This window comes from Leuresthes tenuis, unplaced genomic scaffold (genome assembly GCF_036924035.1).
Source record: "Leuresthes tenuis unplaced genomic scaffold, fLeuTen1.0.hap1 SCAF_35, whole genome shotgun sequence".
Classification (NCBI taxonomy): domain Eukaryota; kingdom Metazoa; phylum Chordata; class Actinopteri; order Atheriniformes; family Atherinopsidae; genus Leuresthes; species Leuresthes tenuis.
Window position 1 is genome coordinate 591,635 of NW_027325389.1, and position 123,146 is coordinate 714,780.

General features: G+C 46.5%; 2 protein-coding genes across 2 annotated transcripts; one reads left to right on the forward strand and one right to left on the reverse strand.

Moving 5' to 3' along the window:
* Positions 1-12,614: 12,614 nt before the first annotated feature.
* On the reverse strand, positions 12,615-120,869 carry syn3 (synapsin III). The gene is made up of 14 exons (XM_072379125.1): positions 120,753-120,869; positions 100,117-100,551; positions 89,180-89,237; positions 78,290-78,381; positions 71,467-71,623; positions 70,377-70,466; positions 30,034-30,096; positions 26,880-27,022; positions 24,760-24,834; positions 24,525-24,627; positions 19,273-19,404; positions 18,548-18,566; positions 18,276-18,432; positions 12,615-18,199 (listed from the first exon to the last, which is right to left on the reverse strand). Exons 2-14 carry the CDS (start codon positions 100,494-100,496, stop codon positions 18,076-18,078), a joined length of 1,593 nt encoding a protein of 530 aa, XP_072235226.1. The 5' UTR covers positions 100,497-100,551; positions 120,753-120,869; the 3' UTR covers positions 12,615-18,075.
* Positions 52,557-69,467, forward strand: LOC140285352 (metalloproteinase inhibitor 3). The gene is made up of 5 exons (XM_072379122.1): positions 52,557-52,843; positions 61,735-61,817; positions 64,271-64,382; positions 66,480-66,601; positions 68,273-69,467. Exons 1-5 carry the CDS (start codon positions 52,714-52,716, stop codon positions 68,468-68,470), a joined length of 645 nt encoding a protein of 214 aa, XP_072235223.1. The 5' UTR covers positions 52,557-52,713; the 3' UTR covers positions 68,471-69,467.
* Positions 120,870-123,146: the final 2,277 nt, after the last annotated feature.

Consider the following 123,146-nt stretch of genomic DNA (forward strand, 5'->3'; position numbering starts at 1 on the left):
GCTGACTCACAGCTAACTGCTAACTTACAGCTAACTGCTAACTTACAGCTAACTGCTGACTTACAGCTAGCTGCTAACTTACAGCTAACGGAGTGCCCCTCGGTCTCAGCAGAGGTGTTTAACGGGTTGAAGTGATGTTAAAGCCCGTCTCACACAGTTCAATAAGACCTCAGGAAACTGTGCCAACTTGTCTAAAAGAAGAAAAACTATGATATGTATCTTTTAATAACTAATGTCCTCGGGAGGGTTTTTAACTCAAGATGTGGTGAGATGAGGTCAGAAGTATGCGCTGGCACACCTGTAATTACACATCAGGGTTCCAGTGAGATCGCTTCACATATGAGGAGCCATAAAAAGTTCAGAGGCTGAGCCTGACAGACCTACTTCTCACCTCATCAATCCTTTCCTTTGTTCTAAAAAGGCTGCATGTGAGAGTTCCAGCAGTTAGTCCTACAGCCCTGTGCAGCATGGACAGAAAATGCTTAACTTTAAAATGTTAATTGCTGTTCTCTTGGAGCCTGGAATAAAATCTTTTTCCTCCTTTTGCACACATCGTGGAAGCCAAGGAAAGCTAAGCTAAGCGTTAGCCATGAAGCAAAGCTGCTTCAGACTGCAGATTACCGGCTGAGGAACCTTTAGTTTGGGTGAAGCAGAGAGGAGTGGCCCTGCTATCTGGCAGATAATTACTGGAGTAGAAAAGCCTCATCCTGACCAGCTGAAGAACAGAGCATCAGCTTTTCCCATCGCTGCTGTTTAAAGCCCAGCTGCAACACGTGCAAAAGCTGCTGTGTAACCTGAGCTGTGCATGAGACTGCAGCGCTTCAGCTCTGAGGTCACCAGGTCACATTAATGACTCTCACACAGCAACTCAGAGGACATACACCGATTCTAGCATTTATCTCTGAGCAAATTCATGGTTAACGTTGCACTCTTTCATTGTTTGAGCCCCCAAAGCTGTGCTCAGCAGCTCCACAGATGCTGCATCTACTACAGATGCAACAAAAACTACGAGCCGAGGGAACCCAGAAGGTTCATTAAAGCTGTTCCCTGTCAGGTTTAATTCACTGCCAGCAGGCTGCAGGAACAGGTGGGTGGCAGTGGATCAGCACCGGTCCTGAGAGGCTGCAGCAGCTTAAACCTGCAGCTGCAGCATGCTGTGGGGGGGCTCCGGACAACTGTCTGCAGAACTCTGCACCCTCCTGTCAGATGGTCCAAAGCGCCGTGTTCCTCACCTGAACTGTTCAAACAGGACAAAGCAGGACAAAAGTGGAGAGAAGGGTGCCAAAATAAAGAAAAGAAAGCTTGGGTTTGACCTCCGACCTGCTTCCACACCGTGTCACAGCACTAAAGAACACTTTCCTGCCGTCCCTTCCTGCCACAGAGGGACGGCAGCAGAGGTAAAGAAGCGTGTTTCACGTGTTTAAAGCCGACACAAAACGCTCCTGAGCAGGAGTCAAAGGATCCTTCCCAGGATGCTGCAGCATAAAATCTGTTCTGATGTCAAACATTTCAAAGAGGCTGTCTGTGTTACCCACAATCCTTTGTGTCTGCTGAAAACAAAGCGGAACATAATTAAACTTTCATCGTGAAGCTTTCCTCTGAAGGACAGAGGGTATGAATGCTGCCAGCTGCAGGGGGTAGAGATAGTTTGGTCAGATGCTGCAACATTTGTGTAAGAAATGTTCCAGTTTTCAGAGTCTTTCTTAGCCGAAGAAGGCCAGAGAAACACCAATAATGAGAACGAGCTCAGCATTTATTACCGGGGTCCCAGACTTTAGTCACATCCTGCTCAGCTGGAGGGAAATGTTCCACAATGTCTACATCTTATGTCTTATCGAATGTAATATCTGAAAAATGCTTCCCATGCCCTCCCAGACGCTGATGTCACCTTTCATCCTGTTTGGATATGAAATCATGGGGAAACTGAGCCGTGCAGTGAAGAAAGCAGCGAGTATCTGGCTGACAGACAAGCACACGCTAACAGCCGTGATTTCACACGTTTACATGCTCCATGTGCTTGTTTCAGGAACTTATTTGGTAGCAGACGTGTTCTCAGGACCCACTTCATTCAATTTCCTTTGCGAGGCAGAAGAGCAGAAAAAGCCAAGAAGGCAGCTTCGTGGCAGAGGAAATGAAAGGCGTGTAAACTTCTCCCCTGAGTGGGTCAGAAAGCCGCTGACATGCTGTTCAGATCCAGAGGATGTGCAGCACAGACTCGTCCCTGAAAGGTTTAAAGCTCCAGCTTCATTACCTCAGTCTCTGAAGTCTTTTCCATTCCTTTCACAAAGGGAAACCCTCACAGATTAATGCAAAAGAACTTATTTACTGCGGAATAACGTCACAAACTTTGGGAATAAATAGTCTTTTGTGGACAGACCTGCAGGTTTTCTGCCTGTTCAGTTGCTTTAACCGGTTTGAACTGGCTGGAAGCACAAACTGCACACACTTCTCTCAGACTAACAGGAAATGACAGTTCTTTACAGAAAACTCACTGAGCTCCACAGTGAGAGGGAATGTTCCTCCATCCTCTGCCTCCCGACACCAGACCAACTCCTGAAACCTTCTCACATCTAAAGTCTCAGACCCAACACCTTTCAGGGACGATTTGTACGACCAACTGGATTTCTCTGAGGTCATTTCCCATCATGCACCTGGTGTAAGTCTTTAACAACAATGAAGTCGACCGACCAGCAGCTTTCAGCCACAGCTGAAACATCTGAGATCCATTGGTGCTGTTTCCATAAAGCAGTCAGCTGCAGCTGGACCGAACCGAACCTTTTCTGTGTGCAGAACCACGGAAATACAGTCAAACAGCGAAGGACTTCCAACGCTCTCTGCTCATCTGCCAAGCATTACAGTCCCCATGACAACCAAGGTCTTTCCTCCTTTCTTTCCTTTCTTGATGGTGGCGGCTCACACAGATCCTCCCACACAGATCCTCTCCCACACAGATCCTCCCACACAGATCCTCTCACACAGATCCTCTCACACAGATCCTCCCACACAGATCCTCCCACACAGATCCTCCCACACAGATCCTCTCCCACACAGATCCTCCCACACAGATCCTCTCACACAGATCCTCTCACACAGATCCTCTCACACAGATCCTCCCACACAGATCCTCCCACACAGATCCTCTCACACAGATCCGCTCACACAGATCCGCTCACACAGATCCTCTCACACAGATCCTCCCACACAGATCCTCCCACACAGATCCTCTCACACAGATCCTCTCACACAGATCCTCTCACACAGATCCTCTCACACAGATCCTCTCACACAGATCCTCCCACACAGATCCTCTCACACAGATCCTCCCACACAGATCCTCTCACACAGATCCGCTCTCACACAGATCCTCCCACACAGATCCTCTCACACAGATCCGCTCTCACACAGATCCTCCCACACAGATCCGCTCTCACACTGATCCTCTCACACAGATCCTCTCACACAGATCCGCTCTCACACAGATCCTCCCACACAGATCCTCCCACACAGATCCTCCCACACAGATCCTCTCACACAGATCCTCTCACACAGATCCGCTCACACAGATCCTCCCACACAGATCCTCTCACACAGATCCACAGATCCTCCCACACAGATCCTCTCACACAGATCCGCTCACACAGATCCGCTCACACAGATCCTCCCACACAGATCCTCTCACACAGATCCTCCCACACAGATCCTCTCACACAGATCCTCCCACACAGATCCTCTCACACAGATCCTCTCCCACACAGATCCTCCCACACAGATCCTCTCACACAGATCCGCTCTCACACAGATCCTCCCACACAGATCCGCTCTCACACTGATCCTCTCACACAGATCCTCTCACACAGATCCTCTCACACAGATCCTCTCACACAGATCCGCTCACACAGATCCTCTCACACAGATCCACAGATCCTCCCACACAGATCCTCTCACACAGATCCGCTCACACAGATCCGCTCACACAGATCCTCCCACACAGATCCTCTCACACAGATCCTCCCACACAGATCCTCTCACACAGATCCTCTCCCACACAGATCCTCTCACACAGATCCTCTCACACAGATCCTCCCACACAGATCCTCCCACACAGATCCTCCCACACTGATCCTCTCACACAGATCCTCTCACACAGATCCTCTCACACAGATCCTCTCACACAGATCCACAGATCCTCCCACACAGATCCTCTCACACAGATCCGCTCACACAGATCCGCTCACACAGATCCTCCCACACAGATCCTCTCACACAGATCCTCCCACACAGATCCTCTCACACAGATCCTCTCACACAGATCCTCTCACACAGATCCGCTCCCACAGATCCTCCCACACAGATCCTCCCACACAGATCCTCTCACACAGATCCTCTCCCACACAGATCCTCTCACACAGAACCTCTCACACAGATCCTCTCACACAGATCCTCCCACACAGATCCTCTCACACAGATCCTCTCACACAGATCCTCTCACACAGATCCGCTCCCACAGATCCTCCCACACAGATCCTCCCACACAGATCCTCTCACACAGATCCTCTCCCACACAGATCCTCTCCCACACAGATCCTCTCACACAGATCCTCTCACACAGATCCTCCCACACAGATCCTCCCACACAGATCCTCCCACACAGATCCTCCCACACAGATCCTCCCACACAGATCCTCTCACACCTGCAGCACATGCCGTGAACCCAGAGGTTAAACGCTGCCTGCTGACACCTTCAGGCTCTGACATATAAAGTGAGCTGAATAAAACAGGGTTAAATATAGACGTGCCTTTCCTGCAGGCTGTTAGAAAGCACAGCTTTTGGTTCAGTGTTGGAGGGTGTGCACGTACAGAACCGCTCTGACTGCATTTTGTCAGCACCGATAAAGAAGATTTTCCTTTTACATGGATTGTATTATTTGTTGGCGTTTCAGTTGTTGCTAGGCGACCTCTTCTTCCATCCCTGGTAAACATTTCTAATGGAGTCTGCAGACACAGAGCTGGACTTCAGTTAGAGCAACAACTCACTGCCTGGATCATCTGCTTTGGGTCAGGACCCAGCTCCATCGGTCCATCAGAACCACAACAGAGCAGTGGGAAGGAAGAGCAGCCGGCACCTCTGAAAGATGCTCAGCTGTATGAAACACAGAGGGAAGGAAGAGCAGCCGGCACCTCTGAAAGATGCTCAAATGTATGAAACACAGAGGGAAGGAAGAGCAGCCGGCACCTGTGAAAGATGCTCAAATGTATGTTTCATATTCCCCCTCATCACACAGATGAGGGGGAAGCAGGCGGCTGGTCTGTCAGTGGGAAGAAAAACCAAAGGATTGTGTCAACAGATATGAGTTGTTTGGGAGGACGACGCCCCCTGCTGGTCTGATTCATTTACTGTGGGACAGCTTCGACCGCCACGGCCTGCGATGATGGACAAGCGCTGCTCCTGCAGGCGGGCAGGCAGGGACCTGCGGCAGATGGGAGATTTGACATTCCACCTGAAGAATGCAAGAAATCACCCTGGTAGCAGATTACCATCAGGCTGCCAGTGGCCTGGTATGCAACACGTGTCTGGTTGGGAAACAAATGTGACCTGCGGAACAAACTGTGAGGAGGTTTAAAGTGCTGGGATGGGTTTCAGGTCGGCTGCTGTCAGCTGAGCGCCTAAAAGAAGAGTCCAATGCCTTTTTAAGGATGATATACACGGATGAGAGGAAAGGTGGGGAGTAAACCGGCTTTAAACTCCATCAAAGTGACAGATGGAGAAGATAAGAGCTCCTCCAGGAGGGGCTCAGTGCGAGTCCACCTTATGTAATTCTGGCTCCTATCTCCTCTCAACCGCTGCGGACCCGCGGTTTGAAGCCCAAAGCCTCACATCCCGTACCGAAGAGGCCGGCGTGGTTTCAGACAACAGCGTTTTATCATGTCACAACTGTTAGATTAACTGCAAGAAGAGAAACACGAGCTGTAAGCCAACAGGATTACTGCAACAACATGGCAGAAACATGGGGTTCCTGGGCTGACTTTTCTTAGATAGGAACAATTACAGCACGAATGGAAAGTCATCAACACCCTTCAGCGATGAAATATAAACTGGTTTTTACTTTATTAATACAAAAAAATACTGAAAGTTTGGGTTTTTGGTGCTTTTTCAGCTGAATCTGTGATTGAAAACAGATTCTTGGCTCTCAGGAGCATTTCCCTACTGTCTGCACTCTTAAATCAGACATGTTTTTATCCCAGATATGTGGATTCATCTGGATTACGTTTAGTTTGTCACCACAAACAGTTTTCACCCAGTGTTCGGACCGAGTTCTGGTCCAACTTCTATCAGCATTCCCTGAAAAGCTTCTGCAACTTTGCTGGAGTCACCGAAATAGACTTACTTGATATAATTAGGAAAGAACAGACCTTCCTATAAAGGTCTGATAGCTGATGTGTGGGTCTCTAAAACAGGGTTGTGTCAAGGCTCAGATCTGAGAGGAAACTCTGCAGCGTTCAAAGTGACCAAACTCACAGCAGAAAACCCACGAGACTCTTCAGATTTAACTGGGGGGGGCAGCTGCAGGTGGCACCACATCCGCCCGCACAGACAGGCCTAAACTGTGTTTAATACAGCTAAAGTCCTGTCGGCCACATGGTTTCACTGCAGCTATCAGACATTAGCATTAGCATGCTGGCTCCAAGCTGCAAAGCATGATGGTCTACTTCAGCTTTGGTGGAAAATTCAAACATCTCTGCAACATGTCTGACTCACTTAAAGTTGGACTACACAGCAAAAAGTGGACAATTCAAAGGCAGATACTCCAGATAAGAGATGGCGTTAAAATCAGGAAATACACCAGCTGTAGGCACTCCTCTGAGTCAGAGGAAGCCTCAAAGCCGAACATTTAACAGATTTACAGAAATCATTCTGATAACACAAGGCAAAAACAGGATATTTCTGGGATCCAAGGTGAGAACAAGTACAGGTTCTGGATGTTTCTGGTTAAAATACAGTGGTCTAAACCAGGGGCCTCTGACGTTTTTCCCCAGTGGAATAGTTCATGCAGCACATATTAACATAAAAACATTGGAACTTACCAACTTCACTGTGGAACCATGAGGCTGTTTCCAGTAGCAGGAAAACACCAGTCCTGTGTTCCAGTGGCAGGAAAACACCGGTCCTGTGTTCCAGTGGCAGGAAAACACTGGTCCTGTGTTCCAGTGGCAGGAAAACACCGGTCCTCTGTTCCAGTAGCAGGAAAACACCGGTCCTGTGTTCCAGTAGCAGGAAAACACCGGTCCTGTGTTCCAGTGGCAGGAAAACACCGGTCCTGTGTTCCAGTGGCAGGAAAACACCGGCCCTGTGTTCCAGTGGCAGGAAAACACCGGCCCTGTGTTCCAGTAGCAGGAAAACACCGGTCCTGTGTTCCAGTGGCAGGAAAACACCGGCCCTGTGTTCCAGTTGCAGGAAAACACCGGCCCTGTGTTCCAGTTGCAGGAAAACACCGGTCCTGTGTTCCAGTTGCAGGAAAACACCGGCCCTGTGTTCCAGTGGCAGGAAAACACCGGTCCTGTGTTCCAGTTGCAGGAAAACACCGGCCCTGTGTTCCAGTGGCAGGAAAACACCGGCCCTGTGTTCCAGTAGCAGGAAAACACCGGTCCTGTGTTCCAGTGGCAGGAAAACACCGGCCCTGTGTTCCAGTTGCAGGAAAACACCGGCCCTGTGTTCCAGTTGCAGGAAAACACCGGCCCTGTGTTCCAGTGGCAGGAAAACACCGGTCCTGTGTTCCAGTGGCAGGAAAACACCGGCCCTGTGTTCCAGTTGCAGGAAAACACCGGCCCTGTGTTCCAGTGGCAGGAAAACACCGGCCCTGTGTTCCAGTGGCAGGAAAACACCGGTCCTGTGTTCCAGTGGCAAGAAAACACCGGCCCTGTGTTCCAGTGGCAGGAAAACACCGGTCCTGTGTTCCAGTGGCAGGAAAACACCGGCCCTGTGTTCCAGTGGCAGGAAAACACCGGTCCTGTGTTCCAGTGGCAAGAAAACACCGGTCCTGTGTTCCAGTGGCAAGAAAACACCGGTCCTGTGTTCCAGTGGCAAGAAAACACCGGCCCTGTGTTCCAGTGGCAGGAAAACACCGGCCCTGTGTTCCAGTGGCAGGAAAACACCGGCTCTGTGTTCCAGTGGCAGGAAAACACCGGCCCTGTGTTCCAGTGGCAGGAAAACACCGGTCCTGTGTTCCAGTGGCAGGAAAACACCGGCCCTGTGTTCCAGTGGCAGGAAAACACCGGCTCTGTGTTCCAGTGAGTGGATGATTGCAGAAAAACCTGCTTCTTGATGGAAATGTCAGCACCATTTTCTGTCCTTTGGATATATTGAGTTTGACTTTTGATGTTTTTAAAAGGAGTCCTTAGAGTCTGCTGGGACATGAAACAATCTGATCTGGAGACATTCCCAACAGCACAGAGACACTCTTTGGACTTCAGCTGTGAAGCCATTTGGCTGCTTATTAGCCCTGAAGGTGCAGCTGGGCAGACAATGCTGCATTCAGGTACATTAAGGAAACATTAACTTCTCTTGTGATTTCTTATCAGTCAAGTTTTTGTTTTCTTTTTTAAAACCATCAACTCACAACAACCATTGTCCAGAGAAACGTTGGTTTCCAAGCAGCCAGACTTGGTTCTAGCCTTTAAAGTGGTCCTGATCAATAGTTCTCCAGCTTTCTGAAGGTCTTTCACAGTTTTTCTTTGTTCAGCCACTTAACTCTGACCTTTGACCCATTCAGGCAGGAAAAAGGCTCCTAACTCAAGGGATGAACCAGTGTTGTGTCGACACAGAACAGACAACTTAGCAAAGAAGCCATTTTGAATTGGATCTTTAGGCTCTTTGTTACCAGCAGCCTGTCACAAAGACACATCATTTGTTCCCATTTCTTTAGCTGCATCTATGAAAAACAGCAAAGAAAACACAGTTTGACAGACAGAAAATAGGATTTCTGCAGCAACAAGGTGATTCCCAAAGAGCTATTAGCTGAAAACTTGGCATATCTCAGCATGGTGTGCAGTGTGTCCTTAAAACATTTGAGGAAACTGGACAAGTGGAGGACAAAAGAAGAAGTGTCAGGCCTAAAAAACTATCTCCAGCAGATGAACAGGATCTGAAAGTGATGTCCTTAAGAAAGAGGAAAAAATCCAGCTGTGACCTGACAGGACCTGAGAGATGCATCTGGACCTTCAGCTGATCCATCTACTGTTGGCCCAAGCCTCATCAGAAATGGGCTCCATGGAAGGGTGGCTGTCAAGAAGCCGTTCTTAAGGAAGGGAAACAGGGAGAAAAGGCTGAGCTGTGCCAAATGACACAAGAAGTGGACTGAAAATCAGTGGCAACAGGTCTTATGGAGGGATGAATCCTCCCCAGAGCCCGGACCTCAACATTATTGAAGCAGTGTGGGATCATCTGACAGAGAACGGAACAAAAGGCAGCCCACATCCAAAGAAGAGCTTTGGGATGTCCTTCAAGAAGCCTGGAGAACTATTCCTGAAGACTCCTTAAAGAAATGACAGAAAGCTCGTCTCAGAGGGTTCAGGCTGTGTTGGAGAATAAAGGAGCTCAGACCAGAGATTCACTTTAAAGCTGCTGAGAACTGAGAAAAAACTCTGTTTCTGCCTCAGATTCTGGGTTTATGTTCATGTTTGAACCTGTTTCAGTGAATCTCTGCAGCTGTTTCCTGATTTAATGGAAATAAATAAAGAACTGAGGCCCTTACAGACGTGTAATCAACTCAGAAATATCTGAGTGCTGATGGCCTCATTTGAAAAGTCATAATGTGTTATTGTGTACAGTGACATATTCACGGCTGAATGTGTTTCACATTAAGTCCTAATGCGGTTAATTTCTAGAGTTGATGTGAAGTGGGCAGCAGATGAAAGGAGGCGCTGCAGCTCAGTGCTGCCAGTCAGCTTTTAACACCCTGAGCCTCATGCCAGGAGGAATAAAACAGTTCTAATCCAAGATGAAGGGATTTTAGGATTATCGCTGCGTATTCTGAAAGTTGTGTTTAAAAGGGACTCTTTATAGGTGCCAGGTCTCCTCTGACTGTGCCCATAAATGGAGAAATGATGTTGTGGTGAGTGCTGTGGATGACTAACACACGCTGGAATGCACGACCACAGGTTTAATAAAAGTCTTTAATAACAGAAGTCTTGTTTTTCAGACAAAAGATCAGAAATTATAGTCATATTAATAAATTACAGAAACACATGAGATGCATCACGAATAAGCAGCCAGACATTAAGGTTACATGACCACCAAATTTACACACCTGAGGCACACAAGAAGAGTTGGTTTTCATGCCACGTTTACACCAAATACAGAACGTTAGAACACTTAAAGAACCACAAACTTCACCCACCATTCAGTAAGGAGGAAGGGAACACTGGACTCAGCCAAAGGAACCCGAGCAATAACTCAAGAACACCACATTAAATGGACTCAGTTTAGCTGTATTATAAGTCTCTGTGGCTGCATATTAGTTCAGTGTGAGGCTGTGGGTCGCCTCAACAGAACCGGAGCGGATCGATGGAACAGAACTGGAACGGATCGATGGGACAGAACCGGAGCGGATCGATGGAACAGAACCCGAGAGGATCGATGGAACAGAACCCGAGAGGATCGATGGAACAGAACCCGAGCGGATCGATGGAACAGAACCCGAGTGGATCGATGGAACAGAACCGGAGCGGATCGATGGAACAGAACTGGAACGGATCGATGGGACAGAACCCGAGCGGATCGATGGGACAGAACCGGAACGGATTGATGGAACAGAACCCGAGTGGATCGATGGAACAGAATCAGAATGGATCGATGGAACAGAACCGGAGCGGATCGATGGAACAGAACCGGAGCGGATCGATGGAACAGAACTGGAACGGATCGATGGGACAGAACCCGAGCGGATCGATGGGACAGAACCGGAACGGATTGATGGAACAGAACCCGAGTGGATCGATGGAACAGAATCAGAATGGATCGATGGAACAGAACCGGAGCGGATCGATGGAACAGAACTGGAACGGATCGATGGGACAGAACCCGAGCGGATCGATGGAACAGAACCCGAGCGGATCGATGGAACAGAACCCGAGTGGATCGATGGAACAGAACCGGAGCGGATCGATGGAACAGAACTGGAACGGATCGATGGGACAGAACCCGAGCGGATCGATGGAACAGAACCGGAGCGGATCGATGGAACAGAACTGGAACGGATTGATGGAACAGAACCCGAAAGGATCGATGGAACCGAACCCGAGTGGATCGATGGAACAGAACCCGAGAGGATCGATGGAACAGAACTGGAACGGATCGATGGAACAGAACCCGAGTGGATCGATGGAACAGAACCCGAGCGGATCGATGGAACAGAACCGGAGCGGATCGATGGAACAGAACCGGAGCGGATCGATGGAACAGAACTGGAACGGATTGATGGAACAGAACCCGAAAGGATCGATGGAACAGAACCCGAAAGGATCGATGGAACAGAACCCAAAAGGATCGATGGAACAGAACCGGAACGGATCGATGGAACAGAACCGGAGCAGATCGATGGAACAGAACCCAAAAGGATCAATGGAACAGAACCCGAGCGGATCGATGGAACAGAACCGGAGCGGATCGATGGGACAGAACCCGAGCGGATCGATGGGACAGAACCCGAGCGAATCAGGATCGATGGAACAGAACCGTAGCGGATCGGGATCAATGGAACAGAACCCGAGAGGGAAGAGAATAAGCTGAGGCCCCCCAGGGCCCGTCAGTAAACTACAGCAGCTTTAAAGAGTGTAAACGTTGGACTCTATCTGCCCTCCAACAGGTCTGTGGTTTATGGCAGATGATGAATCTCCAGGACAAACACGGATCCACCCGGCTGGAAATATCTGGAGCTGCTGGACTCTTCCAGACTGATGAAGAACCAGTGACTGTAAGAAAAGACCTGAAGCTTATTTCATTTAAAGTCATGGAGCTCTCAGTGAGGAGAATCAGAGGTTTTCCTGATGAACGAGCCGGGCTAAAAGCAGAATTTCACCATCTAAAACCGGACTGTTACAGGACTTTGTTTAAAAAACTGTATAAAAATAAACTGATACAGCAGGAATGTGGTTTAAAGATTAACTCATAAACTATTAAGAGTCAAAATACCTCTGAGGTGCTCTCTTCTTTAAAGAAATATGTTTTATTTTTATGAGAATCCGTAGGAATTCTCCACCAGTAGAATTATTCTTATACTCCAGTCAGTGTGTCTGACTCCCTGTGGAAGGTTTAGGGGTTCCATGTTCCATCCTTGGACAGGGTTCTACCCTCAGACAGGGTTCTACTCTCAGATAGGGTTCTACGCTCAGATAAGGTTCTACTCTCAGATAGGGTTCTACCCTCAGATAGGGTTCTACGCTCAGATAAGGTTCTACCCTCAGATAGGGTTCTACGCTCAGATAAGGTTCTACTCTCAGATAGGGTTCTACCCTCAGATAGGGTTCTACCCTCAGATAAGGTTCTACTCTCAGATAGGGTTCTACCCTCAGATAGGGTTCTACTCTCAGATATGGCTCTACCTTCAGGTAGGGTTCCAGCCTCAGACAGGGTTCTACCCTCAGGTAGGGTTCTACCCTCAGATACGGTTCTACCCTCAGATAGGGTTCTACCCTCAGATATGGCTCTACCCTCAGGTAGGGTTCCAGCCTCAGACAGGGTTCTACTCTCAGATAGGGTTCTACTCTCAAATAGGGTTCTACCCTCAGACAGGGTTCTACTCTCAGATAGGGTTCTATCCTCAGGTAGGGTTCTACTCTCAGATAGGGTTCTATCCTCAGGTAGGGTTCTACGCTCAGATAAGGTTCTACTCTCAGATAGGGTTCTACCCTCAGATAGGGTTCTACCCTCAGATAGGGTTCTACCCTCAGATACGGTTCTACCCTCAGATAGGGTTCTACGCTCAGATAAGGTTCTACTCTCAGATAGGGTTCTACTCTCAAATAGGGTTCTACCCTCAGACAGGGTTCTACTCTCAGATAGGGTTCTATCCTCAGGTAGGGTTCTACTCTCAGATAGGGTTCTATCCTCAGGTAGGGTTCTACGCTCAGATAAGGTTCTACTCTCAGATAGGGTTCTACCCTCAGATAGGGTTCTACCCTCAGATAGGGTTCTACCCTCAGATAGGGTTCTACGCTCAGATAAGGTTCTACTCTCAGATAGGGTTCTACTCTCAAATAGGGTTCTACACTCAGATAAGGTTCTACTCTCAGATAGGGTTCTACCCTCAGACAGGGTTCTACTCTCAGGTAGGGTTCTACACTCAGATAAGGTTCTACTCTCAGATAGGGTTCTACTCTCAAATAGGGTTAGGGGTTCCATGTTCCATCCTTGGACAGGGTTCTACCCTCAGATAGGGTTCTACTCTCAGATACGGTTCTACCCTCAGATAGGGTTCTACCCTCAGATATGGCTCTACCCTCAGGTAGGGTTCCAGCCTCAGACAGGGTTCTACCCTCAGGTAGGGTTCTACCCTCAGATACGGTTCTACCCTCAGATAGGGTTCTACCCTCAGATACGGCTCTACCCTCAGGTAGGGTTCCAGCCTCAGACAGGGTTCTACCCTCAGGTAGGGTTCTACCCTCAGATACGGTTCTACCCTCAGATACGGTTCTACCCTCAGATAGGGTTCTATCCTCAGGTAAGGTTCTACCCTCAGATAGGGTTCTATCCTCAGATAGGGTTCTATCCTCAGATAGGGTTCTAGCCTCACATAGGGTTCTATCCTCAGATATGGTTCTACCCTCAGATACGGTTCTACCCTCAGATAGGGTTCTATCCTCAGATAGGGTTCTATCCTCAGGTAAGGTTCTACCCTCAGATAGGGTTCTATCCTCAGATAGGGTTCTACCCTCAGATAGGGTTCTACCCTCAGATAGGGTTCTATCCTCAGATAGGGTTCTACCCTCAGATAAGGTTCTACCCTCAGATAGGGTTCTATCCTCAGATAGGGTTCTACCCTCAGATACAGTTAAGGGTTACAGCCTCAAATAAATATCGGGATGAAACCAGGAACAACTGCCACAAAACAAAGATTTGACTCTTTTTTTCATGTCTCTGATTCTCCAAACTGAGGTAAGAATAAAGTTCAGGTCAGATTTGAGCATCAGGAGAAAGCTGTGACTGCAGGGAATACATTCAGGCACAGACTCTGCTACATTTACCCAGATTGTGATCTTCCTCTGGCTGATTTTGTTTTTTAGTGATGGTATGGAACCGGCTTCTTCTTCCACAGACCCGTCAGTTCTGAGATGAAACACAGTCTGTACGCAGAGCTCTGCAAAACCTGAGGGAGGGACTGCTTTTCAGTTCACCTCCAACTGAGAAATATCAAGCGATTCAGGTGATAAATGTGCTGAGGACTGAAATCATCTGACATCTGGTCATTTATTTATAATCTGACCTCAAACACGAGCATATTCATGACATCAGTCAGATCTCAAACTGCATTTTAAACCCAAAGCAAAATAAAACTGAGAAAGTTTGTCCTTCATCCTGGCAGAAGTTCCCCATAATCTTCTGGTTTTAAGTGAAACGTCTACAGGACAGGCCACGGACACAGTGATCAGTTATGATGTCATCTTATCGGTGATGTCATAGCATTATTGCGCGGGGCCATGTGGGAGGAGACATCCTCTCTCTTTTCATATGGCTTATCAGACTGTTACGTATTAAATACTAATAATCTTTACAGTGAGGACGGAACAGAACGGGTTTCACCGTGAAATATTAATTTGGTCCTTTTTAAAGAAATGTAATATTGCTCAAAGACGAGACACGAAGCTGGAAATAAAGCTGAACGAATGATCCTCTGAGGCAGAAAACCCAAATACTGGAGCACAGCACGGACTCGTGGAGGTTCGGATCTGTTTTCCTGGGATATGAATGCCTTCTGATTGTTTATTTATTGGTTCATGTGTAAAATAACTAAAACCACAACACAGTGAAACTGAAACTGAAACTGATTATCATCTTGGACAGTCGGGGGGACGTTGGTGGAGTTAAATCAACCAGGAAAGCCGAGATCATCGTTACATTAACAGTTATTTCTCTTGTTTCAGCCCGAAACTCTAGGTTTGGATGTGAAAAACTATGATGTTAAGGTTGGGAAAAGACAGCTGTAAACGACCCCTTTGGACTCTGGTGGACAGGACTATGATTAAAGGTCACGCTTGAATTTATTTCATATATAATTAAAGCTAATGTTAGCCCGTCTGTCACCGTGTTACTTCTCATACAGTCCTGTAGTTTCAGGTTATGTTCCAGAAACAGTAAAGGAAGTATTTTATGGCTCCAAAGCAGATCAGTCTATGTTTGTTCAATGTTACGGTTCAGAATAATCTGCAAGTCTTTCCTTTTCCTTGCAGCAGCTAATTCATGTTGAATATCTCTTCAAAGGGTTATTCCTGTTTCTCAGTGAGGCAGTGTGAAGTATTTATTAAGGACAGCGGTCGGAGCGTTTTCCATCTGTGGAATCAGAGGCTGAACCAAGCTAAAGACCTCAGAAGGAGGCCCGAGGAAAGCTAACTACTCACCAGCTAAAAGTTGCAGCTAGCTTCATGTCTGCATCAGACAGTTATTTCCTTTGTCGCCACATTTTCTCAGTGACTGGGTGTAAAATAAGGAGTGCTAGCTTGAACTGCTATGACATTTTTTTGAGTCTGAGTTGTTTTACAAATCTGACTGTTAGCTGTTAGCTTGGTTAGCTCTCAGATTCTCCAAAGTGAGAGCGCTCTGACCAATATCTACAGTGGTAAAACCCTCCTGCCCTCTTTAAAAGACCCACTCATTGAGCCTGTTGGCATTTCACGTGCGTAGTCACGTGCACATTTCTAATCTGTGCCGTCGTATGGTAACTAAATAAGACTGGAGCTGAGCTAGCTTCAGTTAGCATCCATTCACATCATTTCTGTTTATAAAAGCAGTTTTTCTGTGTCGTCAGAGAGACCAACAGAGAGGATTAAAAAATAAAAGCTTCTTTAAGGTTGTTGAGTTTTAAAGTTTAAATGAAAAAGGCAAAAAAAATATTTTTAACATAATTATTGCAAAAATGGCTTTTGTGGTAGAATCTGTGATAATAACATATCCACACATACATACTCATCCACAAACACATTGTACTCCATGCATTTAAACGAGTCTGACCTTATAGGTGTTATGCTTCACCATCATAGGTCCCTGAATGCTGCCGTCAGATATTCAGACATCTTATTTGAATAAACTGATTCAGTATTAAATTAAAGTGGAAAAACATTCACTTTGCAGCTAAATAAAAGGATCATTTGTAAATCAGGCGTGAGCCACCATTGATTTTATAATGTTAATTATCAGGAGATGCCATGTTTTCCATTTCAGATCAAGTAGAGGAAAAATGATGGAATCATGGACCAAAAACACAAGAAATCTTTACTTTGTTTCAGCTTCGGTTTGAGTTTCCACCTTAAATCTGAGCTCAGTTTGCAGCTCGTGTCTCTGAGCTGATACCAAACCTTCTGACTGATGGAAGGAGAACAGAGTCCACCTGAAAGCTCCAGCATCGTCTCCTTGGTGATTCATCTCTGAGTCTCACCTCCATCCACAGTCTGGCTGCTTCTCTTCAGCTGCTCTGAGCTGCTTTTCTCCTCTTCAGGTGTTACTGATGCTTTACTTTGGCTTCTCTGGATGGAAATCCCTTTTCCTTCAGCTGCTTTCTTTCAGTTCAGACAAACATCGACTCCTGCTTCTTTAGTTGAACATTTTCTACTTTCAGACATGTTGCTCTGAGTTTTCCGTCCTGACTCTTTGACCTGAATGTTTCCCTTTTACAACATTGTTGCTCTAAATTTCAGACCCAGCTGACTGGGAACATCCAACATCTTCTGCCTCTGAGCCCAGTTCCCTTCAGTTCATAATCCTCTCTGGTGTCAGGCAGCAGCTCATTAAACTCTCTGATTCAGACATTTAAATCTGTGCAGGTATTTTATTTAAGATGATTCCATCACTTTTTCCTCTCCTGGATCTGAAAAACAGGTTTTATGGTTACCGTTTCAGCCGTTAAATGAACTAAGTTTTGTGTCATATGGTGATTTAAAGCTGAATTAACGTGGTTCTGGAACGAGTGATTCTATATTTTCTGACAGGACTCGTATATCCTGTCGGCAGGTTTCACCTTCAGAGCCTTTTTAGGAAAATCTTCCAGAGTTATAAGAACGTTCTAAATTATTTCACTTCTCGGGGGAGTCATAAATACCTGACAGCCCCCATAAAAGTGGCACAGATGTGGGATTATTTTCCAATTTGACTCCACGTACAGCATTATTTTGGAGTTTTGTTGAAGGGGAACATCTGCTCCCACTGATGCCTGAACATGAGGAGAAAAGCCTGGAAGTCGAATGTGGGGAAGAGAGAAAAGATGGATGTCTTAATGGCTGTTTGAGTCTCATAGTTTCACATCCTCACCTTCCGACACCCAGCAGGAGGAGCAGCTGAGGGGAAGATCTGAGCTGTGATGGAAGACCATGACTGTGAGCCAGTTCAGCACCTTGGAAAAACCACAAGCTCAAAGGTTCACCATGTGACTGTTGTCTTGACCCGGTGCGGAGGGGGTTTGTTTTACCTTCTATTAAAAAGCACTTTGGTCATTTTAGGCGTGGTAAACTAATAAGTGTCTCCAGCACACGGATGTCTGAGAAATGCAGCTGCTGGCTGAGGATGCTTGAGAGCTCGCTGGTGAACCGTGAGGAATCTGCTGAGAATAAGACAATTTGGAAGCTGGGTGTCGATTAAAAGGATGAAGATATATGTTTCAGCTGGTGGGCAAAGAGATGCAGAAAGATGATATACCAAGCAGTACGAGCTAGAAGTATTTACTGTCAGCATTCAGCACTAGAAAGGCCAAACCGCTGATCTATGGAAAATCAAACGCCACCTTTTAAACTGAGATCCAAAGTCGGCCTGTTTAGTGATAAAAGTATTGCTGATCTGAGGACACACACAACTGAAAGTGACAGGATGAGGAGCTTTTAGTCGGAAAAGAGGCTGGCGAAGGACTGCCGAAGGCTGCGGATGGTCTCAGCTTTGGCCTCGTCGTCAGTCGGGTTTCCTCGTAGCGTCTCTGTGAAGGTGTTGGTCAGAGACTGGGATTTACTGTGCAGGAGAAAAGCCGTAAAGTTAAAGCACACAATGACAGACCGACAGGAGGCAGGCGCCGGATCGTACGTACTTCAGCTGAGGCGACTGTTTCTGAGCTCCAGGCCCCGAGGAGGCGGGGAGGGGGCCGGGCTGGAAGGCCTGGCTGGGAGAGGTGGAGGCTGACCGGGCTCTCTGAGGTGAGCCCTGCGCCGACTGGGATGGAGAGGCGGAGGCAGAGCGGTGTCCCCCTGAGGTACGTGCACACACACATGCACATAAACACACACACACATGCACTGATGCTTTCACTGAACTGAACACACTGTGGAAAGGTGAAGCAGCTGTGATAAAGAGTCGTCTCACCTCTTCTGGGCTGCGTGGTCTGAGAAAAAGGAAGAGAAACAGGAAGAGAAGCAGGAAGAGAAGCAGGAAGAGAAGCAGGAAGAGAAACAGGAAGAGAAGCAGGAAGAGAAGCAGGAAGAGAAACAGGAAGAGAAACAGGAAGAGAAACAGGAAGAGAAACAGAAAGAGAAGCAGGAAGAGAAACGGGAAGAGAAACAGGAAGAGAAACAGGAAGAAACAGGAAGAGAAACAGGAAGAGAAACAGGAAGAGAAGCAGGAAGAAACAGGAAGAGAAACAGGAAGAGAAACAGGAAGAAACAGGAAGAGAAACAGGAAGAGAAACAGGAAGAGAAGCAGGAAGAAACAGGAAGAGAAACAGGAAGAGAAACAGGAAGCAGGAAGAGAAGCAGGAAGAGAAACAGGAAGAGAAACAGGAAGAGAAACAGGAAGAGAAGCAGGAAGAGAAACAGAAAGAGAAACAGGAAGAGAAACAGGAAGAGAAACAGGAAGAGAAACAGGAAGAGAAACAGGAAGAGAAGCAGGAAGAAACAGGAAGAGAAACAGGAAGCAGGAAGAGAAGCAGGAAGAGAAACAGGAAGAGAAGCAGGAAGAAAAGCAGGAAGAGAAGCAGGAAGAGAAACAGAAGTTTTAACAGAGTAACAGAGTTTTAAATCAGCTGAAAATCAGCTGCACACAGCGGTCCAATATTTAAAGTTTTAGTGCAATGAGAGCAGAGCGGAGGTCACCTTCACAGAGGACGGCGGAGGCGTGGACACCCCCAGCAGCACCTCAGCCATCTTGCTGTAGACCAGATCTGTGATCAGCTGCTTGTCCTCCTCCACATGCTCACCAATCAGAGGCATGGAGCTGTCCATCACCTGCACACAGAACCAAAGAGGCAGCAGGTCACCTGAAGTGTGGCCGAACCACCACCAGGTGGCAGAGCTGCACCTCTTATGGGGGATCTGCTGGGCTGCAGCTGATCTCAGGGATAACCGCTCTGGTGTGAGGCCAAAAACCATGAGTCATTTTCTGCGGATCACATGTAAAACATGTAGTTTGTTGAGGTCAGAGCTTTACAACCCTCTGCTGGCCTTAAATCCAACTGAGAGCCGGACGAAACTGACAGTGTTCCCATCAGAGAGCTTCCTTTAGGACGGAACGGAGCTTCTTCTTCCTAATGACTGATTGCTTCTTACTGGGACGCCTCTCCGCTGATAATGAATCCCGTGAACTCAGCCCCTGTTTCAGCTCCAGATCCGCTGAACTCAAACAGCTTTTCCTTGGTGCCACACCCTCAGTTTGGAAGGCAGAAACAAATCGAATCAAACAATTCATCTAAAAGAGGAAAAAACCAAAGAAGAAACGTTCCCACCGTTTGAGCTCACATGCTCACCCACGTGCACAGCAGAAGCACAGAGCATGGGGCCCAGGGGCCGGCGTGCTCCTCCCTGAGGACCAAAACAAACAGCGGCGTGGCGGCGGGCCTCCGTGCAGATTCACATCCTGGAGGCCTGCTGCAGTTTGGCTTCATGACCGCTCTGCTTATGAGACGCTGATGGAAGATTTCATCCCTGCAACTAGAGGTGATCACCTGTTTCAGAACGTGGAGACCTCCCCTCAGACCTCCTCAGACCCCCTCAGACCTCCTGAGACCCTCTCAGACCCTCTCAGACCCTCTCAGACCCTCTCAGACCCTCTCAGACCCTCTCAGACCCCCACAGACCTCCTCAGACCTCCTCAGACCTCCTCAGACCCCCTCAGACCCTCTCAGACCTTCTCAGACCCCCTCAGACCCTCTCAGACCTCCTCAGTTCTTCTCAGACCCGCCATGACATGCTTTAGTCTTCCCTGTTGTTCTTCTCTTCCATCCCTCCTGTCCTTACCTGTGACTTCGTTAATAATCTAAATTAAAGGCTGTAATGAACTGCTTCTTTGTGAGTTTATTAAAAACTGAAGATAAATATCATTTTCATGAGGTGGGGATGAAAAAACCTCCTTTTTGAGTTTTCCTTTGATCTTTTTGGTGAATCTGAGGTCATTTCCTGCAGGAATTAAACTGCTCATATTTGACTCGTTAAATATTAAACAGAAGTAAGCAGAGTGAGGCTCGGCGTACGTTCACTGCTAAGATCTGCCACAGCAGGACGGGAGGAGAGTCAGGAGTGTTTCATCGGAAGTTAGACCTCAGCTTTAATACTTCACCCCCAGAGGAACACGATGACTTTAAGGCTTTACATGCACGAATTAATCTAATAACTGACACACTGAAGGCTGAAATGTGCCCACAACTGTTAAAAACTTTAAGAGTCTGGGCAACAGAACAACCAGGCTGGGACTTTGTGTCCCAGTCTCTTGAGCTCACTTTGCTTGTTTTTCACAGCCCTCCGACTGTCTGAGTTCACCCTGTTCTAATCTGATGTGCTACCCACACCAGGGAGCCTTTTCGCCTTCCTTTTCCGTGCGTACCCAGATTCTTGGCCAGGATTTGGCCGGGTGTGGCACGGTGTTTTGGCCAGCTGAGTCATTACCACATGGGACTGAGCAGAGGCCTGGCAAACGATCGCCAGGCCCACTTCAAACAGCGTGTGGTGGCGAGCGGAGCCGGGATCCACCCTGCTGATTTATTAGGACAGAGTCAACCAGCAGAGGACTGGAGCTGCCGTTTGCCTTCTGGAGCACAGAGGTGTTGATCTGCACTTAATGTACCCTGCTGCAGGGGAAGCTCACAGAGAACAGCGTGTGAAATGTTCAGCTAAAGGATACACAGCTATATGCAACAGAAGGGAAACAAAAAGGGAACAAGGGTAATGTAATGAGCTTCAGTCATCAGCTAAAGTAAATGCAACAATGAATTCCAGCTTTTATGGGAAGGCAGTGAGTCTTTTTCCATCCAAGCAGAAGAGTGTGGACTGGGAGGATGCACTGAATATAGCTTTGTTTCATGCTCTGTCAAAGTATCAGTGTTTTAAATCTGTGCAGGTACATCACATCTGTACCTGGATAAATGTTAAAGGCAGATTTCATTACATCAGCGAAGCCTTTGGACGTCGATGTGTCAGTAATATCGCATCTAAATCATTTCCCAGCTGCTGTTTCACGCTGTGTGAATCAAATAGAACGTCTGAAGGGATGGAATTAAATGTCTTTGACAAAGTTCCCAACTAAAAAGTGTTAATTACAAAAAGATGTTTAACAGTATGATATACGCTGCCACACTCTGAGATAGCAGCATTTATTCTCCTCCCTGCTGGGAGTTTGACCATTTTAGGACTAACTTTGTCACCTTTATCTTCATATTTCAAATATATTCCTTGTTTTGGTCTCATCGAATCACAAATCCACTATTTTCCTTCTTTCCTTCATGTCTTGTCATATGACTGCTGCAGTATTTAAGTTCTCATGAAGAAACAATGCATTACATTAATGGACTATGTTAATGAGGCCCTATGGATGAGAGAGGGACATCCGGTTTGATCCAGCTCTGATGAAGTCTCACAAGTGTTTGTAATTGCAGAGAAAAACTCATTCATTTAGTCATGTTTGAGCAGAAACCCCAGAAAGACTCCTGGGCTGAACCGGTTAATCACTAATGATCCATCAAATTTCATTGGCCACATGTATATTTATAATAAAACCTTGAATTTCCTTCAAAAACAAAAAAAAGATTAAACACATGTTGTGTAGTTACACCTGTTTAAATGTTTTAATTTAGACCAATCACAAAGTCCAAGATGCAGCGAAATTATGAAATGATGACCAGTGGAAATATGTTTAAGGAGAGCGGTCAACCAAATATGTCGTAAACATCATCTGTTTAGATCTTTGCCATCACTTAGCCAAGGAACCACACATGCCAGCTGAAAGATCTAAGTTTTGTTCTCATTAAAAACTTTTCACTTTTAGCTTGTGGGTCAGAAAACAGTGAGGGGAGATTTTAAAAAAGAGTTTTTAAAGCTGGCCTTTTAAGCTAAATGCTAACGTTAGCGTGATAACATTAGCATGCTAACATTAGCATGCTAACGAGCTGCACATCTTTCTTGATGCTTAAGAACTATGCAATCTTAAACTGATGAATAATGTCTCAGTCTGTTTAATACACTGTATGTTGTCTCATTAAAGTGTAACTTCGCTGTGTGGAGGACCCTGCATTCACCATAAAGCTTAACTTCAGTTGCAAACTAACAGATGCCATCAGTCACTACTTCTGTAAAACCTCTGATCTGAACCAGGAAGGTATATTATCAATCCTAGGCTGCCATGGCAACTGTGATGTGATCTCATGTCATTCTTTGTAATGCTGTTGTACTTCTGTGTGGTATCAGATCACTTTATGTCATGTAATGTTGCACTGATAAGCCACTGTTTAACCACCTCATGTCAGTATTATATAATACACAAAGTCATTTGTCATGACACGGCTGTGGTCTGTCATGTTGTGGGACATGACGTTATCAGCCCCTGTCACTCCGAGTCTGTTCACTGTTCCATTAAAGTGCCACAAAGTTAGCTGTGTTTTACCAGCTGGAGTAAAGAGATAATGAAGAGCCTGTGAGCAGCTCATTACTTTTCATCAGGGAGGAGTGTCATGGCTGTTGTGTTTGTGTTGAACTGAAAACAGACTCCCACCATCATGGTCCGACAGCCCTTCTGCAGTTAATTAAATTGCATCGAGGGTTAGAGCGAGACCGCTTGAAGAAGTGGACAATTAAAGAGGAAATGTCGATCATCAGGGAACACTTCTACTCAACTCTATCGCTGGTTACTCTGTCCAAACAGTCCTGCTTTTAGACTGCGTCCCTGGGGAGCTATGAGCTATTTCCTGAGATAGTTTGAGACTTATTTACTTTCTTCACAGCTGACCTCACCCAGCACATAGATAGAGAGAAGAGTGATGTCATGCCCTCGGCCTAAATATGGCCATGTTGGATGTCACAGACTTGGCTGTTTCCTTAGATGTCAAGGCACAGGAAGCTGTTCTAAAAACTAAGTTAACTGCCCAGCTTTTTGACTCCGGCTCATCTCCTGGGAATAATCTTAAAAGGAAAAATGGTTTGTCTTTCATTATTAATGTGATGATTTGTCTCACAACATACCACTTATTTTATTTCACATTCATCTATCAGCATCCTACTATGTCAACATTAACCTTGAAATATCAGCGTTATTTGGTTGCTAACATTCAGTAAAACCATGATATTAGCATGAACTTGGAGTTGTGAATCCTCTGGTTGGTTCCTGAAGGAATTCGCTGTCTGTTTAGCTCATAAATAATCAACCATCAGTCAGTTAGTGACTGACTTTGTTTTCTGTTTGAGCTGTGGTCTAAATTAAACCCAACAGAATGCTTTAGCAGCTCATGCTAAACGCTAACTTTATTTATTTGCTGGGAAGCTACATTAATTTAAAGTAGATTTATTACATTTTTCTCCTAAAATTCGCCTGTTAAGTTTAGACACAACACTAATAAGAGCAGGGAGCCTCAACAAAACTAAAATATGAGACATAAACCAAAGACATTAGCAAGGACCAGTGAGAAACTGGTTTTATGTGGCATTTAAGGTGGGTGAGAGTTAGCCTTTAGCATCTTGTACGTTACATGGTGTGAGTCTGGTGTGAGTCTGGTGGGAGTCTGGACCCAGACACACTCATCCTGTTGTGGGATGAAACAGAACGAAAGTTGCCAGAGGAGTGAAATAAACAGGCTGCGTTAGCAGACAGAGTGACAACCACTGAGCCCTGGTGTTATTTTCATGTGAGCCTGTGTTTGGGCTACAGAAAAATCCCTCTTTCAAGGCTCGGTTGATCATTCCCATCGAGTCTGGCTACACCCGTCCCTGTGGACTTTGACCATGGCTTTTACCTCCCGGCAGTCTCCACCGACGCTATTATCGGCAATGAAAGAGGTCAAATCCAAGGATATGCTCCAACTAGACTGATAAACTGACATTCTGTTTTGCTTGAACCTCTTTCAGCTGTTATCTAAAAACACACTGACCTCAATGATATAGTCATTGCCATCTTTTCCATGGACAGCCTTCACAGCACAGATGTCTAACCCACCAAACATCTCAGCACAAGAGTCCACCCACATTCGATATCTGGAACAGAGGCACGCAAAGCATTCACAGAGCACAGTAACATATCAGAAAATACAGACACACACACTCATATGTCCTTAAAACTGCGTCAGTATGTGGACTTAAAGGTTCAAACAGGATGCTTCGGCTCACCTGTCAGTCATTGCAATCTGTTCCAACATGGCAGAGCCTGTGTTGGCCTTCCAGTTGCCTGAAATGGATGTTCTCCTGAAAATTACAATAAAAAAAACTCATTTCAGAAGAAACATTAAGCAGACAGAAAGCTGCAACGCTCCCCTGAGAGTTCGGGTAGCTGAGAGGCAAACCTCAGGTGAGATGGTGGTCCACACCTACAGCCTGTTGGAGTCAGAACCAGCTGCAAACACACGGTGCAAGACAAGATGAGACAGGGCTGAGCTGTCTTTTTGTTGAGCAATCGTTCAGATACACAGACAGGAAAGCTAAGAGGGTGTTAACGCATGGTTTTTTGTTGCTATATGCTTGAGTGGATTTACAGGATCTCCTGCTTCCACATGGGTGTGAATGAGGAGCAGAACCATGAAAACAAACAATCTGACACTGAAACCTGCCAGAAAGGACTAACATCTGCATTCACAGTCTGATGTTACACCAAATGTTTGTTCTTTTTTATCTACATGTGTGAGATGGGCTCAAAACACCTGTTGATGAGCTTTTCAGCCCTTATTTTAAACCAATCAGAACGGCTGAGTTTGAACTTGAGTGGAGGAGCTCCCAGAGAGGTTCATCGAGGCTTCAACAGGCCGTTGGTGACGGGGAAGTTTCTGTATGTTCGTATGTTGGCTGCGATACCACGAGATGGAGCCGTGTGAGGGTCAATGTCTCATGATGTCACATGATGTCTCATGATGTCACATGATGTCACATGATGTCTCATGATGTCACATGATGTCACATGATCTCATGATGTCACATGATGTCACATGGTGTCACATGATGTCACATGATGTCACATGATCTCATGATGTCTCATGATGTCACATGATGTCACATGATGTCATGATGTCACATGATGTCACATGATGTCACATGATGTCTCATGATGTCACATGATGTCACATGATCTCATGATGTCACATGATGTCACATGGTGTCACATGATGTCACATGATGTCACATGATCTCATGATGTCTCATGATGTCACATGATGTCACATGATGTCATGATGTCACATGATGTCACATGATGTCACATGATCTCATGATGTCACATGGTCTCATGATGTCACATGATGTCTCATGATGTCACATGATGTCACATGATCTCATGATGTCTCATGATGTCACATGATGTCACATGATGTCACATGATCTCATGTCTCATGATGTCACATGATGTCACATGATGTCACATGATCTCATGATGTCACATGATCTCATGATGTCACATGATGTCACATGGTGTCACATGATGTCACATGATGTCACATGATCTCATGATGTCTCATGATGTCACATGATGTCACATGATCTCATGATGTCACATGATGTCACATGATCTCATGATGTCACATGATCTCATGATGTCACATGATGTCACATGATGTCTCATGATGTCACATGATGTCACATGATGTCACATGATCTCATGATGTCACATGATGTCTCATGATGTCACATGATGTCACATGATGTCACATGATGTCACATGATGTCACATGATGTCACATGATGTCACATGATCTCATGATGTCACATGATGTCTCATGATGTCACATGATGTCACATGATGTCACATGATGTCACATGATCTCATGATGTCACATGATCTCATGATGTCACATGATCTCATGATGTCACATGATGTCACATGATGTCACATGATGTCACATGATGTCACATGATCTCATGTCACATGATCTCATGATGTCACATGATGTCACATGATGTCTCATGATGTCACATGATGTCACATGATGTCACATGATCTCATGATGTCACATGATGTCTCATGATGTCACATGATGTCACATGATGTCACATGATGTCACATGATCTCATGATGTCACATTAAAAAACCTCCAATGGTTATATCCATTTTCATTAAAAGGTGCTAACATTGGAAACATCTTCTCTATGAATCAGATCTGAAAACCTGTAGAAAGGGTGAGACGAGTAAATCTGACATCTTTAAACATGGCCTTTTAGGGCGGCTTCTCTGCTTTCTAACAGCCGTACGTGCACTCTTTGTGGAGGGAACAAACGTAAAATGCTGCAGGTGTGAAACCTCTCACATGTAAGCCTTGTAGTTGCTGCCGATCTTCTGGATGCGGATGTCATATTTGGACTGGACGTAGGGCTCGGTGGTGGCATAGGTCCCGGCCAGAGCCACCACACTTGTGATGTCCTGGAAGTCCTGTTGGTTTTCAACTTTAATCTGTGGGAGAGACGCCACGGTTAGTGTGAGGCGTGCTGAGAGGCGTGCTGAGAGGCGTGCTGAGAGGCGTGCTGAGAGGCGTGCCGCAAAGCGTGTTACAAAGCGTGCTACAAAGCGTGTTGCAAAGCGTGCTACAAAGCGTGCTACAAAGCGTGTTGCAAAGCGTGCTGCAAAGCGGTCGCTCAGACTCCCACAGGAATGTCACACTTGTACACAAGCTGGATAATGAAGGGTCGCAGGATGGAAACGCTGCCAGGGGCGGCTGTGAGCGCCACCATCGAGTTATTAGACTGTAAACACGGGCTGAGGGAAAATGACGCAACTAATCAACACAAAACCCGTCTGTTGTGCAACCATTCAGGCAGATGTTTATCTGCTGCATCAGACATGTAAAAAGGACAGAAGCAGCTCAATCTGAGAGTTTCTACAGTCAGCTGCGGGGATTTTTCCCAAATGGGAGGTTAAAACATCTTTTCTGATGAAGAGAAGATTCCCCAATAGTTAATGAAGGTTTTCCTCCCTGTTTAACCTGAGAGATTATTTCAGCTGCGTTTCCACTGACCTCTCAGGGTAGATTAGGAAAAGGTCTAATAAGGTGTGTGGCTCCACCTCATCTTGGCCCACTGAGCCTGCAGTGAAACCAGCAAGTCTGCTTCAGCTCTTCAAATCTAACTCTATAAGATTAGGATATCACTGCGTTCTGTTTTTATTCACAGTCCAAACCCAGCGCCATAAGTCCTGATCACAGCTGGGTTGGACCGCTCCAGTAACACCTCCTCTGTCTTTGAAGAAGAGGTTCTCACATCACATAAAGATGGAAATGAAAGGCACGACGAATGTCTCCATCTGTGAGGTTTAGGGAAAAAGTTTCACACCCATTCGTATACAAGCGAATCGTAAAAAAACACTGAGAAAGAACAAGTTAATTGTCCGGGTGGAACAAAGAAACTCAGAGGAGCTTTTAAGGATGATGCAGAAGATGAACAACAGAGGAAAATAAACTGAGTATATTCCCAAAACTATAAAAGTTTAAATGTTCAAAAGCAGGATGGGCAACTGTGACGGTTCATTTGGACCATTAAAGAGTCCAAAACATGTGGTTTTATCACGTCAGAACGCAGAGGAGAAAATATGTTCAGGCCAACAAAAAGTGCCTTAAATCAACTGATTTAGATGTAAAAAGATGTTAACTAATGAAAACTGGTGGCTCCACCTCTCAGCTGAAAGACATAAACCGTCAAAGAACAAAAGAGTCCTTTAAAGCTCTGAATGGTCATTAAGAAGTTGAGCTTTAAAAAGAATCCCTGAGCTCCTTTATATACATGATGTTTCCTTTAAGTTACAGAGAGTCTAAAAGGATCTCACACAGAGGACGCTGCTCCTGAAATGCTTTAAGCTAGCTGCTGGCTCTTCTTCTGTCTCTTTTTATGAGACGTATCTGAACAACGAATGCCCAGAAAACAGTTTATTAAACCTCTAAATGCAGATAAGTCGATGTGGAGGCTGACAGGAGACGGTGATAGTGTAAAGAGGATGTAAAGTTATTTTCATCCAATTATTGTGTCTCCCTGAAGTTTAAAGCTGAAGAAAACAACCTCTGATACTTTATTTTCCTTAATTCTAATTCATTTCAGTTCAGTTTGATCTCTAAGCACCGACACAGCCTGGTTCAATCTAATTATAACCCAATTAAATGATTTAAAATCCAGATTTAAAGTCCAATTCACTAAAAGCTGGCTAGCAAAGGAAACCAAAGGATCACACTGAGTAAAAACTCTTGAACAGATACCTGAGAAAGGTTTACAGAATGAACCCTGGAAAGCCTTCTGTGAAGGAGGCCTTTCAGGGAAGGAAAAGGTAGAGTAGGGGCTCTTTAAGAAGTGTCCCTCTGCAAGCTTCTTCCATACTGGAGAACTTCAGCTACCAAGCATGATGCTAACACACCTTTAAAGCTCCGTAACTGAAATGAAACCCAGTGGAAAACAGATCTCTCTCTCTCTCTGATTAGCTGAGAGCCTTTCAGAGTCAGATTCAAACTAAAAGCTCATCTTTGCTCATTTAAATGCAACCAAAATGAGTTTCATGACCAGGTGTGATATGAGACTGAGTTAAGCTTTAACTCTGAAACCCACAGAGAGAAGAAAGAAAAGCCTCATCAGTTCTCATCAGAGAAGTAACCTCTGGCCCTTCGCTGGAGCTGTGAGGAGACATCATAGTTAAACCATTTTCTTTACTTTTCTGTGCACAAGTACTGGAAAAGACCAAAAATGTATGTAGTTTTAGGTCATTTGGTACATGAACCCTTAAGTTTTATTGTAAAACTAATTAAGTTTCTCAGCTTTTCTCCTAAAACTGTTCAAGGTTTCTGTCAAAAGCAGCGACCTGAATATCATCGTGAGGGTCTGTGAGGTCTGATCCTTGAATATTATGGGATATCCTATAGCATGTCTGGCTCCTGAACAGGAAACCAAGCCCATCCAGACAGATGAGGGCAAAAGGCTTTAAGAAGGAGCCTCCGTTTGGAAATTCAAATAACATGAATGCTAACATTAATAATGCTGAATAAGTCTTCAATTAAATAAATTACATTCATACTAAATAAGTTTTGAAGAGAATACCCTGCAGATTGTTTCTCTTTGAGTAAACAGATGATGAACTGTACCAAGAGTAAACCCAAGGACACACTTTACAGCCTGATTAAAACGTATTTAAAGCTCAGTCTAGTCAAAACTCTGCTGATAATATCATGTTTGATTTGCAGGAGTGGAACCCAGACATGTGTGTCGGCCTGTAGTGTTAAAGGCTCCCAGGGTCCTGATAAGCTTACAGTGATCTATTGCACATGCACTGTGTGTATAAGTAAGGAACAGGATGGGCAACATGCTTAAAAACTGTGAGAAGATTAAAGGAGAAACAGAAGTATAGAAACATAGAGACATTTATCTGTCGTATCATCCCAATAAATGAGACTAAAGTGGACAAACTATAAGCCTGTTTTCCAAGGAACTCACCTTTCCCATTCCAGCATAAGCGTGTCCCATCTTGACTACCACAGGGAAGGAAGGACTTGTGACCTGCACAGAAGAACAACATCACGAGTTTTACCTTAAACTAAGAGGAGTATAAAAGGCTCACAGTGATGTCACCAACATGGACACCAGAGGTTAAACGTACAGTAAAATGTCCATATTTTCTGTTTAAATCAGCATTCCCTCTTAGTTTTCTTGTTACGGCTTCTTGGAGACATCAGAGACGAGCTGCTACCACAACAATGATATTTCCATCCCATAAAGTGATGATTTCTGGCTAATAAAGAGTTTGCTTATGTAAAAATCTACAGAGTGTATCGGCTACCACTAAACTCCAATGTTCTCTCCAATCGAGCTCTTTGATTAGCAGTTAATGCTAAAAGCTCATTTTGACCAGGATGTTAGATTTATTTGTGCATTTCTGATGAAAACTGTGGATTTGGCTAAATGAAAACCTGCTTTACGTGTCCAAGGCTAACGCTATACAGCTCTAAGCTAATGCTAAAAACCAGCTGTGTCAGTTTGATGACTTTATGTTTATTGGAGCATTCTTGGTGGAAAACTGGGGCTTTGAGAACATGAACAACACCTAACAAACATTAATCTATGTGTTGAAATAAAATATTAATGGCAATATTTAAAAAAAAACAGAAAAAAATAGACTAAAAAGTTCTTGGCTAATGCTAACAGCTAGCTATGCCTGTTTAGGTGCTTCAACTGTGTCATTATGAACATATTTCCACATGTTGGCGTAAAAAAGCAATAAGAAAAGTGATAAAAGATGATTAAAAAAGAGAAAAATAGTCTTAGCTAGTGCTTAAAGCTAATTTTTGTTACATTCAGGAGGTTTATGACTGCTGAGAACATCTTTCCACAGATTCACAGACTACATGTATGTGTTTAAATAAAATACAGTGAAAAATAAGCCCTAAAAAGATTCACAAGTGGAATCTACAGTGCAAAGCAGGCAGAATTAAGCAAGGAAAAGGATGTCCCAGTCAGAGAGGACATTCAAAACTAAACATGGCTAAACATACGTTAAAATAGACATGTGGCAAACATCATAACTAAAAGTAGACTTGTGTTTCCTTTGCTTATGACTGGAAGTGTCCAGGAAGGCAGCGACTCTCATGCCATCTCGCTTAAATGAAAGCTGCCCAGCATGAGGAGGAGTTGGAAGAATGTCGGTGTATTACACCAGAGAGGAAGGTTCTGGGAAGCTGGGTGGAACACCACATCTCACTGGAATGGGTTTGAACCAACGAGACAGACCACAAACGTGTTATTTCTCATAACCTTTAGGGCTGAAGCGGACGGAGCATCAACAGATCACTTCAAACTGATCACTTTTACACGATATGATTGTAAATGGGAAGTCATCTAAAGAGGGACTTTTCCACTTTTCCTCATTCTTGAGTCAAATAACTCTGCAAAAGCAGGTTAAACTGGAGGCTTTAATTACAATTTACTGAAAAAAACCACCTGATTTGTGCTAATGTGACCTAAGACTGTATTTTTACAGATTTAACCTTCAGAGAAAGATCCTCGCTAAATAAACACAGAAACAGAGCCTCTCAGGCCAAAGGACTCATGGAATATAAGATCAGAAACAAGGAAGGAAACACCTGGGCAGCTGTTATCGTTCCAAACACACCCACCCTGACAGGGCAGCACATCCTGATGCTGCTGGCACTGAGCTGAAGAGGCTGAGCTCTGCTTCTGTTGACAGGTTCTGACAGTACAGGCCTGGCAGCCAACAGAAAGTCACACTAATCGTCTCCATTAACACTTTACAAGTGCCAGAAGACTGAAATGGTTCAAGTGGTTCTCCTGTAAATGTGTTGCAGAATGATCTAAAGCAGATGAATTATGACCCGAACCCTGTAATGTTAACCAGGTTTAAATGACCCTGACATTCAGATCCAGATCGAACCAGAGGTGCATTCTGGGAGCAACTGAGCCTCAAGGTGAGTTTAACCCACAGGTGCATCTGAAGCATGTGACACTTTTATCCCTTACTGTTAGTTTAGGTGATGAACGGCCTCTGATCTATGGCTCTCTCTTTAAAGCCTCCTGGTCACATGTTCTCTGAACAGGTTTAGTTACTGCCTGCAACAACAAACCAGCCCTGGAATCAATGTCTGAGCCCAACAGAAATGTGAAACAGCTTGGGTTAGGTATGGGGTTTAGGCCGTAGGAACCTGCACGGAGCAGAGGAAGCAGGCAGAGATGGAGGAATGGATGCCTGTCAGTTATGGAAACTGAACAGCGAGTCCTCTAACCGAGTACCGAGAGCCTAAATCTGAGACTCTGAGGAGCAGAACCACATCAGAGGGGATGTTTCAGACCTTTGTCTGGGGCTCAGAGCCATTTCTGCAGGTTTAACTCTGATAATTATCAGGAAGTTAGTTGATTTGAGACGTTCCATCTACCTGAGACGAGTTTTCTCTGTTTAAACAGCCAGCAGGAAGCATGAGGCTGACAGCCGTCACATGCTGACGTGCCTCAGGGTTTAACACGTATCTGAGGAGAGTCCAGCAGGGTGGATGTCTGCTGGATCCGGGTGGAGCCGCCCACTCTGTCTGGACGCTCCTGTCGTCGCCATGGTAACGACGGCAGACGCACCGAGATGAGACGACCACATCCTCCGGAGACGCACCCTCCATATTATTCTGATCGAACGTTTGATCCCTCCAGGCTTCAGGCCCGGTGGAACATATAAATATAAGCAGTTTGACTTGGGCTGACTGAGAGAAACCAGAGGAGCAGACAGAGGGTTTAGCTTCTTTAAGTACTGTTTGTATCACAGAGGCCTTCCAGAGCTATGAGGAAACCTTCTGTGCACGGCTCGTGCACCCTGCTGTGCACGCTGGCACTGACCTCTGATTTTACCGTAACTGATACTCTTAACGGGACTAAACTCGTGCTATTTAGGATGTTGGCGAACATAAAGCTCAGATGTGGCACATTGTGTTTAAAGTTCAGCTTCCAGTTTAATCTGGGATGGATGTGCACCCCTCAGCCTTTAATCTGGGAGGGATGTGCACCCCTCAGCCTTTAATCTGGGATGGATGTGCACCCCTCAGCCTTTAATCTGGGAGGGATGTGCACCCCTCAGCCTTTAATCTGGGAGGGATGTGCACCCCTCAGCCTTTAATCTGGGATGGATGTGCACCCCTCAGCCTTTAATCTGGGATGGATGTGCACCCCTCAGCCTTTAATCTGGGAGGGATGTGCACCCCTCAGCCTTTAATCTGGGAGGGATGTGCACCCCTCAGCCTTTAATCTGGGATGGATGTGCACCCCTCAGCCTTTAATCTGGGAGGGATGTGCACCCCTCAGCCTTTAATCTGGGGGGGATGTGCACCCCTCAGCCTTTAATCTGGGGGGGATGTGCACCCCTCAGCCTTTAATCTGGGATGGATGTGCACCCCTCAGCCTTTAATCTGGGGGGGATGTGCACCCCTCAGCCTTTAATCTGGGATGGATGTGCACCCCTCAGCCTTTAATCTGGGATGGATGTGCACCCCTCAGCCTTTAATCTGGGAGGGATGTGCACCCCTCAGCCTTTAATCTGGGGGGGATGTGCACCCCTCAGCCTTTAATCTGGGAGGGATGTGCACCCCTCAGCCTTTAATCTGGGAGGGATGTGCACCCCTCAGCCTTTAATCTGGGGGGGATGTGCACCCCTCAGCCTTTTGTTCCGAGCAGAAGTCTGTAAAAGGCATCGAGTGGTGAAGAAGTTAAGGAGTCACATGCTGAAAAAGCTAATTATATGGTGGCTGATTTCCCCAGTCTGGCTGCTCTGGAACACTCAGGCTTCCCTCATTTTCAGTAAATGTGGCAGACGATGGAAACCCCCCCCCGGATGTATTAGCTGGAGTGGGTGAAGTTTGTCACTCAGGTCAGAGTCTGACGTGAGTCGTGCCTCCATGAGACATTCCAGTCCTGACTTTCATCTGTGAGCAAAGCTGGGAACAGTATCAGGGGAAAGACTCATTAAGAGGGTAAGCAGCAGCCAGGAGCTGCTGATCAATGCTCTGATTAAAGGTGAGCACCTCTTTAAAAGCAGGAGCTGTTGCTGTCCATCAGTCTGGGGAGAGTTAAAAGGCCGTTTCCAAACTATTTGGAGTCCATCGTTCTACAGAGAGAAAGATCAGGCTGAAACTTTCCTTTCTGATAAAGCTTATAGTTAGGGATGGCTCAGGTGAGCCTGAAACATCCCATAGTTCTGCTGCTATAGGCCCAGCCTGCTGGGGGAGCTCCCATGATGCACCTCTCCTCCCTCCATGTTCTGCTGCTATAGGCCCAGCCTGCTGGGGGAGCTCCCATGATGCACCTCTCCTCCCTCCATGTACAGATGACATCATTGCTGTCATTAACTTGTGTTTCTCTCTCTCAGCAGGTGTCTCTGGCCTGGTGTTACGCTGCTTGTTGTCCCCTCTTTCCTGTCCTCTCAGCCCCAGCTGGTCCAGGCAGATGGACCCTTCCTGGTTCTGGTTCTGATGGAGGTTTCTTCCTGGTTCTGGTTCTGATGGAGGTTTATTCCTGTGAAAAGGGAGTTTTTTCCTCCACAGTCGCCTCCTGCAGCTCAGGATCAGAGAGAAGTTTCAGTGCAATCTGTTGGTTTGTTTAGCTAGGCTACTTTTATAATCAGCTCTGTATGAACTGGACTCTAACTGGCCTGAACTGGACTCTAACTGGTCTGAACTGGATTCTAACTGGTCTGAACTGGACTCTAATTGGTCTAAACTGGACTCTAACTGGTCTGAACTGGACTCTAATTGGCCTGAACTGGACTCTAAATGACCTGAACTGGACTCTAAATGACCTGAACTGGACTCTAAATGACCTGAACTGGACTCTAATTGGACTGAACTGGACTCTAACTGGCCTGAACTGGACTCTAAATGGCCTGAACTGGACTCTAACTGGTCTGAACTGGACTCTAAATGACCTGAACTGGACTCTAACTGGTCTGAACTGGACTCTAACTGGTCTGAACTGGACTCTAAATGACCTGAACTGGACTCTAATTGGACTGTATCTTTGATGTTTGGTGATATTTGTTGTAATATTGTAAATAAAACTGAACTGAAGTGGAAAAGATGGCTGAGGATGTCCCACAGTTATTATAAATGATGTTCTGCCTCATCATGGACAGGATCCAGTGTTCCCGTTCTGGAAAAGTTCTAATGAAGTAACACCAAGAACACACACAGACACAAACTGTGCACAACTGCAAGCTTGTAGGGGGTGTGGCTTCAGTTGCTGAGCAACGGGAGTTAAACTGGGAGCACATGCACTATGGGGCAAAACACATGTTGCATCCATCAGTATTTATGACCTCTTAATTTTTATTATGGCCACTCAAACTTGCCACATCAAGGGGAAGACATGAGGCAGACAGCGAGTGTTGGGGGGGGGGGGGCAGCTCAAAAGAGTCTGACCACAGTGGGAGCAAAGACAGCCTGCCCACATCAAGCCCTGCCTGTGGATCAGAGCCTCCGGGTGCAGGGATGTTTATCCTGTCCCTTCAAAGTCCCTCACCTGACGGGGCCGGCCCTTTAAGCAGGGCCAGGAATGACTTTATAATCATGCTATCCCTTTAATCTGGGATGAAAAAGCGTCCTGCTGCTGGGATACGAGCCCCTTCCTTTGTTTAAAGGGACGCTGACCCTGAGCAGCAGGCTGAAAACCTTCCACACCTGAGCACTGTGTCAGGAGTTACTGTACAGGCCATGAGCAACTTCCTGGATACGCCCCTGAAACAGACATTTACGAGTTGTCATAGCAACCCCCCGGGCTAACATCCGCCCCAAAACTGCAGCAGATGCCGCTGTGTTAAAGTGTGTACAGTAAAAGCTGTCTAATGGTAATTACTGTGGAATCTGAGCTCATCTGGCTGCCATTAGGGTCCCCTCCGGAGAATTTCCATGAGGCAGGCAGCTGTCTGGAAAACAAGTGAGTCCCGGGATGGAAGATTCCAGGGTGGATGCTTCCTGACAGCACCGAGGTGTTGAGGGATATGGTCAGTGACATCCTCCGATGGTCACTGCTTAGTCATCACATCTTGTTTGGTGTTTGGGAGAAATTTAAAGCGCTTCAGCTTTGATAATTTGATGATTAAAGCCTCAGACACATCCAACACTTTCTTATCCTTTACAGCAAACTGAGACGTCTCCATCCTCAGGCTGTAAATCTGTTGCCATGACGCGTATCGGTCCGTAGGTTTGTGTTCTGTGTGGCTCCACTGATCAGAAAACGAATAAATATGAACATGAAGACCTGCCAAACTCAGACTGCAGCCCATATCACATCATCGCTGATTCCAGCTGATTTGACTTCATTTGCATCTTTGTAAGGCAACACGAGTTCATCTGAAAAGCACAAAACGTCGTGCTTTACAGAGAAAAAGCACGATTTAAAATTTAAAAAGACCAATAGAACACATCAGAACAATAAAGATTGAATAAATGAATAAAATGACATGAAACACAAGATAAAATAAACTGTAATAAAAATGTAAATGGTGATAAAATCAGAAGTTAAAATATTGATCCAGACTGGTGAACCCTGAGATTAGATGTTTTGGGACATGCATGCAGGACCTCCCGGGGTGTTGAGTGATGTCTGGTGGCAGGGCGTTGGGTTCTTTGGGTTCTGTCACTCAGAGTTTCAGCTTGTTCTGATGCTTCTTGTGGTTCCTTCATTCCACCAGGATGTGGGGAGTTTGGAAGGTCAGCTCATTGGGCTTTGTTCTCTGAGCCGTTCTTGATCAGGTTTTGCATTAAAGCTGAGCACCTCGTTGTCATCCGGGTCATGGTGATGTTCAGAGCTGAATAAGGTCACCTGGACTTCTTCTTCTTGGTTCCTGAAGACGTTTCACCTCTTCGGTGGGGAGTATCCACTGGTAAGCAGCAGAGGAACCACCTGACTAATGCGAATGCTAATCGGACTGAAATCAGAGTAAAACAACACCCAGATGGTTCCCTTTGGAGTCCAACTAGCCTTGGTGCTCCTGTTCTGGGCTTTGAGCCGGACTTCTTCTTGTAAACCAGGACTGGGATAGCAGTCAGGCGACAGCTGAATGAACTGTACATCTAATCATAATAACTCAGACATAAACAGACCGTGAGCTGGTTAGAGGAGGACAGACATGGACAGAAACTCCACATCTGGCAAACAACAGCCATTAAATGTGACTGTTTTCCAACACAAAGCGTCCTTTCATTGTAACAGGGTGGAACACCATGTATCCATCGAGTTATGATGAAGCCAGTTTCCACTGAGATGTGGGCAAAAACAGTTTCCAACCATCCTCCTGTGATTCAACATCTGGTTGGAGGAACAGCTACAGGTCTAACGTACCTTAGCTTCACTTGTCCTGGTTTCCTTTCCCCTCTTTCTGGGTCACTGATCGCCTTGGTCCCGCCTCTTGGCTGAATGTTTGGAGGCCTCCAGGACAGGGATGGTCCAGATACACCTGAATTTAATCTGATCCGTAAGTGTTCTGTTGTTGGTAATGATTCAGCCCAGAACAGATAAAGTGTGCCCCCTTTCAGCTGAACAGGGCTTTTCCTGCTCACCTGTTCAACACATTAGCTGGTAGCTGTAACATGCTGAGTGTTTAACTGGACAGCTTTATAGCTCAGAGCATCTTTAATAAGTCTGTTGCTCACAGGTCAGCTGAGTCTCAGGCTGGTTCTGGGTGTGGCAGTCCGTTAGATCTAGTTTGATTAGTTCAGTTCAGCTTTAGTTGGACTAATGACTGAACTAATGATTACTTCGTTTTCTTCGTTATTCTACTTTCTGAACCACCTGTGGTCGCCGTAGCTGCCGTAGCCTCGACTTCGACGAACTGGAAGAGGTTAAAGTTTTATTTAGGTGTTGGCTTCCGTTCATTCATCTTTGAAAATATTTAAAGCTCTGCTCAAGGGAGTCACTTGTAAAGTCTTAGAGATCTCACAAGTGGTTTTTACCCAAGGTTAACCAATATGTTTTAATAAGAACACAGATGGGTCTGGTCAGTGCAGGCCCAGACTGTACTGAAGTTAGCCACTGATTTCCAGCCTCTCTGCGGTCATGCTGTCATAGAGACCTGGACACGACTTATTAGGGATCATCAGTTCACTTGCCTGCATTCCTTCTTCAGGAGAGAAAGGACAGACGGGCTCGGCTGAGCCAATCCTGCAAAACTCATCAAAGCTGTGCCACATTCCTCTCAGTCTAAGAGGAAAGGGGACGTTTCTTTCCCAGTTTCCATGATTTTCGGCAGTATTAGGTCTCGGAAAAGGCAGAAATGAGGTAGCCGTGCCTGCTTCATGATGCATGTAGTGAATGGAGTGTCTGTTCTCAGCTTAGAGCGGCTGGAGAACACAATCCAAACCTGCACCTGTGACACGCAAAACAACAAAACAGTGACTCGAGAGGTCAAGCGTTGTTTTTGTGATACCTTCCCGTGAGTGTCCACACTCAGAGGTCAGAGGTCAACGGGACACACTGCTGGCAGCTGCTGCTGTCCATGAGAGCCACTCAGCTGCTTCAACCCGTCTCTGTTCACATGATTTCCAAGAAGACGTCCATAGAGCCTGGGTTCATACCAGGGTTCATACCGGGGTTTATACCGGGGTTCTATTTGGGGTTCATACCGGGGTTCATACTGGGGTTTATACCGGGGTTCTATTTGGGGTTCATACCGGGGTTCATACCGGGGTTCATATCGGGGTCCATATCGGGGTCCATAACGGGATTCATACCAGGGTCCATACTGGGGTTCTATTTGGGGTTCATACCGGGGTTCATACCAGGGTTCATACCGGGGTTCTATTCGGGGTTCATACCAGGGTTCTATTTGGGGTTCATACCGGGGTTCATACCAGGGTTCTATTTGGGGTTCATACCGGGGTTCATACCGGGGTTCTATTTGGGGTTCATACCAGGGTTCTATTTGGGGTTCATACCGGGGTTCATACCAGGGTTCATACCGGGGTTCTATTCGGGGTTCATACCGGGGTTCATACCAGGGTTCATACCAGGATTCATACCGGGGTTCATACCGGGGTTCTATTCGGGGTCCATACCGGGGTTCATACCAGGGTCCATACTGGGGTTCATACCAGGGTCCATACCGGGGTCCATACCGGGGTTCTATTCGGGATTCATACCGGGGTCCATACTGGGGTTTATACCGGGGTTCTATTCGGGATTCATCCCGGGGTCCATACTGGGGTTTATACCGGGGTTCTATTTGGGGTTCATACCAGGGTCCATACCGGGGTTCATACCGGGGTTCTATTTGGGGTTCATACCAGGGTCCATACCGGGGTTCTATTTGGGGTTCATACCAGGGTCCATACCGGGGTTCATACCGGGATTCTATTTGGGGTTCATATCGGGGTTCATATTGGGATTCAAACCAGGGTTCATATCGGGGTTCATACCGGGGTTCTATTTGGGGTTCATACCAGGGTCCATACCGGGGTTCATACCGGGATTCTATTTGGGGTTCATATCGGGGTTCATATTGGGATTCAAACCAGGGTTCATATCGGGGTTCATACCGGGGTTCAGCTGAAATGTCAACACAGTCACTGCTTTCAGTTAAAACATGGCACCCCAAGAGGAGACAGCGAGACATCAATGAAGAAGATGCTTTGGAACAGCTGGATGTGGATCAGCTACTGGGTGGCATCTGTCACACTGTACACTGCAGCAAAATGAGCAAATGAACTGGAGAACCCAAATGTACCGTCCTCTGAACACTTATTCATTAAATAAAATACAGATGCCCTACAGATGCAACAACATTCTTGGCTCAGTAATCATCTCCTTGAGTTTATCTTTTGCTTTGGAGACACGTAGACACTGCTGTTTTCTGACTGTGGAGCTGTGACTGAACAACACAGAACTAAGGTTAAATGAAACGAAAACTCATGAAGAACCAAGGAGGATAAACACTCCGCTGTGTTTGACATGACTCAGATAACGGGTAGAGATTCCCCCTCTAAGGTTGACAAAGACTCTGTTATTGGAAGCTATCTAAACACTATTATAAATGTCCCAACAGCTATAAAAATAATTGCGTAATGTAACCCTGTTTCCATGCTGTGCATAAATGTTTGTGTAGAGTCTCTTGTCTGCTTTACGGGGGATTCCAGCTATAAAAATAAATGTGTAATGATTTACCTCCTGCTGTGGTTTGCACAGCAAATAATGGTCAGAAATGGACCAGAGAACCAACACCCTCTGGTCTCACCAGGCCTGGTTCATCACTGCCCACAAACAGACTGACACACCAGGAAGAAGCCGGGAAAACTCCCAACAACAGAAATCTGTGGGCTCTAATGTCCCACTTCAGCATCTATTAACCCCCTAAAAGTGTTCCTTCAAATGTAACATTTAGTTTTTATCACAAAGAATGCCATGAAATGAGAAGCTCACACAAACTATGAAGAAGATTAAAGCTATCAGGTCATAATCTGTTGCTCCACAACCTGAAAACAGTCAGGACTGATATATCAGGCTGTCTGTAGGTGGCGCTCTGCAGATCAAAGCCTGAAATAACCTGTCATAGCATTCATTAAAGGCTTATTTAGCTCAAAACATGTCTTATTACACTTTTTTTTAGCAAAAGAGGACTTTTTAAAGTTTCTGTCATGGTGGTATGACTCTTTTATCATTCAGTTATGCTAATCAGTAAATCTATAAATATGTGCTAATCTGGTTTATATGTCAGTTTGCCAGCTGATGACCCTGCCTGCACTTCACCTGCCTGCTATCCTGTGGTATGACCAGAGGAAGTTAGATTAGAAATCAGACTCCAAACAACACTGGAAACATAGCTGCGGCTGCTAACAGCTAAAGTGGCGCTAACTGCCACCAGCTAGATGCAAATTTCGTGACCTTCGTTGGTTAGTTTATCTTTGTTTACTGCTGCAGCAGCTATGGATGCTTGGATAACTTCTCATGTCGTTGCAATGCACACACAAGCAGGATGAGTTCCTCCAATCCTGCAGCATTCCACATTTCCAATTCTCCAGCTACAGCAGTGATGTTGTTACACCTAAAAACATCCTATGAACAACTTTAAGCACAACATGTCTCCAAAAGGACAGGTTATAACATTAGATGGTTAATAATTCAGTTTTTCCTTATTATAAGCCTAAATACTTTGTTCTTAAACAGACTTCATGTTGGACTCTCCCGGGTTTAAACCTGGATTTACTGAACTTTAGGTTAAAGTTAAAGAATGAAGACAGATGATCATCTTCAGAAACTGTTTTAATAATAATAATAATAATAATAATATGACAGCAAACACTTCCTTATTGATGTGGCCAGCAGATTTACAGCCACGTTAGCATTTATTTGACTAACTTTTTCCTCAGGTAATTAACTCCTGAAGGAAATAACTGACTTATAGCTTCTTAAATAGCTTCTGGATATTTGCTGCTCTAAGCCCAAACCGGGGGGTCATCTAAAACAGGCTTTGGGGGCTTTTCTCATGTATGTTATAGAAGTGGAAAGAGGAAAAGGGCCCAGTTCAGTCCCACTGAATGAGTAAATGTGTCCCCCACTGATGGAGATGTTCTACTTTAATTAAATAATAGCTTTTATTCATGGAAAGGCTAAATGACTCATCAGTTTCCTGTAAGAATGAAACTAACAACAACAAATATCAGAGGTCTAGTTAATCTGATGGAACTAAATTTAACCCTGCCTGAGTCAACCCTCCCTCCCGCTGGGTGACATGAGCTTCCTGTGGTCTCTTTGACCCTCCCGACCTTTGACCTGCCTGTGACTCACTCAAGCATCTTCCCTAAAGTAACTTTGCCCCCCCCCCTCCCACGCACACCTTCCAGCTGCTGCTCAGGTTTCTGGGAAACAGTTGGTTCAATGCACTGTTACCCAGATGAACTCGTGCTGAGACAGATAAGCAGGATGAACTTTCAGTTTCCTTCTTTCACAGACCATCGTACCTACTGAGCTGCAACTGCTGGACCAAAACTGGACGTCTAAAATTAACATATTAGTCAGACAAAATCAAGATCTAAGCCAGATGATGCAGTTCTGGTTCAAATTGTACACAGTAAAATCTGTGAATGAGAGCAGCTTTCAGCTGGATTAATGAACATGTTTTACTGTTTCTTTTGTCAGAAACTGGGACTGAAATCAGCCCATTAAGGCTCCCTGAAAGCGTTTCCAGACTGTCGCTCTGCTCTAATAAAATCCTGCTTTTATAACCACAGAATCACCGTTAAAGGGACTTAAAGACGGCGTCTGAGCAGCGTTCAGCTGGACTTACATGGGCCGTGAGCTCCCAGAGGAGGTTAGAGGCAGCAGGATGTGCCGATTGATGGTTAATCAGGATGATGGTCCAACTTTAGTCATAGAAACTAGATTTGATGTTTCATTCAGTGTGGGGGCTCTTAAGGGGTTAAATGACCCCTCATAACCAACCAATCTGGTACTTATCCGTCTTCGTGTTCCTCGCACGGCGCTAACCTTTTCCCACCGCCAGCCTGTCGGTTACCAGTCACCCGCCTGGTGTTACAAACAACCAGAAAAGCATTCCTGCTGAGCTTTAAGGTGCCGCCGGTCATGGCTCAGCTCTGTAGGCACCAAATATGTGAGATGATTACCATCACAGCCTATTTTTAGCATCTCTCCAGAGAAATAAACCCATGACTGGGTCCCCATGACTGAAGTGTGTTTGCAGTTCGCTCCTTTGAGGCATTTCCTCAACCTTCAGGAATTCCAGAAGCTATTTCCATGCTGTCGTGAGTTTGTGGTCGGCCTGGTGTCTCATTGTCTCATGCTGTAACACAACGTAGTTATTTTGTGGGGTTTCCTGACCGCACACACCAAATATGGACAGTGGAGTACAGCGGGGGACCCTGAGCAGCGAGCGTCTCAGTGGGGTCGGGGCTCAGTGTTCCCTCCTCTGCTCTGAGCATCTGTTGAAATGTCTCCATATCTTTAAGGGCTGGGACCAGAACAATAACCAGTGTCTGACTGTACCGACAGCCCTGAGATAACCAGCTTTGAGCTCATTTCCAACAGTTCAGACCCCAGGATCTTACCAGCAGTGATAAGAACTCCTCACAGACGGAATCTGACTGCACCTTTCGGTCATAAAAAGCTTTTTTTGGCTTTTCCACACATTCAAACAGAAGCTGAACTTTCTCTTTATTTATCACAGGAGGAGTCACTGAGACCATCTCCCCTTCGTTGTCATTCTGGCTTTGAAACGAAACTATTTTATTGAGGAAAAGTTGTTAACAAATGATATAAATGATAACCTGAAAAAGGTTTTAATGTGTAACAAATGATATAAATGATAACCTAAAAAGGTTTTAATGTGTAACAAATGATATAAATGATAACCTAAAAAGGTTTTAACGTGTAACAAATGATATAAATGATAACCTGAAAAAGGTTTTAATGTGTAACAAATGATATAAATGATAACCTAAAAAGGTTTTAACGTGTAACAAATGATATAAATGATAACCTAAAAAGGTTTTAATGTGTAACAAATGATATAAATGATAACCTGAAAAAGGTTTTAATGTGTAACAAATGATATAAATGATAACCTAAAAAGGTTTTAACGTGTAACAAATGATATAAATGATAACCTGAAAAGGTTTTAACGTGTAACAAATGATATAAATGATAACCTGAAAAGGTTTTAACGTGTAACTGCTCGCTCACAGAGATCAACCAACAGCTTTGATCACTCTCCTCTAACTCATGTCTTACTTGGTGTCACCTTTATGCCATTTTTAAGTGTAAATGGTAGATATCTATATCAGCATCTCGTGCTGGAGGGTTAATCCCTGTGTTGGTCGGTGTGGGTCGGTCTCTCCTTTCAGGTGACGGTCCATCCCGTGTTGGTCGGTCTCTCCCTCCGGTGTCGGTCCATCCCGTGTTGGTCGGTCTCTCCCTCCGGTGACGGTCCATCCCGTGTTGGTCAGTCTCTCCCTCCGGTGTCGGTCCATCCCGTGTTGGTCGGTCTCTCCTTTCAGGTGTCGGTCGGTCTCTCCTTTCAGGTGACGGTCCATCCGGTGTTGGTCGGTCTGTCCTTTCAGGTGTCGGTCGGTCTCTCCTTTCAGGTGACGGTCCATCCGGTGTTGGTCGGTCTGTCCTTTCCGGTGACGGTCCCTCTGGTGTTGGTCGGTCTCTCCTTTCAGGTGACGGTCCATCCGGTGTCGGTCGGTCTCTCCTTTCCGGTGACGGTCCCTCTGGTGTTGGTCGGTCTCTCCTTTCAGGTGTCGGTCGGTCTCTCCTTTCCGGTGACGGTCCCTCTGGTGTTGGTCGGTCTCTCCTTTCAGGTGTCGGTCCATCCCGTGTTGGTCGGTCTCTCCTTTCCGGTGACGGTCCCTCTGGTGTTGGTCGGTCTCTCCTTTCAGGTGTCGGTCGGTCTCTCCTTTCAGGTGACGGTCCATCCGGTGTTGGTCGGTCTGTCCTTTCCGGTGACGGTCCCTCTGGTGTTGGTCGGTCTCTCCTTTCAGGTGACGGTCCATCCGGTGTCGGTCGGTCTCTCCTTTCCGGTGACGGTCCCTCTGGTGTTGGTCGGTCTCTCCTTTCAGGTGTCGGTCGGTCTCTCCTTTCCGGTGACGGTCCCTCTGGTGTTGGTCGGTCTCTCCTTTCAGGTGTCGGTCCATCCCGTGTTGGTCGGTCTCTCCTTTCAGGTGTCGGTCCATCCCGTGTTGGTCGGTCTCTCCTTTCCGGTGACGGTCCCTCTGGTGTCGGTCGGTCTCTCCTCCGGTGTCTGTTGTTCCCGGCGGTGCTGTTTCTTTAAAGGTTTCCAGCGGTGCTGTTTCTTTAAAGGTTTCCAGTCTTCCTGTGTCTCCTTGGTATCAGCAGAATGAAAGGTATTCCCTCTGAGTCACTGCTCTGGTCTCTTTTGTCAGCTCATGATCACACAGGGCTTAAAGACGTCTGGTAGGCGGCGGCTGGCCTACGCTGACAGTATGTCAGCCTACTTTGGGGGCATCAGAGGGTCTTTTTCCTTTAGCAGTTGTTCAGAATAAAGCTGTGAGAGACTCATAAACACAGCCATACCCCATTTCTGACGTGGTTAAAGTACACAGTTATGGGCATAAATAGCTCAGGATCTGATTTATAAAGCTACAATATTCAAACAGAACATGTTGTTGGGCTCCAGCATCTTGGTTCATCCGTCTCCTGTGAGGACAGCCGAAGCCAAAGAAGACGCATTGATCCCACACACATAAGGTGAGCAGCTCTCATCATTCAGCTCTTCTTTCCAAAGGGAAAACTCTCCTTTTTACACTCGAACACCTCACAAATCACTTTGATTTAGCAGTAAAACCAGAAAAAACAGCAGAAACATGCCTTAAACCAAACTTTAGATAATTCAGCACTGAGGAATGAGGTGAAGTACTCATGAATATAATCTGCTGCCACAGGTTTATCCGCTCATTCATTCAGTTTTACAGTAAAAGGAGGAATGATCCGGCTTCAGACGCTGGAGGTTTGTCTGCAGCTCAGTTCCCAGAGCAGATCCACCGAGTCTGAACAGGAAGTACCTTATCATCACATTTTAAGCAAATAGAACTTTAAGGTTTGCATATTTGGTTGATTTATTGGACTGTAAAGCTGGTGGATTCTGTTTTTATCTGTTAGAATTATTCATGATAAGTTCATCTTATACACACTGACGGTCTGTAAAGTATCAAATAAACCAAAAAGAAAGAAGGTTTCAACCCTAAAAGGTTTCCCTTAAAGGCCTTAAAGTGTAGCTCCAGCTGGAAGCTGAAGCTCCTTTCCCATCCCTGCTGATGAACCCCCCCACAGCATGATGCTGCCACCCCTGTGCCTCACTGTGAGGATGGAGGGTCTCCCACATGTTCGTTGGTGAAATCTTGTTCCTCCTTCCTGTTTTACAGTAAAACTGGATCCTATCAGAGGATGAATCATCTGTACTGAGGACCCCTTTAAAGAAGAAGCTTCCTCTTTATTTTTGCCTGATTGGGGCCGTTTTATTTGGGATATAAGTTAGAAGGCATCAGTGAATCCCTCCTTCCTATAAGTAGCACCTCCCTGTTTCACCGCCTCTGTTCAGCCTCACATTCAGACCCACTGAGAGTGGAACGAGCAGCGAGGGACGCTCAGACTGCAGGTCGGAGGCTGAAATAACACGTGAACAGATATGATCAGTGGTTAACTCCGACAGAAACATGTTCACAGGTGTGTGACTTCATACTTTACGCCTAAATACAGTCTCAGCTCAGAACCCTGACCCACAGAGAAAGGACAAAGTCCTCAAACAGCCCTAATTTACTGTATTTATCACAATAATTAGCATGAAAAGCAGACAGCTAATAAAAGGCTGATGCTGTGGCTGCTAAATTCTTTAAACAGAGTCACTTTTTACTGTTATTCTGTAATTAAATTCACTTTAGAACAGAAAGCTGAAGCTTATCAGCAGAATACAGCTGCTGTCTGACCTCGCCGCCTCTTTAAACTGAGATAACTTTTAATGAAGGCGCAGCAACGGCCAGACCTGATTATTTCTAATGGCTTATATAAGCGAGAGCAACACCAGCCCCTAACACAGCTCTCAGAGTCCCTCAGCAGCGATAACGCAGCCTCAGTCGGCCCCAGTCGGCCTCAGTCGGCCCCAGCAGAGACAAAGAAAAGCTTTAACGGGATCATCTGACGGGAAAAAGGTGCGAGCAGCTGCAGGTACTCAGTCTGCTCGGCTTTAGCTTCTTTTTTCAGTCGTACCATGAAGCACAAAAAGCTGTTGACCGGTTTCAGTCGGATGCTTCATGTCATGTTCAGCAGAACCACAGAAGTTCTGGTGATTAGGAGGGGATGGACAGGATGGCTGAGAGGTGGTCCTGATCCAGAGTCTTACCCAGAGTCCTGATCCAGAGTCAGACCCAGAGTCCTGATCCAGAGTCTGATCCAGAGTCTGACCCAGAGTCCTGATCCAGAGTCCTGATCCAGACTCCTGACCCAGAGTCCTGACCCAGAGTCCTGATCCAGAGTCCTGATCCAGAGTCCAGATCCAGAGTCCTGACCCAGAGTCCTGACCCAGAGTCTGATCCAGAGTCCTGATCCAGAGTCCTGATCCAGAATCCAGAGTCCAGAATCTGACCCAGAGTCCTGACCCAGAGTCTGATCCAGAGTCCTGACCCAGAATCCAGAGTCCAGAATCTGACCCAGAATCCAGAGTCCAGAATCTGACCCAGAGTCCTGACCCAGAGTCTGATCCAGAGTCCTGATCCAGAGTCTGATCCAGAGTCCTGATCCAGAGTCCTGATCCAGAATCCAGAGTCCAGAATCTGACCCAGAGTCCTGACCCAGAGTCTGATCCAGAGTCCTGACCCAGAATCCAGAGTCCAGAATCTGACCCAGAGTCCTGACCCAGAGTCCTGATCCAGAGTCCTGATCCAGAGTCCAGATCCAGAGTCCAGATCCAGAGTCCAGATCCAGAGTCCTGATCCAGAGTCCTGACCCAGAGTCTGATCCAGAGTCCTGATCCAGAGTCTGACCCAGAGTCCTGATCCAGACTCCTGACCCAGAGTCCTGACCGAGAGTCCTGATCCAGAATCTGACCCAGAGTCCTGATCCAGAGTCTGACCCAGACTCCTGATCCAGAGTCTGATCCAGAGTCCTGACCCAGAGTCCTGACCTAGAGTCTGACCCAGAGTCTGATCCAGAGTCTGATCCAGAATCCTGAACTAGAGTCTGATTTAGAGTCCTGACCCAGAGTCTGATCCAGAGTCCTGATCCAGAGTCCTGACCCAGAGTCCTGAACTAGAGTCTGATGCAGAGTCCTGATCCAGAGTCTGACCCAGAGTCCTGACCGAGAGTCCTGATCCAGAATCTGACCCAGAGTCCTGATCCAGAGTCTGACCCAGACTCCTGATCCAGAGTCTGACCCAGAGTCCTGACCTAGAGTCTGACCCAGAGTCTGATCCAGAGTCTGATCCAGAATCCTGAACTAGAGTCTGATTTAGAGTCCTGACCCAGAGTCTGATCCAGAGTCTGATCCAGAGTCCTGATCCAGAGTCCTGACCCAGAGTCCTGAACTAGAGTCTGATGCAGAGTCCTGATCCAGAGTCTGATCCAGAGTCCTGATCCAGAGTCCTGACCCAGAGTCCTGACCCAGAATCCTGAACTAGAGTCTGACCCAGAGTCTGATCCAGAGTCCTGACCCAGAGTCCTGACCTAGAGTCTGACCCAGAGCCTGATCCAGAGTCCTGATCCAGAGTCTGATCCAGAGTCCTGACCCAGAGTCCTGATCCAGAGTCTGATCCAGAATCCTGAACTAGAGTCCTGACCCAGAGTCTGATCCAGAGTCCTGATCCAGAGTCCTGACCCAGAGTCCTGATCCAGAGTCCTGACCCAGAGTCCTGACCCAGAGTCTGATCCAGAGTCCTGACCCAGAGTCCTGACCTAGAGTCTGACCCAGAGTCTGATCCAGAGTCTGATCCAGAGTCTGATCCAGAATCCTGAACTAGAGTCTGATTTAGAGTCCTGACCCAGAGTCTGATCCAGAGTCTGATCCAGAGTCCTGATCCAGAGTCCTGATCCAGAGTCCTGACCCAGAGTCCTGACCCAGAGTCCTGATCCAGAGTCTGATCCAGAGTCCTGACCCAGAGTCTGATCCAGAGTCTGATCCAGAATCCTGAACTAGAGTCTGATTTAGAGTCCTGACCCAGAGTCTGATCCAGAGTCTGATCCAGAGTCCTGATCCAGAGTCCTGACCCAGAGTCCTGACCCAGAGTCCTGATCCAGAGTCTGATCCAGAGTCCTGACCCAGAGTCCTGATCCAGAGTCTGATCCAGAGTCCTGACCTAGAGTCCTGATCCAGAGTCCTGACCCAGAGTCCTGATCCAGAGTCTGATCCAGAGTCCTGACCTAGAGTCTGACCCAGAGTCTGATCCAGAGTCTGATCCAGAGTCCTGATCCAGAGTCCTGATCCAGAGTCCTGACCCAGAGTCTGATCCAGAGTCCTGACCCAGAGTCCTGATCCAGAGTCTGATCCAGAATCCTGAACTAGAGTCCTGACCCAGAGTCTGATCCAGAGTCTGATCCAGAGTCCTGATCCAGAGTCCTGACCCAGAGTCCTGATCCAGAGTCTGATCCAGAGTCCTGACCCAGAGTCCTGACCCAGAGTCCTGATCCAGAGTCCTGACCCAGAGTCCTGACCTAGAGTCTGACCCAGAGTCTGATCCAGAGTCTGATCCAGAGTCTGATCCAGAATCCTGAACTAGAGTCTGATTTAGAGTCCTGATCTAGAGTCCTGACCCAGAGTCCTGATCCAGAGTCTGATCCAGAGTCTGCTCCAGAGTCCTGACCCAGAGTCCTGACCTAGAGTCTGACCCAGAGTCTGATCCAGAGTCCTGATCCAGAGTCCTGATCCAGAGTCCTGACCCAGAGTCTGATCCAGAGTCCTGACCCAGAGTCCTGATCCAGAGTCTGATCCAGAATCCTGAACTAGAGTACTGACCCAGAGTCTGATCCAGAGTCCTGATCCAGAGTCCTGATCCAGAGTCCTGACCCAGAGTCCTGACCCAGAGTCCTGACCCAGAGTCCTGATCCAGAGTCTGATCCAGAGTCCTGACCTAGAGTCTGACCCAGAGTCTGATCCAGAGTCTGATCCAGAGTCTGATCCAGAATCCTGAACTAGAGTCTGATTTAGAGTCCTGACCCAGAGTCTGATCCAGAGTCTGATCCAGAGTCCTGACCCAGAGTCCTGACCCAGAGTCCTGACCCAGAGTCCTGATCCAGAGTCTGATCCAGAGTCCTGACCCAGAGTCCTGATCCAGAGTCTGATCCAGAGTCCTGACCTAGAGTCCTGATCCAGAGTCCTGACCCAGAGTCCTGATCCAGAGTCTGATCCAGAATCCTGAACTAGAGTCTGATTTAGAGTCCTGACCCAGAGTCTGATCCAGAGTCCTGATCCAGAGTCCTGACCCAGAGTCCTGATCCAGAGTCTGATCCAGAGTCCTGACCCAGAGTCCTGATCCAGAGTCCTGATCCAGAGTCCTGACCCAGAGTCCTGACCCAGAGTCCTGATCCAGAGTCTGATCCAGAGTCCTGACCCAGAGTCCTGAACTAGAGTCTGACCCAGAGTCTGATCCAGAGTCTGATCCAGAGTCTGATCCAGAATCCTGAACTAGAGTCTGATTTAGAGTCCTGATCCAGAGTCCTGACCCAGAGTCCTGATCCAGAGTCTGATCCAGAGTCCTGATCCAGAGTCTGATCCAGAATCCTGAACTAGAGTCTGATTTAGAGTCCTGACCAAGAGTCTGATCCAGAGTCCTGATCCAGAGTCCTGATCCAGAGTCCTGACCCAGAGTCCTGACCCAGAGTCCTGATCCAGAGTCCTGACCCAGAGTCCTGATCCAGAGTCTGATCCAGAGTCCTGACCTAGAGTCCTGATCCAGAGTCCTGACCCAGAGTCCTGATCCAGAGTCCTGACCCAGAGTCCTGATCCAGAGTCTTGACCCAGAGTCCTGACCCAGAGTCCTGATCCAGAGTCCTGACCCAGAGTCCTGACCTAGAGTCTGACCCAGAGTCTGATCCAGAGTCTGATCCAGAGTCTGATCCAGAATCCTGAACTAGAGTCTGATTTAGAGTCCTGATCCAGAGTCCTGACCCAGAGTCCTGACCCAGAGTCCTGATCCAGAGTCTGATCCAGAGTCCTGATCCAGAGTCTGATCCAGAATCCTGAACTAGAGTCTGATTTAGAGTCCTGACCCAGAGTCTGATCCAGAGTCTGATCCAGAGTCCTGATCCAGAGTCCTGACCCAGAGTCCTGACCCAGAGTCCTGATCCAGAGTCCTGACCCAGAGTCCTGATCCAGAGTCTGATCCAGAGTCCTGACCTAGAGTCCTGATCCAGAGTCCTGATCCAGAGTCTGATCCAGAGTCCTGACCCAGAGTCCTGACCCAGAGTCCTGATCCAGAGTCCTGATCCAGAGTCTGATCCAGAGTCCTGACCCAGAGTCCTGACCCAGAGTCCTGATCCAGAGTCTGATCCAGAGTCCTGACCCAGAGTCGTGACCTAGAGTCTGACCCAGAGTCTGATCCAGAGTCTGATCCAGAGTCTGATCCAGAATCCTGAACTAGAGTCTGATTTAGAGTCCTGATCCAGAGTCCTGACCCAGAGTCCTGACCCAGAGTCCTGATCCAGAGTCTGATCCAGAGTCCTGATCCAGAGTCTGATCCAGAATCCTGAACTAGAGTCTGATTTAGAGTCCTGACCCAGAGTCTGATCCAGAGTCTGATCCAGAGTCCTGATCCAGAGTCCTGACCCAGAGTCCTGACCCAGAGTCCTGATCCAGAGTCCTGACCCAGAGTCCTGATCCAGAGTCTGATCCAGAGTCCTGACCTAGAGTCCTGATCCAGAGTCCTGACCCAGAGTCCTGACCCAGAGTCCTGATCCAGAGTCCTGACCCAGAGTCCTGATCCAGAGTCTGATCCAGAGTCCTGACCTAGAGTCCTGACCCAGAGTCCTGACCCAGAGTCCTGATCCAGAGTCTGATCCAGAGTCCTGATCCAGAGTCTGATCCAGAATCCTGAACTAGAGTCTGATTTAGAGTCCTGACCCAGAGTCTGATCCAGAGTCTGATCCAGAGTCCTGATCCAGAGTCCTGACCCAGAGTCCTGACCCAGAGTCCTGATCCAGAGTCCTGACCCAGAGTCCTGATCCAGAGTCTGATCCAGAGTCCTGACCTAGAGTCCTGATCCAGAGTCCTGACCCAGAGTCCTGATCCAGAGTCCTGATCCAGAGTCCTGCAGCTTTCTGAAGCTCTTTCAGAGTTTTTCTTTGGACATTTTCTGCTTTTTCCCTCATCTTCAGTCCTTGTTCCTGAGCATTTTCAGAAGAAGAGCTTTGGGATGTCCTTCAAGAAGCCTGGAGAACTATTCCTGAAGACTCCTTAAAGAAATGACAGAAAGCTTGTCTCAGAGGGTTCAGGCTGTGTTGGAGAATAAAGGAGCTCAGACCAGAGATTCACTTTAAAGCTGCTGAGAACTGATAAAAAAACTAAAATAATATATTTATGTTGACACATCTATAATAAATCACTTATTTTTCTTTTTGGGTCTTAACATATAAAGAAATAAAAAGTCTAAAGTATTCTGTAGATTAATGTTAAATAAAAGAAGATTATAGTCAGATTTTAGCCAGTCAACTGAATCTAAAATCATTAAAGTTTATAGTAATTATAAAGTGAATTTAAATGATCATAAATATCAGATTTATTCTATTTTCTCATGTTTCTGCAGTTAGTTTGAAAGCTTTTTTTCTTTTGATCCGGTCAGTCGGTTAGACTTCCAGGATCTTCCAGGATCTTCCAGGATCTTCCAGGATCTCTGTCATCCATTAGCGGCCTCTGATTGGCCGCAGCGGCCGCGCGCCACAGAGGTGGAGAGGGGGCGTGGACGCGCCTCCGGGGCGCTCCAGCGTATATGAACCGCTGCGCAGCGGAGAGGGAAGCACAGCAGCTATAACACAGTGAGCACAGCACGGCCCGGAGGTTAGAGCCAGAACCAGAACCAGAGCCAGAGCCAGAGCCAGAACCAGGACCAGGACCAGGACCAGGACCAGGACCAGGACCCGGCCGGACTCTACACGCTTTCATCCAGCAGCGCGGAACTTTGGAGAATGCAGTCTGTGTACCAGCACCTGATCAGCCTGCTGCTCGTGTTCAGCAGCCTGCAGGTTAACCAGCTGACGGAGGGCTGCTCGTGCGCTATGACGCACCCGCAGGACGCCTTCTGCCACTCCGACATCGGTGAGTCAGTGAAGCCTTTAAATAACTGAAGTGAGTCCGTTTCAGCGCATTAAGATGCAGTTAAGCTGTTCTAAATGTTGGTTAGCAGAGTCAAAAGTTGTTTTGATGCAAACTGACTGTAACGGGAGCAGTTTTTGGGCTGTACGGGACACCGTAGATGCTTTAAAGGACTCCAGGGTTTATCAGGGTTGTGCACTTTAACCAGTGACCCAGCTAAAGTCTGAGGATGTGATGCCTGTGCGCTGCTGGCTCTTCTCGTGCACATGTGCACGGTGCTGTTGCTCGTGAACTGGACCCACAGCCAGCTCACACCTTCTAATGCTGCTTGTTTACGTGCACGCTCTGGTTCCCCAGCAGCAGATCCGGGGGCTGAGCTGCTTGTTTTACTACCTGGATTTGCTTACCTTGACCCTCAGAATAATATGAACTCAGTCTGGAACGCCGTCCCACCTCGCCTCTGTTTGTGGAAAACACGAACCTGAGGATTACGGAGGGGCCGGGGGGCCGGGGGCCGGGGGGCACCTAAGGTGATTCAGATGATTCGGTTTTAATCACGCTGTGGAGAGACGAAGCTGCTGGTGTGTCAGCCGTCATGAGACTTTAAAGGGACCCTGGAAACTCCACCAGACAATAATCTCTCAGTTTAATGATTACACACTGCAGCCATGTGCTCGTCCTGTGCTGAGCTCATCTCTAATGACTCACCTGCAGCCGCTTCACGCGCTAACCTGAAATAAAATACTTTATCTGGAGAAGCACGAAGAACTCAGAGCTGTTATCCTCCCGGAGATAAACGCTGCTTTATATCCAATAAAATAAACATTTGACTCGTTTGACAGATGTTTGTTGTCAGCTGTTCAGCTGCACAGATGTTTGTGCTGTCAGCTGTTCGGCTGCACAGATGTTCAGCTGCACAGATGTTTGTGCTGTTAGCTGTTCAGCTGCACAGATGTTTGTGTTGTTAGCTGTTCAGCTGCACAGATGTTTGTGCTGTCAGCTGTTCAGCTGTACAGATGTTTGTGCTGTCAGCTGTTCAGCTGTACAGATGTTTGTGCTGTTAGATGTTCAGCTGCACAGATGTTTGTGCTGTCAGCTGTTCAGCTGCACAGATGTTTGTGCTGTTAGCTGTTCGGCTGCACAGATGTTTGCGCTGTTAGCTGTTCAGCTGCACAGATGTTTGCGCTGTCAGCTGTTCGGCTGCACAGATGTTTGTGCTGTCAGCTGTTCAGCTGCACAGATGTTTGTGCTGTCAGCTGTTCGGCTGCACAGATGTTTGTGCTGTTAGCTGTTTGGCTGCACAGATGTTTGCGCTGTTAGCTGTTCGGCTGCACAGATGTTTGTGCTGTTAGCTGTTCGGCTGCACAGATGTTTGCGTTGTTAGCTGTTCGGCTGCACAGATGTTTGCGTTGTTAGCTGTTCGGCTGCACAGATGTTTGCGTTGTTAGCTGTTCGGCTGCACAGATGTTTGTGCTGTTAGCTGTTCGGCTGCACAGATGTTTGCGTTGTTAGCTGTTCGGCTGCACAGATGTTTGCGCTGTTAGCTGTTCGGCTGCACAGATGTTTGCGCTGTTAGCTGCACAGATGTTTGCGCTGTTAGCTCTTCAGCTACACATTTAGCTCACACTCAGGACTGGTAGCCAAGTCCAAAGTGCATCAGCAGATATCTCAAACAACGGTGTGAATAACACACTCTTTACCTTTAAATAAAGCTGCTTCTCCCAAACAGGGACCTGATGAAGCAGCATCACACAGTCTGACAGCTCTGAGAAAAGGCAGGAACGACCTCCTGTTCTCTGCTGCAGCAGAGCTGAGGCAGCCTCTGACTGAACGCTCTTTCCATTTTACCCTGAAAATGCCACTTCAGCTGTGATGTTCTTTCCATTTCCTGAGGGTTTCTGTGGAGGACACAACCAGCAGCTCGTCTGTAGGTGGACATCACTTGGTTCGGTTCTGACGGGGGCGGTAAAAGCTGCGGTGAATCCTCTGTAGAGCCTCAGTAAGGAGGCGGATGCTTAGGCTACAAGGCTTCAGAGGATCCCACATTTAGAAGGAAAGCCTTTGAAATATGACACAAACACTGAGACACTGCAGGCTCAGAACAGCCTCCATCTCTCCTGTTCTTCCACCTGATAACCAGGCGACCGGTCCTTAGCCGACTGACCCGGCTGGACTTCCTCATGCGAAGCCATTCAGTCTCTCAGAAGCTCTTTGGCAGCCACAGTGGAATGTGGGCTGACTTCAGCGAGCTGTGCTCTGAATGCTCTCGGCCCGTCTGCCACCTCCGTCCTCTGAGGGAAACGCTGGGTGCAAAGGATGGTCCTCTGGGTCAGGGGTCCTGCGCTTAGGGCTGCGGCTTCATGTAAATCTGCTTCTTTCCTCTGCACAGTAGGTCTTAGAAACATGGCTTTGGCTTGTTAACCTGTGGGCTGAGCACTGCTGGTTGAAGCAGAGGAAATGAGCTGCACTTGTTTCTCAAATCCCTCCCAGAGAGATTAGAGGCCCTGCAGCGAGCTGTGACCCTGAAATATAATATCGCTCTGTGATGACGCTCATTTCCAAGTGCGGGGCGTGACCGGAGCGCCGGGTCAGGGGCTGAGCTTCAGAGGGACACGTGTGAGCGCACCCCCCTGCTGGGAGTGGTTTGTTGTGCAGGGAAACGCTTCGGTAAACCAGCGCAGCGCACTGTGGTGACGGGAACGCTTTGTGACGCCTCCTCCCGTTAATGAGTTCTGTAGCTTTCAGCTCCATGGCTGATCCCTCATCAGCGGGGGAACAAACGGGGGAACGAACAGGGGAACGAACGGGAGAACGAACAGGAGAACGAACAGGAGAACGAACAGGGGAACAAACAGGGGAACAAACAGGGGAACAAACAGGGGAACGAACAGGGGAACGAACGGGGGAACGAACAGGGGAACGAACGGGGGAACTAACAGGAGAACGAACGGGAGAACGAACAGGAGAACGAACAGGGGAACGAACAGGAGAACGAACGGGGGAACGAACAGGGGAACAAACGGGGGAACCAACAGGGGAACCAACAGGGGAACAAACTGGGGAACAAACGGGGGAACGAACAGGGGAACGAACGGGAGAACGAACGGGGGAACGAACGGGGGAACGAACGGGGGAACGAACAGGGGAACGAACGGGAGAACGAACGGGGGAACGAACGGGGGAACCAACAGGGGAACAAACTGGGGAACAAACGGGGGAACGAACAGGGGAACGAACGGGAGAACGAACGGGGGAACGAACGGGGGAACGAACGGGAGAACGAACAGGGGAACGAACGGGAGAACGAACGGGGGAACGAACGGGGGAACAAACAGGGGAACGAACGGGGGAACAAACAGGGGAACGAACAGGGGAACGAACAGGAGAACGAACGGGAGAACGAACGGGAGAACGAACGGGGGAACCAACAGGAGAACGAACGGGAGAACGAACTGGGGAACGAACAGGAGAACGAACGGGGGAACCAACAGGAGAACGAACGGGGGAACGAACTGGGGAACGAACGGGGGAACGAACGGGGGAACGAACGGGGGAACGAACGGGGGAACGAACGGGAGAACGAACAGGGGAACGAACTGGGGAACGAACGGGAGAACGAACGGGAGAACAAACAGGGGAACGAACAGGAGAACGAACAGGGGAACGAACAGGGGAACGAACAGGGGAACGAACAGGAGAACGAACAGGGGAACGAACAGGGGAACGAACAGGGGAACGAACAGGGGAACGAACTGGAGAACGAACAGGAGAACGAACAGGAGAACGAACAGGGGAACAAACAGGGGAACAAACAGGGGAACAAACAGGGGAACGAACAGGGGAACAAACAGGGGAACGAACGGGGGAACGAACAGGGGAACGAACGGGGGAACTAACAGGAGAACGAACGGGAGAACGAACAGGAGAACGAACAGGGGAACGAACAGGAGAACGAACGGGGGAACGAACAGGGGAACAAACGGGGGAACCAACAGGGGAACCAACAGGGGAACAAACTGGGGAACAAACGGGGGAACGAACGGGAGAACGAACGGGGGAACGAACGGGGGAACGAACGGGGGAACGAACGGGAGAACGAACAGGGGAACGAACGGGAGAACGAACGGGAGAACAAACAGGGGAACGAACAGGAGAACGAACAGGGGAACGAACAGGGGAACGAACAGGGGAACGAACTGGAGAACGAACAGGGGAACGAACAGGGGAACGAACAGGGGAACGAACAGGGGAACGAACTGGAGAACGAACAGGAGAACGAACAGGAGAACGAACAGGGGAACGAACAGGGGAACGAACTGGAGAACGAACAGGAGAACGAACAGGAGAACGAACGGGAGAACAAACAGGAGAACGAACAGGAGAACGAACAGGGGAACGAACAGGGGAACGAACAGGGGAACAAACTGGGGAACAAACGGGGGAACGAACAGGGGAACGAACGGGAGAACGAACGGGGGAACGAACAGGGGAACGAACAGGGGAACGAACAGGGGAACGAACTGGAGAACGAACGGGAGAACGAACGGGAGAACGAACAGGGGAACCAACAGGGGAACCAACAGGGGAACGAACAGGGGAACGAACAGGAGAACGAACAGGGGAACGAACGGGAGAACAAACAGGAGAACGAACGGGAGAACGAACGGGAGAACGAACGGGAGAACGAACGGGAGAACAAACAGGGGAACGAACAGGGGAACGAACAGGGGAACGAACAGGGGAACGAACAGGAGAACGAACAGGGGAACGAACAGGGGAACGAACAGGGGAACGAACAGGAGAACAAACAGGGGAACGAACAGGGGAACGAACAGGGGAACGAACAGGGGAACGAACAGGGGAACGAACAGGAGAACGAACAGGAGAACGAACAGGGGAACGAACGGGAGAACGAACAGGGGAACGAACGGGAGAACAAACAGGAGAACGAACGGGAGAACAAACAGGAGAACGAACAGGGGAACGAACAGGAGAACGAACAGGGGAACAAACGGGGGAACAAACGGGGGAACCAACAGGGGAACCAACAGGGGAACCAACAGGGGAACCAACGGGGGAACCAACGGGGGAACGCTCTTATTCTGCTTCTTCCGGTGCCGTTTGCAGATGCTAGTTTGGATTTTGGTTGGAGGAGTTGGAGCTGAGCAGCCGGGTCAGTGTCTTGAACTGTTTGTGGTTTCCTTGATCTAGTTCTGGAGTAGTTTTTGTGGTGAGGCCAAAGTCCTGCTGGGGGAGGCTGCTGCCATCAGGTCTGCAGCAGCAGAGTTTCAGTGGCGGTTCTGAACATCTCAATGAATGCAAAGGTCCAATAGTTCAGCGTAGAACGTTGCATCAAATGTACTTTTAGCCTCTGGAGAAGCAACACTTTCAAATTCAACCAATGATTTGTTAGTACTTTGAGACTTTAAGAGGAGGCTTTATTTATTCATAATTACATTTATTGGGTTTTATTTCTCTTTTCATTGGCTGTTTGAAGAAATGTATTATATTATAATATATTATTATTATTACTACTTATAATATAAGTAATATATTGTACATAAGTTGAACATTCAAATGCCGGTTAAACCTACCTGTTAAACCTACCGGTTAAACTCTGCCGGTTAAACCCTGCCCGTTAAACCTACCGGTTAAACCCTGCCGGTTAAACCTACTGGTTAAACTCTGCCGGTTAAACTCTACTGGTTAAACTCTACCGGTTAAACTCTACTGGTTAAACTCTGCCGGTTAAACTCTACTGGTTAAACCTACCGGTTAAACCCTGCCGGTTAAATCCTGCCGGTTAAACTCTACCGGTTAAACCCTGCCGGTTAAACCTACTGGTTAAACTCTGCCGGTTAAACCTACCGGTTAAACCCTACCGGTTAAACTCTGCCGGTTAAACCCTGCCGGTTAAACCTACTGGTTAAACTCTGCCGGTTAAATCCTGCCGGTTAAACTCTACCGGTTAAACCCTGCCGGTTAAACCTACTGGTTAAACTCTGCCGGTTAAATCCTGCCGGTTAAACTCTACCGGTTAAACCCTGCCGGTTAAACCCTACCGGTTAAACTCTGCCGGTTAAACTCTGCCGGTTAAACTCTGCCGGTTCCAAAACTGTCAACAGAAATGAAAGACTATCAGAAACTGAAACCCTCGCTGAGCTTCCTTTGCTTTCACTCGACCTGTTGCACACTTTGTGCCCCTGAGGTTTCCATCTGATATTCTCCAGCAGGGTTTCAGTTTCAGTGTTTATTTTTGAGCGTGTTAGCGTGTTGTACTGAGAATTCCTCTTCCTCCCACTCGCCTCCTGAAGCTTGGACAACTTTCCTTACACTAAACTCAGTCACCCACTGCTTTTTCAGCCCCATTTTTGTGCCTGGAGTTGAAAATAAAATAAATGATTCACTAAATTACAAGATTTAGCGTTTGCATTCAGGCTTGTGTAATCCCCTGCTGCAGGCAAGAGATGCAGGGTGAAAAATGGATTCACTTTCACTCAGACCCGGTTACTTCTTTCACCATGAAAAGCCTCCCACTCTTTCAAATGTGTGTCAGATGCTCTGCAGAAAGTAAATCTGTGTAACTCCACAGCGAGTGGCTGTAAGTTAGCCTCTTTGTTATTAACTGCTTCATCTGATCCCACTGCTACTGTTAGTCTTTAGCTTTAAGAAAATAACAGATTGTTGTTGCCAGGGAGCTCCAATAATGTGCTTAAGTTGTTATCAGCAAAAATAATTCAGCAGATGCTGGAAAACTTCAGGGAATCAGAAGCACGTTAGCTAGGCTAGCCACCATTTTTGGCTAGTTAGCCTCGTTTGCTAGTTTCCGGTTTCCAAGTGAAAAACAAAACCAACAACACTTTGAGACGTCTAAAAAGCTTGTTGTAATGAGGGTATATTGTTAAAATGGGTGTTTATTGGTAGCAACATTAGCTGTTGCTGCATTAGCTTGTTGAATATGGGTAAAAAATAAAGCTAACTAATTTCAGTATGAGACTCAGGTGGTAGAAAAACATTTTTAAGGTAGAATGACACATAAAATACAGAAATAATACCCAATATGTCCATGAATTCCAGCTGAACCGGGGTCATGTCGGATCACATTCTGAAACCGGGTTAAATAAACACCTGAAATGTGGACTTTTTGACTCAGTTGAATGTAAATAACAGCTAAAAGCAGAGTAGGTCAGGGGGTTACTGCGAGGCTTTTCACACGTTCCCCCGGGTCATGGCACCATCACTGGCCAGTTAGTGGCTGCTGGCCAGCAGGAAGAGTCCGAGTTGGATGGACTTCAGTGGATCCTCTGACCGGCGGTTCTTTCAACATTTGTTTCTCCTGAGGGTTACTTTTGAGGTCAGGCCAGAGTGCGAAACTAGGTTTTGGGTAGAAACTTGAAAATAATACAGAGTTGGAAGTAATTGAGGCAAAAGTATCATGTTATATGCAAATTCCTGAGTAATTGTGTGCAGGTTTTGCTCTGATGCAGTTGGCAGGCGTCAGTCAAACAGCATTTGGTGTTTTTAACAGAGAACCATTGTGTAACGGTGCTTTTGGATCATATTAAAGAGTTGGTTAGTTATGGAGAGCGGTCATAAAGCAGAGGGTGGGGGGGGGTAAATTATGAGAGGACCAGATGTTACTTAGGTTGTGTGTTTTCTTGTGTTGCTGTCAGTGAAAGCCAACAGGTGGAAACCCTCACCTGTCTGCCACTTCTACTCGTGGTTGAAGATAAGCAGCTTCTTTTTTTCCAATAAAAGGTCAAATCTAAATCAATAAAATGCTTGTATTTAGAACAACTACACCAAATCCTACCCTGTCACTGACAGTTTGACAGGTTTAAAACTAGCAAAACAATCAGAAACATTCCTCAAACAAACCAAATTAAGCCCAGAAAGAATATCCTGCATTTTCCTGGCGAGGCACGATGTTGACATTTGCTTTAATCTGTTCCTAAAGGCTGAAAATAAGTTTGTTTTTGGTTATTTAAATAAGCTCGGTTCAGATCCTGGACACCGTGTCCAGAATGAATTTGTGCTGTAACTGCTTCCTGTTTGAGCTGCCAAGCTTGCATTTAACAGCTAAACAAATACCGACCAACAGAAGATGCTAAATGACTCACTTCCGTCTCCAGTCAGAAATAATGAAAGTCTGCTTTTTGCTGCCTCTCCTTTTCTCTTTTCTGTGGAATGCGACCCTCCCAAAGAATGTGGGAAGGAAATTCCACTGGGAGGAGATAACAAACATGTCCAGTGTTGGTTGTGTCTGCGGCTGGCTGTCTTTGGGCAGCAGGTGAACATCAGAGGCCTGAAGGTTTATGCAGGACCCACAGCCCACATTAGGCCCCATCCAGCAGCTCAAATGAATACTCCTCCCTGTTCATATCACAGGAAGCCCTCTTACTGACTGTGAGATCAGTGAAAGCAAACAAATCCGAGTGTTTTCACCTCGCCGGCTTGTCCATGAGGGTCCTGTACACATCTGTTTAAGCAGAATACGCACATTTGACTGTGTTAGGAGGTTTTATCTTTCTAAAAATCAGTAAAAATCAGCTTGGAGTTCATCCTATGTTGCTCTGGTTCCATCCTCTGATCCAAAAACATCCAATCTGACCAACAAATAAACGGTTTTCTATCACAGCTGCGTCCTCTTTTACACTTTAAACCTAATTTCTGTATCACTCCAACGTCCCTTTGTTTTCCCCCATTGGCCCTGTTTGGCAAATAATGCAGCAATGCAGAAAATCGGATAAGCGGATTAACTGTGGTGCCAACCGGGTGTTTCTAAGGGGTTTACTAATGCCTCCTACTGGCTGAGGTGCTGTGTTATTGGAGGGATTGGAAAGGAAAGCTCAAACTTATGGACTAAAAGGAATGTGGGTGTCTTTTTCTTACAGTGATTCGAGCGAAAGTGGTGGGCAAGAAGCTGCTGAAGGATGGGCCTTTTGGAACGATGCGCTACACAGTCAAGCAGATGAAGGTGAGAGCACCAGCCCGTCTTTCTTATCAGGAGGGAGACGACTCGGCTGATAATGGGTTCAGAGCTGGAGGCTAAATGTGGCGCTGCTGTGGCTGGAGGATGATGGAGTGCTCCATCCTTTAGGCTAACCCTCAGCCTCTTATTCTCATGTGCTTGCTGCAGGCTAACTAGGCTAACCCTCAGCCTCTTATTCTCATGTGCTAGCTGCAGGCTAACTAGGCTAACCCTCAGCCTCTTATTCTCATGTGCTAGCTGCAGGCTAACTAGGCTAACCCTCAGCCTCTTATTCTCATGTGCTTGCTGCAGGCTAACTAGGCTAACCCTCAGCCTCTTATTCTCATGTGCTAGCTGCAGGCTAACTAGGCTAACCCTCAGCCTCTTATTCTCATGTGCTTGCTGCAGGCTAACTAGGCTAACCCTCAGCCTCTTATTCTCATGTGCTTGCTGCAGGCTAACTAGGCTAACCCTCAGCCTCTTATTCTCATGTGCTAGCTGCAGGCTAACTAGGCTAACCCTCAGCCTCTTATTCTCATGTGCTTGCTGCAGGCTAACTAGGCTAACCCTCAGCCTCTTATTCTCATGTGCTAGCTGCAGGCTAACCCTCAGCCTCTTATTCTCATGTGCTAGCTGCAGGCTAACCCTCAGCCTCTTATTCTCATGTGCTTGCTGCAGGCTAACTAGGCTAACCCTCAGCCTCTTATTCTCATGTGCTTGCTGCAGGCTAACTAGGCTAACCCTCAGCCTCTTATTCTCATGTGCTTGCTGCAGGCTAACTAGGCTAACCCTCAGCCTCTTATTCTCATGTGCTAGCTGCAGGCTAACTAGGCTAACCCTCAGCCTCTTATTCTCATGTGCTTGCTGCAGGCTAACTAGGCTAACCCTCAGCCTCTTATTCTCATGTGCTAGCTGCAGGCTAACCCTCAGCCTCTTATTCTCATGTGCTAGCTGCAGGCTAACCCTCAGCCTCTTATTCTCATGTGCTTGCTGCAGGCTAACTAGGCTAACCCTCAGCCTCTTATTCTCATGTGCTTGCTGCAGGCTAACTAGGCTAACCCTCAGCCTCTTATTCTCATGTGCTAGCTGCAGGCTAACCCTCAGCCTCTTATTCTCATGTGCTAGCTGCAGGCTAACTAGGCTAACCCTCAGCCTCTTATTCTCATGTGCTAGCTGCAGGCTAACCCTCAGCCTCTTATTCTCATGTGCTAGCTGCAGGCTAACTAGGCTAACCCTCAGCCTCTTATTCTCATGTGCTTGCTGCAGGCTAACTAGGCTAACCCTCAGCCTCTTATTCTCATGTGCTAGCTGCAGGCTAACCCTCAGCCTCTTATTCTCATGTGCTTGCTGCAGGCTAACCCTCAGCCTCTTATTCTCATGTGCTAGCTGCAGGCTAACCCTCAGCCTCTTATTCTCATGTGCTAGCTGCAGGCTAACTACCCACAGGTTTTATACTCCATGCTGATGATGCTGCAGCTTCACAGTCATCTTAACACCTGTAATATGTGGCGTACGTGTCCTTTAACGGCTGCTGGCTCCGTACGCTTCAGAAGTGCTGATATTTTTACTTTTTATTACACAAAAGCACCATTATTCTCTTCCACCTGGAGCTGGATCCATCCACTGCTTGGATCTGGGGGGGTTGGTCCTGGTTTTCCTGCAACAGCATGTAAACGTGCTGGGTGGCGCTCCCGAGTGCAACAGCATGTTTTCGGGGGTAGATCAGATGTTTGAACCTCATGAAGTTGAACACAGCAGGAATCTACACACGCTGGGCAGATGTTTCCAGCAGCTGGATTAATAGTAACTCCAGTGAGGATTTCCATCCTGCAGATGAGCAAAACTCTTCATGTAAATCTGGTAAACCTGTTTGTTTTGTTCATTATCTTTATTTTAGTTGAAGCACTTGAGCCTGAAAGCTTCTCCTCACAGGAGGCTGCATATCTCTGACAGATGCTGCCGTCGGGCTGCAGGATTAGTTCTGATGAGCTCCAGCAGCCTCTCATACAGAGTGTAAACAGTTCATCTGCACAGGTTTACTCAGGAATAGCAGCTGACCTTTGGACCTCTTCTGTTACTTCACTGAAACCTTAAAAAAAAAAAAAGGGAAATTTCAACAAATCCATGGAGACAAATTCCTTTGGCTTTCTGTGAGCTCCACGGTTTGTGGCTGAAGTAACAGTTTGTTCTGCTTTTCTGGGAGCTGCTTGTCTAAACAGGGATTTCCTGTTGTTCCCAGACAAACAGATTACTCTGAACAACAGTTCTCTGGGCATTTTAGGCCGTTTACCTGCCAAAACAGCATCAAAGTCCAGGCCCATTAGCCATCAAAGCCTGGGTTAGGAGCAGAGCCTGATATTTCTTCTCCCTGAAGGCGTCGGATAAGGCCAGCGTGTTGTTTCCTCTCCTCATTACTCACAGATGCTGACATGTTCTTACTGCTGCTTCTCTTTCTGCAGATGTACAAAGGCTTCGACAAAGTCCAGCACGTGCAGCACATCTACACAGACGCCTCCGAGAGCATGTGTGGCGTCAAGTTCGACATCAACAAGTACCAGTACCTGATCACAGGTGAGCTGGGGCTCTTCTGTCCTCAATGAGGCGTTTAAGGGTGCGTTCCAGCCTGTAAATAAGAGTTGCTCAGGAAGGCCTTTCCCCTCTCAGATTTCAGCCGTTCAGATTCCGGCGGCCTGAGGTACTCCCCCACTCCTTTCCTCCCCACGGACTTCATTTGTCCTGTGACACAAACTTTCCCACTATTTATAACCTGCCACCGTGCACGGGAGGCAAAGCAGGGGGCTTTGAGCGCGTTCTGAGCTCATTTCCCTCAGCTCGCCGGGCCAGAAGCGCCGTTTTTCTCTCTCACAACTTGTAATTAGCAGAAGGCGAGCGGCGTTTTCCAGCACTTTATGAGTTGCTATTTCCAACAGAGGTGCAGTTTACTTTGGACCCTGCAGAGCTCGGTGTGTATAGCTGTCGCTAAGTCCCAACCTGTAAATACTGTAACTCCACCGCACGGCGCCGGCCAGCGTTGCCAGGCAACAGCGGCTATGTTTACTCAGCCGGGTGTGAGTGACATCAACAAAGTCTCTCTCTGCTCTCAGGGCGGCTATAATAAGTCCTGCAGGACCGCGTTACGAGCAACTGAAACGCACCGGGCTGAGCCTCCTTTGATCGAGCTTTAGAGCCCTGATTACTGTTTGTGACCCCAGTGAATCCCAGAGGGGGGGTGCAGCCCGAGTGGGAGGATCGGGGGGGGGGGGGGGGGGAGCTGTTTAATTCCCACATCATTTCAACACTGAAGACACGTCGTGGCGCACCTGCCTCAGGACGCTGCAGCTGGTCTAAAAATAACCGCCGATGACCTCCGAATATTCAGGAATACGACGGGTGCAGGAACAATGTGGAGAGACTGGGAGGGACTGGGAGGGTGAGACTGGGTGAGAGAGTGAGACAGAGACTGGGAGACTGAGAGAGAGACTGGGAGAGTGAGACTGGAAGAGTGAGACAGAGACTGGGAGACTGAGAGTGAGACTGGGAGACTGAGAGTGAGACTGGGAGACTGAGAGTGAGACTGGGAGACTGAGAGTGAGACTGGGAGAGAGAGTGAGACTGGGAGAGAGAGTGAGACTGGGAGAGAGAGTGAGACTGGGAGAGAGAGACAGAGACTGGGAGAGTGAGACAGAGACTGGGAGAGAGAGTGAGACAGAGACTGGGAGAGAGAGTGAGACTGGGAGAGAGTGAGACTGGGAGGGTGAGGCTGGGAGGGTGAGGCTGGGAGAGAGTGAGACTGGGAGGGTGAGGCTGGGAGAGAGTGAGACTGGGAGGGTGAGGCTGGGAGAGAGTGAGACTGGGAGGGTGAGGCTGGGAGAGAGTGAGACTGGGAGAGGCTGGGAGAGAGTGAGACTGGGAGAGGCTGAGAGAGACTGGGAGGGTGAGACTGGGAGAGGCTGGGAGAGAGTGAGACTGAGAGAGGCTGAGAGAGAGTGAGACAGAGAGGCTGAGAGAGAGTGAGACTGGGAGAGGCTGAGAGAGACTGGGAGAGAGTGAGACTGGGAGAGGCTGAGAGAGACTGGGAGGGTGAGACAGAGACTGGGAGAGTGAGACAGAGAGAGTGAGACTGGGAGAGGCTGAGAGAGACTGGGAGAGAGTGAGACTGGGAGAGGCTGAGAGAGACTGGGAGGGTGAGACAGAGACTGGGAGGGTGAGACAGAGACTGGGAGAGTGAGACAGAGAGAGTGAGACTGAGACTGGGAGAGTGAGACTGGGAGAGTGAGACTGAGACTGGGAGAGTGAGACTGAGACTGGGAGAGTGAGACTGAGACTGGGAGAGTGAGACTGAGACTGGGAGAGTGAGACTGAGACTGGGAGAGTGAGACTGGGTGTTTACTGTGATGTAATCAGGATGTAAGGTCTCATCCTACATTAATTATTCATGTTTTTAATCTGCTTTTATCATAAAGATCAGCAGCACAGTTTTCATTTATTAAGCTGTTTTTATGCACTTAATGCAGCCCTGAGCCCATATTCTCAGATTAAAATGCTTAAACGTTCCTTCAGGACCAGTTTCAGGGCCACGGTGTGGGGGGGGGGGGTGCTGCACACACCTCAGGTTTACTTCTGCCCCACAGTGGGGAAGATAACCGCTTCATCCCTGCTGTGCTTCAGGTCGCGTCTATGATGGCAAGGTTTACACGGGGCTGTGCAACTTCAACGAGAGGTGGGAGCGGCTGTCGCTGGCGCAGAAGAAGGGCATGAACCACCGCTACCAGCTGGGCTGCAACTGCAGGGTGAGTGGGAACGCCGTGTGCCCGCCGAGACGAGGAGGCAGCAGGAGCATCAAGAAGAGGAGAAGCTAGAGCTGCCTTACACTGTTAGCTGGGCCCTTATGGTCCCTTAGGGGCCTGTTACTGGAGAAGGAATTACTTAAATATTCATTATACAGTTTTACTGCAATTATTATCTCTATTAAGACTGAATTACGAGCTCATTTCAGGACCTTATTTCCCCGACATGATGGATGTTGAGGCAGAAATGGAGAAAAAACAAGTTTTACTACCATCATTGGGAGTTATTAAGTACGAGCTTTGGAATCGGCTCCAGCCTTCATTCCCAGTTTCATGTGACTCGAGCTTGCTGCTGTGCAGCTGCTGAGCCCCCTGCTAACGTCCTACTGTACAGCGAAGTCTGGACATCTGCTAACGCGCTCGGCCTATCAGCGTAAGTGGATTAGCAGAGAGACCCATTTGTTCCCAGTGCTTGTAAACTGTGTTCAGAGCGAACATGGCAGCAGCCCAGAGGCATGCAGAGAAGGCCATCTATCAACCCAGGCTGCAGAACCAGAGTCCGTAAACACAAGCAGGCAGAAACACCCCCCCCACGCGTTAATCACACCCCGCGTTCCCCCTCACACTGAAAGCACGACGCACCACTCAGAGAATTATTCTCCACAGATCAGTAAAACCAGGAAGAGCATCTTGGAAGGCAGACTTCAGTAACAAAAACAGCCAAAACGGCAGCTTTCCCTCTTATGTTCAGTTTAGTTTCACTGATATCCAGAGAAGCTCAGCTCTTTGCTGCCTTCCGTTCATCACCTCCCTGAATCTTCCTGTCAGTCAAAGCTGTTCATTCATCCGTGAAGCTGCTTTTTGTGCAAACACCTGGAGGAATGAAAGAGGCGGAGTGGAGTCGAACTGAATCCTTAAGAAACATTTACAAACGTCAGGAAGATGACTTCATCTCACATTCCTCAGCACAAAGCACACAAGTGCCAGGGCACGCTTCAGTTTTAGATATTCAAAAAGTTTCCTCCGTTTAAAAGCTGTTACAGGAAGTGGCTGAAAGCCAGAAGCAGCTCAGCAAAGATGACGATATTTCACCAGAAGCATCCATCCCCAGTGCTATTTCACAGAAATCATGTCATAAACACAGTGTCGAGTTGACTCATTTAGCTAATTCTGCTTTAGCCTCCACAGATTTATCGTGCTGTAGACTTATTGTTCCTGTGAGATTAGAATATGATCAATGGACACATTAAGTAACACTAATTGGATGCATTTTATAGTTAAAAGGAGTTTTATTTGCTTTCTTGCCAACATTTACAGAGGAAAGTTGACAGTGCAGAGAAGCTGCTAGCTTACTTTTATGACTAGGAGGGGTTAGCTTTGCCCATAGTTTAGGAAAAAAGAAAATGAATTATTAATAAGTTTAACCAGCTCTTCAAAGGATCTGGTTGAATGATTTTGCTGCAACTATTGTTTTTCTCTCCATTTCTCACTGTTATACTCCATAAACAGGCGCTACTTGCTAGCGCTAACTTAGCATAGACGTATGAGTGGTTTCAAACTTCTCATTCAACCCTCACCAAGAAGGCTGATTCTATTCCAAGTGTCTTTATCATAATTATTTTAAACCTTTTCTGCTTCATGGCTACATCTTTAGTCTTGCTTCTGTCTCTGTAGATTAAGCCCTGCCACTACCTGCCCTGCTTCGTGACCTCAAAGAACGAGTGCCTCTGGACGGACATGCTGTCCCACTTTGGCTATCCCGGCTACCAGTCCCGGCACTATGCCTGCATCCAGCAGAAGGAGGGCTACTGCAGCTGGTACCGAGGCATGACCTTCCGCGATAAAACCATAATCAATGCCACCGACCCCTGAATCCGAAAGGCACTGCCGTCCCCGACTCCGTCCCTTTCAGAGTATTACAGGACTATTGCAGGTCACTGGCCTGAGTGATGACCTCCAGAAAAGAGCAAATACATTACAGTGCCTGTTTGTAGCACTTCTTTGTTGTACAGATTGCCCTTTAACTCTATAACTCTATGTTTTCCCCATTCTACAATCAATCAGCAACAGTCCTCACACCAAGCTGTATTTTATGGTCTGAGGCGTTAAAACAACAAGCATAGAGGCAGAAATGACCAATTTAAAGTATAAGACCCTGATCAAAACACTATTTTAGAGAATATCAAGAGTCCTGCAGCTCATCTTCTGAACTGCAGGACTTTATTCAGTGAAATGAAATAACTGGGACACGATAAAATTATCTAACATGTGGGTGATACCAACACACTGCCAACAGTCTTTCTAGTGCTAATATGTGTGAGATCTGAAAGTTATATCTTCTATTCGGCAAAAACAAACCCTTTTTTCAAAGTATGTTCACAACTTTTACTGTAACGTGTCTTTATGATGGTAGTACTCTGCTTTTCCCCGAATGTTTGCAGTGCCCCCCCCCTGCTGAGGACTGATTAATCTCAGAAATGTCAAAAGTGAAGCAGGGAAGAACTCATTTCTGGAAGAGATTGTGATATTTTATTTTTTTGCTGTATATAACATAAGCTACAGAAATGAACTATCAACTCGCCTGAAACCTCTATAAAACGTCTATTTATGGTTATTGGATTATACCGCAACTATGTGGTTGAGAAAAGAGGGAGAATATATAAAACAGGCCAAACTTTAAGTGTTATGGTACTTTTTTGTGTTTAATCATAGTTTCCTTGGCTGGTACTCTTCAACAATCCAATGACAGTTCAGTATAAACAGAGGTTTCAGACTATGAGATATTTTCTAAGTGTATATTCAATCTTTTGTATTTAACTATTTCAAATGGACATTATATATAAACAAAAGTAATGATATTGTCACTAAATTCATTCTTCTTCACCTGCACCCATGTAGGGTTTGTCGTATTTTTACTTCCCTTCAGTTCATTCCATTAACAGACTCAGATTGGCCTCAAAGGGAGAAACATCTGCTTCAGCACTTATTCCACAACAAGTTTAATTTACTCAAAAGACTTCTGCCTTCTTTTGTAAAGTTAGATGAGAAAATTGACACAACTCTCATGTCTGTACACTAAAAAGAAGTTAAAGCTAGCAATCGTTTAGCTTAGCTCACATGTGCCACTGTTAGCTTAGCTTAGCTTAGCTAAAGAAAGGACGGGAGCAGCTATGCACCAAAGTTTTTTACAGCTCAGAGGAGTGACTTTACAGGGAGTTTTGCAAGTTTTACTTTTCAAATTGGAAAAACATTTAAATTGACAGCTGACTAGTTAATTAGTGAACTTTAGGCCTGTAAGCTAGCTGCTAGTCCCAGCATGAATAAACTAAGCTAACCAGCTGCTGCATTTAGCTTACAGACATATAGTGCTGTCTGTGACCTCTTCTAACAACAAGAGAAGCCAAGAAAGCAGATTTTTAATCTTGGAAACGTTTTGTGTTGTAAGTGACGATGAAGTTCTTCCTCCAGTTGTGGCATTTCTGTGACATTAGTTCTGTGGTGTGTAAATTTACCGTCTGCTTAACTCAGAAACAATCGGTCGAGTTTGATGCTAAAAAGAAAAACTCTAATCAAGGAAGCTGTGTACAGTCTGTGTGTGAACACGGATTCCTGAATCGTGTGGGTGGGGGTGATTCCTTGAGGCTAAAGAAATGTTTGACTTAATTTCTGTTTTATATTTTTATAATAAAGATTTAATGAAAAATTGACCAAACAAGTTTGTTGGTGATTTTTTTCTGTGTTTTAAATGAAACGTGAACAACATCTGAAAGGCACTCACCATCTGCATGTGGTTGGGATAGAAGGTTTGCTCGTTCAGGGGGAATTTCTCTGGGCCGAGGGAGTGGTACAGCTTAATCATCTGAGAAAACTGCAAGAAAACAAATGAGAGACAACTTAACGTCGTTATTTAAGCAGCAGACAGGTGAGTTTAGATGGGAGGAGCTACACCTGTGTCTGCAGCACGTGGGAAATTAATCATCTTAAACATCTGGGACTGAGATGGAAGGAGCGAATCGACCAAATTATATATATATATATATATATATATATACCTCCAATGGAGTGCAACAATGGAAACTGATAAGAAAACTTGAGTAATTCACCAAAACAACATAAATAAACTACTTTGCCAAATAAATGCAGTTCTGTTCATTGGGACCGAGTCGCATCTTTCTCTGAGTATTTTCCCATCAGACTAAAATTTGAAATCAACCAATTCAGACGTGATTAAAGTCACATTCCAGACTTTAATGACGGGCTCGGCCATGTTTCAGCTCTGAGAAACTCTGGTGCTGCTCAGCAGGATGTTTGGATCATTATCTTGTTGCAGGATGAAGCTTTGGAGGCATTTACTGGAACTGGAGCAGATCAGATGTTTCTATCCAGCTCAGAGTTGATGGAGCAGCTCCATCATCAGTGAAGATAAGTGAGCAGAACCTGCGGCAGCCAGAACCTGTGGCTGCCATCACTCTGATGCAGGTTCTTCTGGGTCCGGTCTGTCCAGAACACCTTTTTCCAGAACTCTGCAGCTCCTTTAAGGACTTTTTGGCAAACTGTGACGTGTCCATCCTGTTTCTGTGGCTAACTAGCGGTTAGCATGTAGCAGTGGTTAACTAGCGGTTAGCATGTAGCAGTGTAGCCTCTGAGTTTCTGTGGCCTGTTAATGTCACCATCTTGATCTAACTAAGCAGTTATGAAGTAAAGCAGAAATGCCTTCGCTGCAGTTCAGTGAGGAGTCACATGTAACTCTGGAGAGCGAGGCCTCCGGCTCCACACAGCTCCACACACAGGTGTTTCAGCTCCGTTTAATAGCCCACATAAATCAGCCCGTGGCAGCCGCCTCACCGGGGTTAAAGAAGACTGCTTACCACCCAGGGTTTGCTGCAGAAGTTGTAGATGGAGAAGAGAGAGTTGACGCTGGGGACGCCACCAAAGTAAAGGCCGATCACAAGGTTCCTGAAGTCCTCACCGGGGATCATGCTGTAGGCGTGCTGGCGAATCAGGACAAAGTCCGGCTTGAAGGACCTGTGATGAAGAGGCACAGAGGGAAGAGAAAACCATGGAACTGGGACATGCTCCTGGTAACACTTCTGTGGTATCTGCAAACATCAGGTTAGCCTCAGTCTGTCTAAGAGTTCAGCAGAAAACCAAATATCAGAGAAGCTAACAGATTCAGGGACTGAAACCATCTCTGCACAACATGGACCACTTCAGAGGTTTAAATGATGGTCACATTGTGCTGGATGATGGGTAACAAACTCTAACATGCAGGATATAAATGAGACCTTCTGTTTAACGGGTGATTCTTTAAAATGAAACCCCACAGTTGTGTTTCCACGGGTCAGAAACCTCCGGCACACTGAGGCTCTGGGCCTCGCGCCTCCTGTCAGGAGCTTCATTTTTCACCCACTGTCGGGTGGAGGTGGAGGTGGAGGTGGAGGTGTCCCCAGCCTAACCTTCCTTTACAAACTGCTCCTTTTAACCAGCCCACATTCAACTGGGTCACTGAATGATTCTTCTCAGCTCAGGTGCACACAAAGCAGATAAAAGAGGTGAGAGCCAGGCTCTCCATCAGGTCCTCGGGTGCTGCTTTTGTGGGGCAGCGTGGGCTGGCAGGACACAGCTGCTCCGCCAGAGTGGCAGCAGAAGAAAAAGGACCGTCCCTTCAGTTTATACTGGGTGGAGCCGTCTGTGGAGCCAAAAACAAAGTGAGGAGCATCTCATGACCCTGAGCTGCTCTGACTGTTCCTGCTGAAGCGAAGCAGCGAACAGGGAGGTCACATGTTGACGAGCACAAACTGACACAATGCAGAAAATATCTGTGATTCTGACTTTAGAAGATAAACATCTGCTGTTATTAGCGCCACCTCACACATTAAAGGCCACAGAAGGCAGAAGAAGAAAACTGTAACAGAAGGAGAAGTTGGAGGAATCGGTGGCTGCAGACGCTAATTTATGGGAAGAATCAGAAGCTGAAGGCAGGAATAAACCGTGGAGCAGCTTTTCCAGAAGGAAACCACCGAATATAAACCTAACTCAGTGGTAGAGAGTGGACGGCCCAGAGAAAACAGCTCAGAGCAGCTTCCAGAACCCAGAATAGCCCTGTGTTATTACTTCATCCCCGGTTCTATCGGACCTGAAGACATCTCTACGTTAAACACTGGTTTTATTTGACTTCACATCTGAACCTGAGCTGCTTAGCTTTGTTGGTTCTGAGTGTGCTGCACATGCAGATTTAACCTTTGAACTGCTTCCTAACTGCAGAGGACATTCAGCACAGTGGGGCGGCTGTAACCGGGCCCCGGTTAATGGATGAAGTGCTGCCTGGAAGCAGAACTTCACAGGTTTGTCACTCACTAACTTTGTTCTTCGTGTCTTTAATCGAGCTCGCTGTGCCACAGCAGAGCCGCCCGCTGGTCATGGATTAACCATAAAGCAGCACAGTTAGGCTTTACAATCCAGACCACTCGGGCCCAGAGGCACCGCTAATGTGGCCTTTCAATGAGTCATCAGCGTAGGAATAAAGGGTGATAAGAGCTGCTGACGAGAGGTGGGCTTATAGATCGGGACCAGAGCATCGGAACCCTCTGATAAGCCTGAAAAAAGTATGTCGAGGAAAAAAGAAAAAGCAAACTGAATTAACAATTAACAATTAACAAAAACAATCCAAAAATTAGTTAAAACTCCTTCTTAACCTCGTAATTAACGGAACACATGCATTACTACGAGTTACGCTGTGCACATCTCCGGCTTACTGTTGATGAGAAACCATTGTTTGCTAGCATCTGCTGCTAACTTACAGCTAACTGCTAACTTACAGCTAACTGCTGACTTATGGCTAACTGCTAACTTACAGCTAACTGCTGACTTATGGCTAACTGCTAACTTACAGCTAACTGCTGACTTATGGCTAACTGCTAACTTACAGCTAACTGCTAACTTACAGCTAACTGCTGACTTATGGCTAACTGCTAACTTACAGCTAACTGCTGACTTATGGCTAACTGCTAACTTACAGCTAACTGTAACTCTTGCTAAATCTCCCCCCTGAAAAGAAAGAGGTTGGTTAAACCAGCAGGTATTTTAATGAAAGCTTCAAATATCTTAATAAGACCCTAAAAAGAGCAGAATATGTCACCTTAAGGCCAAAAACAGCTAAAAGAGAAGTGCTGGACTTTAATGTGTCAAACAACCCCCCCCCCCCCCCCCCCCTCACACACACACACCTAATAAGTGTCTGCTTATGAATACATGACATTTATACAGCTATGATGATTAAAATACAACACAAAGTACAACAGTGTGGGACAATGCGGCTCCACTCTGAGCTGAGGGACGTTCCTGGCGTCCTCATGCTGGCTAAGCTTTATCTTCCTCCATCAGTCTGCTCTCATTGATAAGCCTAATCGGGGTAGAACTCCCTGGGAATGCCACAAATGTCAGACACTACATACCGAGGATCAGCACGGCGCCCACACACAATGGGGCATTGTACCATGCTGGCCCTCCGTCTCTCAGGGAAACGCACCTCGGAGAAAAGTCTTTCCTGTTTACGAGGACACGGCGTAACGCCACACATTTATCATGTGGACACACAAAACAACTGAGTTTTCTGTTACCAGATCAAAAAATAGACCAAAAGCAGCAGGTAACATCTCCCAGTATCATGAGCTGAAGTAGCATCCAACCGACCGAATAACTACACGATGTGTGAGGTGTGCCTCACGGTTACAGCCATGCACGGAATAATGACTTCTCACGTGTCTTTGCACTCAGCAGCAGACGTTTGAGCTCAGAGAAAAGCTCTAAACGGGCTTCTTAAAGCACACATTCAGCCCTCTTTGACCAAAGGTGGACGAAGGCTAAACCAGACTGGATCAGAGAGTCTCCTCCATGAAGCTCAGGCTTCACCAATCAGTCCGAAGCAGAACTCTGCAGAGGACAGCCTGGAGAGGAACAGTGTGCAGATAAATGCTCTGCCTTTGGTCCCTTTGGTGGCTGCACAGGTCGTCTGAAAACAGCCTGGAGAGGAAACTGCGAAGAACTAGAATAGGGTGGTGCTGGGTGGAGTGAGTCCACACAGTGCAGCCTTTTCAGTGGTTAATTTAAAAATGAGGAAGCTTGTTTCATGTGTGAAGTTCCTGCATTAGATTTTCATAAAGTACTGAACACATTAAACTCTTCAAAGCAGCAGCAGAGAAGTTTGTGAACCATAAACTGATATAAGTCAGAGGTGCGTTTGTTTTCCTGCCCCACAGGGCAGCATGAAGCCAGGTGTTCGTGAGACTCTGAGGCGAAGCAGTGAGAGAACAGAACGACGTGTGATCAGCTTCAGTTCATCTGTTGGAACCTGAAGGGTCGAGTCGCTGGCAGCAGGTTTTTCAGTTTGATAGAATAACATTTCAGCTAAAAATAACATTCTTCTGCTCCTGATTGGCTCGTTCTGAACGTAATGTAGTTTATTGTTAGCTTTAGCTTTATATAGCTTGTTAAATAGCTTGTTAAATCTTCATTTGTAAGTCGCTTTAGATAAAAGCGTCTGCTAAATACATAAACGTAATGTGGACGAATGCAGGAGGTCCCGCCTCCAGCTGAGCCCCAGCTCCAGGGCTCATAGCTCAGGGTCACCAGAGGTCGGGTGGCAAAGAACTGATGGAGCTTTATTCCAATCAGACGTGTGAGGAGCTCCCTCCAGCAGAACGCTTAGTTACTCCGGCGTGATTGTGGCGAGGATGGAGACGAGTCCCGTGGGAGGAGATGTAATGAGGAAAGGAGCTGGAGAGCAATCGAGCGCCAAATGACCTCTGGCACAGAGGGAAATGAGCACCGTGAGGAGTTTGAGTGAATTAGAGGAGCCATTTGTATTCAAGGCTTTATTACAAAAGCAAAGCCGGTGGAGTGGGCCTCACAGGCCGCTGTACGCTTTCATTACGGCCAGAGCGCCCCGAGGCCGAGTCTGAAGCTGAGTCTGAAGCCGAGTCTGAAGCTGAGTCTGAAGCTGAGTCTGAAGCCGAGTCTGAAGCCGAGTCTGAAGCCGAGTCTGAAGCCGAGTCTGAAGCCACGGAGTCTGAAGCCGAGTCTGAAGCTGAGTCTGAAGCCGAGTCTGAAGCCACGGAGTCTGAAGCCACGGAGTCTGAAGCCGAGTCTGAAGCCGAGTCTGAAGCCGAGTCTGAAGCCGAGTCTGAAGCAGAGTCTGAAGCCGCAGAGTCTGAGTCTGAGCGGCCCGCTGCCGGCCCTAAGCTCAGGGCGAGCTGGCTGCTTTTCAGCCGGCGTTCCCGCTCTGAGGCGAGCCGCCTGCTGGAGGTTTGGCAGCGGGCGGCAGAGAAACCAGAGGGCTGACTGCTGGCTCTGTGGCTCAGCTCACGCCACGTTGCACGGCCGAGGCTGTCGGTGCTGAAAATACTGAAAACTCTTCTCCTCCCAGTAAAGAATGCTCTGAAACTGGATCCAGTTCACAATGAAAGGTTACAGTTAGGGATGGCTCAGGTGAGCCTGAAACATCCCATAGTTCTGCTGCTATAGGCCCAGCCTGCTGGGGGAGCTCCCATGATGCACCTCTCCTCCCTCCATGTTCTGCTGCTATAGGCCCAGCCTGCTGGGGGAGCTCCCATGATGCACCTCTCCTCCCTCCATGTACAGATGACATCATTGCTGTCATTAACTTGTGTTTCTCTCTCTCAGCAGGTGTCTCTGGCCTGGTGTTACGCTGCTTGTTGTCCCCTCTTTCCTGTCCTCTCAGCCCCAGCTGGTCCAGGCAGATGGACCCTTCCTGGTTCTGGTTCTGATGCAGGTTTCTTCCTGGTTCTGCTTCTGATGGAGGTTTCTTCCTGGTTCTGATGGAGGTTTCTTCCTGTTAAAGGAGTTTTTTCTCTCCCCAGTTGCCTCCTGCAGCTCAGGATCAGAGAGAAGTTTCTGCTGGGCTCCTGTTTATAATCAGCTCTGATTGAACTGGATTATAATCGATCGAGTCTCATATTTAATTAAATTTATCCACAAATCAGCTCAATGTGACTTTAATTTGGAAATTTATGGTGTTACAAAAGTAATGATAAAGTTTTTCTGGGTATAATATTGGATGTAAGTGAGAGGCTGGACTGTTTCAGGGACCCAGTCTGCTCTGGTTCTGCCTTTTATGGGCCAAACCGGTACGATCCAGACGCAGCAGGGAGGCTCCTGGAGAAGGAACAAATTAAATCTGTTGAGCAGGAAAACAAATCTTTAACGGAGAGGATTGGCCTCCATGAAGAGGTGAGCCGCCTCCAAGCTGAGCTCCAGGAGAAAGAAAAAGTTTGTTTAAAGCTCGTTTGGACGCCCTGAACCTCCTCTGGAACAGCATGGAGCTGCAGAGGATTACAGCAGAGATGGAGACCCAAGGAGAGCAGCTTCAGCACGCCGCCTCGTCAGAATCAAACGTTTTTCTCTTTTCAGTTATGCAAGAGAAGAAGAAGAAGAGGAGAAGAAAATCAGAGCGAAAGACCAGAAAGAACCAGAAAAGATGAACGAATCAGTTCATTCAGCAACAGAAAATATCTGTCCTTTGAAACATTTGGACCTGCTGGCGGCCCATTGGTCGGTTCTTCATGGCGCTCACAGACTTTAACAGACCTCGGGCGGCAGCTGGGGGTTAGGAAAAGGCACGATATGTGCTGACACCTGGCGTGTAATCAGGCTGCCATCCTGCAGCCAGACACAGGGAGGGAACCCCCACGACTCAGAGCTGCAGGGGGGGATCAGTGAGGTAAAGGCTGCTGTGGCTGCAGGGCGCCCACAGAAGCAGAGGTCAGGGGTCACATCAGCCAGGAGCTCTGCTTTAAACACATGAAGGAAACGGCTTCATTTGAACTGGCTGAGGATCAGACCTGCGACAGATAATCAGGCCACGATCTGTGAAAAGACTCTTAAAGGAAGGACACTTCCAGAAGCTTTTATCAGGTCTTTGCTTCATGTTATAAATGTTATACTTCAGAGTCTGTTTTAGAGTCATAAAAGCAGTGAATCTGGCAGTGAATGTGAGGCAGCAGCTCCACCATCTGCATCCAATTCAGCTTCCCTGTCACTGAAATAGATTCAGCCCACAGTGACCTCAGAGTGGACCCAACAGGTTGAACATCAGCTGCACTGAGGCCTGCTCCACCACAGCCAGCCCTAACCGTGCAGAGGCCAAAAGCACCGATTAGCTGAACTATTCCCCAGGGTTAGAATGAGCAGTGGGTGCCCGACACCAGCAGCTCAGATATTCAGATAATACAGTTAACACAGCGCTGCTCAGTCTGGAGATAATCCCCCACTTCAACAATGAGCCTCACTGGAAGTTACTGCAGGGGATTTACCTTCTGTACACATTCGCAGCGACACAGAAACCTGCCGTCATTAAAAAGAAACACACTGGAGGAAGAGGAAGTTCTGTGTTAAAGAGCAGTTTGTTTAAAGTCTAATTACGAACCCAAAAGCTTAGCATTGTGCTAAAATACAGCAAAAACCGCTTCACTGTGACACTTTGCAGGTGAACATAGTGAGATTAGCTTATGCTAACTGCTAGCTCCTCAGGTCAGCTCACGGGACTCCGATAGCTGCAGCCTCTGGATCCATAACATGGATTTAGCACATAAACCACGGGTTCCACAGGTGTGAGGAAGCAGAACCGATGCCTCTGTGCTGGCCCGCTGTGGCAGATAAATGTTGGCCTCTCACCTCACCACTCTGGTGCCTCCTTTGTTGACTTGCATGTCCACCATACAGCCGGAGTTAACGTAGGAGGCCAGGTTGACCTCTGAGAACTCCGCCTGCGAAACACAAGAGCAGAAGAAAACTTTAGATCTAAATGTGAAACAGAAAGGATAAACTCTGCATCCAGCAACTGAAACCTGTGTCTCAGTGTTCCTGACACAAAAGTATCTGTTCAGTGTCAAAATAAATCGCTTTCTGGTCTCATACTTTCAGCTTCTAAAGGTCGTGGGATGCAGTTTCCAGGAGTTTCACTCGACATCAAGTTAAAAAACTGACAGGAAGTGGAGCACATTCTGCATTTTGACAGATGGGAGTAAAACACAGGAGTTGGGAGACAGAGCGAGCTGGTCGGAGAAGGCTAATTGAGTTATCCCCAGTCTGTGGCCTCCAGGACAGTGAGGGCCTTGTGAAAGGCCGTAGCCCGGCTACATAACGACTCCGGCAAACTCCCAGAGACACTGAAAGGAGGGGCAACGCTGCACTTCTGGGAATGAACCCTCTGGATGTTCAAGGCTGAAAAAGAGGAAATTCAATATAAGCTTTTCAGCAAACTACTGCTCAGAAAAGAAATGACTAAAGACAAAATGAAGGTGACCAAACGAGTGGAGCTGGCGCTGACCGAGGGAGTTCCTGCAGAGCCGCTACCGAATGTTCACGGGTGTGTTTTCAGACTGGATATAAAAGCAGGACCTTTAATGCAGGGCCTCGAGGGCCGCTGTCCTGCAGGCTTTAGACGCTTCCCTGCTTCAGATGAAACGGATCTCTTTGAAAGATTGTTAAGTTCTGCAGGAGCCTGCTAATGATGCATTGATCTGGATCAGGGAAGCGTCTGAAGCCTGCAGGACAGCGGCCATCTTTGACTCCCTGCTTTAGTGCATGAGCCTCTCACTACGGTCATCACTGCAGTGTCTGAAGAAGCTGTTCGGCACCAAAGAGTTAAAAACTTTATGACTGAAAAAACCTGTTAGCATGTTAGCATGTGTTAGCATGTTAGCATGTGTTAGCATGTTAGCATGTAGCACAGTAAAAATAGGGTGTTACGTGGTGATATCTGCCCCCCGGAGCCTGGGCGGTACCATATCCTAACCCTTCCACCACTTCACAGCGTTATTTAGCACCGAGAACGCCGAACAACGGCGTGACCCCACAGATTCTGCGTGACCTCACACGAGGTCGTCAGGCGGCGTTACTGTAAAACTCACTGAGCAGCAGCTACAGAACCAGAAGGAAGCTGACCCCAGACAGGAGGAGCTGTTATTCTTCACATCCCTTTAGAGTAGGAGGCATGACTCTAATGTGGAGGGTTAAATGGCCCCTAAACAAGCGGCCTGCTGCCTCTCTGTGGAAAACAGAGCTCAGTTTGACACGGCAGGAAGAGCCCGGCTGCGTTTCATCTGTCAGCTGTGGAGCAGACTCAGTCCTCAGCCTCCAAACTGTGAGCAACTCTGAAATGTTTCTGAACAGATAAATATTCAAGTGGAAACTCCGTCCACTAAAGTGTCAAAACCAGAGCGAAGAGTTCAGCCTGCTCAGCCAATGAGGGCGCAGGAAAACACAGTAAATCTCAGGTTACATAACGTAAAATCCTGGTTTTATTTCCCGTAGCACATATTTTATGTTATACAAGTTCTTTTTTTTAGAAATCCTGCAGATAGACTTGGTTAATGCGGCTGAGAGGATCATTGCTATCATATTCAAACATTTCCCTGCGAGTCGGGGGAAATAAGGCCTTCGCAGCACATGTGCAGCACATGGCTAACGGCACATGGCAGTCAGCTAATCGGACAAATAGATTTACGGCCTGGGGGTTGATGGATTAAACCCTGGATCATCTTTATAAATAAATAATGAAATGCCACAGCGAGAAACCCACAGACAGGAAACATTTGTGAGGAGAAAAGCTCGTCTCTGCCTGCAGAGGTGGACAGAATCACCTCCACTATGGAGCATTAAAACTCATTTCTTTGGGTTGGATTCCAGGCAGAAGGTAACACAGAGTAACACTTGAGTTTTTCTGTTTTATTTTGTATTTTTTCGGCTTTATTTAGTTTTTTTTTGGTTTTATTTAGTTTTTGTTCTGTTTCATTTTGTGTTTTTCCTTTTTTATTTTGTGCTTTTCTGTTTTATTTTTTATTTTTCTGTTTTATTTTGAAGTTTTTCCTGTTTACTTTTGTGTTTTTTCTGTTTTATTTTGAGGTTTTCTGTTTTATTTTGTGTTTTTTTCTGTTTTATTTTGTGCTTTTCCTGTTTTTTTGTGGTTTTTCTGTTTTATTTTGTGGTTTTTCTGTTTTATTTTGTGGTTTTCTGTTTTATTTTGTAGTTTTCTGTTTTATTTTGTGTTTTTTTCTGTTTTATTTTGTGCTTTTCCTGTTTTATTTTGTGGTTTTTCTGTTTTATTTTGTGGTTTTCTGTTTTATTTTGTGTTTTTTTCTGTTTTATTTTGTGCTTTTCCTGTTTTATTTTGTGGTTTTTCTGTTTTATTTTGTGCTTTTCCTGTTTTATTTTGTGGTTTTTCTGTTTTATTTTGTGCTTTTCCTGTTTTATTTTGTGGTTTTTCGGTTTTATTTTGTGGTTTTCTGTTTTATTTTGTGTTTTTTTGTGTTTTGTTTTGTGCTTTTCCTGTTTTATTTTGTGATTTTTCTGTTTTATTTTGTGCTTTTCCTGTTTTATTTTGTGCTTTTCCTGTTTTATTTTGTGCTTTTTCTGTTTTATTTTGTGGTTTTCTGTTTTATTTTGTAGTTTTCTGTTTTATTTTGTGTTTTTTTCTGTTTTATTTTGTGCTTTTCCTGTTTTATTTTGTAGTTTTCTGTTTTATCTTGTGGTTTTCTGTTTTATTTTGAGGTTTTCTGTTTTATTTTATGCTTTTCCTGTTTTATTTTGTGGTTTTTCTGTTTTATTTTGTGGTTTTCTGTTTTATTTTGTGTTTTTTTGTGTTTTGTTTTGTGCTTTTCCTGTTTTATTTTGTGATTTTTCTGTTTTATTTTGTGCTTTTCCTGTTTTATTTTGTGCTTTTCCTGTTTTATTTTGTGCTTTTTCTGTTTTATTTTGTGGTTTTCTGTTTTATTTTGTAGTTTTCTGTTTTATTTTGTGTTTTTTTCTGTTTTATTTTGTGCTTTTCCTGTTTTATTTTGTAGTTTTCTGTTTTATCTTGTGGTTTTCTGTTTTATTTTGAGGTTTTCTGTTTTATTTTGTGCTTTTTCTGTTTTATTTTGTGGTTTTCTGTTTTATTTTGTAGTTTTCTGTTTTATTTTGTGTTTTTTCCTGTTTTATTTTGTAGTTTTCTGTTTTATCTTGTGGTTTTCTGTTTTATTTTGAGGTTTTCTGTTTTATTTTATGCTTTTTCTGTTTTATTTTGTGCTTTTCCTGTTTTATTTTGTAGTTTTCTGTTTTATTTTGTGTTTTTTTTCTGTTTTTTCTGTTTTATTTTTTTTCGTTGAATCAGGATTGAATCTGTTTCCTCACCAGCTGAACCGGGTGCGGTTGGACTTCTGAGGTTGTAAAGCGGAAAGCAACATGACCGTGACACAGACACATGATGATGTCAGAGGACAACTCGGCATCACTTGTGACATCACAGCATTAATTAGAGCTGTGCTGCAAACACTGAGGAACATTCCCGTATGATGGACAGAATAAAGAGCTCAGTGTGACGCCTCACAGCGACACAAACCTGAGGCAAGCTTTTCTGCGCTTCATAAAGCAGGCGGAGCCTCACAGATCAGCCCTGATAAACGAACTGAAGCAAATCCCCCAGATGACCCTCGACTCAACTCAGCTCTGATTTACGTGGGAAATTAAATCAATTTCTATCTGCACCTTCCCAAGCTTTGGCTGTCATTTGATATTCTAAACCTGCGTTAACAGCTTTGCTCGGGCTTTCATCCACACATAAAGGGAAATATTATCAGAAAAGGTTTTCCTTTCATCCAGAGCTGCGGTGCACGTGGTTTATAGGAGTTTATACCCCAACCCAGAAGAATGTGCTGACGTGAGGAAACTCTGTATTTTTGTTTTCTCCAGGACAGAGAGAGGGAAAACACCTCTTTTATCCACTGTTTTTCCCTCTCAGGGGGGGAGTAAATGCCTTAATCCCATTTCAAAGACAGCAGGGCGCCAGTGACACGCTGCTCAAACCCGGGTGGGTTAGGCTCAGAAACCAGAGAAGCCTACCGAAGGCACCTTATTCCTCCCAAACACCGGCCTACGCTGACTTTTGCTGCAGCCAGATAAAAGGAGAGCAGCATTTTGGACTCCACGCCCCCTCCGACTGGCTGGTTAACCACCAGAGGAGCGCCAACAGGCGTAGTCATTGGGCAGTGATCGACGAAGCGGCTGGTTCAGGCCCAGCAGCCAGGACGGGAGGCTTTTCACAGCGCCATGGTTACCATCACGGTAACGCATTCAGACACTGAGTCCTGCCCTGGGAAAGGAAAACAGGAAGTGATCCACGGGACAAACTGCCTCCAGAGCTGATTCTTCTCATCTGTTGGCTGAGTTCAGGATGCTTTTCAGATGACCCCCCAGTAAACACGCAGTTTTGGACGGTTGGACATAAACTGAGCTTCCACCCTCGCCTTAAGCCCCTCCCACTGCTCGCCACCAGCTCATACAACAACCAAAGGCACGGTGAAGCTGTGCTGAGTCTATTTCCATGGACAGACTCACACCTGACGGCAGTTTGGAGGCAACATTAGAACAAGACAGAACAATGTGGAGCGTCATCCATCCCCGAGTGTTGTCTGCCCTCTGGCCTTCCCGCCACGCCACGCCACGCTGGACGCTATAATAAACACCGACAGCAGCTCATTGGGGGTATTTTTAGACTAACCCGTGAGACTGAGGCGCGGGACGTTCAGGCGCCTTTAGGTGAGGACAACCTGGGAAAAATCACCTGAGAAGCTGAGAGAGCCCAAAATAAAAAGCAAGTTCAGGGCAAAGTTTAAACAGTTTGAAGTAAAAGAATAAAGAGCTGGAATGAGTTGAATCTCACCTCGACTCTCACTAAAGTTAAACCTGAAAGGAGCTAAAGTTTCAGGTGACAGGAGGGCAGAGTTGGACCAGCGCTCTAATACTGTCTGTGGTGGTCTGTGCCCCCCCCCCCAGGCCCGGTGTCCAGGGATCAGTTTCACTTTCACAGCACATCATCTTTAGGAATCCTCCTGCAGTTATATCATCAGTCTGAGGCATAATTTACAGGTTTGGTCACAATAAAGAGCAACAAAGTCTGTTTATAGAGATTAAAAGTAGCTGACCTTTGTTTTTAATCCCTCCAGCTGCCTCTTACTCTCCTTTTACAGCTCACCTTGTTCTAATGACAGTTGTTGTTTTCATTTCTATTATTTTTGGCCCTCTCTTGCTGTCCAAATGGAAAAAATAAGCTGATAAAAACATGCTAACACAGGCTTTCTCCTGTGGTTTCTTCTCATTTGAAAGCAGCAGTTTTTTTTTTTCTCTATTTCTTTTACAAAGTGCGTCTTTTATTGCTTTTCCTCTTTAATTCCACTCTGCAAACCGAGGTCTGGTTGAAATAAAAGACTGGATAGAGAACTTTCTATAAACAGAGCTTCGTGCAGCAGGGAGCACTTGATTCAGCTCGCTGGAAACCAACAGTAGCTGCGTGGCAGATATTTTGGTCATTTCTTGATAAGCTTGGCTGAATCACATACTGATGCAATTGTGAAGTCTGAAGTAAATGGGTTTATATTTGCTGTTAATCACAACCACCTTGTGTTGCAGTGAATTAATCCATTGAGGCACTAAATGCTGAAATTTAAGACAGATGCTAAATGCAAGGGAGGGAATGAGAGCAGCTGGCTAAGTCAGCTGGCTGAGACAGTTATCTGTGCCTCGATGACCCGTTTCACAGGCTGCTAAACGAAGGGATGACGAGCTGGCGTGACTGCAGCAGAAAGCAGCGCGGTCAGCGCCGAGGTCACACGGCTGCCGGGCAGATGTTGGCCCACATGACCCAAACCACACGGGACCACAAACCCTGCAGAACGGCCCCTCGCCCTTTCACAGACAACTCGCTGGTTCAGCTCGCTGTAATTGGTTTGAGTGGATTGCTGCGTTAATGTGTTGTGGGTCGTAAACAGGCAGTTTCTCTGGCCTCTGGACAACAACAGTTGACTTTTCACAACGGATCATTTCTAACATGACAATAAGCAACGCAGACGTGGTGAAAAACACCCAGAGTGCAACACTTTAAATGAGGAGGCACTCAGTTTGGCTCTGCTGAGGCTGCGCCTCCGGGACACCTCCGGAAAACCTCAGGGAAACCTCTAGGACACCTCAGGGAAACCTCTAGGACACCTCTGGAAAATCTCAGGGAAACCTCTGGGAAATCTCCGGAAAACCTCAGGGAAACCTCCGGAAAACCTCAGGGAAACCTCTAGGACACCTCAGGGACACCTCCGGGAAACCTCAGGGAAACCTCCGGAAAACCTCAGGGAAACCTCCGGAAAACCTCAGGGAAACCTCTAGGACACCTCAGGGAAACCTCTAGGACACCTCCGGGAAAGCTCAGGGAAACCTCTAGGACACCTCCGGAAAACCTCAGGGAAACCTCAGGGAAACCTCTAGGACACCTCAGGGAAACCTCTAGGACACCTCAGGGAAACCTCTAGGACACCTCCGGGAAACCTCTAGGACACCTCCGGGAAACCTCTAGGACACCTCAGGGAAACCTCTAGGACACCTCAGGGAAACCTCTAGGACACCTCAGGGACACCTCTAGGAAACCTCAGGGACACCTCTAGGAAACGTCAGGGAAACCTCAGGGAAACCTCTGGGAAACCTCAGGGAAACCTCTAGGACACCTCAGGGAAACCTCTGGGAAACCTCAGGGAAACCTCTAGGACACCTCAGGGACACCTCAGGGAAACCTCTAGGACACCTCCGGGACACCTCCGGGACACCTCCGGGACACTTCCAGGCCATGGAAAAGGCCTAATCCCCCTCAGCTCCAGGGTCAGGGGGATGCAGCAGTGTTCTGAATGAAGGTTTCCATCCACTTCAGAAAAGCTTTTTCTTTCAGTTTTAGGTCAGTTAGGATCACCAACATTTAATTTGTTAAATGTGTATTCGCACACATTAAATGTATCTTGTCTGAGATTCAGGAGCTTCTTATGGCCACCTGTGGGTGCACAACCATCACAGCAGTCAGGGAGGAGATGCAGCTCCAGAGCTTATGAAGATGCTGCTGAAACTGGTCCGACAGTCTGATTATTCGCAGTAAAACATGAGCTGAAAGGACACTCAGCCGGGAGAACAAAGATCTTAATGTTTGCAGAGGGTCCTGTGCTCTGATGGAGCTGAAACTCAACTGTTTGGACAGAACCATCAACAGGACATTTGGAAGAAAAAGGAGGAAGCTGCGGGCCTCAGAACACCATCCCAACCGTGAAGCACGGTGGTGGCTGCATCATGCTGAGGGCTGCTCGGCTGCACCTCACAGAACAGATGGCATCATGGGAGAAGATGATGTGGATATACTGAAGCAACATCTGGAAACATCCGGATGACCCCAAATACCTCCTGATTAGCTCCAAGGGACGACAAAGTCAAGGTATCGGAGCAAGAAAGGCCAACAAACCCGACCCGGTTCCACCGGATCTGTCCAGGGCCGAAGTTCCACCAAACCTCCTCAAAAGCAGGAGTTTAGCGACACTGGAAACGCTGTAAGTGAGCTGACTCAGTCTTAATGGGCTGATTTTAGTTTCTGACCAAACACATGTGTGAATGAGAGCAGCTTTATGGGGAATTCAGCATCACTTTTTACTGTTTTTACTGTTGGACTTTGGGCTCGAGGACATGACACAGCACCGATGTGGAGAAAATAAGCTGCAGCTCACTTCTCCGGATTGCAAGTCATTTTTATTTACCAACTATTTATTGGGTTGGTAGGAAATTAAACTAATAACAGAAAATGACAACCGGTGGTTTGGTGTTTCAGAGGAAACGTCTCCACATGTCAGTCTGATTTTCTTTTGGGTTTGAAGCTGTACAGATATATTTGAGGGCGGGTTCAGAACATCGTACTTCTGTTAAAAAGCAGTGGTTTAGTGTAGTAGCACAAAGAAGCCGCCAAAAGCATGTGATTGGCGGTCAAGACTGAGCACACAGGGCCTCAGGCGTCGCCCCGATGTGACTTCGAAGTGGGTCGTGTAGAAAGGAGGGAGGAGTCCGTGATAACGGGCGTACAAAGCTGCTATGGTGGCAGGAACCAGAGCCTCTTTCCTCTTGTCTTCCACAGAGATTCGTCCCAGGCCTGCCCCTCTGCAGCATTACATGCTGTGGTGAGCCTCAGCTGCAGAGATGGCACCTTATATGGCAGCAAGCAGGTCAGGAAAGCGTGATGCTGGTTTGGGGCACGAGGGCACAGCTTTAAAGGCTTATCCCCACATTAACCTGTCCGATAGCAAATAGCTTATGATTGTTGAGTCCAACGTCAATCCATGAAGAACACACAAGGGAAGAACTGCTCAGGATTCATGGGAAGAGGAGAGAGAGTGCAATCAGCCTCCCTGCTCTGATTGGTATAACTTTAAAGGGTTAATCTTTGCCTTGTTGCCTTTCACACAGCGATCAGGTTTCCATCCTCAGACTCTCAGCGAGGTGCACAAACTGCCCACGAAGAGTTTGGCTGCTGAAGGCAATTAGCAACTGAGTTGTGCAGAGGGCTTCTGGGAATGGGCAGAGGGTCCAACAAGATCTAAGTAGGTCACACATTGCCTGAATATCGACTTCAGGGGCCTAATTAAATCTGTCACGTTTTAGTGGGGTTCAATAAGTATGACGCCTCAAAAGGAAAAGTCTTTCCAGCTCCAGACGTTCTCAGACAGAACATGTGACCACAACAGTGGAGAGTTGAGCAAACAGGCCATAAAATCAGCTTTTTGTGGTTCCGTATTCTTCTCCCATAAAAACCCACCAAAGACAGCTCCAATCTCAACAATGGTTAGCACATGTAAAACGTAGCAGCTCTCAGAGGTTAGCACATGTAAAGCATAGCAGCTCTCAGAGGTTAGCACATGTAAAACGTAGCAGCTCTCAGAGGTTAGCACATGTAAAGCATAGCAGCTCTCAGAGGTTAGCACATGTAAAACGTAGCAGCTCTCAGAGGTTAGCACATGTAAAATGTAGCAGCTCTCAGAGGTTAGCACATGTAAAATGTAGCAGCTCTCAGAGGTTAGCACATGTAAGACGTAGCAGCTCTCAGAGGTTAGCACATGTAAAACGTAGCAGCTCTCAGAGGTTAGCACATGTAAAACGTAGCAGCTCTCAAAGGTTAGCACATGTAAAACGTAGCAGCTCTCAGAGGTTAGCACATGTAAAATGTAGCAGCTCTCAGAGGTTAGCACATGTAAGACGTAGCAGCTCTCAGAGGTTAGCACATGTAAAACGTAGCAGCTCTCAGAGGTTAGCACATGTAAAACGTAGCAGCTCTCAGAGGTTAGCACATGTAAAACGTAGCAGCTCTCAGAGGTTAGCACATGTAAAACGTAGCAGCTCTCAGAGGTTAGCACATGTAAAACGTAGCAGCTCTCAAAGGTTAGCACATGTAAAACGTAGCAGCTCTCAGAGGTTAGCACGTGTAAAACGTAGCAGCTCTCAGAGGTTAGCACATGTAAAACGTAGCAGCTCTCAGAGGTTAGCACATGTAAAACGTAGCAGCTCTCCGAGGTTAGCACGTGTAAAACGTAGCAGCTCTCAGAGGTTAGCACATGTAAAACGTAGCAGCTCTCAGAGGTTAGCACACGTAAAACGTAGCAGCTCTCAGAGGTTAGCACATGTAAAACGTAGCAGCTCTCAGAGGTTAGCACATGTAAAACGTAGCAGCTCTCAGAGGTTAGCACATGTAAAACGTAGCAGCTCTCAGAGGTTAGCACATGTAAAACGTAGCAGCTCTCAGAGGTTAGCACATGTAAAACGTAGCAGCTCTCAGAGGTTAGCACATGTAAAACGTAGCAGCTCTCAGAGGTTAGCACGTGTAAAACGTAGCAGCTCTCAGAGGTTAGCACATGTAAAACGTAGCAGCTCTCAGAGGTTAGCACATGTAAAACGTAGCAGCTCTCCGAGGTTAGCACATGTAAAACGTAGCAGCTCTCAGAGGTTAGCACATGTAAAACATAGCAGCTCTCCGAGGTTAGCACATGTAAAACGTAGCAGCTCTCAGAGGTTAGCACATGTAAAACATAGCAGCTCTCCGAGGTTAGCACATGTAAAACGTAGCAGCTCTCCGAGGGGGCAGTATCAGAAATATGAGGAGCTGTGGGCTGCTCTTGGTTGTGTTGCTGCTGTTGTTGGTGCTTTAGCTTTGCTCTGCTGCGGAAAACAAAGTGGAAAAACATCTGGTTTGTGGCGATATTAAACTAATTATCATGAAGACTCCCCAGTTCAGCTGCTGTCTGATGACATTTATCAGCCCCTTCGGACTTGAGCTCGCTTTGGAGTTTAACTTTCAGCTGGGCTGTGATCAGTGTGTAGAATCATCTGATATTTTTTGTTCTGGAGACTGATGGTGACACACCTCCACCCTAAAACACCCATCAGTCAGTGCCTCACAGCAGTCAGAGCGCTCTCACTTTGGAGGATCGCAGTTTGAATTATTCACTTTACCTGTGGCTTTGCATTGTGGCTGATCACAGGTCAAAAGGTCAAAAGGTCAAAAGGTCAAACCAAACATCCTCACATACGTTATAAATAAATCTCTTCTGCTCTCTAACTCAGGGCCAGGAAGTGTGTTGCCATGATGTCAAACTACTCCTCTATAAGCTGCTTTGTGACTATAAAAAGTCATCCAGAAGAATCCTTTTTAGTGTCAGTAAATCAAAGCACGAGGGAATTCTGTACCTGCTCCACTCGGATCTCGTACTCTCCGTTCAGCTTCTTCCCCCGGAAATACTTGGCCCTGCGTGGGAATATAAAACAAACACATTTTAAACATTTAAAACATCAGACCTCTTCACACAGACAGGATACGGCAACACGAGGCTTCCCCTCCTGCACATCGGAGCACATGTTCCACACATTCCTCCCAGTCAAAACAACCTCAAAATATCCTTTTGTTTATTTCATCGAAGGCCAGTTAAACTTTCAACATGGCTTCTGAAATACCTTGCAAAGAAGGCAAAATAATGACTCACATTTTCTGTGGGCGCAGAATGTGACCTTCAGGCTCTCCGGTAAACAGGAGAGCTGCAAGGTTTCATTTAACAAAGACAGCAAACAGATGGGGGGTTTTATTTAGTTAAAGGTGGAACTAAAACATCTCTTCTAACTTTAATTCATCAGAAATGGGAACCCACTAACTGATAACTCGCATTGCTATCGTGTTTTGGATCCTGCACTGATGCAGGACTTTTCTCCACCCCTCCTGGACCAAACTACTTTCCAGGGTCTGAAGCACAGGATTGCAGTTATTGTGCATAATGTCACAGAATCATTTAGCTCTGGGCTCAGAGGCTCGTGTTGCTTATTTCCATCGGTATTAACGATAGAAGGTAAACGTTTGATCGGGCGGTTTCTTCCTTAGTTTCTGGCCTTCTGTTTTTATAGAAACTAAAATCTCTCCTTTTGCAAACAGAACCTTCTGCTAAAGGCTTGCAGCTGAAGCTGAGAGCAGCTGACTGTCTATCTAGGCTACAGGCCTTTGGTTTCTGGGACAGGCTGTTGGGGAGTTTGAGTGCCTTTTGAACTTACTCCTCCTCAAACACATTTCCCTTTTGCACCATTTTCCTCTCACTAAACAAAGCGCTGCTGCGACTCGGCCGTCCTTTTCATCGGCCTTTATCTGTCCTCTAAGGTCTGCTCATTAATGTTCATTACAGCCATCGAGGAGGATCTTAACGTCTCCCAGCTGTTTGACTTCAAAGTGTTCGGTGGAGGCCATGAATCTTCAGCAGGACAGACCTGCACACTAAACAGTTAACCCCCCCCCCCATCTGTTGGAAGCACCACTGCCACAGAGCATCGGGCTCACTGGCTAAAAATGATGTTTCATTAGTTTAAGTGATCAATGAACAAGAGTTTTAAATGAGTTCAAACAAAAACACTCAGCTTTGGAAGGAGGTCTGAGCTCCCCATCTCTCCATTAGGCCCACACCCAGAACATAAACACCGCCAAGCTGAATTTCTTCTTCTTCTACCCTGAAAATGTGTTCCTTCTTTTGTGCACCACTAATAGAAAGAGTATGAGTCACACATGGGGACAAACCCAGCTGCCCTTCCTGGGTTTTTGGTATTTTTGTCATTATCACTGATTGTTTTAACATTCCCCCCCAAAGAAGTTGGTGTCGTGGTAATAATATGTGAACAAAACCTGTTTTCTATGATAAACATTCATCATTTTGAGGCTTTTGTTCATGCTGAGACGTTTGAAGAATATGTGAAGTGTTAACATGGTTAAAGAGTTGTAAAATTAATGTATTTTAGTCCTAATTCTTACCAACTGATGGTCTTATCTAAACCAAAGTGTTTTATTGCGTAAATGTCGAAGTAGATTTCGTGGTTGAAGCTCTGCATGTAGTGGCGCCATCGTCCCCTCCTACGACCAACTTAAGAAGACTTTGTGGTCTGATATCTAAGGGAGGAACAAACATCCTGAAAAGCAGTAAAGTTCATGGATGTGTAATACCTCCTGCCACCTGTAGGGGTGTAATACCTCCTGCCACCTGTAGGGATGTAATACCGCCTGCCACCTGTAGGGGTGTAATGCCTCCTGCCACCTGTAGGGGTGTAATACCTCCTGCCACCTGTAGGGGTGTAATACCTCCTGCCACCTGTAGGGGTGTAATACCTCCTGCCACCTGTAGGGGTGTAATACCGCATGTCACCTGTAGGGGTGTAATGCCTCCTGCCACCTGTAGGGGTGTAATACCTCCTGCCACCTGTATGGATGTAATACCGCCTGCCACCTGTAGGGGTGTAATACCTCCTGCCACCTGTAGGGGTGTAATACCGCCTGCCACCTGTAGGGGTGTAATACCGCCTGCCACCTGTAGGGGTGTAATACCTCCTGCCACCTGTAGGGGTGTAATACCTCCTGCCACCTGTATGGATGTAATACCTCCTGCCACCTGTAGGGGTGTAATACCTCCTGCCACCTGTAGGGGTGTAATACCTCCTGCCACCTGAATGGATGTAATACCGCCTGCCACCTGTAGGGGTGTAATACCGCCTGCCACCTGTAGGGGTGTAATACCTCCTGCCACCTGAATGGATGTAATACCGCCTGCCACCTGTAGGGGTGTAATACCTCCTGCCACCTGAATGGATGTAATACCGCCTGCCACCTGTAGGGGCAGTAGGACAGAGGCTTCCCAAGCTGGATATTTCATCCCACAATAACAGGTTTTTGGCCACTTGGGGGCAGCAGATTTGAGCTCTATGCACAACATCATACGTTGTTGAACGCGTCTACGAGATACGAAGCGACACTGAAAGTTTCTCAAAATAAGGGATGCTTCCTTGGTAGGATGGGTCTATTCAAGTCCTTCTCAGGCTAGGAAAGAGTCCTTCCTTGAGTCTGAGAATGCATCGTGTAAATGGGCAAACATCAGGGCAGTTACACCTTAATGCTGTTAAAAAATAACACGGCTTTTAAAGAACTGGCAGCTGTAAGCTGCTAACTAACTAACTAACTGCTAACTAACTAACTAACTAACAAGAACAGTACGACTAGAACAATATTAGTAGCACTGCATAGCAGTTTAATTTATTTATGACACATAGGCTTCTAGGGAAGTGCTTCTTACTGTACTTGACATACATGTTATTAGATAAATAGGGCTGTAGATTTATTTATGACATTAGGCTTGGTAGGGAAGGGCAATATGCTCTATTTTAGTGTTCTATATTTAACTGATGAGTGTTTATGTGTTAGACATATAGTGATGTAAATGTCTGGTTCAATGTCTGTTTATAGATTATATGTCAATGATTGTACTGTAAAACAAGTTTTCTAAGTCTAAGTCATTTCTCTTTGCTTCTCTTTGATTCTTCCTCGTCTGAACCTCCAGTGGAACCAGAATCAGGGACGATGCACTTCGGCTTCAACCGGTTCGGCGGCGAGAGGACGGACAAACCGGCACGCCAATGGCAGCCAATCACAGCAGAGGACTCACGAGTCAGACGTGGTCTGCATCTCCGTGGTTAAAGTGTGACCTGGGCCGATCGCTAAAGCTTCCTCTGACTTTTCTGCAGATAAAACTGCATCAGAGCTCCAGTCAGACCGAGGAAGGGTGGGGGCGTATAATGGAGGAAACAGCTGGCCAGATGTCTCAGCTGTCCCTCACTTCTTACGGCTCATTCAGTACAGAAATAGAACAATAGCTCAGGATAAGCAGACCATCGGCCAAAGAACCCAGCAGCATCAATCCTTTTCAGAAAAACAACATGTTTATCACATCAATAGATCACCGATTCACTTCCATCTCCGGGCCGGTGCGGTCTGTAAGTATGACCACGAGCAACAAGTGGTTTATCCACAGAGTTATTACAGTCAGAGCCTGAAACTTTAAGCTTTAACCCTAACCCAAACCCAGGGCTGTAAACCCAACCATGGTTCTAACCCTGGAGAAATGTTCAAATCACTTTCAATAAGAGGATGGAAGGTGAGCCGACTCACTGCCCCCCCCCTGCAGTGGAAGTTTCAGACACCCCCCAAAGCCCACCAAAGGAAACTCAGGTTCTATGCATAAAACACTTCTGGGGGAAACAACCTAATGAATGAATGTGGATTCCAGTTCTGAACAGTCAGAACCTCTTCCCACTCAGATCCCAGCAGACTTCTGTACCTTCTTTACCTTTTAAGCACTTTAAAAATAGCACCAGCACCGTTTGCTCTTCAGTTCCTGAACTTTTGCCCCTTCGTAAGGCACAGAGAAGATTAACAAACCCCACAAGGGGATTCTCAGCTTCCTTCAGTCAGTGTGTGGGCTCCCTGCTTCTTCTGTAGACATAACATTAAGCTAAGACCCTCTTCACAAGGCTCGGGAAACCAGATGATCTCACAGTACTCTGCTATGTACGAGTAGACGCAAACACTTTGCCAGAGCAGGACTGAATTGAGCAATCAGATGCTCGTATCATTCAGAGCACAGTGCAAACAGACTGACGGCTTCTTGGCAAATGGACCTGCGTGCCGGCCTGAAAGGGAGGGAGCGAGAGGGACACGGAGGGAGAAAGGGAGGAATTGTTGGTGGTTGCGGTGATGCTCTCAGTGCTGTGTACTGCTATTGTGCTTCAGTCACTGCTGGAAGCCAAGGCTGTCAGGGCAGAGCAGGGTTTCCCCAGAGACCCCAGCCTCTCGGCTGGAATGACCAGGGGGAAATTCAGCCTCAGGGGGTGAAGGTGGATGGACGGACACCCTCATAGTCGGGGCTATTCAGAGCGCCTGGACACACAGATGACTAACCAATGTGACATCATAGCCAAAGATCAAGGACATGTTGGTTTTGGGGTTTAAATGCTTCAATCAGAAATACATTTTTCTGCAGTTTTAGCTCCTGTCTCTTTAAGGCCCAGCAGTCTGCTGTGATTGGTCAGCTGATTGGTTAATGTCAGTTGGTGGCGTGTGGTAAGGAAGAAAATCCTGATTTTTTAGGCACTTGTTGTGCAGCAGGGCTGTAGGTTAATGAAGCCGTTAATTAACGGCATTCCTCTCCTGTAGAGCCGGGAGTCAGGAAAAGATGTGGCCTCACCTGGTGGATAACGAGCAAAGATGGAGAAAGAAAGGACCTGTTGACCCTGCCAGATGGTTCCCTCAACTAGACCAAAGTTTTCTGCTGTTTGGTGCTGGAGGATTACTCTGAGGCCCAGAGAAAGATGGGACTCTGTCCCAAACATGATGGGGAGGAGCTGTAACCCAAATATTAGGGTTCGGCCTTCAGCTGTGAGGGTTACGGATTAGAGTGAGGGGAATACTTTATGTCTGTGGAATACTTTATGTCTGGGGAATACTTTATGTCTGGGGAATACTTTAAGCCTGGGGAATACTTTATGTCTGGGGAATACTTTATGTCTGGGGAATACTTTATGTCTGGGGAATACTTTATGTCTGGGGAATACTTTATGTCTGGGGAATACTTTAAGCCTGGGGAATACTTTATGTCTGGGGAATACTTTATGTCTGGGGAATACTTTAAGTCTGGGGAATACTTTATGTCTGGGGAATACTTTATGTCTGGGGAATACTTTATGTCTGGGGAATACTTTAAGTCTGGGGAATACTTTATGTCTGGGGAATACTTTATGTCTGGGGAATACTTTATGTCTGGGGAATACTTTATGTCTGGGGAATACTTTATATCTGGGGAATACTTTAAGCCTGGGGAATACTTTATGTCTGGGGAATACTTTATGTCTGGGGAATACTTTATGTCTGGGGAATACTTTATGTCTGGGGAATACTTTAAGTCTGGGGAATACTTTATGTCTGGGGAATACTTTATGTCTGGGGAATACTTTATATCTGGGGAATACTTTGCCACGAAGACACCTTTAATGTCCTAAAATACACGGTTAAACATTAGATTCTGAGTGGAGTCGAGGTTTTAGTGGCTGTTTGTTGAGCTCCTGGGTCTGACATCCATCTGCCTATCGCAGCTTTTCCTCCAGAAAACGTGTGTCTGCTGGCTGCTGCAGCTCCAGTTAAACCGGTGACCGCAGACGGGATAAGATCGATGTTGATTCATGGAAATGCATGAAAAGCACACCGCATCTGTTTAGACAGCGACTGCTGGAAGACCGCTGGACTCGTGTGGCTTAAAAAACAAAAACAATCTCACATCTGGAGTCGGCACGGGGGCTGAAAGCCAATCTGATTCCAGACTTTTATCTTAACTGTGTCATTGGAGCAAAGCAGCAGAGATTTGAAAAGCAAAACAAAACACATTTTCCCAATATTCATAGATTCCTGAAAGCACTGCCTGTCACAGGCCTTTTATGCACTTAGCTTGTGTTCAGCTACTGCTTCAGTCTCCTCCTGTGCCCTTCACAGTAGGAAGCTGCAGAAGAAGGTCTCTGCTTATCTTCAGGTGCACGCAGGAGGCTTCCAGCACTGACGTCAGCTGATGCTGCTGACAGCAGTCAGTGAGATCTAATGAAATGGCCCCTACAGGCTGGTTCTCCAGATAAACGACAACTAAAGGTTCTGATGTTGCTCTTAAATGGACACAATAATGATACGAAGTCATGTGAAAAAGAGCGTAAACACTCTTTTGTCTGGTCCATAGCAGAGGAGCTAACTGACCTAACACAGCGCTTTCTAATGCCAAGGAGGAAAGACACCAGCAATGATCTTAGTTCACCCCAAGGTGAAAAAGCCCAGAGCCACATCTCAGACTCTACAGGCCTCAGTTAGCATGCTAAAGGTTAAAGGTCACCCCAAGGTGAAGAAGCCCAGAGCTACATCTCAGACTCTACAGGCCTCAGTTAGCATGTTAAAGGTTAAAGGTCACCCCAAGGTGGAAAAGCCCAGAGCTACATCTCAGACTCTACAGGCCTCAGTTAGCATGCTAAAGGTTAAAGGTCACCCCAAGGTGAAAAAGCCCAGAGCTACATCTCAGACTCTACAGGCCTCAGTTAGCATGCTAAAGGTTAAAGGTCACCCCAAGGTGAAGAAGCCCAGAGCTACATCTCAGACTCTACAGGCCTCAGTTAGCATGCTAAAGGTTAAAGGTCACCCCAAGGTGAAGAAGCCCAGAGCTACATCTCAGACTCTACAGGCCTCAGTTAGCATGTTAAAGGTTAAAGGTCACCCCAAGGTGAAGAAGCCCAGAGCTACATCTCAGACTCTACAGGCCTCAGTTAGCATGTTAAAGGTTAAAGGTCACCCCAAGGTGAAAAAGCCCAGAGCTACATCTCAGACTCTACAGGCCTCAGTTAGCATGTTAAAGGTTAAAGGTCACCCCAAGGCGAAGAAGCCCAGAGCTACATCTCAGACTCTACAGGCCTCAGTTAGCATGCTAAAGGTTAAAGGTCACCCCAAGGTGAAAAAGCCCAGAGCTACATCTCAGACTCTACAGGCCTCAGTTAGCATGTTAAAGGTTAAAGGTCACCCCAAGGTGAAGAAGCCCAGAGCTACATCTCAGACTCTACAGGCCTCAGTTAGCATGTTAAAGGTTAAAGGTCACCCCAAGGTGAAGAAGCCCAGAGCTACATCTCAGACTCTACAGGCCTCAGTTAGTATGTTAAAGGTCAAAGGTCATACATCTCAGACTCTACAGGCCTCAGTCAGCATGCTAAAGGTTAAAGGTCATGACAGCACAGTTAGAAAAAGGCTGAACAAGGATGGCTTGTTTGGAAGGGCTGCAGGAGAAAGCCTCTTCTCTCTAAAAAGAACATGGCAGCACAGCTTAGGTTTGCAAAGCTGCATCTGAACAAAGCTCAAGACTTCTGGAACAATGTCCTTTGGACAGACCAGAGCAAAGTGGAGATGTTTGGTCCTAATGCACAGCAGCACGTTTGGAGGAAACCAAACACAGCATATCAGCACAAACACCTCATACCAGCTGTCAAGCACGGTGGTGGAGGGCTGATGATCTGGGCTGGTTCTTGTTCAGGAACAAGTCAGGGACAATAATGCAGTTTCCTTAAAGCTGAGGTCAGTTCTGCTCTGTGCATGTCGCTGTGCACAGCTAAAGAACCAGCTCAGACACTTTGGCTCTGCCTGAGCCACGTGCACGCTCCTGAGCCACGTGCACGCTCCTCAGCTAAGCTGCTCGTCATGAAAGAGAGGAGGATAGAGCAGGTAGACAGAAAGATGGAAGGAGGCAGCTTCTCTTTCAGCACAAAGATGGGAAACTGCACTGGACTGAAATATTGAGCAGAATACCAACGAAGAAGAGATGGGGAGCATGAAGAGGCAGAGAAAAGAAAAGCAGAATTTTATGGACTTATTTCTAACTTGTTCATACTGTGGAATATCTTTGGAACGGTTCAGCTTTCTTTGTATTTTACCTGCAGCAGCTGCTGTTTTACAGTCTTTCTAATAAGAAATGGAATCTGAGCCCCAGCAGACCTTTATGTCCCAGGGCTTTAAGTCATAAGATAATGATTAAAAAAGCTCATTTTTTAATCAATAACTTATCAGAATGAATAAAATATGAGTCTAAACTTTCATGAAATCCTCCAAAACAAAAATAAATCTTCTTCTGCAGACCAGAGGCTTGTTAAAAAGACAGAATTTTGCTCCCATAAGATGAGAAATCAGCTGAAACAGGGTTTTTATTCAGGATTTATTCCAGCAGAAGCTCCATTTAACCTTTTGAGGCTGTCACATGTCACCATCTGCTGGTCAAAGCTCCTCACTTCCACACTGAGACTTTACCCAGAGGACGCTACAGCACCCCCTGGTGGCCAGCTGTGGAACAACAGCCAGTCAGGATGGAATATAACTATAAAACTATGCACTTTTAACCCAAAAACATGGGTTCATGTATTCCTGGAGCTCACAGAGTGTAGCAGTACTGTGGATGAACTAAATCATCTGCTTTCACTTGAGTTCAGCATCGTTATGGGACTGACTTCCAGTGTTTCTGGAGATGGAAAACATTATAATTTCCATCATATTTACACTGCAGGAGGTTAAGAGTTAAACTGAGACTGCATGGAAAATGCAGGTAATAATGCACCTGCACAACAAACCTCGTCTGCGAAGCCTTGGTTCAGGTGGATAAAAACTTCTGGATCATCCTGACGACTCAGAGAGAAACGAGCTCTTTAAGGAGCTCAGTTATCAGTTTCAGAACCATCAGAGTTAATACTCTGTGGATCAATTCGAAGGCTTTGAAATGGGCTAATCCCAGCTTCACTGAGGTCAGCTGCCAGCAAACGCCAGGCAGCAGATAACAAGTCATGAGACGGAAGACTTATTGATCCAGTGAGTCCAACACGATCCACGGGACGCGGCGTGTCTCGACTGCAGCTCAGGAAATCTATCCGTCGTGTGGAGTAAAAGGCAGCCGAGACCAGCCTCTGTGTGGTTCTGATGGTTCTGGTGAAAGATGAACCAGCCTCTGTGTGGTTCTGGTGAAAGATGAACCAGCCTCTGTGTGGTTCTGATGGTGCTGGTGAAAGATAAACCAAACTCTGTGTGGTTCTGATGGTTCTGGTAAAAGATGAACCAGCCTCTGTGTGGTTCTGATGGTTCTGGTGAAAGATAAACCAGCCTCTGTGTGGTTCTGATGGTTCTGGTAAAAGATGAACCAGCCTCTGTGTGGTTCTGATGGTTCTGGTGAAAGATAAACCAGCCTCTGTGTGGTTCTGATGGTTCTGGTGAAAGATAAACCAGCCTCTGTGTGGTTCTGGTGAAAGATAAACCAGCCTGTGTGTGGTTCTGATGGTTCTGGTAAAAGATGAACCAGCCTCTGTGTGGTTCTGATGGTTCTGGTGAAAGATAAACCAGCCTCTGTGTGGTTCTGATGGTTCTGGTGAAAGATAAACCAGCCTCTGTGTGGTTCTGATGGTTCTGGTAAAAGATAAACCAGCCTCTGTGTGGTTCTGATGGTTCTGGTGAAAGATGAACCAGCCTCTGTGTGGTTCTGATGGTTCTGGTGAAAGATGAACCAAACTCTGTGTGGTTCTGATGGTTCTGGTGAAAGATAAACCAGCCTCTGTGTGGTTCTGGTGAAAGATGAACCAGCCTCTGTGTGGTTCTGATGGTTCTGGTAAAAGATAAACCAGCCTCTGTGTGGTTCTGATGGTTCTGGTGAAAGATGAACCAGCCTCTGTGTGGTTCTGATGGTTCTGGTGAAAGATGAACCAAACTCTGTGTGGTTCTGATGGTTCTGGTGAAAGATAAACCAGCCTCTGTGTGGTTCTGATGGTTCTGGTGAAAGATGAACCAGCCTCTGTGTGGTTCTGATGGTTTTGGTAAAAGATAAACCAGCCTCTGTGTGGTTCTGATGGTTCTGGTGAAAGATGAACAAGCCTCTGTGTGGTTCTGATGGTTCTGGTGAAAGATGAACCAGCCTCTGTGTGGTTCTGATGGTGCTGGTAAAAGATAAACTAAACTCTGTGTGGTTCTGATGGTTCTGGTGAAAGATAAACCAGCCTCTGTGTGGTTCTGATGGTTCTGGTGAAAGATAAACCAGCCTCTGTGTGGTTCTGATGGTTCTGGTAAAAGATAAACCAGCCTCTGTGTGGTTCTGATGGTTCAAGTGAAAGATAAACCAGCCTCTGTGTGGTTCTGATGGTTCTGGTGAAAGATAAACCAGCCTCTGTGTGGTTCTAATGGTTCTGGTAAAAGATGAACCAGCCTCTGTGTGGTTCTGATGGTTCTGGTGAAAGATGAACCAGCCTCTGTGTGGTTCTGATGGTTCTGGTGAAAGATAAACCAGCCTCTGTGTGGTTCTGATGGTTCTGGTAAAAGATGAACCAGCCTCTGTGTGGTTCTGATGGTGCTGGTAAAAGATAAACTAAACTCTGTGTGGTTCTGATGGTTCTGGTAAAATATGAACCAGCCTCTGTGTGGTTCTGATGGTTCTGGTAAAAGATAAACCAGCCTCTGTGTGGTTCTGATGGTTCTGGTAAAAGATAAACCAGCCTCTGTGTGGTTCTGATGGTTCTGGTGAAAGATGAACCAGCCTCTGTGTGGTTCTGATGGTTCTGGTGAAAGATAAACCAGCCTCTGTGTGGTTCTGATGGTTCTGGTGAAATCAGAACCACACACAGGCTGGTTACCTCCTGTTAGCAGCTTTAACTGAACTGGACCTACTTTCCCAGCTGGACAGAACTGTCCTTCCCCAGGGAATATGGGCCCACACATGCTGACCCGGTCCACTCACCAGTCAGTGTGCTGATCATCGACCACCAGCAGGATCTTGGGTTTGCGTACCACGGGTTTGGCCGGCTGGGCGCCGCCTGCCGGGCCCTCGGCTGATTTAGCGTGAGCAGCGGCAGCCACGCTCTGGGCCATCTGTGCGCTCTTTACCACACTGGAGAAGGAGCTGAGGAAGCTCCCGGACCCAGCCGCCGAGCCAGAACCAGAACCAGAACCCTGGGTCTGGCTGGGGATGCTCGGGGGCTGCCTCCTCTCTGTCGCCGGGGAGGCGGGCGAGGAGGTGGAGGAACCCGGGGGGGTCGGCCTCTGCAGATCCATCATGTAGCCGTTGGGGAGGTTGGCCACAAAGCTGCTGTCGGACAGGCGCCGGCGAAGGTAGTTCATGGTGAGGGGCAGGTGGGTCCGTCAGAACCAGAGGAGGGGAAGCACACCTGGAGTCCTGCAGACAGACAGAGAGAGACCCACAAATCAGAGAGACCCACAAATCAGAGAGAGACCCACAAACCAGAGAGAGACCCACAAATCAGAGAGAGACCCACAAATCAGAGAGAGACCGTTTACACCCACAAATCAGAGACCGTTCACACCCACAAATCAGAGAGAGACCCACAAATCAGAGAGAGACACACAAATCAGAGAGAGACCGAAAAATCAGAGAGAGACCCACAAATCAGAGAGAGACCCACAAATCAGAGAGAGACCCACAAATCAGAGAGAGACCCACAAATCAGAGACCGTTCACACCCACAAATCAGAGAGAGACCCACAAATCAGAGAGAGACCCACAAATCAGAGAGAGACCCACAAATCAGAGACCGTTCACACCCACAAACCAGAGAGATCCACAAATCAGAGACCGTTCACACCCACAAATCAGAGAGAGACCCACAAATCAGAGAGAGACCCACAAATCAGAGAGAGACCGTTTACACCCACAAATCAGAGACCGTTCACACCCACAAATCAGAGAGAAACCGTTTAGACCCACAAATCAGAGACTGTTCACACCCACAAATCAGAGAGAGACCCACAAATCAGAGAGAGACCCACAAATCCGAGAGAGACCCACAAACCAGAGAGAGACCCACAAATCAGAGAGAGACCCACAAATAAGAGAGAGACCCACAAATCAGAGAGAGACCCACAAATCAGAGAGAGACCCACAAATCAGAGAGAGACCGTTCACACCCACAAATCAGAGAGAGACCCACAAATCAGAGAGAGACCCACAAATCAGAGAGAGACCGTTTACACCCACAAATCAGAGACCGCTCACACCCACAAATCAGAGAGAAACCGTTTAGACCCACAAATCAGAGACTGTTCACACCCACAAATCAGAGAGAGACCCACAAATCAGAGAGAGACCCACAAATCAGAGAGAGACCCACAAATCAGAGAGACCGTTTACAACCACAAATCAGAGAGAGACCCACAAATCAGAGAGAGACCCACAAATCAGAGACCGCTCACACCCACAAATCAGAGACCGTTTACACCCACAAATCAGAGAGACCCACAAATCAGAGAGAGACCCACAAATCAGAGAGAGACCGTTCACACCCACAAATCAGAGAGAGACCGTTCACACCCACAAATCAGAGAGAGACCGTTCACACCCACAAATCAGAGAGAGACCGTTCACACCCACAAATCAGAGAGAGACCGTTCACACCCACAAATCAGAGAGAGACCCACAAATCAGAGAGAGACCCACAAATCAGAGAGAGACCGTTTACACCCACAAATCAGAGACCGTTCACACCCACAAATCAGAGAGAAACCGTTTAGACCCACAAATCAGAGACCGTTCACACCCACAAATCAGAGAGAGACCGTTTAGACCCACAAATCAGAGAGAGACCCACAAATCAGAGAGAGACCCACAAATCAGAGAGAGACCCACAAATCAGAGAGAGACCGTTTACACCCACAAATCAGAGACCGTTCACACCCACAAATCAGAGAGAAACCGTTTAGACCCACAAATCAGAGAGAGACCGTTCACACCCACAAATCAGAGAGAGACCGTTTAGACCCACAAATCAGAGAGAGACCGTTCACACCCACAAATCAGAGAGAGACCGTTTAGACCCACAAATCAGAGACTGTTCACACCCACAAATCAGAGACCGTTCACACCCACAAATCAGAGACCGTTCACACCCACAAATCAGAGACCGTTCACACCCACAAAAAAGAGAGACCGTTCACACCCACAAATCAGAGACCGTTCACACCCACAAAAAAGAGAGACCGTTCACACCCACAAATCAGAGACCGTTCACACCCACAAATCAGAGACCGTTCACACCCACAAAAAAGAGAGACCGTTCACACCCACAAATCAGAGAGAGACCGTTTAGACCCACAAATCAGAGACCGTTTACACCCACAAATCAGAGAGAGACCGTTCACACCCACAAATCAGAGACCGTTCACACCCACAAAAAAGAGAGACCGCTCACACCCACAAATCAGAGAGAGACCGTTTAGACCCACAAATCAGAGACCGTTTACACCCACAAATCAGAGAGAGACCGTTCACACCCAAAAGTCAGAGAGAGACCGTTTAGACCCACAAATCAGAGACCGTTCACACCCACAAAAAAGAGAGACCGCTCACACCCACAAATCAGAGAGAGACCGTTTAGACCCACAAATCAGAGAGAGACCGTTCACACCCACAAATCAGAGAGAGACCGTTCACACCCACAAATCAGAGACCGTTCACACCCACAAATCAGAGAGAGACCGTTCACACCCACAAATCAGAGACCGTTCACACCCACAAATCAGAGACCGTTTACACCCACAAATCAGAGAGAGACCGTTTAGACCCACAAATCAGAGACCGTTCACACCCACAAATCAGAGACCGTTCACACCCACAAATCAGAGAGAAACCGTTTAGACCCACAAATCAGAGACCGTTCACACCCACAAATCAGAGAGAGACCGTTTAGACCCACAAATCAGAGAGAGACCGTTTAGACCCACAAATCAGAGAGAGACCCACAAATCAGAGAGAGACCCACAAATCAGAGAGAGACCGTTTACACCCACAAATCAGAGACCGTTCACACCCACAAATCAGAGAGAAACCGTTTAGACCCACAAATCAGAGAGAGACCGTTCACACCCACAAATCAGAGAGAGACCGTTCACACCCACAAATCAGAGAGAGACCGTTCACACCCACAAATCAGAGAGAGACCCACAAATCAGAGAGAGACCCACAAATCAGAGAGAGACCGTTTACACCCACAAATCAGAGACCGTTCACACCCACAAATCAGAGAGAAACCGTTTAGACCCACAAATCAGAGAGAGACCGTTTACACCCACAAATCAGAGACCGTTCACACCCACAAATCAGAGAGAAACCGTTCACACCCACAAATCAGAGAGAGACCGTTTAGACCCACAAATCAGAGAGAGACCCACAAATCAGAGAGAGACCCACAAATCAGAGAGAGACCCACAAATCAGAGAGAGACCCACAAATCAGAGAGAGACCCACAAATCAGAGAGAGACCCACAAATCAGAGACCGTTCACACCCACAAATCAGAGAGAGACCCACAAATCAGAGACCGTTCACACCCACAAATCAGAGACCGTTCACACCCACAAATCAGAGAGACCCACAAATCAGAGAGAGACCCACAAATCAGAGAGAGACCCACAAATCAGAGAGAGACCCACAAATCAGAGACCGTTCACACCCACAAATCAGAGAGAGACCCACAAATCAGAGACCGTTCACACCCACAAATCAGAGAGAGACCCACAAATCAGAGAGAGACCCACAAATCAGAGAGAGACCCACAAATCAGAGAGAGACCCACAAATCAGAGAGAGACCCACAAATCAGAGAGAGACCGTTCACACCCACAAATCAGAGAGAGACCGTTCACACCCACAAACCAGAGAGACTGTTTACACCCACAAATCAGAGAGAGACCCACAAATCAGAGAGAGACCCACAAATCAGAGACCGCTCACACCCACAAATCAGAGACCGTTCACACCCACAAATCAGAGGGAGACCCACAAATCAGAGAGACCCACAAATCAGAGAGAGACCCACAAATCAGAGAGAGACCCACAAATCAGAGAGAGACCGTTCACACCCACAAATCAGAGAGAGACCGTTCACACCCACAAATCAGAGAGAGACCGTTCACACCCACAAATCAGAGAGAGACCGTTTAGACCCACAAATCAGAGACCGCTCACACCCACAAATCAGAGAGAGACCGTTTACACCCACAAATCAGAGGGAGACCCACAAATCAGAGAGAGACCGTTCACACCCACAAATCAGAGAGAGACCGTTTACACCCACAAATCAGAGAGAGACCCACAAATCAGAGAGAGACCGTTTACACCCACAAATCAGAGAGAGACCGTTCACACCCACAAATCAGAGAGAAACCGTTTAGACCCACAAATCAGAGACTGTTCACACCCACAAAAAAGAGAGACCGTTCACACCCACAAATCAGAGACCGTTCACACCCACAAATCAGAGAGAGACCCACAAATCAGAGAGAGACCCACAAATCAGAGAGAGACCCACAAATCAGAGAGAGACCCACAAATCAGAGAGAGACCGTTTACACCCACAAATCAGAGAGAGACCGTTTAGACCCACAAATCAGAGACCGTTCACACCCACAAAAAAGAGAGACCGTTCACACCCACAAATCAGAGACCGTTCACACCCACAAATCAGAGAGAGACCGTTCACACCCACAAATCAGAGACCGTTCACACCCACAAATCAGAGACGTTCACACCCACAAATCAGAGACCGTTCACACCCACAAATCAGAGACCGTTCACAGCCACAAAAAAGAGAGACCGTTCACACCCACAAATCAGAGACCGTTTACACCCACAAATCAGAGAGAGACCGTTTACACCCACAAATCAGAGACCGTTCACACCCACAAATCAGAGAGAGACCGTTCACACCCACAAATCAGAGAGAGACCGTTCACACCCACAAATCAGAGAGAGACCGTTCACACCCAAAAGTCAGAGAGAGACCGTTTAGACCCACAAATCAGAGACCGTTCACACCCACAAAAAAGAGAGACCGTTTACACCCACAAATCAGAGAGAGACCGTTTACACCCACAAATCAGAGACCGTTTACACCCACAAATCAGAGAGAGACCGTTTAGACCCACAAATCAGAGACTGTTCACACCCACAAATCAGAGACCGTTCACACCCACAAATCAGAGACCGTTCACACCCACAAATCAGAGACCGTTCACACCCACAAAAAAGAGAGACCGTTCACACCCACAAATCAGAGACCGTTCACACCCACAAATCAGAGACCGTTCACACCCACAAAAAAGAGAGACCGTTCACACCCACAAATCAGAGACCGTTTACACCCACAAATCAGAGAGAGACCGTTTACACCCACAAATCAGAGACCGTTCACACCCACAAAAAAGAGAGACCGCTCACACCCACAAATCAGAGAGAGACCGTTTAGACCCACAAATCAGAGAGAGACCGTTCACACCCACAAATCAGAGACCGTTCACACCCACAAATCAGAGAGAGACCGTTCACACCCACAAATCAGAGACCGTTCACACCCACAAATCAGAGACCGTTTACACCCACAAATCAGAGAGAGACCGTTTAGACCCACAAATCAGAGACCGTTCACACCCACAAATCAGAGAGAGACCGTTCACACCCACAAATCAGAGACCGTTCACACCCACAAATCAGAGACCGTTTACACCCACAAATCAGAGAGAGACCGTTTAGACCCACAAATCAGAGACCGTTCACACCCACAAAAAAGAGAGACCGTTCACACCCACAAATCAGAGACCGTTTACACCCACAAATCAGAGACCGTTCACACCCACAAAAAAGAGAGACTGTTCACACCCACAAATCAGAGACCGTTTACACCCACAAATCAGAGAGAGACCGTTTACACCCACAAATCAGAGAGAGACCGTTTAGACCCACAAATCAGAGACCGTTCACACCCACAAAAAAGAGAGAGACCGTTTAGACCCACAAATCAGAGACCGTTCACACCCACAAATCAGAGAGAGACCCACAAATCAGAGAGAGACCCACAAATCAGAGAGAGACCCACAAATCAGAGAGAGACCCACAAATCAGAGAGAGACCCACAAATCAGAGAGAGACCGTTCACACCCACAAATCAGAGAGAGACCGTTCACACCCACAAATCAGAGAGAGACCGTTCACACCCACAAATCAGAGAGACTGTTTACACCCACAAATCAGAGAGAGACCGTTCACACCCACAAATCAGAGAGACCGTTTACACCCACAAATCAGAGAGAGACCCACAAATCAGAGAGAGACCCACAAATCAGAGACCGCTCACACCCACAAATCAGAGACCGTTCACACCCACAAATCAGAGGGAGACCCACAAATCAGAGAGACCCACAAATCAGAGAGAGACCCACAAATCAGAGAGAGACCCACAAATCAGAGAGAGACCGTTCACACCCACAAATCAGAGAGAGACCGTTCACACCCACAAATCAGAGACCGTTCACACCCACAAATCAGAGACCGTTCACACCCACAAATCAGAGACCGTTCACAGCCACAAAAAAGAGAGACCGTTCACACCCACAAATCAGAGACCGTTTACACCCACAAATCAGAGAGAGACCGTTTACACCCACAAATCAGAGACCGTTCACACCCACAAATCAGAGAGAGACCGTTCACACCCACAAATCAGAGACCGTTCACACCCACAAATCAGAGACCGTTTACACCCACAAATCAGAGAGAGACCGTTTAGACCCACAAATCAGAGACCGTTCACACCCACAAATCAGAGAGAGACCGTTCACACCCACAAATCAGAGACCGTTCACACCCACAAATCAGAGACCGTTTACACCCACAAATCAGAGAGAGACCGTTTAGACCCACAAATCAGAGACCGTTCACACCCACAAAAAAGAGAGACCGTTCACACCCACAAATCAGAGACCGTTTACACCCACAAATCAGAGACCGTTCACACCCACAAAAAAGAGAGACTGTTCACACCCACAAATCAGAGACCGTTTACACCCACAAATCAGAGAGAGACCGTTTACACCCACAAATCAGAGAGAGACCGTTTAGACCCACAAATCAGAGACCGTTCACACCCACAAAAAAGGGAGAGACCGTTTAGACCCACAAATCAGAGACCGTTCACACCCACAAATCAGAGAGAGACCCACAAATCAGAGAGAGACCCACAAATCAGAGAGAGACCCACAAATCAGAGAGAGACCCACAAATCAGAGAGAGACCCACAAATCAGAGAGAGACCGTTCACACCCACAAATCAGAGAGAGACCGTTCACACCCACAAATCAGAGAGAGACCGTTCACACCCACAAATCAGAGAGACTGTTTACACCCACAAATCAGAGAGAGACCGTTTACACCCACAAATCAGAGAGAGACCCACAAATCAGAGAGAGACCCACAAATCAGAGACCGCTCACACCCACAAATCAGAGACCGTTCACACCCACAAATCAGAGGGAGACCCACAAATCAGAGAGACCCACAAATCAGAGAGAGACCCACAAATCAGAGAGAGACCGTTCACACCCACAAATCAGAGAGAGACCGTTCACACCCACAAATCAGAGACCGTTCACACCCACAAATCAGAGACCGTTCACACCCACAAATCAGAGACCGTTCACAGCCACAAAAAAGAGAGACCGTTCACACCCACAAATCAGAGACCGTTTACACCCACAAATCAGAGAGAGACCGTTTACACCCACAAATCAGAGACCGTTCACACCCACAAATCAGAGAGAGACCGTTCACACCCACAAATCAGAGAGAGACCGTTCACACCCACAAATCAGAGAGAGACCGTTCACACCCAAAAGTCAGAGAGAGACCGTTTACACCCACAAATCAGAGACCGTTCACACCCACAAATCAGAGACCGTTCACACCCACAAAAAAGAGAGACCGTTTACACCCACAAATCAGAGAGAGACCGTTTACACCCACAAATCAGAGACCGTTTACACCCACAAATCAGAGAGAGAGACCGTTTAGACCCACAAATCAGAGACTGTTCACACCCACAAATCAGAGACCGTTCACACCCACAAATCAGAGACCGTTCACACCCACAAATCAGAGACCGTTCACACCCACAAAAAAGAGAGACCGTTCACACCCACAAATCAGAGACCGTTTACACCCACAAATCAGAGACCGTTCACACCCACAAATCAGAGACCGTTCACACCCACAAAAAAGAGAGACCGTTCACACCCACAAATCAGAGAGAGACCGTTTACACCCACAAATCAGAGACCGTTCACACCCACAAAAAAGAGAGACCGCTCACACCCACAAATCAGAGAGAGACCGTTTAGACCCACAAATCAGAGACCGTTTACACCCACAAATCAGAGAGACCGTTCACACCCAAAAGTCAGAGAGAGACCGTTTAGACCCACAAATCAGAGAGAGACCGTTCACACCCACAAATCAGAGAGAGACCGTTCACACCCACAAATCAGAGACCGTTCACACCCACAAATCAGAGACCGTTTACACCCACAAATCAGAGAGAGACCGTTTAGACCCACAAATCAGAGACCGTTCACACCCACAAAAAAGAGAGACCGTTCACACCCACAAATCAGAGACCGTTCACACCCACAAATCAGAGACCGTTCACACCCACAAAAAAGAGAGACCGTTCACACCCACAAATCAGAGACCGTTTACACCCACAAATCAGAGACCGTTCACACCCACAAATCAGAGACCGTTTACACCCACAAATCAGAGAGAGACCGTTTAGACCCACAAATCAGAGACCGTTCACACCCACAAAAAAGAGAGAGACTGTTTAGACCAACAAATCAGAGACCGTTCACACCCACAAATCAGAGAGAGACCGTTCACACCCAAAAATCAGAGAGAGACCGTTCACACCCACAAATCAGAGAGAGACCGTTCACACCCACAAATCAGAGAGAGACCGTTCACACCCACAAATCAGAGACCGTTCACACCCACAAATCAGAGACCGTTCACACCCACAAATCAGAGACCGTTCACACCCACAAATCAGAGAGAGACCGTTCACACCCACAAATCAGAGACCGTTTACACCCACAAATCAGAGACCGTTCACACCCACAAATCAGAGAGAGACCCACAAATCAGAGAGAGACCCACAAATCAGAGAGAGACCGTTTACACCCACAAATCAGAGAGAGACCGTTCACACCCACAAATCAGAGAGAGACCGTTCACACCCACAAATCAGAGAGAGACCGTTTAGACCCACAAATCAGAGACCGTTTACACCCACAAATCAGAGAGAGACCGTTTAGACCCACAAATCAGAGACCGTTCACACCCACAAAAAAGAGAGACCGCTCACACCCACAAATCAGAGAGAGACCGTTTACACTCACAAATCAGAGACCGTTCACACCCACAAATCAGAGAGAGACCCACAAATCAGAGACAGACCCACAAATCAGAGAGAGACCGTTTACACCCACAAAAAAGAGAGACCGTTTACACCCACAAATCAGAGAGAGACCGTTTAGACCCACAAATCAGAGACCGTTTACACCCACAAATCAGAGAGAGACCGTTTAGACCCACAAATCAGAGAGAGACCGTTTAGACCCACAAATCAGAGACCGTTCACACCCACAAAAAAGAGAGACCGTTTAGACCCACAAATCAGAGACCGTTCACACCCACAAATCAGAGACCGTTCGAACCCACAAAAAAGAGAGACCGTTCACACCCACAAATCAGAGACCGTTCACACCCACAAATCAGAGAGAGACCGTTCACACCCACAAATCAGAGAGAGACCGTTCACACCCACAAATCAGAGAGAGACCGTTTACACCCACAAATCAGAGACCGTTTACACCCACAAATCAGAGAGAGACCGTTTAGACCCACAAATCAGAGACCGTTCACACCCACAAAAAAGAGAGACCGCTCACACCCACAAATCAGAGAGAGACCGTTTAGACCCACAAATCAGAGACCGTTTACACCCACAAATCAGAGAGAGACCGTTTAGACCCACAAATCAGAGACCGTTCACACCCACAAAAAAGAGAGAGACCGTTCACACCCACAAAAAAGAGAGACCGTTCACACCCACAAATCAGAGACCGTTTACACCCACAAATCAGAGAGAGACCGTTTAGACCCACTAATCAGAGACCGTTCACACCCACAAATCAGAGAGAGACCCACAAATCAGAGAGAGACCGTTCACACCCACAAATCAGAGACCGTTCACACCCACAAATCAGAGACCGTTCACACCCACAAATCAGAGAGAGACCGTTTAGACCCACAAATCAGAGACCGTTCACACCCACAAAAAAGAGAGACCGTTCACACCCACAAATCAGAGACCGTTCACACCCACAAATCAGAGACCGTTCACACCCACAAATCAGAGAGAGACCGTTCACACCCACAAATCAGAGAGAGACCGTTCACACCCACAAATCAGAGACCGTTCACACCCACAAATCAGAGAGAGACCGTTCACACCCACAAATCAGAGAGAGACCGTTCACACCCACAAATCAGAGACCGTTCACACCCACAAAAAAGAGAGACCGTTCACACCCACAAATCAGAGACCGTTCACACCCACAAATCAGAGAGAGACCGTTTAGACCCACAAATCAGAGACCGTTCACACCCACAAATCAGAGAGAGACCGTTCACACCCACAAATCAGAGAGAGACCGTTCACACCCACAAATCAGAGAGAGACCGTTCACACCCACAAATCAGAGAGAGACCCACAAATCAGAGAGAGACCCACAAATCAGAGAGAGACCCACAAATCAGAGAGACCGTTTACACCCACAAATCAGAGAGAGACCGTTTACACCCACAAATCAGAGACCGTTCACACCCACAAATCAGAGAGAGACCGTTCACACTCACAAATCAGAGACCGTTCACACCCACAAATCAGAGACCGTTCACACCCACAAATCAGAGAGAGACCGTTTAGACCCACAAATCAGAGACCGTTCACACCCACAAAAAAGAGAGACCGTTCACACCCACAAATCAGAGACCGTTTAGACCCACAAATCAGAGACCGTTCACACCCACAAATCAGAGAGAGACCGTTCACACCCACAAATCAGAGAGAGACCGTTCACACCCACAAATCAGAGAGAGACCCACAAATCAGAGAGAGACCGTTTACACCCACAAATCAGAGAGAGACCGTTTACACCCACAAATCAGAGACCGTTCACACCCACAAATCAGAGACCGTTCACACCCACAAATCAGAGACCGTTCACACCCACAAATCAGAGAGAGACCGTTTATACCCACAAATCAGAGACCGTTCACACCCACAAATCAGAGAGAGACCGTTTATACCCACAAATCAGAGACCGTTCACACCCACAAATCAGAGACCGCTCACACCCAAAAGTCCTGTTTTTACTCAGAAAATAAGCAGCTTGGCCAAAAACACTCAGGTTCAGTTTAACTTGTTTAGGGGAACAGTTTCACTGTTACACAACAACAGAGTTAAAAACACAGGAAGTCCAAACCATGAGCTGATTTATCAAAGGCTGCTGGAATAACAGTGTACTGGTTACATTATTCTTGATTTACTGCAGGAAATGTAAGATAACTTTTCGAATAAAGAATTAAAACCTTTCAGGACAGATGATCTGACTCATTAAAACTTCTTTTCCATGCAACTTTGGTTTCTGGAGCTCTGTTCTTCCTTATTTTCCATGCTTTGGTTTCTGGAGCTCTGTTCTTCCACCCATCCCAGACTGACAGCAGATACCTTCCTTACAGCAGTTCATGGTTCAAATGAAAGTCTTTTTATTAGTTAGTTTTATTTATTATCAGCTTTAATGACTCAGTGATCAGCTCTGTCCGTGGTCCTGAACAGTGAAAAACAGGCAACACTGAACCACCTGGTAACTTCCTGTCAGTTTGTGCTGGTTAGCAGATAACCAGCAGAACCGGTCCCAGAACCGGTTCCAGAACTGGTTCCTCCCAACGACAGTTTTCCTGGATGGCAGCAACACATCATCTTTAGTAAATCTGGACATTTTGGTGCTTCAATTGTTTAACCCTAACCCTCAACTGGAATACCCCCCAAAAGTTGGATTTCCAACCTGTTAAGCTGGTGGAACCAGACCGGACCTCAGGATCCAACAGGACCCCCCCGACCAGAATATCAGCAGTTATATCAGTCAGTTTATTTCTCATTACATCAGTCAAACACTGAATAGCCCACACTGCTTCTGTTTGTTTGTGTAAAACAGAGCGAAAAGCAGTGTCCCCAGATTGTTTTGCTAATATTCGCTGGTCTGGTCATTGAATGCTTTCCATCTTCCAACTGCAACACAATCAAAGGATAGATAAAAAGTAATGATAAGAACATCTGTTAGACTTAACCGTGTCAAAGAAGAAGAGCTGATATGTGTCAAGGCCTCGGGACACAGCTGCAGGGTCAGTTCTGTTTAAACTGTTCATTTATAATAAGGTTCAGGAGCTCCAGACTGAAAGGGCTGTGAAACTCTATGGAAATTAAATAAAAACCTCTCCACTCTGGGAGAAAAACTCAGGGCTATGAAAGATAATTAAATAAACTCACGCTCTGTCACTGAGGCGGACTTAAACAAAAGAAGCTCTCTGAAAAACAGAGGCTCTATGAAAAGGTTACAAATAAAAATCTCTCCAAAAACGGGAGGAACAAAACCAGGCTGTGAAACTCACTGTGAAGAAAACTAAGGCTTAAAGAAGAACTTCCACCAAAAAGATGTGCTCTGCAGGAGGATCGCTGCAGGCTCGAGGATTCTGTGGCGGTGGAAATAAGAGACGAGGAAATAAGCCGCGAGAATGAGGCTCAGAACAGAGACACTGGCACAAGAAAAGGGATCCAACTCTGGGAAGGGTTAAAGGTAACAATCAGACGCTGGATACAGGAGGAAGGCAAGGTACCTGAACCCAGAGGGAACATTTCAAAATAAAACAGGAAATGACGAAACAAGACATGAATCAGAACTTAAATGGTGACACGTTGCATAAGAATGAGTTACAAAGGCAGGGGGGGGGGGCAGAAACTGCAGGTGAAATAACAAAGAAGTGATGAGATCCACAGCGAATGTCTCTGTAAAGCAGCTGGAGTCTGTAAGGAGAACGCTTACGTAACACAGATCGGCTCGAACAGAACCTTTAAACCTAATTAAAAGGAGCTCTCAGAAGAAATGGAGCTGGGATGAGATGAAAGTGCATTTCTTATTGCAGCATCGTATTTTAGGAGGAAGCGTCTGCTGCTGTTCTGGTGGTTAAAGGCGGGGAAAGGTCTAAGAAGCCCGCAGAAGCAGGAGGGAACGGATGCTGGGCATCATGAAGCTTCTGGGTCGTTTCACAGCTCGGATCTCAGCGGTTCTTCTATAATCATTATATTATATCGTAATGTTCTTCTGTAAGCAGCACTGAAAGGTCTTCCTGCCATTTATAAACCCAGGGAAGAAGAAGTGAAGAAGCCTTTCAGATGAAACAAAAGCCATGAAGAAGAAGTCCAGCTGACCTGATTCAGGAAAACTAAAATAAATCGTTTAGTCCAATTCACACAGAACCGGTTAAAATAAGAAGCCGAGCTGAGGAAACCAACAGGTTCACTAAGTTTTTTTATATATATGGAGGAGGTGAGGATGGAGGAGGTGATGGAGGAGGTGAGGATGGAGGAGGTGAGGATAGAGGAGGTGAGGATGGAGGAGGTGATGGAGGAGGTGAGGATAGAGGAGGTGAGGATGGAGGAGGTGAGGATGGAGGAGGTGATGGAGGAGGTGAGGATGGAGGAGGTGAGGATGGAGGAGGTGAGGGAGGAGGAGGTGAGGATGGAGGAGGTGAGGATGGAGGAGGTGAGGATGGAGGAGGTGAGGGAGGAGGTGAGGATGGAGGAGGTGAGGATGGAGGAGGTGAGGGAGGAGGTGAGGATGGAGGAGGTGAGGATGGAGGAGGTGATGGAGGAGGTGATGGAGGAGTAGAAGTGCTCCATCTTTATAAATTAAGTGAACCTTAACAACCAGCTGAGGTGTTCTCAGTTCTCAGTAAAGTGATGATGTCATAAACTATTGATTAACAGGCTCAATTATTTGCTTTTATTGGGCTGAAAATGGTTTAAAAGAATAAAATCTGTGGAAAATAAAGTGCTGACGTTAGAGTTTTTCTGGTAAAATCAGGCGCTGAGCTGAAGGAGGGTGCACTTTCTTTTCTCTATGAATGAACGTGGCCAGCTTCAGCCTCGCTGTAACGACCTGATCTCATTGGACGGATTCAGAGCTGCAGGCTGAAACTCTTTCAGCTCGTCACTTTCTCCACTTTCTTAACTCCTCGGAAGCAGCTTTGTGCCTGAAGCCTTTAAACCACAGACTGGCTCTGCAGTGCGTCCACAGAGGAACCACAGAACCCTGCTGACCCAGAGGAGGAACTCACTTTCTAAAACCTGTGAGCTGTTCTAAAGAGCTGCTCTGAGCTCAGAGCTCCTTAAAGCTGAGCAGCAAACAGGCCGAGCCGTAATCACAGGCTGTGGAATGACGGGAGGAGCAGGATAATTCCACCCTGCACCGTGACTTCAGCTATATTTAAAAACGCTGAGATGAAGTGATGAGGCCTTCCTGTTCCTTCAGTTTCACATCCTGCCTGTGAAGCTGTTAAATCTAACACATCGTCTCAGGCTTTTCTGAGAGTTACGCACCGAAGCCTGACAGAACCGTTGATTAGCCACGGCCACCACGACTTCTTCAGCCTTTAAATATTCATGCCACGCAGCCAGATGTTTCTCCTCTTAAATAAATCATGAGATTACATGAAGGAGGTGACACAGGCGTCCCTCAGGGAGGTGTTATAAGCACCTGCCTCCTCTGATGCCAACACACTCACATTTAACAGTACATGTGGCATTTTAACTTGGATTAGACGTGTCTATATGTGTCATACCACCGTGAACTGAGGTCTGAAGGTTCTGAAAACAGAGGCTCTATCGGCATATTTCAACAGAAGTGTTAAATAATGAATAAAATGTGTAGAAAACTGTCATCTGTAAAGTTTTATGTATGAAGACGTCATAAAAAGGTCTAAAAATCCACTTTGTTCAGATGCAGCTTTGCAAACCTAAGCTGTGCTGCCATGTTCTTTTTAGAGAGAAGAGGCTTTCTCCTGCAGCCCTTCCAAACAAGCCATCCTTGTTCAGTCTTTTTCTAACTGTGCTGTCATGACCTTTAACCTTTAACATGCTAACTGAGGCCTGTAGAGTCTGAGATGTAGCTCTGGGCTTTTTCACCTTGGGGTGACCTTTAACCTTTAACATGCTAACTGAGGCCTGTAGAGTCTGAGATGTAGCTCTTGGCTTCTTCACCTTGGGGTGACCTTTAACCTTTAACATGCTAACTGAGGCCTGTAGAGTCTGAGATGTAGCTCTGGGCTTTTTCACCTTGGGGTGACCTTTAACCTTTAGCATGCTAACTGAGGCCTGTAGAGTCTGAGATGTAGCTCTGGGCTTTTTCACCTTGGGGTGACCTTTAACCTTTAACATGCTAACTGAGGCCTGTAGAGTCTGAGATGTAGCTCTGGGCTTTTTCACCTTGGGGTGACCTTTAACCTTTAACATGCTAACTGAGGCCTGTAGAGTCTGAGATGTAGCTCTGGGCTTTTTCACCTTGGGGTGACCTTTAACCTTTAACATGCTAACTGAGGCCTGTAGAGTCTGAGATGTAGCTCTGGGCTTTTTCACCTTGGGGTGACCTTTAACCTTTAACATGCTAACTGAGGCCTGTAGAGTCTGAGATGTAGCTCTGGGCTTTTTCACCTTGGGGTGACCTTTAACCTTTAACATGCTAACTGAGGCCTGTAGAGTCTGAGATGTAGCTCTGGGCTTTTTCACCTTGGGGTGACCTTTAACCTTTAACATGCTAACTGAGGCCTGTAGAGTCTGAGATGTAGCTCTTGGCTTCTTCACCTTGGGGTGACCTTTAACCTTTAACATGCTAACTGAGGCCTGTAGAGTCTGAGATGTATGACCTTTAACCTTTAACATGCTAACTGAGGCCTTTCTTACAAAAATCTCAACCCAACTCAGATAAACTGGACCAAGCTTAAGGAGATCAGTGAATAGCAACGTGGCTTTTATCCCCTAGGTCAGTCTGAGCCGAGGGGTTGGGGGGGGTAACCAGTTAGAGTCGGGGGGGCCGCTGACTGGACTCAGGTCAGAGAGTGAAATGAAACTGAAATGAAATTGAAAAGAAGTGGGGGGGCAGAGACACACAATGTAATGATGAGGAGGTGGCAGCAGCCAGCCCTGAGGCATTCTGGGGGATTATTAATAACCGTGTGGGACTCGCTGCCAGCTGGATAATCACAACAGTTACTATCTTTGAGTTTTACTATCAAATTCCCTTGAGTTCAGTGCTGTTGTCATGGTTACCGTAATTATTTCAATGCTCCGTTCTGTCCACTTTCAGACTGGGAAGATGTCTGATGTTGATACTGATGCATCCCATAAAGACCCCTCTGCATGTGTCTGAAAAACAAGTTAAAAATACCTCAATCTGGGCTAAATCTGTTGTTCAAATCTGCCTCCAAAGAGTAACGACGTCATCGTTGGGTTTTTCCTTTACAATGATTGGCTGTTTCCATTATAAACACACTGTTTGGCCTATTAAGTGTCCTTTAGTGATGGATGCTAATCTACATTCTTACAGTGAGTACAGTACAGTATTTTTATCATTTAGACTCAGGAATCGGCTCACATCATGCTAACATGCTAAGTTAGCTAGATGGATGCTATGATTTATTAAAGCTTAGCATCAGTTTGACACGAAGCATTTCACACTTTTTGACTCCTTCTGCAGAGTTGAATTTGAAGGTTGAACTGCTTATGATGCTGTTTGTGAAGCTGAATATTAGCATGAATAAAATGGTTTAATGGCTGCTGCTTTTTACTTCTTGCTCTTCGCAGATTTTATTATCACCCGATACCTTTGTGTTATTTCACTGCCGATAAAAGGTCCTCTGCAGATTACCAATAAAACAGCAGCTGAGCTGCAGTGTTTCCCCTCTTTAACCTGTATGCAGAACAGAGGAACACAGGCACTAACCTCTTAGGAAACACTGATGTCAAGGTTAAATATCTTTAGGCCGACTTTCACCAAACTGTAGATGAACGTATTTCATGCCAGGTTTAAAAACACCAGAGTTCCCCTTTAATGTATTCCAATAAATTTGACCAAAACTTAAAGATGAATAATTGCAAAGCGTTTAGCTCCATTATTGGTTAACACAGAGGGTTTCTCTGAGTCCGGCTGCTGTACCTTCATGAGTTGCTGTGGGAGTCGAAGCCTTCTGCTTATCTTAATGAGCCGGTGAACACTTGGAAGACACCATTAGGCTTGGGCTGTTCATGTCATTGCACCAAAATGCTTCCATTCTGCACGGACTCTACATGCATTTTCAAACTGAACAAGACGTAGTGAGATAACGGGGACATGCTGGTCGATTTAAAACCCATAAACCACGACGTTATCTGACAGCAGCCAACAGCAGAGAAAGCCGTGGTTGAACTGTGAAACTGGGCGGCTGCAGAGGCAGAGCGGGCTCAGGCTGAGCTGAGAGTTTCTGCAGGGACGGGCGGGTGAGGCGGGTGTCACAGCTCAGCCACCTCACTGCAGGCGCCATTAGTTCACATCCAGACAATAAACACTTCTCTCTGCCAACACTGCAGCAATTAGACAGGTTCATTAGAGACAACCTCAAAAAGCTTCTGAATAAAACTGAAAACTTCCAGATAAATATGACAGAACAACAATCTGTTGAACTATAAATGTTTCCATTGGACTAAGCTCAGTGAAATGATTCTGTCCCCCATTAGTATAGCCTGTTTCTGTGTTGCAGTCCTGCACAAAGTGGTCCATCTCTGCATGAAGGCTGGTGGACGCTGAACAGAAACAACTCATTAAGAACAAAAAGGTTGGCGTTATTTTGCAATTCATCGTTTCACTTGGAAACTGGCATCATTAGTGCAGCCGGCCTCCTGCTGGGGAGCATCTGTTGGAAGAAGGCTGGTTATGGATGAACGTGTGTCTGCCTCCTGATGGTGCCATTAATACTTAATGGGTTAGTTTAGTCGTATGGCGTCATCACCAATCGATACCCAGAGCACTGTGGAGCTCAAGCGACTGTATGCAAGAGTTCATGGCCGACACGAGGGGGGCATTTATCAGCTCATAAACACATTAAACACCATCAGATTTATTCACAATCCTGCAAGAACACACAGAAAAACTAAATAAAATGTAATATTTTCAGCTCTATAGGTGTAGCAGGAGGGTATTTTCAGCTCTATAAGTATAACAGGAGGGTATTTCTAGTTCTATAGGTGTAGCAGGAGGGTATTTTCAGCTCTATAGGTGAAGCAGGAGGGTATTTTCAGCTCTATAGGTGTAGCAGGAGGGTATTTTCAGCTCTATAGGTGTAGCAGAAGGGTATTTATAGTTCTATAGGTGTAGCATTCACTTTAACATTTAACATTAAACAATAAGAATACTCAACTTTCTACATTAACCTTACAAAACCCTTAAAAAGTGCACAAACAACAGGTGTAACCTGCTGTCAATCAAAGGCTAAACTGACAAATTTCAAAGATGCAATCAAAAAATGACAAACTTATCCATGAGTGTTGCTTCTGATGTCATCAAAGATTTGTTCAGATTTAGAGTCGTCTCTTGTTTGCTGGGAAACAACATGTGGTTGTGTAGACTGGAAGATTTGTTGCTCTTATATCACCAAACAGGGAAACCTTATTAGAGGGACACCAGAGATGTGTGGCAGCCGGCTGAAGGATGGAGGGAATCTGGCCTTTGTGAGGAGGAGCAGAAGGTGACTGTGCATCCATGCCAGTAAAAGGATGGACTGGGGTCAAAGGGCTTCACTATTAACAGCATCTAAAGATTCATATTCAAGCAGATTTAGCTCTCGGTTTAAAACTGTGTGCATATATCAGCTTATGCAGCTACTCAGTTAGAAAAGTTCCAGCTGGCTGTCACTCAGGCCTCATAAAGTGTGTTTTTACCAAAGTTTACCATCATTCTCCAGAGATTTGTGAGGGACAGAGGGAGTTTGTTCTTCCTGTGTTCCCTCGCTGGTCGTACTTTTGCATTCCCTCGCAAGAATGAGGTATTCTGTGACTCACTTCATGTGTCTCTGAGGGCAAATAGCTCAACTCTGAACTGAATTCATCTACAGAGGATATAGATTCATTAAAAACACGTAAATGATGTTAGATGCTGGGTCAAACCTGGACTGAATGGCTCTAATGGCTATAATTTAACCACGACACTGGATGCATTTGTGAGGATTTTTATGAGAATATTTCTGTCAATACTTACTCTGTATTGTTGATAAATTAATTTATACCATCTCTATAATCTTTCCTGTAACATGTGCCATCAGATCGTCCTCCTTCCTGTCACCTGACCCCCCACCTGGGTGCAGACAGGACCTTCTTCATCCCACCATTACCACTTTCCTCACCTCTGGATGTCCAACTTTAACGTTGCTGACAAAGTAAACTGGTTGGAACATCCCTTTAAGTGCGGTTCGGAGGCTGTGAATCAGAAGTTAACTTCAGCTGCATCTTGTTCCCTCACTGCCTCATGAACACATCATTATTAGAAAATAATGCAAAGTTTTTGCGAAGGAAGAACAAAATCTCCCCGTTCCTTAATATTAAAATTCTAAACTGTGAAATAATCTTTTATGTCAGTGCTGAATTAACAAGGATTTAAAAATCAGAAAAATGTACGTTGAAGGGGCTAATATGAATCTGTCAACCGTTAAAACCGTTGACCGCGGTTCTGTCGCCGGATGCGCGCGCACCCATTAACGCTGATGCGTTAGCTTGTTTTTGCTGCCCCCAGGTGGTCAGAAAAATTATGTCTCAGGCTTAAACAAACTCAGGATGCTGTAATATTTTTGTGTTGTGCATTTTATGCTAATAAGACAGAACCGTGGGGGCACACAGTGTCAAATGTGAGTGAAAAACGAGTCGCAATCCTTCAACAAACGTTCAGGGAAAAATCTTTGGATTTAGACAGAAGACTTTTTGTGTTAGTTTCTGGTCTCGTATTAAAATCCAAGCTGTCACTGGTAATTCTTGGTAGGATGACAGACCCATCGGCGTGCTGCAAAACGGAGTGTGTGGCAGTGGTGAGATGGACCCCACCACCCCCACCTCTCCACCGGCGGTGAAAGCTGAGGAAGAAGGAGTGACTGGACCGGAGGCTGCAGAGCCACGGCTGAGGGAATCCCTGCCGACAGAAACACCGCATCTCATCCGACCAATAACTGCCTTATCAGCGCCAATAAATACAGAAATACTGAGAAAGAAACGCTTCGTTTCATTATTTCCCATCCGAGCAACAGAGCCCGCAGCAGAAAACAGTCCAACACGGACACGAGGGCAGGAGACAAAGAATCGGGACCGATGCAGAAAGGAAACGTTCAAACAGGCACAGCTTACCTGAGCAGCTGGGGATGATGAACAAGTGTCGGATGATGAGCTTTCTTCTTCTTCCTCGGATGCTGCTGATGCTGATGCTTCTTCTTCTTCTGCGCTCCGCGGTCCTCCCCAGCCTCCCAGCCAAGCCCCCCTCAACACACTCTCTCTCTATCCACAATGCATGCTGGGAACGTGTCGGGTGTACCCCGTTCATAACCACCAATAATAACCACAATAACAATATTTATAAAAACTTAGATGTGGTCCTATCTGAAAAGCTTCTTAAATAATTTGTGTAAAAGTCCAGATTCCAAAATCTGACCCTGAATTAATGTGTTTTTTCTTTGTTCAGCCACTGAACTCTGAGCTATGAAGCATTCAGGCAGAAAAAAGGCTCCTAACTCAAGGGATGAACCAGTGTTGTGTCGACACAGAACAGACAACTTAGCAAAGAAGCCATTTTAAACTGGATCTTTAGGCTCTTTGTCACAAAGACACATCATTTGTTCCCATTTCTTTAGCTGCATCTATGAAAAACAGCAAAGAAAACACAGTTTGACAGACAGAAAATAGGATTTCTGCAGCAACAAGGTGATTCCCAAAGAGCTATTAGCTGAAAACTTGGCATATCTCAGCATGGTGTGCAGTGTGTCCTTAAAACATTTGAGGAAACTGGACAAGTGGAGGACAAAAGAAGAAGTGTCAGGCCTAAAAAACTATCTCCAGCAGATGAACAGGATCTGAAAGTGATGTCCTTAAGAAAGAGGAAAAAATCCAGCTGTGACCTGACAGGACCTGAGAGATGCATCTGGACCTTCAGCTGATCCATCTACTGTTGGCCCAAGCCTCATCAGAAATGGGCTCCATGGAAGGGTGGCTGTCAAGAAGCCGTTCTTAAGGAAGGGAAACAGGGAGAAAAGGCTGAGCTGTGCCAAATGACACAAGAAGTGGACTGAAAATCAGTGGCAACAGGTCTTATGGAGGGATGAATCCTCCCCAGAGCCCGGACCTCAACATTATTGAAGCAGTGTGGGATCATCTGACAGAGAACGGAACAAAAGGCAGCCCACATCCAAAGAAGAGCTTTGGGATGTCCTTCAAGAAGCCTGGAGAACTATTCCTGAAGACTCCTTAAAGAAATGACAGAAAGCTTGTCTCAGAGGGTTCAGGCTGTGTTGGAGAATAAAGGAGCTCAGACCAGAGATTCACTTTAAAGACTTGTGTTAGATCAGTGTAAATGTATGAAGTCATCATAAGAGCTAAAGATCAGACTTTGTCCTAACGATGGAGCGAAATAAAGAGACGTTTTAACCACTTTTATGGATTATCCAAGTATTTGCAGCTTCAGTTCATTCATAAAACAAAGACGTCACGCTGCACCTTTAACAGTCAGCTGGTGTTTTATAGATCTACTGAGGCAGTTTGTGCAGTAGATCCCCCCCCACCATGGTGACTCAGCAGATGCATAAACATCTCCGACACCAGGGGGGGGGCATAATAAAGCAAAGGAACAGGAAAACAGATTCTCCGATACGCTGAGGCCCGGGTGCTCCGGAGGATCTGCATCAGGCAGGAAGCTGCTGCTCAGGCTGGTTAATGTCAGAATATTTACTGCCACTGGGGCGCTGTTGAATATTTACTGCCACTGGGGGCGCTGTTGCACCCTGCAGGGCACAGCTCCATCTTCACGGGCTGCACAGGCAAAACCAAGCAGCCAAATCTGTTCTAAAGTACAGAGAAGATGTGCTTTTTCCACAGGAATGATTAAAAATAACCTAAATAACCTAACCTGGGTTAAAAATAACCTAAATAACCTAACCTAGGTTAAAAATAACCTAAATAACCTAACCTAGGTTAAAAATAACCTAACCTAGGTTAAAAATAACCTAAATAACCTAACCTAGGTTAAAAATAACCTAACCTAGGTTAAAAATAACCTAAATAACCTAACCTAGGTTAAAAATAACCTAACCTAGGTTAAAAATAACCTAAATAACCTAACCTAGGTTAAAAATAACCTAAATAACCTAACCTAGGTTAAAAATAACCTAACCTAGGTTAAAAATAACCTAAATAACCTAACCTAGGTCAAAAATAACCTAAATAACCTAACCTAGGTTAAAAATAACCTAACCTAGGTCAAAAATAACCTAAATAACCTAACCTAGGTTAAAAATAACCTAACCTAGGTTAAAAATAACCTAAATAACCTAACCTAGGTTAAAAATAACCTAAATAACCTAACCTAGGTTAAAAATAACCTAACCTAGGTTAAAAATAACCTAAATAACCTAACCTAGGTCAAAAATAACCTAAATAACCTAACCTAGGTTAAAAATAACCTAACCTAGGTCAAAAATAACCTAAATAACCTAACCTAGGTTAAAAATAACCTAAATAACCTAACCTAGGTTA

Excerpts from the sequence above, each read along its gene's own strand:
- LOC140285352 (XM_072379122.1), top strand. The coding sequence starts at position 52,714 with ATGCAGTCTGTGTACCAGCACCTGATCAGCCTGCTGCTCGTGTTCAGC. Across the intron at positions 52,844-61,734 it reads CTTCTGCCACTCCGACATCG|TGATTCGAGCGAAAGTGGTG; the intron begins GTGAGTCAGTGA and ends TTTTTCTTACAG. Across the intron at positions 66,602-68,272 it reads AGCTGGGCTGCAACTGCAGG|ATTAAGCCCTGCCACTACCT; the intron begins GTGAGTGGGAAC and ends CTGTCTCTGTAG.
- syn3 (XM_072379125.1), bottom strand. The coding sequence starts at position 100,496 with ATGAACTACCTTCGCCGGCGCCTGTCCGACAGCAGCTTTGTGGCCAAC. Across the intron at positions 24,835-26,879 it reads AGCAACTACAAGGCTTACAT|GAGAACATCCATTTCAGGCA; the intron begins GTGAGAGGTTTC and ends TGTAATTTTCAG. Across the intron at positions 24,628-24,759 it reads CAGATTGCAATGACTGACAG|ATATCGAATGTGGGTGGACT; the intron begins GTGAGCCGAAGC and ends CCTCTGTTCCAG.